Source organism: Sorghum bicolor, chromosome 6 (assembly GCF_000003195.3).
Source record: "Sorghum bicolor cultivar BTx623 chromosome 6, Sorghum_bicolor_NCBIv3, whole genome shotgun sequence".
NCBI classification, from domain to species: Eukaryota; Viridiplantae; Streptophyta; class Magnoliopsida; order Poales; family Poaceae; genus Sorghum; species Sorghum bicolor.
In genome coordinates this window covers 3,534,674-3,678,852 of record NC_012875.2, presented here as the reverse complement: position 1 = coordinate 3,678,852, position 144,179 = coordinate 3,534,674, and the positions used below count along the sequence as shown (strand labels likewise).

Genomic DNA, 144,179 nt, shown 5'->3' with positions numbered 1-144,179 from the left:
GCCCCTTTAGGCACCCAAACTCCGTCGAAAAGCGATTGCTCGAAAGCGAAGATGGTTTATCTCGATCTAGGGACTATCTCTGAGCTGCCTAGTGCTAGGTTTACCAAGTGTGCACCACACCTAAACCTAAAGCCTTGCCTAAGTCAAGCTACTAGATCAAAGCCCCTCTTAATAGTACGGTCAAAGGAAAACAAAGTCCTAAACTACTCTAAGCGCCCTTCTTCACCATATGGTACTTAAACCTAGTCTAGTCTTGACGATGTCCATCCGTCCTTTGAAAACCAAAACGATTTCCACTATTAAGTAGGCATGTACGTCCCTGTTCATCGAGTACCTATTTACCATGACCTTACCTATGACTTTGCCTCTGCAAAACACACGTTAGTCATAGTAATCAACCATGTCATTAATCACCGAAACCACTAGGGGCCTAGATGCTCTTTCAATCTCCCCCTTTTTGGTGATTGATGACAACCTCGTGTATAAAGAGAGTTGAGGTTTTTAAAGTGACTTGGTTTCAATAAGCATATTACAATAAGAACAAGGGGATTAGTCATGCTTATATCAACCAAATCCAATACCCTGCATCCAAATATGTGAGTGGTATACGACAGGATATAAACATAAGGCTCATAGTTACAACAGAGTAGAAACGCGGAAGCAAAGATAATATGAGTCAAAACACATGACATTAAGATATCACATAAAGCACAAATCATGTCTCATAACCATAGTATCTCACACAAGTGCAATGCATAAAAGTAAACATGATGCATGATGAAGTAGCACACATAGCGCACATAGAAAGTATCTCAAAAGAATAAACTTCCTCTCTAGCTCCCCCTAACTCCCTAACTCGCTCATACGCACTCTCTCCCCCTTTGGCATCAAGCGCCAAAAACCTAAGAAGACGGCGGAGGAGGCGGAGCAGAAGAGTCCCTCGGCGCGGCCACGAAACGAGCTGCATCATCTGAACTATCGGCCGTCGAGGCGGAGGAGGTGGAGTGACCCTCTGAAGCTGCAGGGGCTGGTGAAGCGGTCCGGGTCTGCTTTGGAGCTGTCACAGGCTGTGCTGGCTGCTCGAGTCCGGCTGACGAAGCTGGCACGGACTCGGTCGCTGTAGCTGTCGTCTCTGGTACGGTAGTAGACGGTGCAAGCTGCTCGGACGACGCTACGGACGACGACAGAAGCTCTGTAGTGGTAACTGGCGCCGTAAAGACTGCAGGAGCCTGCAGAGGAGGAGGCGTAGGGTCACCAGTCAGAGCACTGTAGGTGATGCTGAGGTGCGGATCTGTCTGCGAATCCCACACAAGCTGTGACGCTGACGCTGACTGAGGGGTGAAGCCGGAGCGAAGAGGGGTAAACTGCGGTACCTGCTCAAAGCCTGAAGAGATAGCACCCTGAGAGACCTGGTGCTGAGGCGTCGAAAATGGCTGACTCTGAGCGGGTAGCTGGAGTGGCTGCTGTGACGGGCTCTGAGTCTGGGGTGCGGGAGTAGGAGGCCTGACGGACGACGTGCCTGGGAGCTGAATCTGCGGTAGCTGAATCCCGGAGGCGGCCATGAGAGTGGCCATCATCGTTGTCTGCTGGGCCTGGAAAGCAAGCTGCTGCTCCTGAAAGGTGAGAAGCTGACGCTGGAGCTCATCCTGCCTGGCCTGCATGGCTGCATTTATGGCAGCCTGATCCCTGTCGCGCCTCACCTGCTCCTCAGCTGCACGGCGCTGATCTGCCCTCATCCCCTCTAGAATAGCAAGCAGGGCGGGGTCTGAAGCACTTGAAGAACCGCCTGCCTCGTGGTCGTGAGCTCTGGGAGGAAGGTCAGTCACTGGCGGCTGATAGTCGTCGTCTGAACTGTCTGAGGCGAAGTCAAACTCGCCCTCTGCCTCTGCATCAGCAAACGCGCCAATAGCTATATCCCGCTGCTCCTCTGTCTCTGCAACTGCTGCTGTACTGCGGGTGCCCCTAGGAGAAGGTGGGGGCACCGGTCCACGTGGAGCACGAGGAGGAGGTGCACCTCTGAGGTCATGGTGCGCTCTCAACATCTGCCTGGGGTCGTAGTGGGGGAAGACTGTGTCGGACTCTGTCAACTCCCTCTGCAGGTGAGCTGGCAGGGGCAGTGGCCTAGCACGAAGTATAAGCAGGGTGATCCAATGTGCGTAGGGCAACTGACGCTGGCCTGTGAAGCTCTCTGAGATGGTGTCCTCTATCTCTGAGACAATCAGATCCCACAAATTGAACTCTGTCTGGGAGATGAGGTGAGCAACTAACCACTGCTAGATGCGAGTGAACCCATCTCTGTAGCCTGTCCTGGGGAGAAGGGTCTTCCTCAACACGAAGTCAAGGATCCTGGCTGGGCATGTCAAATCTCCCACTGTCCTGCTAGAGCCCTCCCCAAAAGGTGCACGGAAGCATGGAGCCATGAAGTCAACCGGTGGTATCTCACCACCGTGAGGACGACAAGGGGGATCCACGTTCCCGTAGCACAGCTGGTGAATCCTGGTGGGAGAGGCTCGTAGTCCAAGCACCTGTCTGGCTAACTGTGCTGTCACTCGGTAGTCGGTCCCTGCCAGTGCGTAGTGGATATAACTGTGATCTGGAGAAATCCACACTGACGCAAAGAACTCTCTAACCCACTGCTCACAATAAGTACTGAGAAGCGCTAGCAGCTCTGGGAGTCCATGGAGGTAAGTGAAATACTGACGAATGTCTGCCCCGACCACGTTCCCGAGAATCTCTAGGTCAATCACCCTGTGCTCCCTAAACTGAGACTGAGAGCGAACCAGTGCCTCGTGGATGTCCTCCTGGACGACTGTGTAGAAGCGGGCTCCTGCTCTGGGATCCCTGGCAGCTGAAAACCAAGAGGGAAACGGGACAAACCTCAGCTGCTGGATCTCTCTGGCTGACACAAGAGTAAGATCCCGGTGGATCCTGACTGGCCTCTAGCGGGAAGCTGGAGTGCCTCTAGCCGGAGTGGCACGAGCTGTGGAGGTGGACTGACCCTGAGTACCAGTCCAAGGAGTGGCCTGAGTACGAGCACGAGTCGACCTCCGCAGTGGCTGCTCCTGCTCCTATCCCTCTGTTGGACCCTCTGCCTGGGTCTCTGCCTCAGTGTCCGGATCCTCCTGAGCCGGATCCCTAACCACAAGCCTAATCCTCTGTCCTCCAACTGTCACAGTGCCTGGAGGGGATCCATGGAATGCCTCTGCCTCAAGAACTGCACGCCTCTGACGTGGCGTAAGATCATCACTGATCCTCAGAGAACCAGAGCGACCACCTCTCTCGGCTGCCTCGGCTGCTGCTGCAACTGTCTCTGCGACCTCTGCCTCTCTGTCACTGGCCTTGCGCTTCTTGGTGGCCAGTTTCTTGCCTTTCCCTTTCTCTGCCGCTGAAAAGCGACGGGGAGGATCACCTCCACCATCACCACCTGAGGCACCTCCAGTGCCGGCTGCCGGACCGCTGACATTCCTGCAACATGCCATTGCAAGAACTATCGACGAATCAAATGTCCGACAAACAACCAACTGCGCAGAAAAAAGACAAGATAGGATCTATATAAGCAATCATATCGACTAGAGATGAGACAAACCTAGAGATCACAAGAATAGATAAGATATGGACGCGAATTGCTTACGATTTACGAACGAGACGCGATTCGTATGAGATGTCGCAATCGGAAACTTTCGGAGACTGCCAAACCACTCCTCAACGAGCTGCATGGGTAAGGCAATCAAGATCAATCCTTTTGGTCATAAGCACGAGCACCTTGAGAGCATGGATCAAGATCCTTACCCAAACCCTAAAGACTTGGCGAGATTTGGAAATCCTTGCGAAGAGAAGGGAGAGGGGAGGATCTGGGGCAGATCTGGCGCGGGAGAAAATCGAGGGCGCCGCGTTGGGCCGTGACTCGACGGCGGCGACGGCGCTAGGGCACAGGGAGACAGGCGCGGCACGGCGAGATCGAAGAAAGAGAAGGGGTAACCGGCCGCCCGAAGCCCCTGGGCGCGGGCTTTATGCGCCCGCCGTGGGGTCACCGGACGCACTTAATGAGGCACCGGACGCGTCCGGTGACCACCGAACTCATGCGCAGAGAGGTCTGCAAAACGGCATTGCACCAGACGATAGGCACCGGACGCTGGCTTTAGCGTCCGGTGCTTCGGGTCACAACGGGTGAGCACCGGACGCACAGCACCGGACGCTGCAGGGACACTGTTCCTACGTCCGGTGAGTGCAGTCTGGCACACTCACCGCACCGGACGCACAGAGGCAGCGTCCGTTGCATCGTCCGGTGCTCCTCTGAGCACTTTTCCAACTAAGCACCACGTCTGACTTTGACCCAACCAAGTTCCATTCCCAAAAGCACACAACTAAACACCAAATGGAACTGGTATGAGTGACTTCTCTCAAACCCTTAGATTTTCACAAATATTTAGCCATAGGCTTAGTAGATCTTTATAAAAATAGTTCGAGAAAATCACCAAGGAGCGTCATATGGCCATATAGCTAGGGGTTGGAAACACAATGAGCTTTGAATGCTCCCCCTATCTATGGACGAACACAGCGGATGCTCAACGAATAACCGAAAAGAAACGGTTAACTAACACGCATGCATATGATATGAGTTGTAAAGCTATACTTGAAAGTAAACTAATGCTTGTCAAGTTTGAACCAAGGTTAAGCTTTTTCACACACACAAGGGGTTATCTTAACCATGTTAGACAAGCCCTACATGCAAGTTGGATTTTAGTTTTAATTATGCATGATATGCAAAGCAAAGGTTATTTACAAAGTTCAACACACAACTTTTATCTTTTAGTGAAGTTGGATAGGTCAAGCACATTAAGTTCATTTCTCAACATACAAAACCTAGCTTCATCTAGAGGTTTTGTGAAGATATCCGCCAATTGATTTTCCGTTCCCACATTCTCTAGAGATATGTCACCTTTAGCAACGTGATCCCCAAGGAAGTGGTGGCGGATGTCAATATGTTTTGTGCGGGTGTGTTGAACCGGGTTGTTTGCAAGTTTTACGGCACTTTCGTTGTCACACAACAAGGGTACTTTGTCTAGTACTACTCCATAGTCTAGCAAAGTTTGTTTCATGTAGAGTATTTGTGCACAACAAGCACCGGCGGCTATGTATTCCGCCTCGGCCGTTGACAAAGCAACACTATTTTGTTTCTTTGACATCCAAGAGACAAGTGATCTACCTAGGAAGTGGCACCCTCCGGATGTGCTTTTTCTATCAATCCGGCACCCGGCATAATCCGAATCGGAATAGCCTACAAGTTGGAACCTTGCAGCTTTGGGATACCACAACCCTAGGCAAGGTGTGTATTTTAGATACCTAAGAATTCTCTTGACCGCAATCAAGTGAGATTCCATAGGCATTGCTTGATATCTTGCACACATACACACACTAAACATTATATCGGGCCTAGATGCGGTGAGGTAGAGTAGACTTCCTATCATGGAGCGATAGAGAGTCTTGTCAATAGGGTTACCTCCCTCATCCAAGTCGAGATGCCCATTTGATGCCATGGGAGGCTTGATTGGCTTGCAATCAACCATCTTGAACCTCTTAAGAAGATCTCGAGTATACTTCTCTTGAGAGATGAAAACCCCTTCCTTCATTTGCTTGACTTGAAATCCTAGGAAGAAGGATAGCTCGCCAATCATGGACATCTCAAACTCCTTGGACATCAAATCACCGAATTCCTTGCAAAAATCTTCATTAGTAGAGCCAAAAATAATATCATCAACATAAACATGACAAATGAAGATTTCCCCATTCATTTTCTTGGTGAAGAGTGTTGTGTCAACTTTCCCAATCTTGAAACCCTTCTCAATGAGGAAGTCCCTAAGTCTCTCATACCAAGCTCTAGGAGCTTGCTTGAGACCATAGAGAGCCTTGGACAACCTGTAGACATGCTTGGGGTACCTAGGGTCTTCAAAACCGGCGGGTTGCTCAACATAGACAAGCTCATTAATATACCCATTTAAAAAGGCACTTTTCACATCCATTTGAAATAACTTGATATCATGACTAGAAGCATATGCAAGTAGGATACGAATCACTTCAAGTCTTGCCACCGGTGCAAAGGTTTCACCGAAGTCAAGACCTTCCACTTGTGAAAAGCCTTTTGCCACAAGTCTTGCCTTGTTGCGCACCACTTTGCCTTGATCATCCTTCTTATTCCGGAAGACCCACTTTGTTCCAATCACTCTTGCATCTTTGGGTCGCTCTTCAAGTGTCCATACTTGGTTGCGAGTGAAGTTGTTCAACTCCTCTTGCATGGCCATGATCCAATCCGCATCACGAAGAGCTTCCTCTATAGTTTTTGGTTCATCTTCAAGAGACACAAAAGCGTGATGTTCAATAAATAAAGCATGTCTAGAACGAGTAGTTACACCACGTGACGGACTCCCGATGATGAGATCTTGAGAGTGATCTTGGAGGAGATGTGATGTTCTTCTTGGTGCCACTTGAGGGGTTGGTTGGGGAGCATCAACATCTTGTGCTTGTGCCACCGCTTGCTCATGAGTGACTTGGGTGTCTTCATGAGCATCTCTCACATCCTTGTCTTCATCTTGTGGTACATGTGAGGTGGATGGTGGCTCAATGACTTGCACATCATCATCATCTTCTTTAGGCTTGATGTCTCCCACCGGCATGTTCTTCATGGCATCCCTCAATGGTTCACCACCTACATCATCAAGATTATCACTTGCTCCTTGGGAGCCATTAGTTTCATCATATTCAACATCAAATGTTTCTTCAACCATGTTTGTGGCATGGTTAAAGACCCTATATGCTTTGGACTTTGATGAATAGCCAACCAAGTAACCAATGTCACATCTTCTTTGGAACTTTCCCAAGTGTTGGCACTTCTTGTAGATGTAGCACTTGCATCCAAACACTCTAAAGAATGAGACATCGGGCTTCTTCCCATTGAGCAACTCATATGGTGTCTTCTCTAGGAACTTGTGAGGAAAGAGCCGGTTTGAAGCATAGCATGCCGTGTTGATTGCCTCGGCCCACATTTTCTCCGAAGTGTTATACTCATCTAGCATTGTTCTTGCCAAGGTGATCAATGTCCGGTTCTTTCTTTCTACAACCCCATTTTGTTGTGGTGTGTATGTTGAGGAGAACTCATGCTTGATTCCCACTTCATCACAATACTCTTCAATGTTGGTGTTGTCAAACTCTTTGCCATTGTCACTTCTAATTTTCTTGATCTTCACATCAAATTGATTTTGGGCATTCTTTGCAAACTTCTTGAATATTGATGCAACTTCGGCCTTGTCTTGCAAGAAGAATGTCCAAGTGTACCGGGAGAAATCATCAACTATGACCAAGCAATATTTGTTGCCTCCAAGACTAGCATAAGTGGTTGGTCCAAACAAATCCATGTGAAGTAGTTCAAGCACTCTTGAAGTAGAGAGATAGGCTTTGGTTGGATGGGTGTTTGCAACTTGTTTGCCCGCTTGACATGCACTACAAAGTTTGTCCTTCTCAAATGTCACATCCTTCAAGCCTCTAATCAATTCTTTCTTCATCATCTTCTTGAGCGTGCCCATTCCAACATGTGCTAGCCTTCTATGCCACAACCACCCAAGTGAAGTCTTGGTGTATAAGCAAGTCTTGACATCAACTTCATCGGATGAGAAATCAACCACATACAAGTTGTTGTGCCAGAACCCTTTGAAAATTACTTCATTGTCATCTTCCTTGGTCACAATTACTTCCTTCTTCTTGAATAGGCATTCAAATCCAAGATCACAAAGTTGTCCAACCGAGAGCAAGTTGAAACTCAAAGATTGCACATAGAGCACATTGGTGATGGAGTTGTCATTTGAAATAGCAACCTTTCCTAGTCCCTTGACTTTCCCTTTTGAATTGTCACCAAAAGTGATCTTCTCTTGGTTGTCAACGTCTTCATCAAGAGAGGTGAACATCCAGGGATCTCCGGTCATATGTTGAGTGCAACCACTATCAATTACCCAATGTGATCCACCGGTCTTGTAGTTCACCTACACACAAGAGATCAAGCTTGAGATTTAGGGACCCACATTTGCTTAGGGCCCTTGACCTTCTCTACTAGTTGCTTTGGCACCCAAATCTTCTTTGGCCTTTGCTTGTTGGGTGGCCCCATGAAGCTAACCTTGACCTTGCCACACTTGTCGTTCCTTACAATGTAATGAGCATTGAAGGCAAATGGTCTTGCATGCTTGGGCAAGGGTGGTGGTAGTGGTGCCTTACACTTATGAGCAAAATGTCCTTCTTGACCACACTCAAAACATCTTTTTGGCTTTGGCTTGCTTGCTTGATCATGAGTGGCTAGAGACTTTATGAGCTTTGTTTGATGAGCCTTATAGCCAATCCCACTCTTGTCCATCTTCATGACGGTGTTCATGAAAAGCTCGCTTTGAAGGTCCTTCCCTTTTGTGAATTTTGCTAACCCCATGGTTAGGTGTTCCTTCTCTTTCTTGAGCTTGTTGTTCTCTTGAGTTAGCTTCTTGATGATTGGGTCATTGTTGCTAGCTAACTCATCCAAGATGAAAGTCTCATCTTCTTCTTGCTTGTCAAACATCAAACCAAGCTTGAGATATTGATTTTCTTCCTTGAGTAACTTGTTCTCATATGCAAGCTTCTTGTCTTGATCAAGTGACTCAATCATAATTGTCTTGTCCTTGGCTTGTTCTTGCAACTCTTTCTTGAGCATGACAATCTCATCCTTGAGCTTGATAGTGTCCTCATAACTCTCGGCCACTACCACTTTCTTGCCCTTGCAATCAACACATTTGCTTGTGCTCTCCACAAGTAAGTCATCACAAGATGTGGCTACATCAAGCTTAGCAACATTGTTAGTAGCAACATGTGTTTCATCAATTGCAAGTTCATAAGCAATCTCAAGGTTGTCATAGTTTGCTTTTAGAGTTGTTAGCTCTTCTTTCATTGCTCTATATCTAGTGATAAGCTCATCATGAACACTCTCAAGTTTATCATGTTTTTCTTTGAGCTCTTTTAGAGAGAGTTTGAGCTCCTTGAGCTTAGTGGTCATGATTTCATTTTGATCTCTAAGCTCATCACTAGACTTAAGCTTTGCTAGAAGTGTTTCATTTTCAAGTTCAAGCTTTTTATTTTCACTTCTAGATTTTCTTATGACTTTAGTGTACTTATTTAGCAATTTTACAAGTTCATCATAAGAAGGTGATTCATATTCACTATCGCTTTCACTACTTTCATCCTCACTTTGTACCTTCCGGTCACCCTTAGCCATAAGGCATAGGTGTGTAGAGGATGTAGATGGTGGTGAAGATGATGGTGATGGAGCATCGATGGCAATGGCGGCAACCTTCTCATCATCACTTTCATTGCCGGAGGAGTCACCACTTGAGCTCTCAATGTCGGTGAGCCAATCACCAACAATGTAAGCCTTGCCATTTTTCTTCTTGTAGTGCTCCTTCTTCTTGCCACCTTTCTTCTTGTATTGCTTCTTGTCATTCTTCTCATCATCACTTGAATCATCTTGCTCTTTGTTCTTCTTCTTGTACTTGTCCTTCTTGGGCTTTGGACATTGATGAGCAAGATGCCCAAGTTCACCACAATTGTAGCAATCCATCTCGGAGATGGGCTTCCTCTTGCTACTTGTGAAGAATTTCTTCTTCTTGGAGTCAAAGTTGACTCTATTCTTGTTGAGCTTCTTCAACATTTTTGTGGTTCTTCTCACCAAGAGGGCAATGGATGCATCATCATCACTTGAAGTTGATGAGTCAACTTCAATCTTCTTGGCTTTGCCCTTGTGAGAAGCTTTGAGAGCCAAGTCCTTCTTTTCTTTCTTGGCCGATGAGGAGCCATCTTGAGAGTTCATGTGCATGTACATCTCATGAGCATTGATCTTCCCCAATATGGTGGTTGGTGTAGCGGTGGAAAGATCGCCTTGATGGAGCACGGTTACTATGTGCCCATATTTCTCAATGGGAAGCACACATAGTATCTTCCTTGCTACATCCGCCGTACTCATTTGTGTAAGCCCAAGTCCATTTAGCTCCTCTACAATGACATTCAAGCGAGAATACATTTCATTAGCATTTTCTTTAGGAAGCATCTCAAATGTATTAAGCTTGTTCATCACTAGGTGATAGCGTTCCTCGCGTTCACTCTTTGTTCCCTCATGGAGCGCACAAAGTTCCTTCCAAAGTTCATTGGCGGTTTTGTGGCTCCGAACTCGGTTGAACACCTCTTTGCAAAGGCCTCTAAAGATGTGGTTTTTGGCCTTCGCATTCCACTTCTCGTTTTCTTGCTCTTGTGGAGTAAGAGCGGTGGCTCTTTCCGGAGGGGCAAACCCTTCGGTCGCGGCTTTTAGGCACTTTACATCGCATGCCTCAAGGTATGACTCCATCCGTATTTTCCAATACGAGAAGTCATTCCCATCGAACATGGGTGGCGGTCCATCCCCGTTAGACATCTTTCTCTAGGCGGTGAAGCCTAAATAATGAGCACTAGGCTCTGATACCAATTGAAAGGATCAAGATGCCCAAGAGGGGGGGGGTGAATTGGGCTTCTCTAAAAATTTAAGCAACCTATAAGCTCCAATTCAACCCCTTGTGCCTAGTGTGACTTAGAGAGCTACCGGATAAAAGTTTTGCAACCTAGTTCCAATCCTATTCTAGCATGGCAATTCTAAGAATGTAAAAGCACAAAGTAAATGCTAGAAAGTAAAGGAGTAGTGGAAGAAAGTGCTCGGCGATGTTTTGCCGAGGTATCGGAGAGTCGCCACTCTCCACTAGTCCTCGTTGGAGCACCCGCACAAGGGTCTTGCTCCCCCTTAGTCCGCGCAAGGACCAAGTGCTCTCTACAGGCTGATTCTTCGACACTCCGTCGCGGTGAATCGCCCAAAACCGCTCACAAGCTTGACACGAGCCACCCACAAGAACTCCGGGTGATCTTCGTTCCTCCAATCACCACCGAACCGTCTAGGTGATGGCGATCACCAAGAGTAACAAGCAAAGAACTCTCACTTGACCCAAACAAGGCACTAGAGAGTGGTGGTTGCACACTTGACTCTTGGAACTCACTAGAGGAGGATTCTCTCAAGAATTCACTCAAATCTCAATCCTCTCTAGGCTCTTGCAACTCTCTTGCTCCACAACAAATTTCTCTGATGTTCAAATGGGCAAGAGACCTTTCATGGACGAGATGGAGAAGTATAAATACTATCCACGAAGTCCAAAGGTCGGCCAACCGTTTTCCACTGAAAACGGGGTCACCGGACGCACATTATGTTGCACCGGACGCACTGCACCGAGCGTCCGGTGTAACATAACGGCTAACTGTACTTCTCTCTGACAGGTCACCGGACGCTAACTTTCAGCGTTCGGTGCACCGTTCGGTGCTCGGGGAAACTTTACATGCTCCCTGCGCATGGGACCGGACGCTACCCGGTGCGTCCGGTGCTAGCGTCCGGTGCTCAGGGGAACTTTGCAAGCTCCCTGGGTAAGGGACCAGACGCTACCCGGTGCGTCCGGTGCTAGCGTCCGGTGCCTAACCCTAAGCACCACACTATTCCAACGGCTAAGGACCTCACCGGACGCACTCACAGAGCGTCCGGTGCAGCGTCCGGTGCCCCTTTAGGCACCCAAACTCCGTCGAAAAGCGATTGCTCGAAAGCAAAGATGGTTTATCTCGATCTAAGGACTATCTCTGAGCTGCCTAGTGCTAGGTTTACCAAGTGTGCACCACACCTAAACCTAAAGCCTTGCCTTAGTCAAGCTACTAGATCAAAGCCCCTCTTAATAGTACGGTCAAAGGAAAACAAAGTCCTAAACTACTCTAAGCGCCCTTCTTCACCATATGGCACTTAGACCTAGTCTAGTCTTGACGATGTCTATCCGTCCTTTGAAAACCGAAACGATTTCCACTATTAAGTAGGCATGTACGTCCCTGTTCATCGAGTACCTATTTACCATGACCTTACCTATGACTTTGCCTCTGCAAAACACACGTTAGTCATAGTAATCAACCATGTCATTAATCACCGAAACCACTAGGGGCCTAGATGCTCTTTCAGGAGTCAATGTAGCACCCAGTTTTAAGAACAAAACCAGATACACACCATATGTGAGCCCAGGAAGTCAAATCTCACATATAGCCACAAATAAGGGTAATATCAATAGACAATGCTTATATATAACAAACTTAGTATAAAAGATATAACCTTAGATAGCAAACAGCGGAAAGACACTCCGTTCTTCAGGCGAAAGCTCCAAATCCACAGGGACAACTGACTGGTTGAGCACAAGCCTAAACTCTTCTCCACACTAGCAATCTGGTACCCATCCGGGATTTTTATCCAAATAAAGTGTAAAGGCAAGCGTAAGTACATCTCGTACTCAGCAATAATAACATAGGGTTCATGAGGCTCAAAGGCTAGACACTGGTTGAACTGCATGTAGCTTTTAGTTGTCACAATTTTAGCATATGAGTAGCATCAAGTTGTCAAGACCCAAAATAAACTCATGATCAAGTAAAGTGAATAAAGAATAGCATAAACAACATATTAACATTAATAACATTAATAACTTGCCATTAGTGATCATTTATTCTGTATTGGTCCAAGGCCGCTCATGACCGTGAGCATGGTTGATATATCAGTTTTACACTCTACAGAGGTTGTACACTCACTGTGAGTCGTGATTTACCCTTTCGCCCGAGGTAGCTAATCTCTTAACCCCCTTCCTAGGGAGGCCGGTAGGGTTCACTATGAAGCCTTTCAAAGGTTCGTCTAACAAGTTAGGGCCGCTTGGTTTCATTAGTCAGTCCATGTGATTCACCCGCAGGAATCCATGGTCTGCTATTCCCCATTTGTGCCACAAGGGTAACCACTAACAAGCTAGAAAAGGTCCTCATACTGAGCTAGAAACCATAGGTGACAAGGTATAAGATCAATACTAGGAAATCCTTAGCAAAGAGACACATGCAATATGAGTTGTGTGATTAAAGTTATTAGGAAACAAGGATGATCCCATGCTATACTTGCCTTTTAGTTCCAAACCTTCCACAATCTGCTTCTTGAACACCACGTAAAAGCTCACCGACTAAACTCAGTCATCACATCATCAACAATCATCCAGAGGCAATCATACAAAGCAAACAAACCTATAATTAGAACAATACACCAACAGTAGCAAATAAAGATAAAAAGTTTATAAAACAAATCTACATCGCACTACGATCACACAGATGTAAAGATCACAAAAATCAGAGCTATAACGAAGAAGTTATGATTTTCCTAAGATTTCCTTTAATAAAATAATTGATTAAATAGGATCACGAAAATAAAAAGTTCTAAACTTTTAAAATAGTGATACTAACATGTAGATCTTGTGATTATGAATCTAACGCAATTTGAATGGATCAAATCGGAGTTAAAATAAAGATTTTATGAGCTAAACAAATCTAGTGGCAATTTTGTAATTACTAAAAACGTATTTTCATTTAGAAACCAACCTAAGCTAATTCGAGCAGAGCACACGCCTGGTGGCCAGCCATTGGCAGCAGCGAGCTCCTACCCGGCGAGCATGAAACTTAAGCCTACGGCCACGATTTGATGCAGGGAAAACAAACTCACCAATAGAGATTTCGCAAATAGGTACGAAGCCGAGATGGAAAGTAGGGCGACGGGCGGATCGACACCGGACTGAGGGCGATCACGTTGTAGAGAAGAAAATATAATTTTATTTTGCTATCTTAGGAATTCTCAAATTAGAGGCTTCTCATATGGTAGTCTTTGGTGTGCTTTGCCTAAGGGGTTGGTACACATATATAGGAAGAAAAACTCCCCACCTCCACGTCAACTAGCGATATGGTACTAATTGATTTGCACCCTTTATCTTTACTAATAGGCCTAATTAATTATTAAAGCCCATTAATAAATAAAGACATGGGCCTTGAGCGTTGAGAAAAATGAGAGATTTATTATTTTCGGAATTAATTAATTTCATGGATAAAATAATTCAAGAAAAATTCAGAATTATTATTTAAGCAACGAAAAATACTCCGAAAGCTCCAAAAATTCGAGGAAGATTCTCAGAGACATTATAGAATATGAGGAATCCAAATAAAGTATTTGGAGCTCATGATGAGATAAATTGGAGCATCTAAAAATTAGATTATACTCACAGACAAGTGGAAACAAATTTCAGAAAAAGCTAGAAAAATTCCAATAAGATTGTAGATATTGTTTGATGAACGAGGAACTGAAATGATTTGGTTACAAAGGAATAATTTTAGGAAGCTCCTAATAAAAACGTGAACTGAGAAACAAGGAATTTAATTGTAGATAAAGATAAAGACGTACCAGTCAAGGAAGATCGTTCTACTAAACGCATTTTGAAAATTTTACTCACTCACAACACACGAAGGAGCATCAAGCAAACATTACATTAAATCTTATGCAACAGCATGTATGCACAACAATATTGCTAAGCCTTATGATAAATTTTAATTTAATGAAAAATATTATTTTCCCTATGTTTCATGAGCACAAAGAAATGTATAATTACTTATTTCTCCTCTATTTCCAAAAAAAGCAAAATTTAGGGTGTTACAATTCTACCCCCTTAAGATGAATCTCGTCCTCGAGATTCAGAAGATGGTTACCAAAAAGATGTGGATACTCTTAACATTGAATATTCTTCTCTTTTCCAAATAGTCTCCTCTACGGTGTACCGGTTCCACTGAACTCTGCACATCCTAATAATGCAACTCCTGGTAACCCTTTCTGTTGTTTCCAAAATTCTTACTAGGTACTCTTTGTAAGTGGGATCCAATTTAACAGTCAATTCTTCTAATGACATATGCTCTTATGGCACACGCAAGTACTTTTTAAGTTGAGACACATGGAAGACATCATACACTCCTCCTAAACTTTCAGGTAGCTCTATTTGGTAAGCCACTTCGTTCCATATTTCTTACATCTTGAAAGGCCCGACATACCTTAGTGCTAACTTTCCTTTCATATTAAACCTCCACTCACTTCTCATATGTGCCACTTCCAAAAACACATAGTTTCCCACTTCAAAACTAATTCTCTTCTCACGTGTCAGCATATCCCTTCTGTCGAGACTGTGCCTCCCTTAAGTTATCTTTGATCACTCTCAATTGTTGTTCTGCATCACTTAGAACTTCTAGCCCAAACACTGGTGTTCTCCCGTTTGATTTGAAATCAACAGGGTTCTACACTTACATCCATACAAGCTTTCAAAAGGCCCCCACTGAAGGCTCTTCTACTAACTGTTGTTCTAAGAAAATTTCGCATACGGTAACCTCTATCATAGTGGAATTGCTTTGCTCTCACATCCCATGTATAACTTCGTAGACTTTGGTGTCGCCTGATTCTCATAAGCACCACTTCCAAGCTATGCATACTGGCAATGACCTATATCTCCATCCATATTAGCACACTTCAATGGAACTATTTCTTGCATCAAAACCAAATTTCCCAAACACTTGAGGTCCTTATCGATGATCCAACATTAACCAATTCTTCTCCTTGTAACTCCTTTGATAAGACTACCCCCTTAGAAAAGGTAAACTAGGGGGTTAAATGGGTAGTTTAGTCCATCCTTCAAGTGGGTTTCTTATCATCAGATCTCCTAATACCAAAAAGAAACTCATGTGCACTGATATGTACAAGAAATCTGAAATTCCTCAGGGTATGAAAACACCAGCGCAGTAAAATAGGCATAACTCCTTTTCTGTCAATCCAATAAGATCTTAGCTTATACCATTAGAAACCTTATCAAAATCCCTACAACTTTCATATATAGAAGGCTTCCTTAGTTTCTATCTTTAAACCTAGATAAAACAGCCCAACATGATATCCATCCTGACAATGTCTCAGCATCGGTGCAGCAACTTACAGAAGTCGTATCTCGAGCTACTTAGATCATATGGGGACAAGTCTTACATGATTGAAAAGCTTATGAAGTCCTCCACAACTTCTGTATATCCCACTTTTCCAGATTCTGATGCTAAGTTGGCTGAAAAGTAGGAGCTAACTAGAACTGTCCAGATTTTGAACTGTGCAGCAACAGCAACTTGTAGGTGTCATAACTCAAGTTCTATTAATCCGATAAAGTTGCAGTTTGCATCGTTGGAAAGCTTATCAAATGATCTACAACTTTATTATAGACCCCTTTTCCAAATTCCGGAGTTACTTTTGTCTAAATCGGTAGACAGCTAAACTGGTCCAGATTCCTGACAGCTCCGCTGTACCATCTTGTGATTTTCATAATTCCCAAACCACAACAGCTATGGGGGTGATTCTTGCGGTCAGAGAAGGACTTGGAGTCTACTATCACCCAAAATTTTCACATGATTTTATGGTCCTCCGAGAATAGGGATTTGAACTGAAGAAGATAAGTTGCTCCCGAAAGACAGGGTAGAGAAAACAAGGGAAACTAAAACCCATCTATTTATTCACTAGTCCTTATATCTTAGACCTATAAACTAAATAAAATTGTGGAGAAACCCACAAGATCATTACACTCATTACAAAATTCCAACTCAAACATAAACACCAAGACAAGCCAACCAAACATTAAAGATTCACAAGGCACACATATATAACTAAACTCAAGTTTTGCCACTAACGTTTATTACAAAGGGGGACTTCCTACTTCTTAAACACGGTGTGACTGCAGCGGCATCCAGGGTAGCATCTTTTGCGTGGAGTTAAGCGAGGTATGTCCTCCACCTCATTGATCTTAGGTAATCCACCACAACTTCTCCACTCATCAATCTCAGCAAGGGCTTCCTCATAGTGTTGCCTTACTTCTGCCAATTCCAGTTGACTATCTTCTAGCTTTTGATGCATGACTTGGATAGTCAAAATCATCTCCTTTAGTTGTTCATTCTGCTCCAAGTAGGGTTCAGCCATCACACATTGTAAGGTGCCTAGTGGACGACGAGGAAGATACCTTTGTTTGCCATTCTTCCTCTCTTCGTAGTGCTTTCCATGATATGCCAGAAGAGCTTGATGGGCAGCATCAGATATGCTAGCATGCTTACTGAAGCGGTCACTGAGAGACGAATGAATGGATTACACCACGCGTGTACCAGTAAACTCATTCCACCTTGTGATGTGTGCTTCTGTGCTCCAGTGGCTCTCATACTTAGGATGAGTCCACTTAGTGCACTTATATTCCACCTTGGCTTGTTGTTCAGGATAGTGGTCTTGTAGTATACGCACAAGCCGAGGGTGAAAGAAATCTTCGCCACTAAAGGATGTGGTAAAGTACTCCTTCCGCCAACAAGTATGTCTTGATGGGACAGGGCAAGCTTCTTCATACTCTGGTTCCGTTAAGCCATAGATACCCCGAGTTAAGCATGGTCTTCCAGAGTTGTTGCGAGCAATCTTTTCGTTATGAACCATCTATGGAATTAGACCAAGAGGGAGTTAGAATAGAAGCAATACTTTTAGAATAGAATTAGATGATAGAAGCATAAGAATTTTAGCAAATAGCAAGGGTGAGATAGTAAGCATGAATGTAGTGAAGCAAAGATGACTATCATGACCATTACTATCTAGGCTTGCGTCCTACAGTCAGCATTGCTTTGATACCACTTTGTAGCACCTGGTTTTAAGAACAAAACCAGATACACACCATATGTGAGCCCAGGAAGTCAAATCTCACATATAGCCACAAATAAGGGTAATATCAATAGACAATGCTTATATATAACAAACTTAGTATAAAAGATATAACCTTAGATAGAAAACAGCGGAAAGACACTCCGTTCTTCAGGCGAAAGCTCCAAATCCACAGGGACAACTGACTGGTTGAGCAGAAGCCTAAACTCTTCTCCACACTAGCAATCTGGTACCCATCCGGGATTTTTATCCAAATAAAGTGTAAAGGCAAGCGTAAGTACATCTCGTACTCAGCAAGAATAACATAGGGTTCATGAGGCTCAAAGGCTAGACACTGGTTGAACTGCATATAGCTTTTAGTTGTCACAATTTTAGCATATGAGTAGCATCAAGTTGTCAAGACCCAAAATAAACTCATGATCAAGTAAAGTGAATAAAGAATAGCATAAACAACATATTAACATTAATAACATTAATAACTTGCCATTAGTGATCATTTATTCTGTATTGGTCCAAGGCCGCTCGTGACCGTGAGCACGACTGATATATCAGTTTTACACTCTGCAGAGGTTGTACAGTTTCACTATGAGTCATGATTTACCCTTTCGCCCGAGGTAGCTAATCTCTTAACCCCCTTCCTAGGGAGGCCGGCAGGGTTCACTATGAAGCCTTTCAAAGGTTCGTCTAACAAGTTAGGGCCGCTTGGTTTCATTAGTCAGTCCATGTGATTCACCCACAGGAATCCACGGTCTGCTATTCCCCATTTGCGCCACAAGGGTAACCACTAACAAGCTAGAAAAGGTCCTCATACTGAGCTAAAGCCAGAGCCATGTAGCCCTCACAGTTGTACTGTATGTCCCGAATGGTCAGATACAGATAAGTCCTTATGGAGAGAAACTAGAGCACCAAAAGATAGCCCAATGCTCCAGCCCTCTTATCCAAAGTTGCTAAAAAGTCCTCTTTTAATGCTTATTGCATATTCCATTAATCAAATTACAAGATCATAGTTTAGTGGAGCACTAGCATAGGCTACCCAATGCAAAACCATATGTGACAAGGTATAAGATCAATACTAGGAAATCCTTAGCAAAGAGACACATGCAATATGAATTGTGTGATTAAAGTTATTAGGAAACAAGGATGATCCCATGCTATACTTGCCTTGAAACTTAGATCCTTCTTTTAGTTCCAAACCTTCCACAATCTGCTTCTTGAACACCACGTAAAAGCTCACCGACTAAACTCAGTCATCACATCATCAACAATCATCCAAAGGCAATCATACAAAGCAAACAAACCTATAATTAGAACAATACACCAACAGTAGCAAATAAAGATAAAAAGTTTATAAAACAAATCTACATCGCACTACGATCACATAGACGTAAAGATCACGAAAATCGGAGCTATAACGAAGAAGTTAAGATTTTCCTAAGATTTCCTTTAATAAAATAATTGATTAAATAGGATCACGAAAATAAAAAGTTGTAAACTTGTAAAATAGTGAGACTAACATGTAGATCTTGTGATTACGAATCTAACGCAATTTGAATGGATCAAATCGGAGTTAAAATGAAGATTTTATGAGCTAAACAAATCTGGTGGTAATTTTGTAATTACTGAAAACGTATTTTGATTTAGAAACCAACGTAAACTAATTGGAGCAGAGCACACACCTGGCGGCCAGCCATTGGCAGCAGCGAGCTCCTACCCGGCGAGCATGAAACTTAAGCCTACGGCCACGATTTGATGCGGGGAAAACAAACTCACCAATAGAGATTTCGCAGATAGGTACTAAGCCGAGATGGAAAGCAGGGCGACGGGCGGATCGACACCGGACTGAGGGCGATCACGTTGTAGAGAAGAAAATATAATTTTATTTTACTATCTTAGGAATTCTCAAATTAGAGGCTTCCCATATGGTAGTTTTTGGTGTGCTTTGCCTAAGGGGTTGGTACATATATAGGAAGAAAAACTCTCCACCTCCACGTCAACTAGCGATATGGTACTAATTGATTTGCACCCTTTATCTTTACTAATAGGCCTAATTAATTATTAAAGCCCATTAATAAATAAAGACATGGGCCTTGAGCGTTGAGAAAAATGAGAGATTTATTATTTTCGGAATTAATTAATTTTATGGATAAAATAATTCAAGAAAAATCTAGAATTATTATTTAAGCCACGAAAAATACTTCGAAAGCTCCAAAAATTCAAGGAAGATTCTCAGAGACATTATGGAATATGAGGAATCCAAATAAAGTATTTAGAGCTCATGATGAGATAAATTGGAGCATCTAAAAATTAGATTATGCTCACAGACAAGTGGAAATAAATTTCAGAAAAAGCTAGAAAAATTCCAGTAAGATTGTAGATATTGTTTGATGAACGAGGAACTGAAATGATTTGGTTACAAAGGAATAATTTTAGGAAGCTTCTAATAAAAACATGAACTGAGAAACAAGGAATTTAATTGTACATAAAGATAAAGACGTACCAGTCAAGGAAGATCGTTCTACTAAACGCATTTTGAAAATTTTGCTCACTCACAACACACGAAGGAGCATCAAGCAAACATTACATTAAATCTTATGCAACAGCATGTATGCACAACAATATTGCTAAGCCTTATTGAAAGCCCTAGTTTGGTTTTGGATAATTGATGAAACCCTAGTACTAACCTCTATGCTAAGTGTGTGTAGACTTAATGAGGTTGGTACATGCCAAGTGATGGAGCAAGAGATGATCATGGTGATGATGGTGATGACCACAAGGTGATCAAGTGCTCAACTTGGAAAAGAAGAAAGAGAAAAACAAAACCCTATGGAGATCAAGGCAAAGGTATTGCTTAGGGTTTTGGTTTTGGTGATCAAGACACCATAGAGGGTGTGATCACATTTAGGATAGATAGCCGTACTATAAAGAGGGGAATTCTTTGGCTAAGCGGTTATCAAGTGCCACTAGGTGTCATTGTTCATGTGCATGCATTTAGAACCTAGTGAGCTAACTTAACTCCTTCAAAGAAAATGATTGTGAAAATGCTAACACACGTGCACGCTCGTTGGTACACACGTTGTGGTGTTGGCACACTTTGAGAAGGAGGTGGAGTTTGAAGAGTAGAGAGAGGATGGGTTCCTCGGCGGGATTCGGCGCTTTTTGAGAAAATGAAGTGCATATTTTCTATTGCGCCGGTGGGAAAATTGGAGAAGTCGCGGGAGTATTTCTCGCTGAGAAAACACTCACCGGACGCTGGCTTCTAGAGCACCGGACGCTGCGTCCGAGCGTCCGGTGCAGACAGTGCCTGGCCCAGCTAGGGTAAGGCACCGGATGATAGGCACCGGACGCTGGCTTGAGCGTCCGGTGGTTAGCGTCCGGTGTGCGGGCGTTCTGCGACCCTCTCTGCGCATGGGTCCGGTGAGCACCGGACGCTGAGGGTGCGTCCGGTGGCTCGCGTCCGGTGAACATGCAAGTTTGCGGAGCTCTCTGCGCATGAGTCTGGTGTGCACCGGACCGTCCGGTGCTCACTTGCTCAGCGTCCGGTGCACTGCAGGTGACCGTTAGATTCTGACACGAGCGTGACACGTGGCTGACGTTGGAGCACCGGACGCTGGTGTTGAGCGTCCGGTGCCCCTTTAAGAGCGTCCGGTGACCCCGCAGTTTGCCCAGTGAAAGAGCCAACGACTCTATTTGTTTGAGGGGCTATATATTCGTGTTTGGCTGGCTTGGGGCTCACTCTCTTGGCATTCTAACATACTTGACATCCTTGTGAGACTAAGCAAACACCTCCCACTCATCTCCTTCATAGATTATACATCTTTGTGAGATTGGGAGTGATTCCAAGTGCATTTGCTTGAGTGATTGCATCTAGTGGCACTTGGGGATCGTTCTAGCTGCGGTTTTCTTGTTACTCTTGGTGGTTGCCGCCACCTAGACGGCTTGGAGCAGCGGAGGAGCTTTGGCACGAGTTGGTGATTGTTCGTGGCCATCTCCCGGTGATTGTGAGGGGTCTTGTACCTTCCCCGGCGGAGAGCCGAAAGGTAACTCTAGTGGATTGCTCGTGTCATTGAGCTACCTCACTTGTGAGTAGGTTCTTGTGGTGTCCTAGTGGGGACGAGGTTCGTGCTACACCTCTTAGCCACCGAACCACCAAGTGTTGGTCGACACAACGGGGACGTAGCGTGCCGGCAAGCACGTGAACCTCGGGGGAAAAATTGGTGTCTCAATTGTGTTTGATTGGCATTCTCCCGGTGCTTGATTGTTTATATTGGTGATTGGTTCATCCCCTACACGGCGGTATAAATATCTCATCCTATCTTTACTTACCGCAAACTAGAGTAATTAGTTTAGTTGCTTACTTTGCCTTGTGTAGCTTAGTTCTCTAGTGTAACTTGTAGAGACTTAGTTCTTGTGTGCATAGTGATCATAGCAACTAGAATTGTTGGGTAGGTGGCTTGCAAACACCCCACTAGAGCTAGAGCAAAAAGCTTCGCTTTGTTATTTACTAACCACTTGCTCTAGTGAGTTTTGTAGAATTTTTAAATAGGCTATTCACCCCCCTCTAGCCATATTAGGACCTTTCAAGTGGTATCAGAGCCGTGGTCACCGTTTGTGAAGGCTTAACAACCTCGGTGCTCAAATTATGGCTCAAATAGTGTTCAACCATGTTGGGGGCAAACCACCGTTCTTTGATGGCACAAGTTCCTTTGACTATTGGAAAAGAAAAATAAAAATGTATCTTGGATCAATAAATGATAGAGTGTGGGAAGTCACCGAAAATGATTTTGTGATCCTTGACCCCGCTAACCCCACCGACAATGAGAGAGCAAACAAGCAATGCAATACAATGGCTCTCAACACAATTTATAATGGCATTGATTCAAAGGTGTTTGAACAAGTCAAAGATCTTGAGAAGGCAAGTGAAGTGTGGACAAGACTAGAAGAAACATATGAGGGCACTACAACGGTAAAAAGTGCCAAATTATATATGCTCAAAGACAAGCTATCCAACTTCAAGATGAAGGATGATGAGTCTATACCGGAGATGTTCTATAGACTCCAAGTCATCATCAATGATCTCAAGGGCCTTGGTGAGAAAGTGAAGGATGAGGACTTCATTCACAAGTTCTTGATGTGCTTGCCCAAGAGGTTCAAGACATTAAGAACAATCATCTTTAGAGGAGGATTGACCGGTGTATCTCCCAATGAGGTACTTGGAGATGTCATGACCGAAGATCAATACAATGACAATGATGATGATGAGGTCATGAAGAAGGATGATGATGACAAGAAGAAGAAGAGTGTAGCATTCAAAGCTAGCTCTTCATCCAAGAGCAAGAACAAGGGCAAAGCCAAGAAGGAAGAATCAAGCGATGAGGAGTGCTCCAATGATGATAGTGATGATGAAGCACTAGCACTCTTTGTCCGCAAATTTGGCAAGATGATGAAGAAGAAGGGCTACCATACAAGAAAGAGAAGAGATCATTTCAAGAACAAAGAGCATGTGAGGCTATGTTACAAGTGCAAGAGCCCCGATCACATTGTGGCGGATTGTCCTTATAATAGTGACAATGATGAGCATGACAAGAAGAACAAGAAGGAGAAGAAAGAAAACTAAGAGAAGAAGATGGTCTTCAAAAAGAAGAAGAAGGGTGGATCCTATGTTGTGACATGGGATAGTGATGCTTCTTCGGATGATGATTCTAGTGATGATGACAAGTCATCCAAAAAGAAGGCGCTTGCAAGCATTGCTATCAACAACAAGCCATCACTCTTCGACACTCCTTCATGCTTCATAGCCAAGGGCCACAAGGTACAATATGATGAGAGTGAAAGTGAACATGAGCATGATAGTGATAGTGATGATGAAAATGAATTCACTAATGAACAACTCATGGACATGTTAGAACAAGCCGATTCTCTTATTCAATCTAAAAACAAGAAGTGCAAAGAATTGGCCAAGAAGTTAAAAGCTCTTGAGCAATCCTTTGATGAGCTCAATGCTAATCATGAGAAGCTAGTGGAAGCCCATGAGAAGCTTGGCAAGGCTCACACCAAGCTTGAGAAAGCTCACTCCTTGTTGTTAGAAGAGAACAAGGAAAAGGTTGTTGTATCATGTGATGTGGGCACAACATGTGACTTAATTAAAGAATCACCCAACCTACCTATTGTTGTTGCCACTAACTCTTCTTGTAGGTCTTCATCCACCACCACCAACTCTACCTCTACTCCTAATGTTAGTGTCACTTGTGATGCTTCACTAAAGGTTGAGAATGAGGCTCTCAAGAGAGAGGTGGATGAGCTCACTCACGCCCTAGGCAAGGCCTATGGTGGTGAGGCCCGCTTGCTAAAGTGCTTGGGTAGCCAAAGGTTTTCTCTCAACAAAGAGGGATTAGGCTATACCCCCAAGAAGGGCAAGAAAGCCTTTGCAACTCACAAGCCTAGCTTTGTGAAGAGCAATGGTCGGTATTGCAACAAATGCAAGCAAGTTGGGCACCTAGAGCTTAATTGCAATAAAATGAATAAGAACAAGAAAAATGCTAATGTACCTTACATTCCTTTTGATTCTTGTTATGTGCTTACCAAGGGTGAGATGGGTGTGCATGCTAAGTTTGTTGGTACACCAATTGTGGGTCCAAGGAAGAAGGCCATTTGGGTACCAAAAAGCTTAGTCACTAACCTCCAAGGACCCAAACAAGTATGGGTACCTAAGAAACATTGATTTGTTTTGTAGGTAAACTATAAAGCCGGAGGAAGGCATTGGGTGCTTGATAGTGGGTGCACACAACACATGACCGGTGATTCAAGAATTCTCAATTCAATCAATCCAAATGATGACAATGGTGTTGATAGTATCACATTTGGTGACAATGGCAAAGGCAAGGTCAAAGGGCTTGGTAAAATTGCTATATCCAATGACTTGAGCATTTCCAATGTGCTACTAGTAGAGAGCTTGAACTTCAACTTGCTATCCGTAGCTCAACTTTGTGATCTTGGTTTCAAATGCATATTTGGAGTTGATGATGTAGAGATCATAAGTGTAGATGGCTCCAACTTGATATTCAAAGGCTTTAGATATGAGAATCTATACTTAGTTGATTTCAATGCTAGTGAAGCTCAATTATCAACATGCTTGCTCACTAAATCTAGCATGGGTTGGTTATGGCATAGAAGGCTTGGTCATGTTGGAATGAAACAATTAAACAAATTAGTCAAGCATGATCTTGTTAGAGGCTTGAAAGATGTCACATTTGAGAAAGACAAGCTTTGTAGTGCATGTCAAGCCAGAAAACAAGTAGGCAACACTCATCCAAAGAAGAGCATCATGAGCACATGCAAGGCATTTGAGTTGTTGCACATGGACTTATTTGGACCAACCACATACACAAGCATTGGTGGAAATAAATATGGATTTGTGATAGTGGATGATTTCACAAGATACACATGGGTATTCTTTCTTAGTGACAAGAGTGATGCTTTTGCAACCTTCAAATCATTTGTCAAGAGAATACACAATGAGTTTGAAACAACCATCAAGAAAGTGAGAAGTGACAATGGAAGTGAATTCAAGAATACAAGAGTTGATGAGCTTTGTGATGAATTTGGCATTAGGCATCAATTCTCGGCCAAGTACACTCCACAATCAAATGGTCTTGTTGAGAGGAAGAATAGAACCTTGATTGACATGGCAAGATCAATGTTGAGTGAGTACAATGTGAGTCATTCTTTTTGGGCCGAAGCAATCAACACGGCTTGCTACTATAGCAACCGACTATATTGTCACCCAATGATGGAGAAGACACCATATGAGCTCTTGAATGGTAGAAAGCCCAACATTGCATACTTTCGGGTTTTTGGTTGCAAATGCTACATATTGAAGAAAGGCACTAGATTGAGTAAATTTGAAAAGAAATGTGATGAAGGATTCTTGCTTGGTTACTCAACTACTAGCAAAGCTTATAAAGTTTGGAATTTGGCTAGTGGTACTCTTGAGGAGGTGCATGATGTTGAATTTGATGAAACCAATGGCTCTCAAGAGGAAGATGAAAATCTAGATGATGCACTCAATTGGCCGATGCAATGAAGAATATGGACATTGGTGATTTAAGGCCTAGAGAGGTGATTGATGTTGAAGATGACAAAGATCAAGTGATTCCTACCTCTAATATGCAAGCTAGTGGTTGTCATGATCAAAATCAAGCTAGTACAAGTGGTACACAAGTGCAAGATCAACAAGCTAGTACATCATCTCATGATCAACCAAGTGCAAGCAATCAAGTGCAAATACTCCAACCAACAAATATTGCAAGAGATCATCCATTGGACCATATCATAGGTGATATTCAAAGAGGAGTGCAAACTAGATCAAGACTAGCATCATTTTGTGAGCATTTCTCCTTTGTGTCTCACATTGAGCCAAAGAAGATTGATGAAGCATTGAGAGATGTTGATTGGGTCAATGCTATGCATGAAGAGCTTAACAATTTCAAAAGAAATCAAGTATGGGAATTAGTTGAGAGGCCTAGTGATCACAATGTCATTGGTACTAGATGGGTCTTTCGCAACAAACAAGATCAAGATGGGATAGTTGTAAGAAACAAAGCAAGATTGGTAGCACAAGGCTATACTCAAGTTGAAGGTCTTGACTTTGGTGAAACATATGCCCCGGTTGCAAGATTGGAAGCAATTAGGATCTTGTTGGCCTATGCTTGTGCACATAATATCAAGCTATATCAAATGGATGTCAAGAGTGCATTTCTCAATGGCTATATCAATGAAGAAGTTTATGTTGAGCAACCTCCCGGTTTTGAAGATGACAAGAAACCCAACCATGTTTACAAGCTAAGAAAGGCATTGTATGGTTTGAAGCAAGCACCTAGAGCATGGTATGAGAGATTGAGAGATTTTTTACTCTCTAAAGGTTTCAAGATGGGCAAGGTTGACACCACTCTCTTCACCAAGAAGATTGGCAAAGACTTGTTTGTGTTGCAAATATATGTTGATGATATCATATTTGGATCAACCAACCAAGAATTTTGTGAGGAGTTTGGAAACATGATGGCTAATGAGTTTGAGATGTCAATGATTGGAGAACTTAGCTACTTCCTTGGTCTTCAAATCAAGCAATTGAAGAATGGCACATTTGTGAGTCAAGGCAAGTACATAAAAGACATGCTCAAGAAGTTTGGAATGGATGATGCAAAGTCAATTAGCACTCCAATGGGAACAAATGGAAGCCTAGATAGTGATACAAGTGGAAATATGGTGGATCAAAAGTTGTATCGGTCTATGATTGGAAGCCTACTCTATGTGACCGCATCAAGACCGGATGTCATGTTTAGTGTATGCATGTGTGCAAGATTCCAAGCCTCACCAAGAGAAAGTCATTGGAAAGCAACAAAGAGAATATTGAGGTACTTGAAGCATACACAAAATGTTGGTTTGTGGTATCCCAAAGGTGCAAAGTTTGAACTTGTTGGATATTCCGACTCGGACTATGCGGGATGCAAAGTTGAAAGAAGAAGCACATCGGGCACATGTCAATTGTTGGGAAGATCACTTGTCTCATGGTCATCCAAGAAGCAAAATAGTGTTGCACTATCAACCGCCGAAGCGGAGTACATTGCGGCCGGTAGTTGTTGTGCACAAATCCTATGGATGAAGGCAACTTTGAAGGACTTTGGAATCAACTTCAAGCAAGTGCCATTGCTATGTGACAATGAAAGTGCCGTAAAGCTCACCAACAATCCGGTTCAACACTCAAGAACAAAGCACATAGATGTCCGCCATCATTTCATAAGAGATCACCAACAAAAAGGGGACATTTGCATTGACAGTATAGGCACCGATGATCAACTTGCCGATATATTCACCAAGCCACTTGATGAGAAGAGGTTTTTGCAAGCTAAGGAATGAATTGAACATACTTGACTTTTCAAATATGTGTTGATGCACCCCCACTATATGACATGCCTCTCCTTCAAGCAACGCAAGGTAAAATTGTTTGACATGTCATCCATCCTATGCTAAGGACTTGTTTAGTGCATCTAGTCATTCCTTACATGTCTTAGGCTCATTCATGAAAATCAAATGAATTTGATGCTTATATGGTACCACTATTGCTTCTATGCTTGACTTGATCTAGTGGTAGCATATGACATGTTTATGGGCTTGCAATCCTAGTGTTTGATCTAGAATATGAGCTATAAGTGTTTAACTCAACATGGTACAAGATAACCCTTATTTGGAGGTGTGAAGAAGCTTGTCCTTGGATCAAACCGAGTTAAATATCTTAGGCAAGTAATCTAGATTGAACCAATTTGGTAAAATGATCTCACTTCACATGGTTTCACACTAACCTATCTAAAATTTGAGCTCACCTTTTGTGGTCATTGATGACAAAGGGGGAGAAAATTTCCCAAAGATTTAAGATAGGTGAGTAACATGATAAAAGTAGGTGAGTAACATGATAAAAGAAGGGGATCAATTAAAATTTTGAAGCACACAAGTAGGGGGAGCAAGCTCATTAACTTGTATGTTGCATTTGTATGTGCATCACATATGGTTGCTTGCATTTGCATTAGCTTTAGAAGTTTTCTCTCCAATGCCTTGCTTGTGTGGTGTATGCTAGTTATAGGTTTGATTGATGAAATGAAGAACTAGCATGCATAGGTAGTGTAACTAGACCTTTTATTTGCTTCACAAGTGGTACTAGAACCTCGTTTATAATGTTGATCTCACGGGGTGTTCTAGTTTTGTGAATATCTAGTTACTAATGGTGCTAAGGATGGTGTATATTGGCAACTCCGATTGGTATCACGCTTCAAAGGTCCATTCTTTACACCTTAGCATCATTTGGTAGAAATTGACTCCTATATTTCCTATTCAAGCATATGTGCATGCTTTCAAATCCAAACTCTTAGCACATATGTAGGGGGAGCAATTGCTACCAATTTGGGTTTATGAAACTTGTCCATAACCTTTGCACATGGTAAAATGCTTGGGCAAGCAACATGAATCCAAGAAAATTTTATTGAAAATCTTTGTAAAAAGGGTTGTCATCAATTACCAAAAAGGGGGAGATTGAAAGCCCTAGTTTGGTTTTGGATAATTGATGAAACCCTAGTACTAACCTCTATGCTAAGTGTGTGTAGACTTAATGAGGTTGGTACATGCCAAGTGATGGAGCAAGAGATGATCATGGTGATGATGGTGATGACCACAAGGTGATCAAGTGCTCAACTTGGAAAAGAAGAAAGAGAAAAACAAAACCCTATGGAGATCAAGGCAAAGGTATTGCTTAGGGTTTTGGTTTTGGTGATCAAGACACCATAGAGGGTGTGATCACATTTAGGATAGATAGCCGTACTATAAAGAGGGGAATTCTTTGGCTAAGCGGTTATCAAGTGCCACTAGGTGTCATTGTTCATGTGCATGCATTTAGAACCTAGTGAGCTAACTTAACTCCTTCAAAGAAAATGATTGTGAAAATGCTAACACACGTGCACGCTCGTTGGTACACACGTTGTGGTGTTGGCACACTTTGAGAAGGAGGTGGAGTTTGAAGAGTAGAGAGAGGATGGGTTCCTCGGCGGGATTTGGCGCTTTTTGAGAAAATGAAGTGCATATTTTCTATTGCGCCGGTGGGAAAATTGGAGAAGTCGCGGGAGTATTTCTCGCTGAGAAAACACTCACCGGACGCTGGCTTCTAGAGCACCGGACGCTGCGTCCGAGCGTCCGGTGCAGACAGTGCCTGGCCCAGCTAGGGTAAGGCACCGGATGATAGGCACCGGACGCTGGCTTGAGCGTCCGGTGGTTAGCGTCCGGTGTGCGGGCGTTCTGCGACCCTCTTTGCGCATGGGTCCGGTGAGCACCGGACGCTGAGGGTGCGTCCGGTGGCTCGCGTCCGGTGAACATGCAAGTTTGCGGAGCTCTCTGCGCATGAGTCCGGTGTGCACCAGACCGTCCGGTGCTCACTTGCTCAGCGTCCGGTGCACTGCAGGTGACCGTTAGATTCTGACACGAGCGTGACACGTGGCTGACGTTGGAGCACCGGACGCTGGTGTTGAGCGTCCGGTGCCCCTTTAAGAGCGTCCGGTGACCCCGCAGTTTGCCCAGTGAAAGAGCCAACGGCTCTATTTGTTTGAGGGGCTATATATTCGTGTTTGGCTGGCTTGGGGCTCACTCTCTTGGCATTCTAACATACTTGACATCCTTGTGAGACTAAGCAAACACCTCCCACTCATCTCCTTCATAGATTATACATCTTTGTGAGATTGGGAGTGATTCCAAGTGCATTTGCTTGAGTGATTGCATCTAGTGGCACTTGGGGATCGTTCTAGCTGCGGTTTTCTTGTTACTCTTGGTGGTTGCCGCCACCTAGACGGCTTGGAGCAGCGGAGGAGCTTTGGCATGAGTTGGTGATTGTTCGTGGCCATCTCCCGGTGATTGTGAGGGGTCTTGTACCTTCCCCGGCGGAGAGCCGAAAGGTAACTCTAGTGGATTGCTCGTGTCATTGAGCTACCTCACTTGTGAGTAGGTTCTTGTGGTGTCCTAGTGGGGACGAGGTTCGTGCTACACCTCTTAGCCACCGAACCACCAAGTGTTGGTCGACACAACGGGGACGTAGCGTGCCGGCAAGCACGTGAACCTCGGGAGAAAAATTGGTGTCTCAATTGTGTTTGATTGGCATTCTCCCGGTGCTTGATTGTTTATATTGGTGATTGGTTCATCCCCTACACGGCGGTATAAATATCTCATCCTATCTTTACTTACCGCAAACTAGAGTAATTAGTTTAGTTGCTTACTTTGCCTTGTGTAGCTTAGTTCTCTAGTGTAACTTGTAGAGACTTAGTTCTTGTGTGCATAGTGATCATAGCAACTAGAATTGTTGGGTAGGTGGCTTGCAAACACCCCACTAGAGCTAGAGCAAAAAGCTTCGCTTTGTTATTTACTAACCACTTGCTCTAGTGAGTTTTGTAGAATTTTTAAATAGGCTATTCACCCCCCCTCTAGCCATATTAGGACCTTTCACTTATGATAAATTTTAGTTTAATCAAAAATATTATTTCCCCTATGTTTCATGAGCACAAAGAAATGTATAATTACTTATTTCTCCTTTATTTCCAAAAAAGAAAATTTTAGGGTGTTACAGTCAAGTACTAGTTCTGGGAGCTAGCAACATCTTCGCTCAGTGTGCATGTTCATAGGTCTAGGATCTTCACTTGTAGGATTCTCAGGAAGTTGACTAAAGTGTGTCCTGCTCATAGAGACAAGGCAGAGATCAAGTGCATGGGTTCTATTGGTGGAAAAACACCAACAGAACCAAAAGGTTTGTTCATTATACTCTAGCCTTTGGCACATTTAACGAGATAAAGTTGATGTTTATGTGTTTTGCTTGTCTAAACATGGGTCATAGGAACAAATGATTAACAACCTTGTAGCATTAAAATGCTTAGCAGATTAGATTACTCAACATTATGGAAGGATGGTCTATCTATGTATATAACTTCATGATTATGACTATTATCTTCCAAAAATAGGATGTGCAACATTTCAGATCATTGAATTAAAAGCTACAAGATCAAGAAAGTGATTCTAGGAACAAGCATAAAGAACTAAACATGTCGAGCTAATTAGATTAGCTCAAATGAGGTTGTAACTCAAAGTATGTTTGGCTCTCTACTTATGTGAATGCCAAAATCAAGGAGGATATTTTGGAAGTAATGATCACTTACCAAGAGATGTTACCTTTAGTATTGAAGCATGTTGAAGCCGTAACATCTTGTGGAAACTTTCCTTGCTTGGCTATCTTGTCTCCTTTGTTGTACTCCTTTCTTGCCATTATTTGTTCTCTGTCTAATTTGTGCTTGGACCTTTAGCTCTTCTTATTATTTTATCCTTGCAAATCATTAGTGGACAACACATACCTGAAGGAGTATACAAATAATAACAAGGGCATTGTTGTAACATAGAGCTACGGTCACTTTCTATGCTACAAAATAAGTTGTTTTAACATATTTAGCATAGCACATTTATTATTCACAATTACTTATTTCTAAAGGATTGATTTTGTTTTCCCATCTTATGTTTTGATTCTTAAATATAGGCATTATGAATCAACTCAAACTCATAGAAATAAAGCAATAGTGAATTTAGAGATTGCAAACCAGCATGTGGAGCGATGAGGAAGAAGTTGGTTGGATCATCTAGAGGAGTTGACCTTCTTCCTCATGTCTCAGCTTCTCGATCTCAGAGGTGAGAGTGTAGAATGTTGCATGCTCTTCTCTTGTCAATCTGTTCTTGATTCCTAATAATTAGTGGTTGACAAGAGAGTGCAACTCCATGGAGTGAGTGCTTTGATCATGGATTATGTTTTGTGGCACCCTTCTTTCTTCTTAGCTACGCGTGAGTTGTGTCTCCCTTCTTCTCCAGTGTGAGTTCATCTCAGGACTTTCCCAATTAGTATTTGAGATTTTCCTGCAGGGGTTAATCCAACAAAAATATTCCAATATCTACTATAGCATACTTTTGGCTCAAAAATCAACCTAGACACCATGTCTAATTTGATTCAAGAAGGCATTTTAACCACGTGTAATTAAAAGCCTTTGAGAGTAAGATCACCACTCCTATACTAGGCACCATGCTTTATTTAAGAGATGTATGAAACTACTCCAGACCTAAACATATACTATAGAAAACAAAGGTAGCATGAGAGCATTATAGAGATTTACTCAATAGTGATGATAGAGTATGATCGTAGTGAGAAATATTATTATATTTTTAGATGCAGATGAATTATATGCATGCAAGGAACTGAACATGATGTGGATTTGATATGAGAAAACTAAATGAAGTGGATGCATGGATGATTCAAAGTAAACATGCAGTGGTATGCAAGGAAATAAAAATATAGGTACTCATAAGGTTTAAAGTCTGTGAGTAAGACTATCTCACCTTGATCACACTTACCATGATGCACAATTGGGATGAGTGGCATAGCATAAATATCTGTCACATGTGATGGGGTTTGTATTCTTGTGACGATGACTTTTTCTCCAATCTACACATGGTTAGAATAAATAATATATATATGTGTATATACAAACCTGTGAGATGGTAGGGTTCTAGAATGATGGATATTGGATGTGTAAGCACCCTAGGTTCTTCAATCTTGTGGAATCTTATCGCAAGGTCGAAGCGGCATCTGTTGTCCTGTCTATTCCACACTCAACAGAACAAAGGGGGTAATCCTACTAAAGCTAGTGGTACACTAAATTAGCAGACATCAAGATCATTATCAGAATCTTTACGCCAATTGCTTCCCCAGCAACGGTGCCAAAAATGCTTGTTGGCATTTCTCAACGCAATCACCAAAGATAGACAAAAAGCCTAATCCCTAGCAACAGCGCCAGAAATGCTTGTTGACGTTCATTAGTGCAAAAAGAAATATGAAAGATTCCGCAAGTGCACAGAACATCATCGTAGCATTTTACTGGAAGTATTCCAGGTATCATTATTTATATTTTACCACAAGAAAGCTATGGTTAAGAATCTAATAATTCACTATCCTACATCTACTAACTTAGAGTATCAACTAAAGCAGGGGTAAATGATATATTATAAGAATAAGCAATTGACCATATGTAAGAGAATTCAATGATAAATGTATAGATAGTCATAGTGGGAGGACAACGAGAAAGACCAAGGTTCCTTTATGCTTCTCTATTACTTAGGTTCTAAGGTAACAGAATATGAAAAGATATAGTAGTCACACAATGGCACTTTGAAGTAGCAGGTCCTTTCCGACTCTTGAAGAAGACTGCAAAGGAAGTAGTCAGGGGAAGGCTGCCAAAAGCTCTATGAAACATCAATCCGAACGTGGTGGAATACAAAGGTCTGACAGGGCTGTCACCCCTGGGGCTACCACAACTATCCGTGCGATTGAGCGCAACCTCAGGTAAACTATAGCCTAGACACCACGTCTAAGCTAGCGTTTACTACTCTAATTACTATAGATAACTAGAGCACTCAATACGAGCGGAGATCCCATGCCAAGATATAACAACTACACTAATCAATAATAGGCATAAAGTAAATAGAGAAGGTAATATATTAAAGCATAAGTCTTACAAAGAAGAGATATGAAGACATACCAAAACTCTAAAGACTCCTCTAGAACCAGAACGTAGCTCCGCTCTCCCAAACTCCGGACTTGAACTAATCAACTATATTGGAATGTCTAGCCCTAATTCTCTAGAGAAGAGAGGTCATCCATTCGAGGGACGCCTCTACAACTCATAATGATTCTCTCCCTCCCAGGGGGGTCAGGCTTGTATTTATAGCCCCCTAGGAAGCACCACAGCCCTTGGATCAAACTGACTTAAACGTACGCTTAAGATTAATACTCAAAGTCGGTGGAGGCAGGATCCGTGAGGTTCACCCTGATTGGTGGATTCCTCTGGGCGGCCGCCCCTGACAAGGTGGGGCACCCGCCCGTGCCCTACGGTAGGTGGGCCCAACCTTTTAGGTGGTGTCTTCCCGAGTCTTCTAGAGTATTCCTAAGTTGATGTTTCACGTATTCTCTCTATGTAAATCTGACATGTGGACCTCCTTTTGTTCTTATTCCGATAACCCCCTACAGAAATATACAATCACCAAAACTTGTGGAATTCTATTAGTGAGAACCCCTATAGCTAGATAGTATTATGATTTTAGTCCTTTCTCATGCTATGTTGACGGTTAAAAAGAGTACTTATCTACTGTCAACACAACCCCACACATTTTTGGCATCGCTGCTAGGGATGACAACCTAGTAACTAAGGTGACGTTAGAGATGCCAACACTCATCATACTCTCCTCCTTTAAACAAAGTTGTCCTTGGCTTTGGTACATCCTTAAGTGACTTTTCTAGCTCATTTCTAACATTTCATTCCTACCATAATATCAGAAAATTATATCATAGTTCAAGATTTGTGACATCTGGTTGACAAAAATTCTTGTCACAAATCATGAGTCCAAAACCATATTTTTGTGAAATCTGTGTATTTGATTGATGTCACAAATCTGACATTAGTTTTTAACATCACATATATTTATGGCATTCTTGTTTGTCATGATTCTTGCATCATGCCATGTAGGATAAAAAACATCATCAATGTTGATGTGGCACTGAGTTGGCAAGGCATGTCACAAAAATGTCATAAAACGCCTGCTAAAGCCCATGTGGTAGGCAGACTTATAATGGGCCTAGCCCATTATATGATTTATGAATTTTTGGCACATATATTTTTTTCATGATTATAATTTCTTTTATATCAAGCCCAACTCTTTTATGTGCACATTTTTCTTGGTCTGTTGCATGGCACATTTATCTTTCCACCAATGATGTGTTGTTTCATTAGCCCATGAGCACAAAAACAAATCGGATTACACATGTTTGGGCCCAAGTCAATATATTCCATTCACGGCCAAATAACAGGCTCACATGTCAGACATTAAGATGTTTATTACATTCATCATTGATCAGAACATAACCTTTCCACAACTCTCTCTTTATTTCTCACACACCTATCCTATAGAAAAGGCAAAAATAGTGAGACGCCATACATGTAATCACAACTATGTAATCACTATACCTTTTTTCTTTTGTTTCTAGAACTCCTTCGCCCAACGGCATGCTCATTGCCATGACGGAATCACATTCAACAGCTAGGAGTGAATTAATCAATAGCTACACGCCATATCTACATGTGTCAAAACCCAAGGGGCGTGAGATCTTGCATTTTGATTCGGAACGAGGAGCGAATTAATTAGGCGTATCAGATTTCCAATTCACATTTATTTTCAAGCAGTTATAGGAAAATCTTTCAGATTTGGTATGCAAACTTTTGACCTTGGCTTCGCCTATAAAATGGTCCTATGACTGTGATATGGAACACACAAAGAGGCAGCCAAGTACCAAGAAAGAAAAATACGTGTGCATCATCATCATCTGAAGTCAAGGTTGGTCCTCAATTTCTTCTCTTTGTTTATATATTTTCTCTATAATATGTATAGTTTGATCGTAGTCGTAGCTAGTATAATGCAGTATTAAGCCTTGTATGGCATGGCTCAAATGAAATGGCTCTTGTTCCTTGCTGTGAGCCGCTAACCTAAAAGTAATGGTTTCATTGTCTTCTAGTTCATTTTTTTGGTGAAGAAGAGAAAAAAAAAACAACTTCTCACTATAGTGCAGAGGAGCCGGAGCTTTATATATATATATTAGTCTAATCAACTATAGAACATTAACATGCTTGCTGTTAATCCATGATATACTATGATTTGGAAATAATATAAGTTGTCTTCCTCCTGCCTCCATAGATTAATCATCCTCCCATGGAAAAGGAGGCCCAGAAGCAGCTTCTGGAGGAGGAAGATGATCTGGTGGAAATCTCGGCTGCCGACTTCACCCCAAGAAAGAGGAGGCACACCAAGATGAAGGAGCAGCTGGATGACAGCTTTCTCAGGCGCAGTAAAAGAATCTCCGGGAACACTGCAGGATTCAAGGACGCTAAGAGTTCCAAGGAAGCTGTAGCTGAACCAGTTCCTCTGGCCATCATTCCTGCCCCAGGCTCCACCCTAGCACCTCACCTAGCCAAGTTTGTTATCCATGGTACTGCAGAGGGATCCCTTCAGATCCACCCTAGTGCGGCATCTGCTCCTCTCCAGGACAAGGATGTGAATGATGACAAGCTTATGTGATGTACCCAGTTCAGCATCGGTCACTAGCATGACGATGCTTTTTGTTTAAAAACATTCCTAGCTCTCCCTGCCGGCCCGTGTGCCGTGGAAACAATAATTAAAGTTGGAGCAAACCTGATGCCTCCCCTGAGAGCTTTAATATCAAGACTAGTTTAAGTTACATCATATCAATTTTTCTATATTATAATCTTGTGGTTTTTCTTAGCTTTCAACTTCTCCTATTCAGCTTTGTTTATCTTGTTATGATCATCTTCGCTTTGGATTTATTAGCATGTGATTGCTACAATTCCCTAGTTCTATTGTTTTCGGCCATAGTCATGAATCACAACAGAAGAGCAACTAAGATCTTGGTCTGGAATATTAGAGGTATTAATTCCCAAGCAAAATGGGATGCACTTCGTGGTAAAATTGAGGAAAGTGTTGATTGTGTGCTTGCAAGAAACAACCAAATGTGAAACTTTTGATCCCATTTACCTGAAAAACTGTTGTGCTAGGTATTTGGACACCTTCAGCCTTTTCCCTTCAATCTGGTCCTCTGGAGGTCTATTGCTGATTTGGAATAGCTCTATCTTGGATGGCATCACAATTATATTCAATCCAATGCCTACGCCGTAACTGTAAAGTTCAACAATAGACTAGACAATAAAGATTTTCATCTTACCAACATTTATGGTCCATCTGTTTCTTCTGAAAAGTTAGCTTTTGTTACCTGGTTGATTAATCTGGATACTAGTATCTTTGATGAGCTCAACCTTATTAGATCAGCTGAGAATAGAAACAAGCCAAGAGGGGACTTGGCCAAAATGAAAATATTCAACGACTGTATTTTGGGTTTGGATCTTGTTGAATTACCCTTTAATGGCAGAACTTCACTTGGAGCAACATGCAATCAGATCCTCTACTAGTGAAACTGGATTTGGCCTTCTCCTCAGTTTTTTGGACTGGACACTCATATTTAACTATAAGAGTTGCTCTAAGCAATTACTCCCTTCGTTCTAATGAAAGTGCCATTTTTTACTCTCAGATTTCTTATTTGACCTCATGGCCTTGTGGCCCCCACCTACCGGCAGCCCCAACGGCGATGGGCACCTTTGCTCCACCACGGTCCTTCGGCTCCTACGAAAGTCTCCATCGTATGGATGAGGGGTATTTTTACTCGGGCCTATAAACACAAAGATGAAGCTAGGTGAAGCTCGTATTTTTAGTTGCCGGCCTGGCTATTTCGCGAACATTCATCGGAATCGGATGAGGCGAACAAATTTCCGACAGTCATTGCTTTCTTTTTTGAAACAAATAATTCCACCTGTTTTCTATATTTGGTTGGTGCTACACACGTGTGCTTATTCTATTTTCCTGTGCTCGGCTGTGCACGAGCGGGATCTACGAATCAACTATCTAGCAGCCCAGCAACTTTATTTTCTTAAAAAAATATTTACCTTTTTTTGAAATATTACAAAGTTATATTCACAACTTTTATGTATAATTTCTAGAACAAACCTCAACATATAACTTATACATATAATTTATATACATGACCTCAATATATACCTTCAGCATGACAAAGTTACACTATACATATAACTTAATATCTGAAAAATCTATATGCATAACTTTTATGTATAATATTTTGCGGAATAAACTTATATCAACATAATTTTTTAGAAAGCTACAGAAATTATACACAAACTTTTATATACAACTTGTTTGTATAACTTGTAGATATATAATTTGATGAATGACTTAGATGTAAAGTTGGACGTATAAGTTATATTCAAGATATTAGATGTACAAATTAATATCATAACATAATAGTAGAAATATGAAAAACTATGTACGAAAATAACTATGTAGTTTAATTTATAAGTTAGATGAACAAATTATATGTAGAAGTAAACAAATAACTTATATTATAATAATAATTTATTTGTATAATGTAGATATATAACTTGTTGAATGACTTAGATATAAAGTTGGATATATATATATATATATATAAGAACTTAGATGGTATAAATTAATATCATAGCATATTAGCAGAAATATAAAATTAGAAAAGACAAAACATGGTGCACTATTTTTATTCATCTACAGCTAGTATATGGATACATATATAATCATGTAAATAGATAGATTAATATATAAAAAATAAAAAGATAAGAAAATAAGAAGAAAGATTTACGCACCGTATAACAGAAAGAGGCAACGAGCACTTGCGCATTTCGGTCTTGAATGGCTTGGTATCGTGTAACAGAATGAGGCAAAGAGTAACATGTGGTGGAGAGTCTTCTCGTTCGCTCGGATCATTCGCTCGATTGGGAATAAGTGAACGATCGCGGGAATGGAATTAGGTTTAGCGGCTCCTCTCCGGAGCTTCATGTGTGAAGCGGAATCTCCTTCACCTGTTTGGTTGACGTTGATAAGAAATAGCTTTCGGAGCTGGGTGTGAAGCCATCTAGTGACTGGGCTCTAGGAAAATTAACCATTTACGCTATCTGATTAACACAGATAGTTGGATTAGAACGTCTGTAATCGATTTTTAAAGATAGACATATTAAGATGACCGTCTCGATTAATTGATGACTTTTGAGGCGGTTGTTCTAAGCGTCCACCTCCTAAAACCAATTTACGGAAGATATCCGTCTCTACAAATAATTGCATACTCCCTCCGTCCCTAAATACTGCTATTTCTAGGAGAAAATTTTGTGCACAAATACTGCTATTTCTACTAGCATACTCGGTCCACCGGCTCATTTAATTTCTCCTCGGAACTTCCGTGGTCCACCAGCCCATTTAATTTCTTTCAGGGAGTAGTACTTTGACGCATGGTAATTGTTTGAGTCTATTTAGTTGGCATTAAATGTAGCTCGTTGGAAACAGAGAATCATGGCTTAAAGTGCATGATTAAATGGTAGAACCCAAATTAATTGAGGGTAGAATGGTCTTTTGTTTGCCACACTAATCTGTCTGAAATCTACTAGAAATAGTAGTATTTGGGGACGGAGGGAGTAACTTTTTTTATATAAACTTGGATGAAGATAAATTTTATATTAAAACGGTAGCTCTCGACACAATCTATAATTTTGTAGTTCAAAAGTTTTTGAATTAAAATTATTTAAGGTCAAAAAGTCTTGGATATTGATATGGTATATACAAAAAGTTATAGTTCTTAATAACATCTACAAATTTGTAGTTCAAGTGTTTTTCATCGATTAGAGACTCAAATGTGTTCGGTTATATATTTTGAAATTCAAAACTTAGAATTGGTAAATGTTCACATAGTCAATATGAAAACTGTAGTGGCTGACTTGGGTCAATATGAAAACATGTACAAGTTTTTTTTATTTAAGTCATTTAGAGTTTCAAACATGTATTTTAAATTCACATATTTTGGGCTTAGTTTTTTTTAAATAAATTCAAATAATTTCAAAGATATATCATATACCAAAGTTGTAGTACTTGATAAGATTTAAAACTTTATACTTAAACGCTTTTGCATTTCAGTTCATTAGTAGTCAAAATATGCAATTTAAAATTATGAGATACTGATATAAAATAATACCATACTATATATAGATACTCCCTTCTTGGAAAGTCAAAATATTTTAAGTTTGACCAAAATTATAGAAATAATTATAAAGATTTATAACATCAAATAGTTATATTATGAAAATATAATTAATGAAGAATCTAATGATATCTAGTTGGTATCATAAATATTATTGTTTATCATATAAATTTGGTCAAACTTGAGATGCTTTAACTCTCTAAGATTGTTGAAATGACTTATAATTTGGGATGGAGGGAGTAGCATTTTCGATAAAGAACCTCCTAACCTCGGCTGCTTGAAGATTAACTTAAAGGAGCTTAATTTGGTTTGCATCAAGGCCAATCATGTTAGAAAAGTTTAACTAGACTTTTGGCTCGAGAATTTCACTTAGGCCTTGTTTATATTCAATTTTTTTTTTAAATTTTGATACTGTAGCATTTTCATTTTTATTTGTCAAATATTGTCCAATCATGGAGTACCTAGGCTTAAAAGATTTGTTTCGCGATTTATAGGCAAATTGTGCAATTTGTTTTTGTTTTCATCTATATTTAATACTTCATGTATGTGTCCTAAGATTCGATGTGACGGAGAATTTTAAAAAGTTTTTGGTGTTTGGGGTGAACTAAACAAAGCCTTAGAAGGTACTTTTTTTTTCTTTTTAAGCTTTGAAAAAGCTACCTACTATAGTACTCCGTTTCAAATTATAATTCGTTGACTTTTTTAACAAATATTTGATTACTCAGTGTAAATTATTATTTATTTTATTATAACTTGATTTATTAATAAAAGTTCTTAAAAAATGATTTAAATTTGCATATATTTATAACATATTTTTGATAAAATAAGTGGTTAAATTTTCAGTTAAAAAAGTCAAATGAATTATAATTTGGTACTGAGTAGTAATTTATAAATATTTTACTCTAATTAATAAAAAATATAGGCAGGGGCTCACTTGCGGTCCAAAAAAAAAAGCAATAATCTTGATCCCTGTATTGAAGTGTGGCTGTACGCTGGGTCCCACAGGACAAAAAAAAAAAACACAGACGCAGGCACGAGCACAACTCTTCAGTCTTCAGCGGCCCAGCCCGCCAGCCGCCCATCCTCGTTTCTTGCAACCGTGCCCGCGTGCTCGCTTTCTCGGTTCCTCTACCTTGGCTGAACGAGTTCCGCCGCGGCGCCACGGCCACCTCCACGGCCTACTTCGTGGCTGCCTCCCGCCGTCGCGCAACCTCGTCCGAGCTTCCACCGCGCGTGCTTTTGACTGCTTCTTTCTTCGCTTGGGCCTCGTTGTCGTTGAGCCGGAGCCGAGTTCCGCCGTCGCCCGCGCCGACGCGTCCTCGTTGACCGCATCTCTGCCTAGGTCTCGGTCTGGTAAGCACGCCTAAAGTCGGCAGCAGCAGTTGCAATATTTTTTTTTCTTATTTAGCAAGAGTCGATTCAAAATCTTGCATCGGTTCTTTCTTCTCTGATCATCTCCTCCATGGGTCGCCCCCTCCAGCAGCTGGGTCGATTCGTTCTCGTGCCAGCGCGGGCGATGCATTCATTTCAGTTTCCATACAACTTCTTTTGGGGGTTGATTCTTCTAAGGATTGGGAAAATGGGGATGCTATGCTTAATGTAGTGAAGATTTTGGGCTTTAGCTGATATTTGGTGGAGTTATTTATTTAGCACTGTCCTCGATTTTTTTCTTGTTTTATTGAAATGTTTGCTCCTTGCAAAAAAAAAAAAAAGAAAGAAATGTTTGCGTAGACTATTAGGGGTGAATTATAGAAATGGAATACTTAGTCCCTATCAGAAAATCTATTGCATTAACAAGCTGTCTATGCCTAAAAAGAAAATAGGGAGTGTTTGATTTGTGGAATGAGGAAGTCCATTATCTCACTTTTTCAATTTTTTTTTTGGTTTGTGGAATGAAATGATCATTCATTTGGATCTGATTCCTCTTTATGCTGAAGTAGATAATGCTATCGCTTCATGACAGCCCAAAGCAAGGGGAATAAAGGAGTATCAATCAAATAGTTTTCTTCTGTTATCAGTGGGCCTTACCTTGTCTACCTATGGCCCCGTGGGTGCTTTACCTCCTCATGTCTGAGGACCTTACAAAAAATATTCATGTTCCATGCTGTTTATCTGCTTCTTTTTGAAGATACCATTTGTGGCATTGACAGCTTACAGGACACACTTCTTCACTTGTCCTGCAGTAGGTTAATTCCCACAGTGCATCAACCCTCTACTCAGATCTGAACTAACACGGCGACTACCAGTAGATCCTTTTGTCTTCCCCGCTACAGAGCTTTCTGTTGGCAGTTGGCACTGGCATGAGCAAGAGAAGTGGAGTTTTTCTTCTCCTATGGCATCTCCGAGCACTCTGGTAGTTTCTCCGAAGGTATCCATTGTAACCAGCTATGGGTCAGTATAGTAGAGTCTTATACTTGTTCATAGACCTTGGAAGTTTTCCCTTTTTCAATTGACTAGAACCTTTTGGTTATCACAGTCCTCTCTTTCATGTATTTCCAGTTAGTACTGAGAACATAATTTTGTAATATTGGGGTAACAATTTATAACAAATAATTTGGTGCACATCTTAAATATGCTGGAATAAAGCTAGCTTGGTTTGTGAAATTAGGTTATCTATAGATCTCCACTTTTATGGTGTTATAAAGAAAAATGGTGCTCATGTTTTTTATTTTTAGAAGGGGTGGCAAGAGCTTTGCCATGGTTTTATTAGACGATAGAAAAGAGCAAAAACAGAGTTTTGGATACACAGCTAGGGTAACACCGGGGATCTGCAACTACCAACTTTCTGAAGAGAAAAAGAAAAAGCAAAGAACAACATCCTGTTGAAAAAGGACAGAAAAAGGACCTCCCAAAGAAACCCAAGTGGAATGGCACAAAACAATGACTAAACACAACCAACCTAGGGGTACTCATGTTTTTGTAGAAAGTGTTTCAGTTCATTGATTTTCACAAATTAGTGACTTCAAAGTTCAAATATGCAGAATCATTTATCAGGGTTCATGAACCTGATTTCAGGAATGTAAAGCACAATCAGTTTATTGAAGGCACCGTTGCATAACTTTTTCTTATGAGTCACGATTTAATATTTCCTGAACATTTTAGTAGAAACAAGTTGATCTCAGAATTTGCTTATGTGGCAAACTTCAAGACTCCCTATTTCAATTTTTTCCTGCTAGATCATGTTTATTTGAAGTTTGCAGTTTTTACATCAATTCCTACTGTTTAGCAGGTTCATTGACTGCACAAGAAAAATACTACTGACACCAGAAGGATACCACTGCCCTGTCTCTATTAAGCATAATGCAGCTTGCTCTTGGTACAGCAAACTGGCTCCTCGGGAAGGTGCTAAACAAGCTGTCCAGTAAGTTAGTGGAAGCATGGGTCGCAAGCTCTGAGCTCAATAGCAACATGGAAGCTATCAAAAGAAAGCTGTGGTACACACATGGCATGCTGCATGAAGCCCAGAAGAGAGATGTGAGGGACAACCAGGGATTGCTGGTGCTCCTGCACCAGCTAAGCAACACAGCTGATCAGGCAGAGGATATGCTGGATGAACTGGACTATTTCCTCATCCAGGATGAGCAATATAACACCCAGGAGGCTGCTGCAGAGGTTCATGGTGTCATCGTTGGTCCTGCTCTTCATGCTCGCCATGTTACTCGCCATTTTATTGGCAAATGGTTTTCATGCTGTTCGTGTTCACATGAACCTGAACATACTCATGGTGATGATCCCAGTGGTGATGATGATGTAGACATCATTAAAAGCCCACCAAGGCCTGTTTTCAATAGAGTGAATATGTCCAACAGAATCAAGATGTTGGTAGAGCACATGCAAGATCTATGTGATCCTGTCTTGGCTCTGTTAACTCTAAACATCTCCAGCCTTGCGCATGACAGCACAGTTGCTCTGAGATGACCTGTTACCACCTCAATGTGTACAGAGGTCACGCTGTTTGGGAGGAGGACCTTGCTCAATAAAATTACAAATGACATGACTGCTGGTGAATATCATCTCGAAAGACTCTCGGTTCTTCCTGTAGTGGGCCCTCCTGGCATTGGAAAGACAACGTTGATTCAGACTTTATGCAATGACCCAAGAATACAAGAACACTTCTCCATCATAATTTGGATTAGTGTGTCACTTAATTTTAGTGTGCACAGGCTCTCTCAGGAAATTTTTAGGTGCATACCTCCCACTGAAAGTGATGGCAGAAGCAGAGCACGTGAACCAACAAATTTGGATCAACTACAAAAATTAATTGAAAAAAGATTGAAGTCAAAAAGGTTTTTAGTCGTCTTGGATGATATGTGGACATGCAGAAGTGAGCTCGATTGGAGAACACTATTAGCTCCATTGACAAAAGCAGAATTGGACGGCAACATGATTATAGTTACAACAAGATTCCAAAGTATAGCAGAATTGGTGAAAACTACCAATCCAGTAACTCTGGCTGGCTTGGAGCCTAAAGAATTCTGGAAGTTCTTTTGTTATGAACGAGGGTATTTTAGGATAGATAACTAGGCCTTATGCTTTGCCAAGAGCTTTAGGATAACTAGGCCTTATGCTTTGCCAAGAGCTTGAGAGATTGAGGGAGACTAGAATTGTTTCTTCATAATTCATTGCTTGCTTTCCATTGTGCCCCATGGGCTGAATATAAAAGGTACATAGGACTAACACCTCTTGTGCCTAGACAATATGGTACTATTCCTATAGACAAATAACTATGAGAGACACTAATTAACACTAATGGGCTTAAGGCCCAACTAGGACACTTGCGCCCTATGGCGCCCCTCTTTATGCCCATGACATGCGTATCTGCCGCACCATGCGACGGACAAGCATTCCTCGCACTGCTGCCTGGAGGCGCACCGTTGCTTGCTCCTTTGATGCTTTTGTGGCACGAAGAGCCTGCGCTCGGCGACGTGCCAGGAGTCCCCGTGCTGCTGCCTGGAGGCGTACAGCTGCCCGGCGTTCACGGTCCTCCTTCTCGAGACGCACCCGGAGGCGTTCCAGCTGTGCGGTTATCTCCGCAAGGCTGCGCAGGCAGTTGTCGACACCAAGAGACAGCCGGTGGAGCGGATTGGGGCGCGGAGTTGGTTTGAAGCGCCGCTGCAGGAGCTCGGTGAAGCGACGCCATGCCGGGTATTCATCTTGCGTGACTTGGCAGAACCACTCGCGGGCATCAGCTTTCAAATTGCGAGAAGCTAGCCGTACCCGTTCTTCCACCATGATGCGCTCCCGGCGGAAGTAGAGCTCGCACTGGTTGATGAAGGCCTCCGGATCAGAGGTTCCATCAAACTGCGGGAACTCCATCATGTACGGGCGTCGACGGGTCGAGGTCGCGCCTGCTGGATCGGCGGCGGACAGTGCTGATCGGATCGGGATCGGAGAGTTGGCTCAGCGGCTGGAAGCAGGGTTGTGGCTGCGCGAGATGGTGGTGGGGGTTGGGCTGTGGTGGTGGCGGCGCGTAGTGGGGAAGCGGCGGCGGCGTGGTTAGGGTTGAGGTGACGTTGCTGCTGGCTGCCAGGATCGGCTGATCTTTTTTTTTTTTTGGAAACAAAGGGGATCGACGGGATAGTTGCTGTTGGCGGTGGCTGATGGAGAGGGAGGCGCGGCGGCTGGGGGCTGTGGTGGTGGATGGCCGTGGAAGATGGATCGGCCGGCGATCTGGATTGATTTTTTTTTTATGTAGAGGATTGGCAGCAGATGTGGATGGATCGACAGACTCGTGATACCAGATGTTATGAACGAGGGTATTTTAGGATAGATAACTAGGCCTTATGCTTTGCCAAGAGCTTTAGGATAACTAGGCCTTATGCTTTGCCAAGAGCTTGAGAGATTGAGGGAGACTAGAATTGTTTCTTCATAATTCATTGCTTGCTTTCCATTGTGCCCCATGGGCTGAATATAAAAGGTACATAGGACTAACACCTCTTGTGCCTAGACAATATGGTACTATTCCTATAGACAAATAACTATGAGAGACACTAATTAACACTAATGGGCTTAAGGCCCAACTAGGACACTTGCGCCCTACGGCGCCCCTCTTTATGCCCATGACATCTTTCTTGTATGCATATTTGATGACTACAGAACAGAGCAGGACGAGGGTTTACTTCAAATTGGAAGAAAAATTGTAGAGAAACTGAAATGCTCTCCTCTTGCTGCCAGAACTGTTGGTCGATTGTTGAAGAAGGATCTCACACAACAGCACTGGATTAGAGTTCTTGAAAGAAAAGAGTGGGAATATCAGAAGGGTGACGATGACATCATGCCAGCACTGAGGATAAGCTACTACTATCTTCCTTTTCATCTAAAAAAGTGTTTTGAATTTTGTGCTCTTTTCCCTGAGGATTATGAGTTTGATGGTTTAGAGCTGATTAATATGTGGATGGTTCTAGGAATGATTGATTCAAATGGTACAAACACTAGTATTGAACATGTAGGGCTGGAATATCTGAACACATTAGTGGATAGTGGCATCTTCAGTAAAGTTAATAAAGAAGCATATTCATACTATGCCGTGCATGGTTTGTTCCATGAGTTAGCAACATGCATTTCATCACATGAATGCATTCGAATAGATTGCTCTAATTTTGAATGTGAAGGCATCCAATCAGCAGTCCGTCATATATCTTTCATCACTCAAGATAGCAACACCTACAGTGAGGGATCAGAGTTTTATGAAAACATTAGGAAAGAAATAGGTAAACTGAAACAAACAGTAGATGTTGGAAATTTACGTACTTTGTTGTTTATTGGAAAATTTAATGCTACCTTTGATAAAATTTTTGAAGACATTTCTCAAGAATTGAGAGCACTGCGTGTTTTAAGCTTAGTTACATTACCTTCAAACTTCCTACTGCATAGGCTTTCAAAACTCATCCACCTTCGTTATCTTAAAATCCAAGTACCATTTGGTTCAGTCATTTCTTTGCCTAACACAGTCACAAGATGTTATCACTTGGAGTTCTTGGATCTGAAGGGGTGGGGTCCTGATTCTAGTTTACCTAGAGACATGAGCCATCTTATCAATTTGCGTCATCTTCTTGCTAACAAAGATCTGCACTGCAAAATTGCTGAGGTTGGTAAACTGAAACTTTTACAAGAGTTGAGGAAATTTGAAGTTAGGAAAGATGTAACTGGATTTGAGCTACATGAGTTGTCAGAGCTGACAGAGCTCACAGGGTCACTAAGCATATGCAATCTTGAAAATGTCAAAACAAAGGGAGATGCTGATACAGCTAAACTAATTTTGAAAGGGAACCTTGATAAGTTGAAACTAGTCTGGAACAGTCAGTGGCCTAACAGGGATCCAACAGTGGAAGATGTTCTTGAGAGTCTTAGGCCACATCCGAATCTTAAAGAGCTTTGCATTAAAAATCATGGAGGATCAACATGTCCATATTGGTTGCGTACTCAAAGATCCATTAAAATGTTGAAATCCCTCCATCTACATGGTATTTCTTGGAAAACTCTTCCACCCTTTGGGCAAATGTCAGATCTCATGGAGCTCAAAATGGAGAACATTTCTTCAATGCATCAGTTTGGAGGAACAGAATTGGGACAAATCACTGATGGAAGCTTCCAAAAGTTAATGGTGCTTAAGCTTGCTGATATGCCACAGCTTGAAAAATGGGTTGGAGCAGGTGCTCGGCATTTGTACCATCAGCTTAAAAAACTTGCTATTTCAAATTGCCCAAAACTTAGTGAACTGCCATTCTCACATTGCATTAGCTCCTCCACAGAAGATTCTAACATGACTTGGTTTCCAAATTTGCGTGAGCTTGTGATAGAGGCCTGCCCACAGTTGTCTCTACCTCCCCTTCCACATACTTCTACAATAGATCTTGTTAGAGTCAAAACTACAAATGGCTACTTCTCCTATAATAGGAATGAGTTGGTGATTGATGCATACAATGGAGCTCTGGCATTCCACAGTATGCATAAACTAGAAGAGCTATATGTTTGCAAGACCTCACTCTCATTGACAGGTCTCCAAAATCTGACTTTGTTGAGGAAATTGGACATAAAGTATTGTGGCAGTTTGCTATGTGATTCTAATCTGGGCGGAGCTATTTCTGTTCCTGTTAAATCACTAATGATTTATGACTGTTCTATCACAGGACAAGAACTGTCAAAGCTTCTTAACTGTCTCACCGATCTTTCCTACTTGGAGATATCTGATTGTCCAAATATAACAAGATTGTGCAACACAAATGATATGGACAAGGAGGATGGGAATGAAGAAGGATTGCTCTTATTCCCGCCTCATCTTTCCATCTCACTGCGCAAGTTAGAGATCTGCAACTGCAGGAAGTTGTTTCTGGATCCAAAGGGTGGAGGACTAAGGCACCTCACATCCCTTGAATCATTACAAATGCAGGGATGTGACAGCTTATTGTCATGGTGGTTCGTGGAAGAAGCAACTTTCCAGTGTCCTTTTCCTATATTCCTCAAAGACCTCGTTGTTAGAAATGTACAGAGCTTGAAGACAATGGCTATGCTCTCAAATCTCAGATGCCTTACCCATCTGGAAATAGTTGACTGTGATAATTTGAATGTTGACGGGTTTGATCCTCTCATCACTCAGTGCCTCACTAAACTAGTTGTTGTCAACCGTCATGATGAGTATTCTAAAGTAACAGCTGAGCTGATCTCAGGAGTAGCAAGGACAAAGTTGAATGGTTCATTCAAATTGGAAGACCTGAGAATTGACAACATTTCTGAACTTCTTGTCTATCCCATTTGCGACCACCTCTCTATCAACCTCCACACATTATGTTTTCAATATGATAACCGGATGCAGAGGTTCACAAAAGACCAAGAGCAAGCACTTCAGCTACTTACCAACATCCAAAATCTCTATTTTAAGAGCTGCCGGAGTCTGCAGTCTCTGCCTGCAGGGTTATATCGCCTTTATTCCCTTAAGGTATTACTGATCGACACATGCCCTGGCATACGGTCATTGCCCAAGGAGGGTCTCCCTGCTTCACTTGAACAACTAGAAGTCTACAATTGCAACAAGGAATTGAAGGAACATTGCAGAGAACTGAAAGTTCATAAACTCAAACTGTATTAATCTAAGGTAGAAACATTCTCTCCTTCCTGCTTATATGCTCCAAAAAGTAACAGTTTTAGCAGAATCCCTAAAAGTATTTGATGTGTACATTTTACATATGTGTGTTATTTGCAGTGTCTAATATCAAGGAAGTTACTGGTGGTGTTTGGGTTGCAAGCGAGAAATAGTGTAGTGGAATTGGTATGTTGCCTACTTTATTAGTATTTGTTTCTGCTGATCCTTGTTCCTGATTGTAAGCACATTCAGCATTGTCCTTGTTTTGTTGATCTCATTGCATATAACACGACGGTTGTAATGAGTTTTTTTAAGCGGAATGGTTGTAATGAGTTGCGAAAAGGATACATACTATGAATGTCTGTTTAGAGAATGGAGATTCATGATGCAACAAGAGGTCACCTCCACTTGCATGTCATTGAGTAGGAGAGGGTGTGCAGTTATTTGCTAATTTGAGCATGGATACCCCCTCTGAATTTTTTCCCCTAGATACTAGGGCCTGCTTGTATCTTTTGCCAGGCTAACCTAACCTCGTCTGCCTCGCCTCACTCAGCAAAGATAGGCATAGCAAGAAAGAGGAAGTCGTTTGGTTCTCTTGTCTAGTGACCTTGCCAGCCTCTTCTATCCATTGGAGCTGAATCTGTCGGTAGGATGAGCAAATCTTGCCTGATAGATATGTCTATTAGGAAATTGTATATTAGGCAAGGCTATATTTAGTATGATTAGGACCTGCCATGTATTGCATTAGGAAAGTGTATATTAGGCAAGGCTATATTTAGTATGATTAGCACCTGCCATGTATTGCATGTAACCTACCATTGCATTGGCTATATATATCAATGTCACCCCCCCCCCCCCCTCGTTGGGTGAGAGGTGTTCTCCTAATCTTTCCATCTTTCTACATTGCCCAAGCGGGAGAGGCAAATTGGCTCTCCTGTATGGGCAAAAATATCCTTGCTAGGGTGGGTGAGCTTGCTTGGCAAAGCAAGGATAAAACTAAACAAGAATTCTTGTTGGGTGAGGTGAGGAAAGAGGCTTGCCAGGAAACCAAGCGGCTCCTCATATCTATATATCTTATATTTGCGAACCTTACTAGCATGTCTATCTCTCAATGCAAGCTATCCAGACACTACATGTAATTGTGATGGTTATCTCTTAATGCAAACTATCCACTTTAGTGAGCCACACCATCCACTAACATGCATTTATTTGTCCACACCAGTGTCCACACCATTCACTAACATTTATTTATCATAGTTTATCCTTCTATGTAAGTAAATATAATAAGTAGTCTAATTTCATTCTAAATTATCGGTGATGCCTGCAGCAACGCGCGGGGTATCCTTCAAGTTATATTCTAGTATATTTGTGATTCTTGGATTTGATACAACTTGGATTTTTCAGGTGATAGCCAAGGAAGTGAAGAGAAATGGAAAGTGAACAATCCAAACATTGAGATATTTGTGAGACAGAGCCACAGCAGTTCCTTGCAATTCAGTTCATGGTAAATCTTTGTTTTACGTAGTTACAGGTTATATTGGTTGGACTTCCATTTAGGTATAGTGTCATGGCTGTGTCTAGAGCAGGAGTGATCATGTATCCCTTATCCAGAATTTTTGGGTTGGAGGTGGAGAGACAACCTGTCATTTTTAGGTTTGATATGTGATTGGCTGTAAAGAGGGAATCTCCATGAACTGGTTAAAACCGTATGGAATACTACTTATGACTTTTCTGATCCTTTAGAAAAACTGTACAGACAACAGAAGGGCGAGGTGGGGAACTCGAACTTAGCCAAGAGGTTAAACAAGGAAAGGAAAGCTGTTTTTTTTAAACCACTGAATCTATGGGCTTGTAGAGTAGCTTCCTCATTAAAAGTTTTGCCTACAAGAGTAAAGGGATGGGCATCCACGGTTGAAGATAAAGTTGTTCCTTTTGTTTCTAAATTTGCTAGGCACCAATGATGGAGAATTCCATAAAGAGCTCCCAGGTAAAGTAGTTTGGAGGAAATAAGCTTCCATAGGGCTCCTCTTTCGGAGGATGAAATTAATGAGACAGTTTTTGGGTCTTCCAAGTCCATTTTTGTCACAATCTCACCTTCGTTGAGAACCATCTTTAGTTTCTGTACCACTCGATCATCTTCCGCAGAGTTATGTCTGCTCCATCTTTGTCCTATCTCCACAGACACAGTACTGGTAGCTCTGCCTTAACTTCCTTTTTCTGCTTTCCCTAATCATGCTTCAAGTGTAGAACATGGATGCTCTCGGACTCCATGTCTAAGAAATTGAATTTCTTGTTTAAAGATTGCCAAAATTACCTTATCTTTTCTGGTTAATTTAAACTAAATTTGTTTATGGTTCTGTCCACATTTAACAACTAGTTAAGATCACCTTTAGATGCAAAGACAACTTACACAAGCAAGTCTGCAGACGAGCTTGTAGCTTAGTGGTAGGACTTCCAGCAGAGGAGCCACCCACCCAGCCTGCACAGTAAAAATCCCATCCCTTAACAGGTGAAACTAGGGTTCGGGGGTTTTTCAGCGGCTGGAATCTATGGCTTTCCTATTTTTTTTTACACAAGCAAGTCAACAAGTAAATCTGGGCACCAAGTCAGAGCTTTTTTTTTTTTGCTCTTATTTTTAGATTTGTCTTTATTTCATTCTTTGACCTCTTCACAACACATAACACGCTTGGTATTATCAATAAGTAGCCACATGGTGCAAATACAAGTGGACAGCACTGAAATATTTCGACTCCTCCAGTTTCAACCCTCCACCACTGTTGCTGTACTAATGGTGAGCATAAGTTAGATGAACTTCTTGTTGGATTCGCACAGGTACGCCAATGCGACAACTGCAGCAGCAACTGCGACCCCAGCTGCAGCTTGCACCAGCAGGGACTTTTGTTTATTTCCGGATTTGCATGTGAAAGAAGAGCGAGGCGGTGTGAAGCCTAGCTCTGAGAGTTTCTTGTGTGACTCCGCGTAGTCCCTAAAGAAAGCTTCTTCATCCTGCAAATAAGGTAGGCAAAATGATTAGTGGACAAACAAGGATTAATTTCAACTACTATATAAAAGGAGTGTTATGGTTATGGCAAGTGCCCCGGCTCTGGCCCTGGATATGCTGTCAGCAGCCTAGTCAATGGACTGCTTTCCAAAGTTTGCTAGTTTATTCATGTTTGTTAAGCAGATAGATTGATAGTTACTTGGATGCAGACCTGAACAAACCATGGAACAACTAATCCTGTATTGACTAGGTTGCTGATGCAGCACGTCCAGGGCCAAACCTACCACAACATGTGCTATAGGCCTATTGATTTCTAAGTTGTTTGTTTGACACCAACTTTAGCTCACCAAGCCATACAAAAGGTTGGCATTACCATATATTGTCCACCAGTTTGTTCTCAAATGATTTGGCTAGATATTAGCCAGAAATGAACTGAACATAATGAATCTTGACTAAGTTTGCTAACAAACTAAATGCTTGAAAATTTTGTTGATGCAACTAAAGTTTATAAGGCAAGCATTGGCAAGGCTGGGTAGAGAGCCAATCAGCCCCTCGATTTCTGCTGGCCTTGATTCGAACACTGAAGCTTCACTCTGTAGTTGGATTATTATAGTTTTATTTTGGCACGTAATTATAGTTCTATGATTCAGAAGGGAGAAATGATAAAAATAAAATGCAGAAAATGTCAGTGCCTACCTGATTTAGGTTTTATTGACAATTCGAGATCAAATGAAAACAATGAATTCTGTTTCAAGAACCATTATTTTTTTCTGATAAGGTATTTTTTTTATAAGGTTTCAGGAACTGTTCGAGCAAGAATGGAAGAAGGTAACTGAATAGTTGTGTACCTTGGCATATAGTTCGACGTACTGACGGAATTCAGGATCTTCCACAAGAACCTTGTCAGTAGGGAGTTTCAAGAGCCCTTCAGAATCGCCTTTCAGAAGCTCACTGCATCATTGGATGTGAAGTGATATACACAGGTGTGACATTACCAACCATAATAATCTGAGAAAAAATAAAGGCAATAATCGTGTGTTAGGTTTTTGAAATAGTCAGCTTAAGGCTTACACAAAATAAGAGTTGTCAAATTTCAGAGGTTCCTTGGTCCATGGGCCATCAAATCCTGTCCTCTCTGGATGTGCTCTTCCCTGAAATTTGCATTGTGTGGCACAAATTTAGATAAAAAGGAACTAAACCACGTTAATCTAATTGAGACCATGTTCATATTTGTTAACCCTTCTCTAAGAAAAAAAATATGCTTGCTATAATGCATGAACAAGAAAAGATGTTCTTGTGTACCAGAGTATGACCGCCGGAGAGTGCCACAATGTCCTTGTCAGATAAACCCATCCGGTAGAAGACTTCTCTAAGATGCGAAGCACCTTGTGACAGATAAGAGCAAGAAGAATTGAAAGTTTTTCAGTAATGCAGAAGAGCTGAATTTGGAACATCCGTCCCATAAACATCGAAGGTACGTTGTAATGCTGAAAACTCTCTTGTGTGTACCAATTCTGTGTATCTTATATATATATATATATATATATATATATATATATATATATATATATATATATATATATATATATATATATATATATATATATATATAAAGAAGCTTCTAAAGATGTGTTACGAAGCAACCTTTTCTAGCATCTGGCAAGCGTCCTTCTTCTGGACAAGCCGACGAATCCTGGTTATTACAGACATGAAAAGCTAGAATAAGAAGCTCTGACAAGATGATATATACTCAGTAATGATAGAATCTGAGGTTGCCACTTGTACAGTACTAACTAACCTTTCTGCCAGGAACGAAATCAATGGTTGGTCCACCAGTAACTTCGACGGCGACAACTCCGGTGAGCTAGTTGATGAAACACAATTCAATTAACCATGGTATGCATCAATTGAGTAAATAAATAGTCCATGGGGACATAGCTGTAGACTGTAGTACCTGATACAGGTCTGCATATGTGATCTTGGTGTGCTTCTGTTTTATTGGCTCTGCGCAGGAGGAAGCAGAAGTGTGGTGTCATCAAGACTTGATCCACTTGATGTATCTGACTCCAAATATATGTTCACTACTAGGAGCTAGAAAAAAACTGACCTAGCAGGTCAATGGCAATCTTGAGCCCTGCATTTGAAGAGTGGCTGTACTCCTGTGGGAGCCTTATGGACCCGTTGGGGCCTCCGGTGTTGGTCTTGGCGTCGTAAGTGCCGGCGTCATGCCATCTGCAACATCAGAAAAAAAAGCCATTGGATGTTCAGCAAGAAGATGTTACAAGCAAATCAGACCACACCACGCCACACATGTTTGTGATGAGGTCGTACGCGAGGCGGAGTATGATGGGCGCGCAGTTCTTGCTGGAGATGAGGGCGCGGAGGTCCCGCCGCGCCCTCTCGATCTCGGCCATGTAATCGGCGTCCACCATGGGTGCAGACATTGCTGCTGACAACTGGTTGCTCTGTGTAAGCAGAGGAAGTGAAGCAGCAGCAGCAGCTGTTGGACAAGAAACAGGGCAGCAGCAGCAGCTCTGGTTTGTGTTAGACTGTGGAGCAGGCGGCAGCTCTGGTTTTGTAGGAAACGGATGGCAGAAAAGGGAGGGAGGAATGGAATGAAGTGGAGACGTGGAGAAAGCAAGGGATGTCTCGCGACGAGAGCAACGTGTTTCTGGAGGATGAGATTTATGCTGAAGTGGATTCAGTTGATTTGATTTGATTCTCAAACTCTCAAGCTTTCTACCACTTTCGTCTCTTCTGATTTGACCCCACCCTGCTGCAAAATCGGAGCACCTTTGACAGAATGCAGTTGATTTTCTTTTTTTTTTTTCAAGGATAGTTGTTCTAGAGGGTTCCGTAATCGTGGAAGTTCCGACATCACGAAACGTCACCCGATCATCATCATTTGATTTTGCAGAAAGTGTTCGACTGCTGTATTTAAGTCTTAAACCTGAATTTCCAATTCTAAAACCTGGCATCGCACCTTGAATATTCAAAACCATTGGAATTAGCTATGTGCCCCCTGGTTTGAAGTGGTTTTAAACGCTTTTACACTCTTTATTAGTTAATATAAAATCTAATAAATACTTAATAAGATTTCTAAACCGCAAAAAATTTCTAAACTTTTAAAAATTCCAAAAAAAAAAGATCATAAAGACAGATTGGGATAAGATGAATCCTCCAAATATTAGAGGTCATAAAAGTATATCTAGAAGATTCTAAAGTTACATTTAGCTCTTGAAAATGGGGGAAATATCTAGGAAAAACTAAAAACCAATCTCGAATCTATGAGTAAACGTGTATTGAAACCTTTTTATAATAAAAAAAAATATGAGATGCAACTATCATAGATGCAACACTAATTAACGTTTAATTTATTTGTCCTCATTATGTTAGATTTTTATTGTGGAAGTTTTCGAAACATGTTTACACTAATTAATATGTTTTGCAAATTTTCTAGATAATTTTACTATTTTCTTAGAGGAAAATTTTAGAAGCTTCTAGCTATATTTTTACGAGCTCTAAATATTTTATTTGGATACGTTGTATCCCAATATATTTCTAGGATTTTTCTCAAAAAAATTTATGAGCTTGGAGACATTTTTTGTGGTTTAAAAACATTATGAAGTATTTATGTTTTTAATTCAAAAAGACAAAAACATCTTCATTACCCTTGAAATCATAGCAAGGAGGTAATTTGAATGGTTCTGAGAGTCTAGGAGTGTGATATTTAGTTTTGCAGCTCAAGAATGAAACCTGCTTCAAAATCTTTGGTCGAGTGCTGTAACTTTAGTTTCGGTCATATCCCCATCTAAGTCGTTTCGACAACATTAAAAAAACTTAAATTTAGAAAATCTAAGAACTTAGAACATGATTTTGGGCACTTAGTTATTTCAAATAAAAATGTCATCAACTATACAATCTTGATATTAAGCTCGTCTTCATCCAACTTGATTTGTGAAATATATATATTTCTGTCTTATGCACTTATTAGCGATTATGTCTATTCATAGGCACAATATAAAGTAGAGTAGGTACACTCATGTGAGCATAACCAAGAGACTATGTTGCATTTTAACATTAGAACTAACTAAACATCTGTCAGCCAGCAGTGTTTTTCTCTCACAATAAATCAGCCAATAGTAATTTCAGTCTTAACTTTTCAGACCAACGAACAGGCCTGTACGTACCTTTTGTTGGATTAGTGCACCAAGGAAAAACCGTATTCTATTCCACAAACATGTGGACCATTTGTGTCTATAAAATGCAATATTTAACTAACAAGGCTGCAATGAGTCCAGCAGTTTACTTGAGGGTTTGCACAATGGAAACTACTTGGCGTTTACAACTACACTCAAGAAAGTGTGCATTTTCCTTGGTGATGTGGAATAACATCTATGCTACCTTGGAAGTTTGTAACAACGCTAAAGAAAATATGAAATTACCTTAGCGGTTTCGAATATAACGCCTAAGAAAATGTAGAAGTACCTCGGCAAGGATAACAGTAGAGCAAAAGGTTTGTATGTGCCGGCTAGAGCTTGAAACTCTAGTATGGCGTTGGGCTTTAATAATCTGGCCCATAAGACGAAGCACAAGTAGGCTCTAAGGACGCAGCAAGAAATGATACAGATTCCTCTAAAGAAAATGTAATACAGAAACTCTCGATCCAGAAGCAAATTAAAACAGGAGCTGTGAACGTTGTAGGATTATCCAATATAGGCACAGTACCAACTTTATTCAGCATGTATAATACTCAAATCAGTGAAGAACTTCTAGATAACGACTGCCTCAGGAAATCAAGCCGCCAAACGTCTAGTCTTTCTTGGGGTGAAGATCAGCATAATCACCAGGGCCATAGATTCCGAATAATTCCTGGAGAAAGCCCTTCTTCCTTCTTGGATCACATCCCATATCGCGGCACAGCTGATCATTGTACCAGATGTGAAGGAGTCCGATACAGGACCTGCGAAAGTACCTACCAGCATATCTTTTCATGCACTTCTCCCATTCAAGGATATCCTTCTGCATTGCAGTAACATTTGGTAACCTGAAGCCACCATCCATGAAATGGGCCAGCCACTTGGCTCTGAGCTCTGAGGTGTACAAGTTTGCAATGCTCTCTGAATAGCCTAGAACCGCAAGCTGCGGTATCTTTGGGTGTATGCACTCCCTGTGAATTGCATTGGATGGGGTGCAGCAGATCAATGAAGTGGTTAATAACATCAAGAATTTAATTAAGCGCATAATGGTTGCAATTACATACACATGACATGACTTACCTGTAGAGAGGCACAGTTGTGCATGTTGATCCAACTGCAATGCTGCGGAAGTATTCTGAGGTGAACATGTCCTTGATCTTCAGATCACCTCTGAACCCGGTTCCGTAGATCACTATATCGCTCTTTATCGGCGATAATTCTTCACCTTCCACAACAACACCATCCTTGCAGAAGGTAAACGTCTTTGATTTCTTCAGAACTATGCTGCCTTCTTCCAGCCTCTTATAAAATCCCTTGGGCTCTATAGCAACCAAACATGTAGCTAGTGCTTGAAACAGGCTGTGGTCAGGCACCATGTCATACTTTTTCATTGGGATGGAGTAGTAGCTCTCAGCAAACTTCGAAAATAGCCATCTCTGCAAAAATGCATGAATTAATACATGATGCTTAATTATGTGAAATCTATCATCTTCTTAACACAAATGTGTAAGTTCTAAGAAGAATAGCAGAATGAATTACCAATGGAGCCAACAGGGTGGCCAAGAGCCAAAGGAGAAAGCCTTCACCAGGTTTGTGAATCAGTAGTTCTGCAAAGCGATTTAGGTATAACAGCGATATGTGGACTCCCCAAGCAAAGTAGTCCTGTATGATCCAATGTTTTGTTCGGACAACCATTGTACAAGGATGATCAGTGCCTACAGAGATCGATCAGAAAACAAACTGTCAGACAACATGACTATCCTGTTTATATAATATAAAATTGCACAATTGCTAAATGCTAAAAAGGCTGCACATTTCTTATAGGATAAAAAGGTCCGAAAGGATTCAACAATATGCATTGCATAGTCCAATATGTACGATTTCTAGAGGGGAGTAATAATGAAGAGCACTTTTGCTGTACCATTTACTTCAGCGCATTCAGCAGCAATGTCAATTGCTGATTTCAGGTAGCCGACAACAGTCACACGCTTGCCTTTGATCATCTCCTTGGTTTTCTTGGTGCCCATCTTAGCGTAGTCCATGGAGTGAATCACCTGCCCATCAAATGCTTCTGGACCTTTGCCTGGAGGGAATGTAGGTGTGTTGGGTACACCACTGAACCTCCCAATACAGAGAATTACAAAGTCTGCCTTGTGTGTCTGGACCAGAAAAGGAAATTCTGAATTGCAGTAATGACCTGCTTTTTTCCTTGAAGAGAATACAAGGAAATCACCTGCTTTTTGTTTATGTAACTCTGTTTCATTTATTTGCAATGTTCAATTTCTAATTTTGTGCTGTATATTTCATAGAGTAATTACCTATGGTGAGGGTTCGAAATTTTTCTTATTGTGGGATAAACACAATACAAATTGTTTACAAAAAATATATTTCTAATTGTAACACAGTGCGAGTTGTCTCTGTCGAAGCCATTTAAAAAAATATCTCTGTTGCATTTACTTGTGACGTCATATCTACCAGCACTCTGTATATAAAATTCAAGAATGAAAAAACCAACAAAGTTAGTCTATGTTATTCAAAAAATTGTTGCTGTTGTATTTTTCTCAGCATGCACTTTTTTTTGATGTTTCTTAATTATTGGGCATGCTCGCTGCACGGTGCGTTGGGTTCGGAGTAAAACAGTTACCGCTGGAGATTTGTTTTAGATTGGAAATAGACACGCTAGTCATGGACAGAAGGGGGGTTTTGAGACTGCTCTGGTCTACGTTTTTCAACTCTGATTCATGTTTTTTAGCCAAATGGTTTCAGCTCCACGCACTCAGTTCGAGGAAAAATGGTGGAGTTATGAGAGCACCTAAAGAGGTACTCCACAAACTTCAGTTTTTTGTGGAGCTGCTCTACGGACTGCTCCACAAACTCCACCGTGGAGCAGCTCCACAAAAAACTGGAATTTGTGGAGTACCTCTTTAGGTGCTCTTACAACTCCATACTTTTTCCTCGAACTGAATGCGTGCGTGAAGCTGAAACCATTTAACTAAAAAACGTGGAGCGGAGCTAAAAAAACGTATAGTAGAGCAGTCCTAAACACCCCCTTAAACACATAGGTTAATTGTTAGTTCACTACTCAATTGGTTGGTTGGTTAGGTCCTATAGGTTCGAGTCATCAATTTCAAACTTGTTGTTGCATCTTCTTTATTTTGATAATTCAGCGACGTTATTATTTTGTTGAACGGCATATCCATCACTCCATCAGCAATGAAATATCTCTAGTGCTTTCGCTAATCTTAAGATTACAAACTTAATTTTTCATTGAGGCTTATAAACTGAATGAGGTGAGTGTGCTTGTGAACATGTATATTTGTACTGTGAACAGCAAACGAAAAGATAAGAGGATTTATTGTTTTTGTGAGCCTGGGTCAAAAGACCCCACTAACAAATTAAAGAAAGCCTCCATTGATAAACATGATAGATAAATAAGTGAAATATATCTATGGTAATCAGCCACAGACTTGTCAATTTATTTACCCACATCTCTAAACTTAATACTATCTCCAACAGTAACACCTAAAATATAAGACCGTTCGATCTTTTGGTAGCACTACAGTCAAAGGAGCATATTCAATACCTATTCGATATCTTCTCCAACAACATGATCAAAAAAAATTCTTTGTGCAAATAGATTTATAAGAGAAAGGATACTCATATTTGAGTTGTGCCTTTTGGACAACCCAAATTATATCCCCCGTAGTCTGTTAGACTATCTCCAACAATAACATCCAAAATATAAAACACATTCAATCTTTGGATAACACTATAGTCAAAAGATTTAATACCCATTCGACATATTCTCTAACAACATAATCTAAAAGAGAATCATTTCTGCAAATAAGTTTCTAAGAAAGAGGATACGCATATTTAAATTATGTCTCTCAGACAATTCAAAAACCACACTTAATTTGAGAGAGTATCTTTTAGCTTTCACTACAGCTGTCTCAGTCTGTGCATCGGAACAGGTCGCAAGCTTTAGCTACAGGTCGCAATCTGTGCATCGGAACGACCCGCAAGCTTTCACTATAGCTGTCTCTATCAATTCGGACCAAATAATTAGTTTTTATTTTTGTCTATATTTAATACTCAATGCATGCGTCTAAGGATTTGATGTGACGGGAATCTGAAAAATTTTACAAAAATTTTTGGGAACTAAACAAGGCCTCAAAATAAATGACATACATGTCGATTAATTTTTTTAACTTTTGACTAGATTTGTAAAAAAATATGTGCAACATTTATATCTCCAAATAAATTTATTATAAAAAAATACTCCCTCCATCCTAAATTATAAGTTGTTTGACTTTTTAAATTTCAAGTTTGACCACTCGTCTTATTCAAAAAAAATTATACAAACATAGTTAAATTTAAGTCATTCTTGTAGAACTTTTATTAATAAACCAAACCACGGCAATAGAAGTGATATTTTGCACAAATTTTTGAATAAGACGAATGGTTAAATTTGATGTCAAAAAGTCAAATAATTTATAATTTAGGATGGATTGAGTATTATCTATCTAGTGATATTAATTATGTATTATAAATATTAATATTTTCTAATATATAACTGGTCAAAGTTTAAAAAGATTTAACTTTTTGAAAAGTGAAAATAATATTTGGGAGATAGGTCAATGCTTCCAGTTCTACCAGTCTCCCGTCAGTGCATCATCGAGCATAGGGCTGCCGCGTTTCTGGACTATTGCACGTGTCATTTTTTCGTTGATTTGACAAATTAAAGGATGGTGACGATGAGCAATGGCAAAGGCAAGATAGCAGGTTCGTCTTTAGAGTTACAATCCTTCCTGGTGTAGCTGCAGTAGTGACGTTACTTGTTTAGTTCCCAAAATTTTTAGGATTGAGGTACTATAGCACTTTCCCTTTTATTTGATAAATATTATCTAATTATAAAGAGTAACTAGATTTAAAAGATTCATCTCGCGATTTACAGGCAAACTGTATAATTAGTTTGTGTTTTTATCTATATTTAATGCTCTATACATGTGCCGCAAGATTCAATGTGACCAAAAATTTTAAAAAGTTTTTGTTTTTTTGGTAAACTAAATAAGGCCTTAAAAGTTTGTTGGCCCGCCGTCGTGTAGCAGCACTGTTTGGTTCCAGAAATGTGATGTGGCTAGGACTCGGATATGATGTGCGTGGACACAAACTTTTTGAAGGGAGATATTTTCCCTGGAAGCTAAGGTACTATACTATCATATTTCTATAGTAATAAAATTTCTAAAAAAATGACCCGACAAAAATCTAGAAATTTATTTTATAAAGATGGAGCTGAGTATTAATTAATGGATATAATAACAAGAAAGTAGTACGCATAATAACATGCTGTACCTCAACGCGCCCCTCGGCGTCGGCCACCTTGAGGTGCCACTCGCCGGCGCCGGACCCGAACGCCTCGCCGTTGCCGCTCCACTCCTCCCACTTGGCCACGTCGTCCTCGTCGACGCCGTGGTACTCCATCCCGAGCACGCGGCGGCGGAAGCGGACGCAGTCCATGACGCCGAAGCGGCGCGCGTAGGCGTCCAGGTAGGCCATGACCTGGCGGTGGCCGGGGAACACGTCGGTGACGGTGTCCGGCCAGGGGAAGTCGGAGTACTGGTACATCGGCCGCGGCGTCTGCAGCGCCGTGCTGTCCGGCACGCGCGCCCACACGCCGCCCACGACGGCGCCGGACTCGAAGACGACCGGCACCGGGCTGTTGAAGCCGCGCTCCAGCAGGTGCTTGCACGCCGCCAGGCCGCTCACGCCGGCGCCCACGATGGCCACCCGCTTCGAATTCGTCTCCATGATGATGATGACGACGCCTCCTCTCACAATCACAAGCGATGTCTGGAGTGTAGCTAGCTAGTGTACTGTGTACTGTGTACCATGATGCAATCATGCAATGCGATGCATGCGCGTTCAGGTTGCGTTTGACACTATCTAAACAACTCTTCTTCTTTGCCCAGAGCCGAAGAGGAGTGTCAAAGTGTCTTGTGCTACTTGAGCGATCGAGAAATATCTTCGCTCTATCTAGAAGGCAATGTACCAGTGTACCTGTATGCGTCATGCGTGTGTTGTGTTAGATCTTCTCGTTGTTTCTTTTTTAATTTCTTTGTTGGCATGCCGCGTGCAGCCCGCACAAGCGAGAGGACACGCGCTGCACAGACGATGCGCACATGCATTACAAGCACGCTACACAGTCCCCACATTATGAAAACGCCAACCGGGCACGTCTACTCGTGGCCTAAGGCCTCGTTTGTTTCTACCGGATTAGCCCGTTCCCGGGCCATTCCGAGTGGTGCGACCCGTTTTCATTCCATAGAAGCTAGAATGTGCGTTTGTTTTGGACTGGCTTAGAACAAAAGCTTCTAATAAATTTTTGGTGAGTATCCTGGACAAGATTTTTTTTTTTCTAGAACACGACTTCACGTGTATTTCATTAAGAATGATAAAAGTACACAGCAGTACAGCGAAAGAAAAAAAAAAACCAAAACAACACCACCCGGCGAGGTGCCAGAAGCGAAAAGGAGACGGAAGACAGGCGTGGGGGACACCCACGACGCACCACCAACACGGACTACTCGCTGAGGAAAAGCGCGACGATGACCTCCAAGGCCCTGAATCCTGCCGACACCCACAGCTGCCCCTCCTCGACGATAGAACGTACCACCTCAAGGGCGCTGGAGTGTAGGCCTTCGAAGGTCCTCCGGTTCCGCTCTTTCCAGACGGACCAAGCGACTAGAAGAACAACAGAGTCAAAACCCCGGCGCAGCGCACGTGGCAGCAAGCCACGCGAGGACAGCCACCAGTCAACGAGGGTCGAGGGCGCGGCAGGCGGCTGCAGAGGTAGACGGAACTTGCGAAGCAAACGATGCCAGACCTCCCTTGCGAACACACAGCCGAGCAGCAAGTGGTCGGTGGTTTCGTCCTCTTGGTCACAAAGAGCACAGGAAGCATCGTCCTGCAGATCGTGCCTGCGACGCCGATCACTGGTCCAGAGTCGACCACGCAAGGCCAACCACACGAAGAACTTGACCTTAGGCGGAACCGAAGCCCTCCACAGCTGACGCGCACCAGGCAGGAGCGTGAGGCCATGGAAGAAGGCCTTGTACGCCGAGGACGAGGAGTAGACAGCGTCAGGCGACCACCGCCACACAAATCGGTCCGGAACGCCTGGCTGCAGCACCACCGTCTCCAGCCGCTCCCAGAGAAGCACGTACTCCACAAGAACATGCATTGTCAGCGCCCCGGAGATATGGCGCACCCACGCGCGCCCTACCACAGCCTCTCTGACGTAGGCCGAAAGGGAGCGGCGCCAATCCTGGACAAGATTTGACTGCATTATTAATACTTCTATTGACTAAGGAGAATAGAAGAGCAAATTGAGTAGTAATATTAAGTTTTTAGTCCAATGTTTTTAGTGATTCAGAGAAACTACTATTTCATTTTCAAATTGACAACCCCAACCAGAGCAATTTCTTCAATAATCTAACTTTAGAATGACAAGCTATGTACAAGCTAGTAGACAGTCATTTATTTTACATATCCAGATTGAGTTTACGTTAAGTGTTCTTAATATTTCTATGCATCTATACACCTCTATCAGTAGTTGAGATGCCAGATACAACTATGAAGGCATGCAACCATCATGCGCGTCAGTAGTGAGCTCTGTGTGGTCAGCATGACTACCTTCTAATGCCAATTTATTAATGCTCTAATAAGGTCTTTAGTCTTATTAGAGGCTGCTGACCCAAGGCATGATCCCACTCCTTGTGGCTGCAGTTCTCACTGGTTCTCGTACAGTAGTGCAGTGGCATATGTTCAGAGTGTAAATCTGTCCATTAGAATGGGCACCATAGCTTACTGCTAAACTCATTTTTATTAATTTATGCGTTGTGGTTTGAACTTTGAATATTGGATATTTCCATGAACTGATATTTTCGTAGATGCATAGTGATGCTTTCTTAAGCTTGCAAATTTGTATCTCAAATGTATATACAGAGCTTACCAATGTAATTAGTTTTCCTGTATATTGTATTAGACAGTTGGTCATGGTCTAATTTTCCTGTATATCACTAATTGTTATCTGGAACTACCTGGAAAGTGGAAGCTTGTGGAAACCTATTACTAGTAGTGATCTGCTACCCGAGTACCTGTAAGGCTTATGCTTCCGGTTTGTAGCTATGTTTAATCCTCATGACAGAAGACAAATATATGGATTGACAAAAGTGTTACTCCAGTTTAGCTTACTCTAGTCTAGCTTAGGTTCTAAGGTGGCCCATGTCAACAAAGCATAATAGTTTAACTTCTAGATGTGTGCGATTGTTACATCAGCATCAGTAGCATATGGAGCACAAGAACAAAAAATCTTTCTTGTTCTTTCTATTAGCACTTTTTGTTGTTTTTTCCATCCTATTGAAGACTGATGTTTTGCTCCTTTTTTCTTGATCTGTACAGACTGATCTTTTGTAGGCTACTTGTAGTTTAACATGTTGCCATTTTGTAGATCTCTCCACCACCATTTAGAGTTGGGGAAGGTGAACCTCTGCCTTCGTGGGATCTGGTACCAACTCCAGAAGGTACTCTACAATATTTAGCTTCTATATGACATGGTCAAGCAGATGTTAAGTTTGTTGCTTAAGGCTGGACATCTGCTTACTTGTGGTGCATGAAAATTATGGGCCATCGACAGTTCAGCAGTTCTTCTTGATCTGCTCCTTTGTATTGGGTTTCATTTGGAATATCTCTGTTTTAGGAATTTGAGGATTCAGCCAGTGCTTGCCATGCATGGTTGTTAGTAATAATGTTGGGTGCTGCTATTTTTCAATCAGCTAGATGTATTGTTATTTTTTATCTATTTTTGAGCTATTGTCTATTATTCTAGCATCCTAATAATGGTCCATAGGAGTGTATAGCGGTGTGGGTTTTGTATGAACTTTTTTAGCTTGATGTACTGTTGTGATGATTTTTGAGATTCGCTTATTCCAAAAGTTTTCTTTGGTGAGTTGAGGTTAATTAAGACATTTGGTTTCTGCAGGCAACAAACACATGATTTCGACAGTTCTTGAAAGATATCACTGGAAGCTTGCTGTTTTGCTTCATACAATCATGAAGAATGAGTATTAAAACACTAAAATTGTAATGGGAGACTAGAACGTGTGGTTTCCTGATTTTTTTATCCAACAAAGTTTTGATCTAGTTGTTGTTACCTTTGGGTATTTTTGTAATTTATGTTTGGATCTAGGAACCATTTTCATGTTTAAACATGCTATTAGCACTTTGGGTCTGAGTGATCGTGCATATTTTTTGAAAAAATGAGTGACCGTGCACTTGTGTGCACCTTTGAGCTGGTAAACTGGTAATCACGCCATGCAATCCCTGGCTTAATTCCAGGTCAAACCGAATGCACTTTTTGAAGAGATGGATTAAGAAAAAGAGTGGATTCAATCCACACAGGTGGTTCCAGTGACTGGCCCGGATCCACTCTATCCTGACCTGGATCGGATATTGGTCTGGCACCAATACCGTGCTGCCGAACGAGGCCTAAGTCAGTTCCGGTACCGTCATATAGCCTGATTTCAACTTTTCAACAATTGTGGTCCATGTACACTGATTCTCTCACTCCAACCACTTAAGCGTTGTTTAGTTCCACCTAAAATCTAAAAACTTTTCAAAAATTTATTATTACATCAAATCTTGAGTCCACATGCATAAAACATTAAATATAGATAAAAAAAGATAATTAATTACATAGTTTGCTTGTAATTCGCAAGACGAATATTTTAAGCCTGGTTAGTCCATCGTTGGACAATAATTATCAAATACAAATGAAAATTCTACAGTGTTCAAATCTAAAAAGTTTTTAGATCTTGTTTAGTTTGCGGAATTTTTTAGATTGGGCTACTATAGCACATTCATTTGTATTTGGTACTTATTGTCCAACCATGGACTAATTAGCCTTAAAAGTTTCATCTCGCAAATTACAGGTAAACTGTACAATTAATTATTTTTTATCTATATTTAATTATTTTTTATCTATATTTAATACTCCATGCATATGTTCAAGATTCGATGTGATGAGGAATCTTAAAATATTTTGGAACTAAACTTAGATGGGCTGCGCTTCGATAAAGTTGTGACTCATGGTCCCTACGATTCAGTCTTGCTCCAAATACCTCATAGATACAAATCTCTTTGCATCACGGTCCCCAAATCACGTGTAGGAGCAATCCCATTAGGGACTCTATCTAGGTCCTCCAACTTAAATTTAGATGTTTTTATCACAAATACAGCTCAAGCAGCTCTTATAAGTTTGGAAGGCCCTAAAATCTCAACCTCTCCCGTCTTCATTATTGTGGACTCTCCACCCAGGCCCCTACTCCGCAGTGGAGTCGCTAGCGCCTCATCCTGATAGCTAGCAAGATCCAACAGCGACCATGACTCCTCTGGTAGCTCCTCATCGCACCTAATGCCCTCAAGATCTATGGTCCTTCCAACACTCGGCAAGATCGGCGCTCCTCTTCCCAACAGTCGACGCCTATCCATTTCAATATAATGAGTCCCAACAAAATTCTCACCGGGCTTAGGAAGACGTGCTCAAGGCGATTGTGAAGCTCCTCTTTTCGTCGTTCATAGCTCAATTGTTTGGAGCGATGAGAATGATGAATTAATCTCGTTTGTTAGTCTCTGCTGGATTGGATTTGAGAGCTACTGGGGTATATGGTAAAAAAAAAGTTAAGCCCTTAAATCAAAAGTATACCATGATTTAAGCGCTCTTACTAGAGTTGCTCCAAAAACAGATGGGCTCTCAACTTAATCTACACTAGAAGAGCCATAATAAACTAACTAGCATGCTGAACACCTTTGGTTTTCTATAGTGAGCTCCATCTACACCTAACCTACGAAGTATTCTCTGATCTAGAGCGAACCATATCAACTACCTCCATCTACACCTAACCTACGAAGTGTTCTCTGATCTAGAGCGAACCATATCAACTACCTATACTATATACTAATCTAGGAAAGGTCAAGACCATACAAAAATCAAGTACAACATGGAAACCTAGAAGTGGTAAGAAAAAAAATCAAATCAAGAGAAGGCTAAATTCTGGTGACGAGACAATTTTCCAGTGTATTGGTTGCCATTACGCTCATGCTCACGAAGCCTTCTCCCAATTAATTATAGCTAAACTCGCCACAATGTATCTGGAAGGGAGGATTTCCAAAGGAAAAACTCATAAATCAACAATCCATAGGAATAGATACTGTAGGAGAGGTAGAGGAATTTTTCCTTTGCTACCGATTTTGAACGCATTCCATAGGAACTGAAACATCCACTCTAGCCTCATTTTTTTCCTCTCGCTTGCGTAGGATCAAGGCACAGCATCATGATTAGTACACACCGGTAGACTTGGGAATGAATGCAAAACAATCGGCCTGCCGGATAAAGTCTGAGCTCTGACTTGGAAGTAGAATATGAAATGAAACTCAAATCATACGAAGAGAAATTAGCAAAACTATTCAAAAAGAACAAAATAAAAGACAGCTGGGTTTCAATCATACAATGCTCGATCTGAATAACATTCAACGACCAACCAAATATTTAGGCTGCTTCACCAAAATCAGATTTCTGGAGTTATAGCCTTTCTAGTAGACGAATTTCAAGATCTGACATTCTTTGAAGATAGAAAGAGCTTGCTCAATATGAATGAATGTGCGTCTATTAGATATTTAAACAGATATGACATTCTAGTAGACCAATTATTTTAGATCCCTGTCAAGTTACAGAGGAATGTGCTAGGCAAAAATTGCAGGTTTACATATCATCAATTGACTAGCAACGTGAAATCCAAGCAGCAGCAAGTTACACAACTTGGCGCAGCTCTCCTGTGTTGAGCGCAAACTTACGGTGCGGTGACAGAATGGATGCCACCACCGTGTCTTTCGCTTTCAGGTTGGTCAGATTGTCGAGGAAAGACAAGTTCTCCTTGGCTCCACTGAGGACAGCTTGAAAGATTTGTAGTGGATCACCATGGCTGACAATAAGAATTGCAGAGCTGCAAGGAACAAAACACACAAGTAAGCTTCAGCAAGACAGATCCAAGCATGACTTAACAAGTCAGCGCGAACTATGTGACCAGTTGGTAGCCATTGCAATAGTAAAATCTATGAATCTTAAATATCTTCTAAATGAACAGACATTGTTAGAATGTTGACACTCCAGAATCCTGGTAGATTGATAACTAGACAGGGAAACCCTACAAACTTACATGTTGTGGTCCATTGCCTTTATATATATACTTAGCATACACAAGCTATTAGCAAATTATATCATTTTGGTAGTAGTTTCATAAAAAAGAAATGTCATAGTAGAACGAGAAAACAAAATAAAAGAATTGAATCTGTCAATACATATGAATATATACCCATTAAACTCTGTCTCCATAGATGACAACACAGCTGAAAATCTACTAGCAACATCTGCAACACTCTCACCACCTTCAGGAGCCGAATAGGGATGCGCTTCATCTACTGACCATATGTCTGCATACTACTTAATAATGTCAGTTTTAGTAACCGAAAGAAACATAAAAAATAAATTTATAGTGGCACAATTTTTTTTTCGAAAGTGGCGCAAAAAGTTTACAACTACACTATCAATTGCTATGATGAGCGAGAACTGTGGTTGAACTTGGACTCACACTACACCTGTTAAATCATAATAAAACCATCAGTTGTCACCCTGGGCACTTTTTAACCGAAAACCGTAAACCGAACCGAACCGAACCGAAATATCGGTTTTTTCGGTTTTAGGTTTCGGGTTCGGTTTCTGATTTTACGAACTTCGGTGTTCGGCTGTATCGTCGGTTTCGAGTCCCCAGAAACCGAATAACCGAAGGAACCGATCTTCATTACACAGAGATGTTGTTGTTGCCGAGCCACACACGTTACCACATGGCCCATCTCACCAACGTATTTGGCCCACGTAGCAAATAAGCAAAATCAAGTCGCAGGCCCACATGGCCTCAACTCACGCACGCACCTCCCGTCCCTTTCCTGCATCGAACACATCCCAACTCGTCCGTGACCGTGAGTCGCGATTTCCTCGTCCAACCCTAGCGCGAGCAGGAGCGCCGCCAAGCAGAGGGAGGATGAGCTGCGGCGAGCAGGGAGCGCCGGCGAGCCACGAGCAGCGGTGGCCCCGCGCGCCCCCACCACGCGTGCAGCGAGCAGGGACCGGGCGCTGCGACGTCGGTGAGCGGCGGCGGCAGCGGTTCGCGTCCCCGACCTCACGAGGAGAGGGCGGGCGCGGTGGAGGTGAGCAGGGTGCTCCGGCGAGTCGCCAGCCGCGCTGCAGTAGCGCAATTTTGTTCTTGATTTGGCGCAATTCGTTCTTCTCTCGATTTTTCCTTGTCTGTGGTAGCTTCGGCTTGTTCGGTTGAAACCGAATAACCGAACCGACAAACCGACACCCGAATTCTTCGGTTTTGAGTTATTTAGGAAGCCGATCGGTGGTTGATTTCTGAAAACCGAAATTTGCAGGCACCGAACAAACCGAACCGATTTGTTGGTTTAAACCGAATGCCCAGGCTGAATCAGTTGATCTGTGTTGTTGGTGTGGGACAAAAAAAAAATTTCCAGATCAGAGTGAAAAAACTTATCTGAAAATCTGAAAAAAAAACTATCTGACTTCCTACACAATACGTGTCATGCGAATGGGCCAGGGTGGTGCAGCCCAGGTTGGTCCACCTGACCAAGAGGCAGTAGAGATGAAGGACAGGGCACCAGCTGCCCTGGCCGAGCACAACACAGGGGTGGTTGCACACCCTATGAGCAGTGTCTCCACCTTGTGTTGGTCTCCACCAGACCCACAGTTTGTCCAGCTGTTTCTGCATCAAAACTATCTCTTCAGGGGCAAAGGTAGTTCGGATGCAGAAACAGCTGGACAAACTGTGGGTTCAAATATAACATTCTTCTGTATCAGCGACTGACAAAGTTGAAAGGATGAGTACAAGGATGATGGAGATCCATAAAGACGTTTTTATGTGTCTGGCAAAGCGGAGGTTGCTAGGAGGACTAAGATTTCTTAGATTATAGATGATAATGCATCACTTAGATTTCACCAACCAATTCATGTTATAGAATTGAACTTGTATCACATACCCAAGTACATGCCCATTAGCCCATATGAGAAGAATGCTTCTTCATTTATACTGAAACAATATAACTTGAATTCAAAAATGGAAACCCACCTTATCATGTGAAAGTAACTCATATGATGGCCCAAAGTAGCGCTCACGGAGTCCCAGCACCGCCTGCAAAAGACCTTTTATGAGCCTACCAGACCATAAAAATTATGAGGAATATCTGATTTGAGAACCTTTGGCTGCAATATCTTGACATTGAATGGCAGCACTAGAAATGTAGAAGAGTACTGATCAAGCATTCATCCCTATGACCTTATAACACTGAAGCAAATTAGATGCATTCCGATATTACCCCAGTAATGATTTAGGATGCCTTAGAAATCATAACTCAAAACACCAAAAAGTTAAACCATGGGTACAACATTTGAATACTTTGATGTTTTCATGTGCACCAATCAGTTTTCATGTCTTGATTGTTTTTGCAGGCACAGTAAGAGCATCTCTAAGGGTTTTGCATTTGAGGTTTGCATTTGAGTAATTTGCCAAAAAGCTCCAAAAGAGGTATCCAACGGTTTTGCATTTGGAGTTTGCAATTTGGGCAACTTGGCAAATGAGGGAGCAAACTTAGCAAAAATGCCAAGCCGTGGACGACTTTGCAAACCCGATCGCGCGAGCAAAGCGCGCGCGCCTAGAGACCTTCTATTTTTATTGATTGTCAAGTCCAAATGCCAATTTCCTTGGAGATGACCTATTTTTATCCTTTGCATTTTGTTATGGGAGTTTGCAAATAGCAACAAATGCCAAGTCAATTTGCCAAAGCCTTTGGAGATGCTCTAACATTGCAACCTAGTTCTGCAAATGACAATAAAGAGAAAAAGTAAACAGAAAGACAAATTCCATGTTTGCTCCAATAATATCTCACAGAAATAAAAGGTAGCAAGCCTTGATCCTCCAAATTACCATAATCATACTGCCGAAGTGCCCAATGAATCTAAAGTCTATATCACCAACCATCCATACACAAAATTCCAACTCAAGACAAAAATCTAAGTGCTAGGACCCTCAAGGACACAGAATTAAACCAAACTCACTTCGCAGCTAGGACCCTCAAAGGGGATGCCAAGCACACCGGCGACCACTCTAGCCGTCTCGGTGGTCCGTGTGAACGGTGAGTAACGAATCTTGACAGAATCCACCGGCACACCAATCTCCTCAAGCTCCTGCACAGGCCAGATTCACTACCGCGCATCCAATCCAAGAATCCACAGCAGTGAGACACCAATCCTGTACCTTCCGGAACTGTTCGCCGGCCGCGCGGGCCTGCTCGACACCCTGCGGGGCCAACCCGAACTCCGGCTTCGTGCCGTTCTCCTGCCGGCAGCAGACCAAGATGGCATCAGTTGGAGAGCCTTGGATTGGGGTAGGTGATGCTTGGTGCGGGAAATCGAAGGAAATCGAAAGAGGCCTGCTGGGACGGAGGGAGAGATTAGTACCAGAGATGAGACGATGAGGCCGCGCTCGTTGGGGACGCTGCGGCCGTGGCGGAGGATCCAGTACTTGTTCCGTAGGATGGCTGGAGACGACGAGCTGCCGCTCCCATCCTCCATGTCCATGGCGAAACCCGGCACCCAATCGACCGTCCCGAAGCAAACACTGTACTAGTGTGTGTGTTTAGGTTTTGTTTAGATCCAAATTTTTTTTGAATTTTCACCGTAGCAATTTTGTTTTTATTTGACAAACATTGTCTAATCATAGAATAACTAGACTTAAAAGATTTGTATCATGATTTATAGGTAACTGTGTAATTAGTTATCTTTTTTATTTATATTTAATATTTCATACATGTGTCGAAAGATTTGATGTGATGGAGAATCTTGTAAAGTTTTAGATTTTCGGGTACATCTTAGTTTTTTAGCTTAAAAAGGCGAGCTAAATTTTGTCCAACAGCAAAAAGAAAAAGTATCCATTTCATTAGTGGCCAAAATTTGGGCTCGCCAAAGTAAACTTGAGAGTAGGATGTAAGGCAAAACAATAATGCCTTGGTGAGGATACATACACCATTGAGTGATTTGAGAGTATCATTTGAGAAGAATATAAGCTATGTTTAAAATTGCATAAGTTATAAAATCTCCAAGTACATAGGGTAACGATAGTGATTCAAAATGGCAACGAGTACGTATCCGATGGGTACTAGCCAACCATACCCGCACCCGCCAGGTCAAAACCTATTCCATCGGGTTACTGCGAAAGCAGACGGGTAAGGAATTCATTCTATACCCGTACCCGATGTGTAATTCTTACTCGACGGATATCCTATACCCAGGTTTAACAGAAATATAACAACTTTCAGCAAGTTAAATATCACAACTTCTAGGAAATTAAACATAACAACTTCCAACAAATTAACAGCAGCACTAGTAGCACACCAGCTACTCAACACTTCCCACATTCAGCGGCGCCTGGTGGAAATTTCATGGGCTATATGAGCTAAATTACTTAGCTGCTTACTCATTTTATGGGGGTATGTTAGAAGTGTCTTAGTTTACTTCATGTAATCCTGTTTTAGATTTTTGCTATATTTAGAATTCTGGGAGGTTCAGAGATGTGCGTGAACCTCGCCGGGACCGTGTATTAGAGTCCAGCCCCGTCGCGACGTCGTCTGTGCATGTCTCTCTGGCGTTCCGGAAATAACGGGCGATCAGAGAAGGCGTCGTAGCGACGGGGGACAAGGCCGTGGGCCTATATAAACTGAACGAAAGCGTAAGGCAAGGTTACGCCGTGTTTGGGCAAATTGATCTCGTTGTCATTATTTCCATCTTCTCGGTTCACGCTCTAGTTTTTAGTTGCCGCGAACGCCATCTGCCGGCGTCGCGCCGTCGCTGAGCTCGATCCTGTGAGCTCGGTTCCATCAATTGGTATCAAAGCTGTAGAGGTTCCAGACCACGTCACGGTCATGTGAGGTGAAGTCGAGAAGGAGGAGATGACGAAAGGCGAGAGTTCGAAGTCAAGCGGCGTCAAGGAGAGCTCGTTGGTTTGGCCGATGTTAACTCGTACGAATTATGTCGAGTGGGCTATGTTGATGCAAATCAACTATGAGGCGCTGGAGATCTGGGAGACGATTGATCCCGGAACCAATGTGAAGAGGGCCGAGGATCGGCAAGCCATGAGCGGATTGATGAGATCCGTTCCTGAAGAGATGCGGGCGACTCTTAGCGCGAAGAAGACGGTGCAAGAGGCCTAGAATGTGGTGAAAACGTTGAGGGTTGGAGCAGATCGTGTGAAGGAGATCAGTGTCCAGAAACTCCTAAAAGAATTCGAGAACGTCGAGTTCAAAGAAGGAGAAAGCGTGGAGGACTTCGGCATGCGAATCGTGAACCTCGTTGTCACGTTGAAAACCCTTGGTGAGAAAATTGATGATCCTCGTGTTGTCAAGAAAATTTTGCGCGTACTGCCACCCAGATTCAATCAAGTTGCAGTATCCATTGAGATGTTCTGTGACATGAAAACTCTCACAGTGGAGGAAATGGTTGGGAGACTACGCGTTGCTGAAGATCGGTTCGAGGAGAAGGTTGATCAAATCACTGATAAGGCAGGCCGTCTATTACTTGTCGAAGATGAGTGGCTTGAGAAACACAAGCACCGTTTCCAATCCACTCAAGGTCGTCCTGGAGGAAGTAGCAGTGCTGGTGGAGGCAAAGGCAAACAACCGCATCGTCATGATGGTGGTGGATCCAAAGCAGCTGGCAGCGTGAAGCTCACCTCAGAAGGTACACCTCGGAGGAAGGGAAGATGCAGAAATTGTGGCATATATGGCCATTGGGCTGAGGACGGTAAAAGGCCTAAGAAGTTGAAGAAAGAAGACAAGCACGAGGAGGCAAATGTCGCCGTGGCAGGTGCTAATCATAATCCAGCACTATTCCTCTTGGTGGCAAAAGACATCACAGAATTACCTGTAGAGGTGATTCATCTCACTGAGAAGAAGGTGGTGCCGGTTGATTGCCCAGAAGGTGTTTGGGTGCTAGATACAGGTGCTAGCAACCATATGACAGGGTGTCGTGATGCTCTCACCCATCTAAATGATCGAGTTCGTGGTACTGTGAAACTCGGTGATGGATCAAGCATGGAAATACATGGGCTTGGCTCCATGGTAATTCAAGGACGACAGCAGGAACACAAGGTATTAACTGACATCTATTACATTCCAAAGCTTCAGAATAATATTGTTAGTTTGGGCCAACTGGAGGAGAAGGGGTTTGAGGTGTCGTTAAAGGATGGCAGATGCAGTGTCTTTGATCAAGGAGGACATGCATTACTTATCTCGGCTAGTAGAACTGCAAATTGTCTTTATGTGCACAAGTTCAGTACTGTGTCACCTGTCTGTCTTGTGAATAAATTAGAAGATGATGCTTGGAAGTGGCATGCACGGTTTGGGCATCTTAATTTCAGATCTCTCCGGGAGCTTGGAAGAAGGAATATGGTGTCTGGTATGCCCACTGTTAACAGGGTGGAGCAGGTGTGTGATGGCTGTACTTTGGGAAAACAACATCGAGCCCCCTTTCCAAGTGTCAGTAAGTACCGAGCTCTGAATGGACTTGAATTATTTCACACAGATCTCTGTGGAAAAATCACACCACCAACACCAGGTGGCAAGCACTATTTCTTGCTAGTTGTTGATGATCACAGCAGGTATATGTGGATTGAATTATTAAAGTCCAAAGATGAAGCACTATCTTATTTGAAGAAGGTGAAGACAAGAGCAGAAACTGAACTTGATAGTAAGCTCAAAGCAATCAGAACTGACAGAGGTGGTGAGTTCAACTCAACTCAGTTCAGTGTTTTTTGCAATGAGTATGGCATCAGACATTTTACCACTACACCTTATACTCCTCAACAAAATGGGGTGGTAGAGAGAAGGAATCAGACTGTAGTGGAGATGGCTCGGTGTATGATGAAAAGCAAGCAGATTCCAGCATGCTATTGGGGAGAGGCTGTTGTAACAGCTGTCTATGTGTTGAATAGATCTCCAACAAAAAGCTTAAATGGTGTTACACCATATGAGGCTTGGTATGGCAAGAAGCCTAGAGTTGATCATATGAAGATTTTCGGCTATGTGGGTCATGTGAAGAAGGTTGGGCTAGGGATCAATAAACTATCAGACAGGTTACGAAAAGAATGTCAGGGTAATGACCATATTGATGAGCAACTATATTTGTTGGCTAGACAACCATCATGGCACATCCTCACGTACAAAGGGTACGAGATAAATGGAAATACATTTTACACCCTAGGCCAAGATAAAAGAAGCACGAACCAAAATAGTGGGGTTCGCGTAGACGCCATAGACCCGATTAGAAACAGACAAACATATTATGGCTGTATAGAGGAGATTTGGAAACTAGACTATGCACCTAATTTTAAAGTCTTTTTGTTCTGGTGCCAATGGGTGAAGGTTACTGGAGGTGGGGTGACAGTTGACAAAGACTATGGAATGACAACAGTGGACCTCAACAATGTTGGTTACAAAGATGAACCATTCGTCCTTGCTGCTGATGTGAATCAGGTGTTCTATGTGAAAGACATGTCTACAAAACACAAGAGAGGGAAAAATGACAAGAAATCAACAAATGAGCCAAAACGCCATATAGTTCTCTCAGGGAAAAGAAACATTGTGGGAATTGAGGACAAGTCAGATATTTCAGAAGATTATGAAAGGGATGACCGAATCACGCCTTTCCATGTGACCAAAGATCCGAGCATACTGATAAATGCTGAGGACACTCCATGGTTACGTCAAGATCATGACTAAGGAACATACGTCAAAAAGAAGATCACTATTGTGCCCGCCTAATAAATAGATTGCATTAGAGTATGTGTATGTGACAATTGTAACTTAAGATGTTTATATTAGTTTTTCTTATTTTATATCATTTCAAATAATGAAATGACTTGTGGGAAATGACATTTAAGTTTACTATTATAAGAGATGTGTCAATTATAGATTTTCAACTACACCTTCCTAACACTTTGTCAAATGCAAAAATAGTCAAACTTGGTCAAACTTGATCAAATGACAAACTAAATTACTTAAAATGAAAAAAAATTGAATACCAAGTTGTTAGATATCATCAAATCTAAACTTTTTATATAGACAATTTTTCCATTTGAGAAAGTTTAAGTTCACAATACCCACCAAATCTTGAATCTCACACAAACTATATGAAACTATATGTGTCAATTGTGGATTTTCAACTACACCTTCCCAACACTTTGTCAAATGTAAAAATAGTCTATATATCAAATGTAGATTTTGATAAGTGGAACAATATTGGTTCCGAAAACCGATGCGTGGCTATGAATTCTTTCAAAATTCAAAATTGAGTGGTTCAAACTTTTCCAAAAAAAAATTTGACCACTAGACCAAATGTAGAATTTGATGAGTGTAACAAACATTGTATTCATTACTTTTCTATTTGGGACCATCTAGGGTTCGGTCAAAGTGTGTGTTTCTAAAAACCAATGCTTTGACTTTGGTCAAACTTGGTCAAATGACCCATTTGATGACTTGAAATAAAAAAATTTGAATAAAAAGTTGGTAGAGATAATCTCATGTAATGGTGAATATTGTTGTAAGCATAAATAAATAAGAAATAGAGAAGAAATCTTTAAAAAATAATCCGATGTAATGGTGAATATCACGTATATCACGATTTTGGAGATAAATGATGATAAATGAACAAAATTTACGTTTAAATAATACACAAACAAATTTTCTATCAAAAACACCTACTTTAAGATATTAAAATTAAATAATACATTTTTGCATTAACAAAATACTAATTATTTTTCATATTTAAGTTTGCTAATATAAGAGATTGAAAGATTTTATGTTATAAGAGATTGAAAGATTTTATGTTTCCAAATTTATTATGTAAGCAATTAGACAAAAAATATGGAACTCTTTTTTAACAAATTAATACCTATTATTCTATTTACTATGCAATTAACAAAATTAATCTAATTAATGTAAGCATAAATAAATAAGAAACAGCAAAACTACCTTTAGTCCCGGTGCGTATCACTAACCGAGACTAAACACCTTTTAGTCCCGGTTGGTGATACGCACCGGGACTAAAGGTCCCCGCGTATATTTAAGCGCACAGTCGTCTTTCTCCTCGATCCTCCCCGTCGTCGTTGCCCTAATTTCCTCTGCCTCGCGCCGCTCCTCCCTGTCGTCGCCTCGCGCCCTCGTCCCTGGCCGCCACTGCCGACAGCTCGTCCCCGGGAGCGCCGCGAGCCTAGGGAGCGCCGCCGCTGCCAACCATCATCCCCGGCCCTCGTCCCTAGCATCGACGCCCTCGTCCCCGACCCTCGTCCCCGGCCGCCGAGCACCGTACAGAGCGCCGCGCCATCTTCTCCGGCACCGAAGTGTTTTAGTGTTTTTCTCTATCTAATTGATATGTATTCGACAAAAATATAAAACATCCAACGATTATTTGTGTCCACGAAGAACAAGATGTAATGCATCTATTTAAAAAATTCTCTTTGATTAATGACTAATTATTTAATTTCTATATGAATGGTGCATTAAAACTATTGACTAGCATATATAAAATACCCTTTAATATTATTATTAATATTATTAATGCTACATAAAGGTTAAATAATTTAAATATTTTCTAATTTAGATTAAACCTAATATATTTGTTGTTGTAAATTATCTAATACTTCAATTTATCTATTTACTTATGTATTATTTTATTATTATTTATAGTTTCATTATAGATATTATTCATTAATTGATATATTTGAACCTAATGCAATTCGTTTTTTTAGAAATCAAATACATTTCTATAAAAGATATAAGGCGACATGTTAAGATAGAACTTGTAGTGTGCATTAGCTTTATAAGAGATATAGATTAGGCTGTCAAGCTTTTTTTGTTTTTAGGTTGTGTGCTTTTGCAGAAACCGACAATAGATTCATAATTATTGCATCAACTTGACATAATGATTATGACTTAATAAAATAAAAATAGGAAATACAAACTCTAATATAATCTCAAGCTGTATATGTTTTCTCTCATAGCTTAATGAAATTTGTCTAAGTGACTTATATATAACTTAAGGCAGAAGCTAGAGCTAAGTTTTTTTCAGGCCAATTGAGTAATAACTAGCAAATATATCCATTCGTTATAACAAGAGAAAAATAATTCTTACACACATAGTGGACAAAGACTATTGCGGTTGAATTTGTTGACTTTTCTATATCTTCATAGAACAAAATAAAAGACACTATATTTCTCATAATACCTTATTCGGGGTCAACTTGCTCTAAATTACTAGAGCATTTTCACGTGTCTATGAGCACTCGAGCACACTAACACATGGTATCGGGCCCTACTTCTTTTCGTGACGCATAACAGGACATAAGCATACGTCCCATATCCTAGTCCCTTGCTACGCGGTAGGTCCTATGGGTTAAGGGATCTACGGCAGCCCTGCGTGCAAGGATGGTGAGTCTTGGTGTCAAAGCTCTCGAGTCTCGACTGTCAAAACCACGACGTGTAGCCTTGAGGCGTGTGACGATGACTCCATTTTGCTGTGTGATGTCATTTTAAGCAGACGCCCATGGCCACTCCATGAGGCCCGCGACATGTAGCATGGTGAACGGGCGGTGCGACGGGCCGAACGGCTTGGCCATGGTGGCTTAAAGCCACTCAAAAGCATCTAACTGATATATCATATATAAATCCTAATCTAAATAAAAAAACTCTCTTAAAGCCACTCAAAAGCTATCTTTATCTTTATGATAAAAATCTCAAAATGTGTGGATAAATATTTTAATACATATAAATATTTAGCCCTCTATGCAGTATAGCTAATTTTATCTAATTTTTAGCTAACTAATAATTAGTTCTTGTATCCAAATATTGTCTAAGTTTAGCCTATCCAAATACTTTTGAGTTGGACATATTAAGTACGGGATTTGACAAATAACTTTTAACACTTGATTAAATTTGCAGAAATGGCCAATCCGAATGACAACATGGATGATACAATGATGGACCTAATCAACAACGGCGCCAATCCAGATCCCAAGACGAAAATGATGGGAGTCAGTACTTTGCTGATTATGAAGAACTTGTGGGAGACAATCCTGATGAGGTCTATCTATAATCTAGTATATATGTATATTTATGAAATTAAAATAAATGGTATTTGTATTAATATATTTATAATTGTTTGTGTAGCCCTCTAAATCGGCGAAAAGTGCGCGGCCTGAAGAAGCCATTGGAGGGTCGGTATATTCTGTCGGAATTCGATGAGGGTACAGGACAAGTACTTGGGGCCAATTCTAAAAAAATTGTTGCACACTGTGACAATCGCAGGATTTCTTAATGACCAAGTCCTGAATGTCGGCAGCGAGTTCTACTTCAACCCCGAGGAGCCGATGAAACCAAATCACGATGATCATTTGTACGATGCTTGAGTGGCGGAGATAAATTGTGTTGTAAATAAGTTATCCGTGAAGCATATGTGTAAATATTATATTATGGACCTATAGATACATATAATATATATATATATATATATATATATATATATATATATATATATATATATATATATATATATATATATATATATATATATATATATATATATGGTGTTTTATAGTATATTTATATGTAATGCTTTAAATTATATAAATTATATGTGCGCGTTCCATAAACTACCAGCAAACAATACACATTCGAAAATGATAATAACATAATTGTAAACCCTAAATGGAAAACCAAATGAAAAGAAAAGAAAAAAAGAAAAAAGTCTTTAGTCTCGGTTGGTAGCAACAACTGGAACTAAAAGTGGAGGCCAGGTGGCACACCCGGGCGCACCTTTTAGTCCCAGTTTCTGTTACCAACCGAGACTAAAGGTGGACGTTTAGTCCCGGTCCGTGGAACCGGGACTAAAGGTGGGACATTTAGTCCCGAAACCTTAGCTCCGGTTCCGTAGCTGAGACTAAAGGCCCTTACGGCCCGGGGCTAAAGCCCTTCGCCCCTTCCCTGTACTAGTGAATAATAATTGTCAAATACAAACGAAAGTGCTACAGTAACTAAAACCAACAATTTTCACCAATTAAACAGCCCCTTTATAATTCTTGCTTCATTCATGTTGCACCTGAATCTTTGTTTTCCCGCTTTGGTCAGGACGAGCGACGGTTTAGTGTAGGCAGCTTGTTGATGGTCACTAAATGCTTATTTTGACCATCAACATAGCACCAATATGGAGGAAAACATCATCACATGTGTAGAATTTGCTTTATAATTCACCTAGTTCCACTTGTACATGGAAGTACATTTGTATGCAGAAATTTTGGATAGAATGGTGATAAATACACACATAGGAGGAAAGTGGACATGGCAGGACCACTGCTTGAGCCCACCGGGGTGGACCCACTTGGGTGCCGCCCGACCCCTCATATACCACTTTGGCATTGTCCACATCACCAATCTATGGGAGATGCTCCACAAACTCTCTCATTCGTCGATCTATGTGGGTTCGAACTGATGGCCAAGATGGAGTGGGCGTGGATCCACTTGCCCATTGTCATTATCTTAGAGGTCTCCAATTGAATTTCAAACTAACTTCCTGTCCAAATCTTCGCACGTGCTGCCTCTACAACCGCCTTTGGGAGCCAACCAAGAGGGCCGAGCGACACCCCTTAGTGGCCAATCACCTACACCGACTTCGAGCATGTCGTCATGCACCTCAGATGATCTAAAACATCCATTCCAAGTCGGTTCTATGGCGGTTTCATCCAACGGTAACCAAGGAACATCATGTGGATCATTGACGTGAAGTTGGAGTAGCCCCCTACTCCACCTTAGGCTATAAATAGGACCCTCACCCCTCACTATGTTGGATTTAATTGGGTTTGTCAATTTTTATTTAGCAATTAAATCAATTAGGATTCCAAGATCAAAGATAATGCTACGTGTATTAAGTTGGATCCTTTATGTGGTGTAACTTATGGGTTGATGAGGGTTAAGTGCATGATGACCATTATGTGATGGTGAATCATGATTTAGTGGTTTATGGTGTCATAGTGATTTCCATTACTAGTAACAGATAATTGAATTATCGGTTTTATAAGTTACTTGTAATAGACAATGACATGATGACTACTAATTCTTCATACACCTGGCCCTTTGGCTTTATCTTCTTGTGTTGCTGTATAAAAGGAGAACTCCTCTTATTTTGTGAGAATTGAGAACACATAGACAAAAACATCATCACACTACTGTTGCGCTGCTATCTGTCATCTCTTTCCTGATTCTTGCGTGCACAGGAACTAGGAGAGTAGGCCTCCGGAACACCTGCCATCTTCAAGTTCATCTGCACGGGTGAAGGACGGTAATCATGTTTTTGGGAAGTGTCGCTGACGGCATGACTAATCGCGTCACCCTCTTCTTCCTAGTGGCTGCATACGTCATCGAGTCGATCGGCACTTCTACATATCTACTCTCTCCATACCCATAAAACAAGTCATTTTGGACAATAGCACGGTCTCCAAAGTCTAACTTTGACTTCTTATTATTATAAAAATATTTATAAAAAAGTGGTATAGATATATTTTTATAAAAGTATTTTTCAAGATAAATCTATCCATATATGGTTTTCATATTTTCAGGCTCAACAACTTAAAAGTTATTCATGATTTATATTTTCAAAGTTTGACCCAAACTTTGTCTAAAATGACTTCTTTTATGTGTATGGAGGGAGTACACGGCATCGCACGGGACGACTACTTGTCGACTAGAGTAACCGGCTCTAGTACCACTGGGTATAATCCTAAAGTCTTATTTCCAACAAGGTCTTGTGTTAAATTCTTGCTGGCTAGTCTTGTCTACCTGACGTTCATGTTTAGAACACACAAGCATATATTTTTGATGTCACCAACATAATTATTATGTTAATTTTCTAGATTAAATTACTGCTAATTTTTTCTAAATTTCTAACACTCACTTGTAACGCATACCATAATAGAAACTATCTCTACTCTCAAGTTGTGGTTTTAGTGTGAGTGAGAGTTAGAGTGAAGAGGAGCTCTTCCTAGAGTCCTGAGCGGTCTGCAGGAGTATGGTATAGCTATATATCTTTCTTATAGTACTTTCCTTATTTCAATATATTACTTTCTATGCAATAATATTAGTATCTTGTTTGTTTACTTGTCTTGCATAGTCTGAGTGTCACTATTACTCTGTTGCTTTAGTACTTTTGGATTTAGGAACTTGTTATCTAGTGCATGCCTTAATTGTTTATCTATAGTATGGTTAGTATAGTTATATCTCCCTTTAGCATAGGATCTCCGCTCATATCGAGTGCTCTAGTTATAGTACTTGACTAGAGTACTAATTATTAGCGTAGATGTGGTGTCTAGGCTAGTGTTTACTTGAGTTTGTGCCCAATCCCATGGACAGTTGTGGTAGCCCCAGAGGTGATGACTCTGTAAGACCTTTGCAATCCCACCATGTTTGGATTGGTACCGGTGTTTTTGTAGAGCTTTTTGGCAATCTTCCCACCACTCTTTCTCCTCACTTCATTCAGGGTCGAAAACATACTATTGCTCCAAAGTATTATTGTGTGTGATCGCTATGTCTTACTGTTGACACTTCCAACACCACTTAAGCTAAGTTATCATCTCTAGCATAGCGCCAAAAGTGTTGGTATAAAAACTATGCCAGTAATAAAATAAACATAGGATCCGCAAGCGTATAGATTAAATACCATTGCAGCACTTCACTGGAAAGTATTCTAGGTGTTGTTATTTATATTTAGCTCAAGGAAAAGAACTAAGGGCTTAAACAATGAGATAAACTTGCAAAACATGATTACTTATGAGTGATGGGTTGCATAGCCACATACTTGGCAAATGGGTAAACCATGATAGATAAATAATATGAATTATAAAAGCTCAAGAAATAAATCACACAGAGATTAGAGATAGACTACTCAGCTTAATAGTAGGTCGACGTCTGATTAGTTTAAGAGATAAAAAATCCTAAGTAGTTCTAATTTACCAAGTCATTCATCTATTCTAATGCTACATTATTATATATAGCACAAAAGACTCTTCATCTATGTATAAGGAACATTGCTATAAAAAGCCAAGACATAGCTAGACTTCCTACGTAACTACGATTCTACCTGTCCTACCAACGGGGGATGGAATATGAAGGACTTAACGGAACTGCCACTTCCGCGATCTACCACACGACCCGGCCAATAGGGTGCACTTGTAGATAAACTACATCTAAGCACCATGCTTACATGACATCTATCACCTAACCCTCTCGTGAAGAGAGCTAAGCTCTTTGCAAACATATACATAAACTAATCACCAATCATAACTATATCAAATGTAGAACTAGAATAAACTAGAAACATAATAAATAGAAGCATAATGATATTTAAAATAAAGTCAAAAGAAAGATACAAGATAATACCAATCTTTGATGATGAAGATCTGGAAATCCGAGCACAAGTGCCGACTTTTTCTCTATCTAGTCTAAACCTATGTAGAAGATGAAGATTTGGAGTAGCTATTCTAATTCTCTGGTGGAGATATCTCTAATCCCTGGCTCTGCTAATGGCTACCTCTAATTCTCAGATGAGAATAATAATACTTCTTATCCTCTCTCCCCAGGGGCGGGGTCAGACTTGTATTTATAGCCCTCTCACTACAAGGAATGGTGCTTTACATGACGATCACTTTGGTCACAAACCGTCAAAAATACGTCATAGTTAACTTACCATGACGATCAAAAAATCTGTCATGTATCTCACGTCATACATTTGCTGGACCAATTAAGGCGTCATAGATTCCAATTTGTGATCGTCATGCATTAGTTGTGTATCTTCTATAACCAGCCCGTATCCAAGCCCAGATCCAAACCATAGTGACGAAAAAGAACATCACAAATTATTACCAAATTTTCACTGCCTTTTTACAATTTGTTTTTATATCACAAATTTGTGCCACATCATCACAACATTGCTACAAGACACTGCTCATCTTTTTTATTGATACATCAACATTTGTTTTTGTACAAATGTTCACACGAATTATTATTGGCTTGTACAGCACTAACTCATGATTTGCTAATAAAATCTTTCAAAAAGAGCCGGTGAGCACTACGATCCTATTGCTGCACCACACTATCTCTAGCTCGTTCTGACCTGAAAACAGAAACACAATCTGCAGCTTTCAGGAAACACACTCCTGTGACATATGAAAATGCAGCAAAATTAAATAAGAAACTCCTAAATTCACTTACGTGGTAGGATACAGTGCTTGTGGTGTTTTACGTTTGCTGCCATCATTTGCTGCTGCGTGATGCCTTCTTTGTCTGTGTAGACTTGGCATGTGACATTGTGACAAGATTTGCTACAGATTTTAAAAAAACATCAGTATCTAGGAAGCACCATAGCCCTCGGATCAAACTGACCTTGATAGATGGCCAAGATTACTCCTCAAAGGTGGTGGAGGCAGGATCCGCGAGGTTGCACCTAATTGATAGAACTTCCCGGGCGGCCGCCCTTGGCCATTGGGCGCCCGCCCCTGGCTAGCTGCCAGGTGGGCCCCACTTTGTAGGGTTGCCTTCTCGAGTCTTCTAGATTGTTCTTGAGTTACTGACATGGTCTTCTCTCTATGTAAATCTGACATGTGGGCCTCTTTTGGTTAATTTCCGATAACCCCCTGCAGAAACAGACATTCATCAAAACTCGTGGAAATTGTCAGTGAAAACCTTAAGTCTATGGTGATGTTTAGTTTTTATCCCCTTTTCTCTCCTTGATTGACATATAAAATTGATGGTTAACAACCATCAACAAACTCCCCCAAGCTTACCTTTTGCTTGTCCCTGAGCAAATAGCTACAAGAGATGGATTAGGAGTTGCTACAATACTTTCACTCTTTACACATACACATGCTTTAAATAAGAGTTCATCCCTAGAATAGAGTGGACTATCATAACTTCCAAACTTACTCATATTTCTTCTAATCATGGGCTTTTACCTATACTTGGGTCTTGAGTAATTGAAAGATAGAACAATTAAGTTAAGCATTGTTGTCTCATGCTCTGTTGTTCCACCTCTGTTCTAGAGTTTTTATAAGATTTTCAAAATAAAACTCAGAGTTCTTTAGTATGACCCTTTTAAGTCTCTCAATATATGGTATTTTTGGATCCTCTCTAAGACATTGAAAGGAGTGATGCCTTCTCTCTTGCTCTCAAGATATGTGGTATTTGTGGCACAAGACATTTTATACAGCCTTCACTCTCTCATCGTATATCTAATAAAGCTTAACCATGAATTCTTCTTTAAGTCCTTTTCTTTCTACTTGTTTAAGTCCTTTTCTTTCTACCAAATGATCTCCAATAGTCACTAGAACCTATACTTCATTATTATCTTGATTTTGATGTTGATCTTCAACTTGAGTACTAAATGTGTACACCAAGTACATTCCACAATCAAATAGCCTTGTACTCAATATTTGTCATGCTAAGATCAATTGAAAACCAAAGTTAGGTGCCTCAAACACTCATAATCATGTTTCCAACTTGAGGACCTTTCAATCAAAGTGACTCTAGATCAATCCAACAAACATCACTTTTCTAGCACATTCTGTACCCTTCAATGATAAATCCATATCTCACAAGGTACAAACCAAAATACCATGACATTTGGTGGAATTGTGCTTCACTACCTAATCTAGCAGCTGTAACAATTTGAGCTTCATTGGAATCTAGCAGCTGTAACAATTTGAGCTTCATTGGACTTGTAGATTGCTACTGTAACACCCTAAAATTTACTCCTTTTGAAATATAGATAAAATTATTTAATTTTGTATTTTTATGCTCATGAAAATATAGGAAAAATAATATTTTTCATTAAATTAAAATTTATCATAAGGCTTGGCAATATTATTATGCATACATGCTGATGCATATGTTTTGATGTGATGCTTGTTGCTCCTTTATGTGTTGATAGTAAGAAAAATATTTAAAATACGTTTAATAGATCGATCTTCCTTATTCGACACATATTTATCTTTTATCTACAACCAAATTCCTTGTTTCTAAGCTCAAATTTTTATTAGGACATTTCTAAAATATTTTCTTTGTCACTCAAAGCACTTCTTTTAGTTCCTCGTCCATCAAGCACTCTCTACAATTTTTTCGGAATTTTTTCAGCTTCTGTTCTCACTTTTCTGTGAGCATGATCTAATTTTTAGATGCTCCAAACAATCTTCTCATGAGCTCCAAAAGCTTTATTCGGGTTCCCCATGTTCTATAATATCTCTGAGAATTTTTCTTGAATTTTCGAAGCTTTCGGAGTATTTTTCATGGCTTAAATCATAATTCTGGAGTTTTCTAGGATTATTTTATTCGCCAAATTAATTAATTTCGAAAATAATAAAATCTTTCATTTTATCTCACGCTCAAGCCCATGATCTCAATGGTCAATGTCTTTATTTACTAATGGGCTTTAATAATTAATTAGACCTATTAGTAAAGATGAAGGTTGCAAATCAATTAGTACCATATCGCTAGTTGACGTGGAGACGGGGAGTTTTTCTCCCTATATATATATGTACCAACCCCTTAGGCAAAGCACATCAAAGACTATCATATGGGAAGCCTCTAATTTGAGAATTCCTAAGGTAGTAAAATAAAATTTCTATTTTCTTCTCTACAACGTGATCGCCATCGTCTCGCCTATACACGACATATACGAACGGTCGGCTGCTCCGGCGTTGCTGTAGCTCCAAGAAAGCGTCACTGCCGGTGAACCTACTCCCTGTCCACCAACACGGTGAGCAATCTGTGGTGAACAAGAGTGCTTCAGTGATCAAGATCAGAGCCTTGGACAACTAGTAAGACCAGCAGGATCAAGTATAGCATTTGGGCTGAGGAGAAGTTTAGGCTTGTGATCAACCAGTCAGTTGGATGCTGTAGAGTGGAGTTAATACCCGAAGTTGGAGTTATCTATCCGCTGTTTGTTACTAAAGGTTATCTCTTTTATACTAAGTACGTTATATAACTTATGCATTGTCTTTTGATATTACCCCTTATTTGTAGCTATATGTGAGATTTGGCTTCTAAGACTCACATATGGTGTATATCTGGTTTTGTTCTTAAAATTGGGTATTACAAAGTGGTATCAGAGCAATGCTGACTGTAGGAGACAAGCCTAGTTAGAAATTTGTCGTCTTAAGGTTTTGGAATTGTCATAAAATTCTTGCTCCATAAACCTTGGTATTTTCATCCATACTATATCCCTATCCTTGCTATTTGTCTCCACCTTGTTACTTATTTTAAAAGTACATGTTCTCACTTTCACTCCTTGATTCAGTATGCTATTAGAATCTTTTCTTACCCCATTCTTGCGTCTTTGAAACATAAGTTTTAGGATCTTTGCCCTTAATGAAGAGAACGATAATATCGCAAGTTGACTGAAGTGTGCTTAGTTGGTTTGTTATTATGCTTATGTTTGATTTGGATCTTTGTAATGATTGCAATGATCTTGTGGAATTACTTCACAATTTCATTAGTTTATAAACCTAAGGCATAAGGATTAATGAAATAAGTAGCTAGTTGGGTTTGGCTATCTCTGGTTTCTATCCCTTGCTGATTTCTGGAGCAGTTTACAATAATGCTGGTGTATCTAAAGGTCCGGTCATGTAAAGTTTATCAAATTTTTCTGGGAACAACTAGACTTCAAGATATTTCTCTGACCGCAAGAATCACCCTCATAGCTATTATGGTTTGGAAGTTAAAAAAATCACAAGATGATACAGATGTGCTGTCCAGAATCTGGACCAGTTTCGGGAACTTGCTGTTTGAGACAAATATAACTATAGAATTTGGAAAAGTGTTCTATAGACAAGTTATAGACGACTTGCTAAGATTTCTAACGGTATAAGGTGGAACTTATTTGGCTAAGTAGAACCTGAGATATGATATTTACAATTGGATGTTTCTGTTCTGTATCAAAGTCTGGACAGTTTTGGTATTCCCTATTTTCGGCCAAGTTAAAGACAGAATCTGGAAAAACATGGTATACGAAAGTTGTAGAGGATTTCCTAAGATTTTCAAAAATGTAAGGATCATCTCCAGATGAGTTAAGTAGCTCGAGATATAATTTTTGGAAGTTACTGCACCTTTACTGAGACATTATCATGAAGGATATTATGTTTGGTTATTTTACCTATGCTTAAAGACAAACTTCTACATGAAAGTTGTAGGGAATTTCATAAGTTTTCTAACGATATATCTGCAACTCTATTGGATTAACAGAATAAGAGTTATACCTGTTTTACTACGCTGGCATTTTTCATATCGCGAGGAAATTTCAGGGTACCTGTTTGCTCCACTGCACATAAGTTCTTTGGAATGTCATAAGTTCTCAATGTTAACTTGTCTGGAAAGTATGCAAGCTACCTTTCATGGTCCCCTAGTTGACTTTTCTTAAGGGGGTAGCCCAATTAAAGAACTACAAGGAGAAGAAGTGGTTAATAGTTAGAACATCTACAAGGACATCAAGTGCTTGGTATGTTGGTTTGTTTCAAGATATCATTCTATTTGGAGTGTGCTAATACCAATGGAGGTTTATGTCATTACTGATACTTATGGATTAAGAGTTGTGTATGAGGATCAGATGACACCAAAGTCTACAGAGTTGTATGTATAGTGTGAGAGTGAAGCAACTTAACTGTGATAAAGGTACCGATAATTGGAACTTAGTGATGAAACTAACCTTGGATCAAGAGACTCGGAACAGCGAATTTAAAAGACTATATGATGTGTAGCGTCTAAAAAGGATAGGAGAAATAAGTTTAAAGAAGGATCGTACCTACTACACTAGGTGTCTCGTTAATATTTTAGGAATACTTGAGAGGCTACTTGGAGTAAGAGAGTGGAATCATTGCTATGAAGATATAACTACTCAAGAAAGGTGAACAAGATTCAAAATCTACGTCTCTTTGATAACCGTCTTCCGAATCTCGAGGACGAGATTCATCTTAAGGGGGTAGAATTGTAACACCCTAAAATTTACTCCTTTTGAAATATAGATAAAATTATTTAATTTTGTATTTTTATGCTCATGAAAATATAGGAAAAATAATATTTTTCATTAAATTAAAATTTATCATAAGGCTTGGCAATATTATTATGCATACATGCTGATGCATATGTTTTGATGTGATGCTTGTTGCTCCTTTATGTGTGGATAGTAAGAAAAATATTTAAAATACGTTTAATAGATCGATCTTCCTTATTCGACACGTATTTATCTTTTATCTACAACCAAATTCCTTGTTTCTAAGCTCAAATTTTTATTAGGACCTTTCTAAAATATTTTCTTTGTCACTCAAAGCACTTCTTTTAGTTCCTCGTCCATCAAGCACTCTCTACAAATTTTTCGGGAATTTTTTCAGCTTCTGTTCTCACTTTTTCTGTGAGCATGATCTAATTTTTAGATGCTCCAAACAATCTTCTCATGAGCTCCAAAAGCTTTATTCGGGTTCCCCATGTTCTATAATATCTCTGAGAATTTTTCCTGAATTTTCGAAGCTTTCGGAGTATTTTTCATGGCTTAAATCATAATTCTGGACTTTTCTAGGATTATTTTATTCGCCAAATTAATTAATTTCGAAAATAATAAAATCTTTCATTTTATCTCACGCTCAAGCCCATGATCTCAATGGTCAATGTCTTTATTTACTAATGGGCTTTAATAATTAATTAGGCCTATTAGTAAAGATGAAGGTTGTAAATCAATTAGTACCATATCGCTAGTGGACGTGGAGGTGGGGAGTTTTTCTCCCTATATATATATATATGTACCAACCCCTTAGACAAAGCACATCAAAGACTATCATATGGGAAGCCTCTAATTTGAGAATTCCTAAGGTAGTAAAATAAAATTTATATTTTCTTCTCTACAACGTGATCGCCATCGTCTCACCTATACACGACATATACGAACGGTCGGCTGCTCCGGCGTTGCTGTAGCTCTAAGAAAGCGTCACTGCTGGTGAACCTACTCTCTGTCCACCAACACGGTGAGCAATCTGTGGTGAACAAGAGTGCTTCAGTGATCAAGATCAGAGCCTTGGACAACTAGTAAGACCAGCAGGATCAAGTATAGCATTTGGACTAAGGAGAAGTTTAGGCTTGTGATCAACCAGTCAGTTGGATCCTGTAGAGTGGAGTTAATACCCGAAGTTGGAGTTATCTATCCGCTGTTTGTTACTAAGGGTTATCTCTTTTATACTAAGTACGTTATATAACTTATGCATTGTCTTTTGATATTACCCCTTATTTGTAGCTATATGTGAGATTTGGCTTCTAAGACTCACATATGGTGCATATCTGGTTTTGTTCTTAAAATTGGGTATTACAGCTACCAGATTTCAATTCTCACCACTATTACATGCCGAAAACTGCTGCACTATAACTGACAAGATCCATTCCAAAACTAGAGTATCCCTTATCTAATCCTCATGAAATTTCTACAGCATCTTCTATGGTAAGTGTACAGCATGCATATCAAATTTCAAGCCATTATAAATAGATTTGACCACTCAAACTCAGAGTTGATCGCAGCTAGCCCAGGTTTTCAATATAGGACAGATTTCAAGCAACTGAGCTATACTTCTTCAAATTGAATCAAACTTGAAATAGACTTGTTTGAATATTCAATCCATTCAATCATCTTGTAGCAAGCAACATTTTATATATATATATATATATATATATATATATATATATATATATATATATATATATATATATATACACCAATTCAATCAACTCATATGCACCCAAATGAATAAATTAACAAGATATACCTTGGTTAGCTCATGATCATCCATATAGCAAGCTTTTACTCATAACTTTGCAAGCCATCAAATAATCCAATAAATCATCCACGGCTTGAATATAGCACTTGTATGTTGTAGCATTCGGACTTCACTAACTTGTCATAGAATTGGGATAGGATATGCAATAAGCTTCAATACTTGACTCAACAAGTGATGATCAATATGAAATCAATTGAATCAAGCCTTGAATGCCAATGATATCTACAGACATTCATCCACTTTTTGGTGGTACCCAAACTAGTTTGGGTCCTCTCAAGTTAGGTGCAACATACTTAGGCTTAGCCTTAGTATGAGTAGCGGGATGTTTTGTAATAGAAACCATAGAGGTACCATCATCATCCTTTCTAAGCACATTAGTATTAACAATTGAACTAGGTTAGAAGTGTTACCTAGGGGATATGAATATGCCATGTGTCCCCTTTCCCGGCATAAGTAGCAACTTCTCTTGGGTTGAGCCTTTTCTTCCTTGCTCATGTGTTGCTTCTCATTGCCTTGTCTCTTGAGAGTTGCTTGAGCCTTTTTCTCAAGCTTGGTAGGACACTTCTAGGCAAAGTGTTCATCATTCTTGCACTCAAAGCACTTGATGTGGGTGAGGTCTTTTGATGATCTTGATTTTCTTCCTCCCCTTCTTGTCTTCTTCTTCATCATCCCCATGTCACCACCATCTTCATGGTAGATTTTGACTTGAGCTTGGGACTTCTTTTCTTTCTCAACTTGTGGCTTTGGTTGAGGCTCTTCTTGTTGCTTCACCAATTGTGTGGTTCAGCACATTGGGGTGAGATGACTCTAAGTGTGGCACTTGAAGCATTTGACATGCTTGAGGCTCTCTTCTTCTTTTATCTTCTTGAGCTTCTATTTGTTAGGGTAAGTGTTAGCAAGATGTCCCACTTCATGGCACCGATAGCACATGAAATAAGAGAGCTTCTCTCTTTATTTCCTCTTCATCTTCTTTTCTATTTTTATTTTACCGTTTGTCATCTTCTTTTTGAAGCCAAGGCCACACTTGTCACCATAGTTTCTTTGAGTCTTCAATATATGCTCAAAGGTGAGTTTTGAGTTGTAGCACCTCTCCAACTTGTTGCTCAATTTCTTCACTTGTTAATTAAGCTCATTGTTCTCCTTTAAAAGGTTAGTCTCACAAGACATATAAGTAGAACAAGCATCTATATGTGAAGAACATGGCATAGATAATAAAATATCATAAGTGGTGTATACATGCTTCTTGCCTACATCACAAGGGTTAGCAATAATATGTGATTGATCATTTGACCCAAATGATGACCTCTCACTTGTTTTAATTTCTTCATTAGAAAGCTTCTTAGTGATAAAAGCATGATTTTGTACCAAATTATCATAAGCAACACAAAGTTCCTCATGAGCCAATTTTAGCTCCTCATGTGAACAAGTAGTAACATAAAGTAGATGTTTTTGTTGTTCACATGTGGTCTTTAGAAATGAGTTTTCATTTTTCAATTTACTTTTTTTCCATCTCATTTCTTAAAGCTTTAGTGTGTCTACATATAAGCTCAAAATTTGGATCATCACAATCAACAATCACACCACCAATAGATACCTTGTTGTCCCCGGGTGACATGAAGCAATGTGATGAAGTGGATGAGCTTGTAGATGCATCAATCTCATAGCCATCATCTTCACCATCAAGTGTGCATGGGGTAGCATCATCATTTGCATCACTTGTCAAGTGATCTTGTGGTAGTATCATCACTTAACCATGATGTTGTGGTCGTGCTCAACACACTCATGTTTCTCCACCTTTGGTTCCTCCTTTTTGAACTTGCCATCATCCCATGTGGAGGAATCACCGAAGGTGTGTTTGATAGACTCCCACATTTCATAAGTGGTTTATTTGGAGTTTATCCTATCAAAGAACTCAAAGCTCAAAGGTTTCATTAGATAACAATACGCTTCACAATCAAGTTCAAAGAGAGCCTTTTGAGCTTTGGTGAGATTCTTATGGTCCAAGTTGTGTGTGAGACCATTAGTGACAACCCACCGAAACTTAGGTCCCTTTGCACAAAAATGATCAAGCATGTGATTTTACAATGTGCAAAGTTTGTACCATAAAAAATGTGTGTCTCACAATCATTTAGCCCATAAGCCGCCATCCTATTGGGTCGGTAAAGATCATAAATGAGAGACCTTGCTCTGATACCAATTGAAGTGTCGAGATGGCAGACTAGAGGGGTGTAAATAGTCCTTTCTAAAACTTATCGCACCAGCTAACCGAAACAAATGCAGAATAAAAACTATCAGTCTAGCTAAGACTACACCCCTCTACCTAAGTTCTCTAGCACCTTGTAAAAGATCCTAAACAAGCAAACAAGATGCTTCCTTAGCTAGAGCTCACCTAACCAATTCTAGGAGCAAGGACACAAAAACCTATGCCACTAGTACGTTACACACCGAGGGAGCTCCTACACAACTAGTAAGAAAAAGCACAAAGCTCCTAAGCTCACTAGCAATGCTCAATAACAAGGCAACTAATGCCAAATTAGAGAGCACAATTTAGAGCATCTCCAAGGGTTTTGCATAATTGAGTTGGCATTTGTTGTTGTTTGCAAACTCCCAAAACAAAATGCAAAATCTAAAAATAGGCCATCTCCAAGAGTTTTGCAAAATTGAGTTGGCAATTAGCCAAAGTGGACCCGACCACAATTTTTTTCCTTCACGCGCACTCGCGGTCGTCTTCCCGCATGACTTTTCTTCGTGTGCATAAAGTCACCGCCAGTTCTCGCATTTTGCCAAGCCGTGCGTGGCTTAGCATATATGCCAAGTTTGCTCTCTCATTTGCCAACTTGCCCAAAATGCAAACTCCAAATGCAAAACCATTGGATACCTCTTTTTGCGATTTTTGGCAAATTACAAGAATGCAAAGTCCAAATGCAAAACCCTTGGAGATGCTCTTACTTAGCTATACAAACTAAGCATTGTTACTAACAAGATTACCAAACAAAATTAGCCATGCAAGGGAACTACTTCTAGCTACACAAGCAAGAAGGTAACTAGCAAGCTACATAAGCTAACTAATTACAAGAGCAACTACACAAAGGACAAGTATATGAATGTAAATACAAGCTTGTGTTAGGGACTTGCAAACCAATGGGAAGAACACTGTTGACACAAGGATTTTTCCTAAGGTTCACTTCGTTGCCACCAAGGTACGTCTCCGTTGAGACAAGCTCTAAGGTTGCCACCAGTTATCTTGCTAGTGGTGACCCGCAAGTCACACTCTCCCATGTGGAGTGCTTACCACAAGCTCTAGCACTTGACATGGCCAGACCACTTGTCGCCCTTCATCACGTCTCGCTCTACTAGAGTTTCTCTTCATGATCCCATGGGTGAGCACCGTACCCCTCACAATAACTTCTCCGGAGCACCACACAACCTCCTTGTGTGCTTTGACAGAGTCACAAGCCACTAATCCATCTAGGAGGTGTCAACCTCTAAGAGTAACAAGCACCATTGGCTTGCAGTACTAACCCCTAGTGCCACTCGATGTAATCTCTCAATACATCACTAGAATCACCCACTCACACAATCGAATGATCACTATCAAGCATATGTGAGTTAGAGGGCTCCCAAGCACCACCACAAAAAGGCACCAAGGCCATAGTGTACTTAGCCACCAGCCAAGCCTGCCAACACTACTATTTATAGCCTCAATGGCTAAACTAGCCGTTGCCCCTTCATAGGGCAAAATGTGTGGGCGTCAGATGCACTAGACGCGCAACCCCAACGTCCGACGCTCTTCGTGCTACCATATGTCGCTAGCCATTTGAACTCGACCATTTCTGCTAATGGCTAACTCGCACAAGCACACACATAGTCACATCGGACGCTCCAATGGTCCACGTCAGATGCAGTGTCTCCACATCAGACGCTACTCAGAGAAGTCTACAAACTCGCTAGGTTGTTGGACATGTCTGACGAAGGGACATCAGATGCACTCTCAGCGTCTCACTCTGAGTGTCTCACATGTCCATAGACAAAACCCTACTACTACAGTGTGAGTATCGGACGCGCCGATGCTAGGGCATCAGACACTTCGACACACGGTTGAACATGCGCCTCTCTATGGTGAACTCGTCTCACACGGCCTCAGCATCCGACGTTGTCTGACCCGGTGTCCAACAAGTGTTTCTTGCTGAGAAACACTCGTATGACTTTTCTGAAACTTTCCTCCAGTACAATGGAAAATGAGCACTTCACTTTGATCCTAACACGTATGCAAAGTTAGATCGCTCAAGTGGCACTAGATGACCTATATGCAAACAATTTTGCCCCTCTTGATAGGACGACCATCTATCCTAAATCATGTCATAAACTTTTCTACACACTTATGACCAGTAAAATGGAAATGCCCTAGGTTATAACTTTGCCTTGTGCATTCCATTTCATCTCCTCCAATGTTGATGAAACCATGCACCAACCAATCACTGACTGATAAAAATAACCACCTTCATTAAAATTTTAATAGAGGGTGGGCAACATAACAAAACCGCCTCAGTTAAAACATTAACCGTGGCGGGCTACATAAGGAAACCACCACGATTAATATTTTAACCGAGGCGGTTGTGTAAACCACCTCAGTTAAGCCACGATTAACCGTGACCTTATGGCCATGGCGGTTTCAAAAACCACAACGGTAAATACAAAATGCTCCTCCATCATCACATATTCACATGTAGACTAATCTCCTATGTATCTCACATAAACACTATAAGTCCACCTAAGTTGTCACTCAATTACCAAAACCAAACAAGGACCTTTCACCTTGATCAAACTAACCTAAGGGATGGTTTAGATATATCCTTAGAGGTGGTGGAGGAAGCTTCCAGAAGACATAGACAAGGGGGCTCTAGGCTAGGCCAGCCAACCCTAGGCCCAGACCGGCCGGCCCTCTTTTGAGGCCTTTCAGGGCCCTCTTTGCCGTGGTCAATTCTTCATCCTTTTGGAGTATTCTCTGATAATTTTCACAGAGTAAGTTGATAGTTATATTTGACGAATAGTTCCTCCTTGTTTTTTTTTCTAGAATAATCGTGCATAAAATAATAATTCACTAAAACTCATATAATCTGTCAGTTTAAACCCTAGACTTACATAGATTAATTCTTTTATACCCTTTCTCATGTTTATTCAATTATAAATATTGACATTATCCACCATCAACAATCTCCCCCAAGCTTACCCTTTGCTAGTCCTTTAGAAAACCTAAACTTAGGAAACTTGGATTAGAAGTTGCATCAATGCTTTCACGCCTAAAAAGTACACATGCTTTCAAACAAAATTTCTCCTTTGGATTAGATGAACTGCTCTGACTTTCAAACTTACTCATATTACTATCAACTATGGGGCTTTTCAACTTTCACTTGGGTCTTGAGCAATTGAATGATAGAACAATCAAGTCAAGCACTATGTCTCACTCTCTTTGCTCAACCTATATTCTAGAGTTTTTCATAAGTTTTCGCAATAAAACTCAAAGCTTAACTCAATGACACTCTCAAATCTCTTAGTGTATGTGGTATTTGAGGATCCTTACCTAGACAATGGTAGCATTGTGCCTTTCTCTTCCTACAACGAAAGCTTATAGTGGAGTTCATAAGTAGGGAGAAAAGATAAAAGAACATACTTGCGATTCAAATATTGTAAAGTCAAATCTTAGATCCAAAGAGAGTTAAATCATACAATCAAATGAGATGTACATGTGCATGTACATAGAATATGGTGAATATATGTATATAGTGGCTAATCCTAATTCTACTTTGCTCCTTGAAAACATATCTCTCTATTGGCACTAAGAAACAACTTTGCAATAACTCATGGGCTATCTTATTCATCTCTTTTTTCTTCTCTCTTTTTTAAGACGGGCATCAAGAAATGGTCAGGAATCTCCGAGACATTGACTAGGAACCCAGTTGAACCTTTCATCAGACAGGGGCTGGATTAGGAAAAGGTTGGACAATGTGAGGGAACCCTTACTACCGGACCTGGTGTATAGTGGTTAGTCCTGTTTTCCATGTGGGTACAATAGTACACCTCTATACAGTCTTGAAAGGCTAGAGTCCCATGGGACGGAACTATTCGGTTGTTCTTTCTTTCTATACCCATGGTAGAATTGATGATGGACCATGAGCACCTTTGTGATAATGATAAATGCTTTAACCTTAATGTTAGCATAGCATGTCATACTCTTAATGATATCATTGCTTTTTGCACCTATACAAATGCGTAAATAATCACCCTATGCATCTACCAAATACTATAAGTTTGAATTAAGTCATGTGAATGCACAATGTACTGACAATGCAACTGTTAAGTTGTTTTGCAGGTGACCAGGCCAGGCATATTCCTGAGATTAGCACCGGTGAATGCAACGGTTAGGAGGCCTTGGAATGGGTGTTCTCCAAGATGAACTGTGTGTAACTCGATGAGTAGATGAGCGACAAGAGCCAACCCAGTGTAGGAATAGAGTTGTTCAGAACATTAGACTTAGTAGTAATCTTATATACTAAAAGTGCATTTTCTTATCAACAATGCTTTAAGTATAAACGTGAGACAAGAGGCTGTATGTGATTGAGTTGTCCAGTATGTTTTGTATTGGGTATGTGTGTGTAACTCAACGCAAAGATCCCAAAGAGGAGTTGTTATGTGCACTTCTGGGGGCCTATCGAGGTTGTTTGCCTAACTTGAGCTAGCCAAGTGGATGGCACTCGACTTGGCTAAATTAACGCAGCGGGGTTTCCCCCAGAGTCTAACCCACCCTTAACAACTAAAGTGAGACTAAACCCCCCACAATATCTCGTTAACATGCACCACCACGTGCTAAATTATAAGTTGCGATGGATGTGACAATTAACCTAGTCAGAAAAAATGTTGCACCTCTTTCCTGAAAAGGTCTTACTATATACGTAGTCTTAATTTAAGGTCTTTGTTATTGTAAGTTTTATGTACCCCAAATCATATTGAACATTGTATACCCCAATAAGATTCAAAAAAGGCATGAAAAACTATATTTGGGCAAATATGGTCTATTCAATTGTCATGGAGTTAGATGAAAAATTCAATTGTTTTGCAAGGACAATTCAGTTGTCTATCTATAGATTACCACTAATAAGTTATAACAATACCTAGAAGTGGTCCAAAAAACTAAAATTTTGAATGGAAGCAAATAGTGTGTATATATGTTCGCCATAAAATTAGTTATAAAAGCTTTTCCACATCTCACAATGCATAACTCACAACGTATCAAATTTATTTACAGGTTTTCCATACCACATAACTTTTTCACAACTCAGAGCTCATAGCAGCTATATTTTCCACAGCTCATAGCTGAACCAAACAAACCCTAATCACAAGAAACAAGGATTAAAATAAGAAGTATATATTGTCACACAATGAATGTGAATTTTCATATTAGATTTTAATTGCATAAGCCATTGTGCAATCATAGATCATGTGCACAGGTTTAATTAAACTTACTAGGTTTGTTGGTAGTTATTGTGGGATAGGGATGTTTGTGTAGTTATTTTGGGTTGGACAGAGTAGGTCGTGTGCAAGACGAATAACTAGATCAAGTTCATTTCTATGATCCAACACAATTGGCGGTGGTGGTGGGGGTGTCTTCCATGAGCATTAGTGCATGAAATAACCATTCCTAATTTCAATCACATATGTGTCCATCTAAATTCACATAGTTGTTACTTATCGCTGTCGTGTTTCAAGTTTTCATGGCAATGCAGCTTCACATTATCATGTATACCAGGCTACGTTCAGTTCACCTTTTGAAAAGTGCTATGTTGCCAAAAAAAAATCTTGTTTCACATTTGTTTCGTGGGAGATATAGGATGGGGAAGCTTTCATAGTTTCTTGAAAAACAGGTTGTAACCTTTCCACATCAACTCATAACGGGTTTTCCACAGCTCACAACAACTTTTCCATAGCTCATAGGTAAACTAGACAGACCCTAATCATGAGAAACAAGGATTAAAACAAGAATCAATTGTCAAATAATGAATGTGAATTGTGAGGTTGCATCGTGGCTGTACAAACCATTGTTAGGTCGCATTGTGGTTGTACAAACCACCACCAATTATTTGGCAGAGTATATTAAAGCACATATAGTAATTATTTTATAGCAAATTTTCTATGTAAAAAAATTACAATCTTGTTTTGGCATTACCCTTATTTTTATCTTTTGAATAAATCCTTATATAATTTATGAACTGTGCTTCATAAATTAATCAGATAAGTATGCCATGACTAACAAGAAATTAAACTAATAGGAGCATTGGCCATTGGGCTTACCTTATCAATGATCTTGTAATCATTTTGATGCCCTGATCTAGTGATCTCGATGAGAGATTAATTCAGAGTCTCTGATCTACTCTGTGCTGAGGGAGAACTCACTAACTTGGCAACACAAGGACTTGTGGTCGCAGATGGGGGACTTGTGCCCAGTGCTCTCCATGATCGGATGGCGCCACAAGAGATGTTTGAACCTATATAACACTGCCCCACGTTCAAAAACTGCTTATATGGCCCAACTCTGCATATGGAACGATACCTCGCTTACACTTTCGTTCTCACTTCATGCAAAAGGGTTAACCTGGAGGTGCTACATTTGGAACATTAAGGCTTACTAGTATATTACCCGTGCTAACGCTACGGTGTCATCTAAGAACACAAATCAACCAAACGGAAGATAATACATGTTCTAACAAAGAAAGCCTACGATTACCCTAATCAAAATGTGATTAGAATATATCAAAATTATTGGCCACATCCATTTCCAAGGTTTAAAAGTATACATAAAACTTGCATATGGCCCGGAAAGCATGGACATATCCAAAACAAACATAAAGTTGGGTGTTTTCATCTGACGAAGTCTGAATTGATGGGCAGTAAACATGGGTCCAAAAGAAAATAGTGAATGATATGACTAATGCAGCCATGTAAAGCTGCAAACCAAACCAGCAAATGAAGTGAGAGTATCCTACGGCAACATTTTGAACATACTCCCTCTGTCCCAAATTTACTGACGTTTTAGCTCTAGAAGTAAGTCCCACAAAGAGTGTCGTTCTGCTAGGTTGAATGAACATGTGCCTATAGGAATCGGTTACAACAATGACAGAACATATGAGCAATTAATGAACCATGTCCCGGCAAACATCATGATTCATTTGTTTAAGGAAAAAATAATCGATCGAAGTGCATGGTTTTTGATGAAAGGTTGCTGCAGTGATGGATACAAGTTCCTGCACGCGGCCTTTTACGGCTATTTCAGTGATAAGACATATAAAAGGTGTACAGACTGTTACACTTCGTAGGGGTGTGCAGGTCATTTTGTTTCTTCCTTGGTATCCACCGCGATTCCTAAAACGTCAATAAATTTGGGACAGAGGGAGTACACATCAGTATGATTGCATACGTCGTACAAGTTAAATTTAACAGGGTGTGATGTAGGTCAACCGCTGATCAGCTTCCTTGGCCAGCAGCTTTCCCCTGCCCTTGGTTTTCACATGTGATTTGGAGCCCTTGACACCACCACCCCAGTTCTTCTTGATCTCATGAAACTTGTATTTGAAGTTGGCCTAGGAGTGAATGAGTTCTAGTAAGCACACAAGTCAATTGAACACAAATTGGATATGGAGAAAAAGATATTCATAAAACCTACCTTAATAGCCTGCAGGCTGAACGTCCTCGTTCTTGACGGTGGTCATGTAAAGAACAAATGCAGTATTCTTGTGAACAACCTACATAAAGTTATTCATTAGCTAAGAAACATATAACCCAGCTAATAAAAACATAACGATTCTATATTTTATGCATAGCTAACATGTTAATAATGATACGAAGTTCTCTCCAAATATGTATTTGCTATTCGATTGGGCAACACCAAAGTATTTTCAATCATCACTAAACTGGAAAATGAGGCTATCATCATACATGGAAATCTGCTAAAAGAATGTACCAATTTTACACAAATGGCAGAGAAGCAACAAGAAGAAGAAGACAGAAGCTTGTACTACTTCAGATGCAGAGTCACTAACACTTAAAGTTTTACTAACAGTAAGAGTTATGTGTATCATTATTGATTTTCCTAAACCAACAGGCATACTTATATGGGAATTTGGAAGTAAAATAGTCCATTTGTTACCCCACTTATAAAGCCCACACCATTTACTATTGGCTTTTCAACATAAACATTAAAGAGCCATGGAAATACATAGTTGGCATGATGCCATGATCCTCTTAATATCTTTACAACCATAGTGTTTCCCAACTGGGGAAAATACCATTATAGGATCATTTGCATATATCAAATCTGTATGATGAAATGAACGCAGTTAAATTCATATACTCTATCTTTAAAGTAGAGGTGAATTATCAACTAATATATTGGAAAAAAATAAGCCTTCAAAATTGAAATGGAATGGTGATAGGCATCGATACATAGCAAAGCAACATTTACATGTCGCATGGTTACCCACAAAAGTTTGTGGCCAGACTTCCATGGTCTAATCAAAATGTTACTTTGATCTCCTTTTTGCATCAAATCCTATATGTGCAAGGGTGAATATTACATACCTATATGTGCAATAGGTTTCAAGGGTGAATATTACATACCTATATGTGCAATCGGCATCTCTATCTGTACACCACTCGGCTGCCTCACTTACCACAGCCTGCACCTGCACACAATGACACGATTGATTAGCAACAGATCAGTAATAGACGCAAGATGGTACAGTGGAGTAGTAGTCGCTGATCAGCCGGAGCCACCTGCGCCAGAGGACACCTCAGACACCGCTGTGGTGCCCAGTTGGAAGGCACGACCCCTGCCAAGCGCTTGTCCTCGAGCGACGACGACGGCGCGGATGAATCGACCTCGCTGCCATCCACCAAGTCGCCCGCTGTCCGTCTGCGGCCCGCCAGCCTCCGTGGCGCCTAGCCCCAACGCAAACGGCGCAGACGGGCAGTGCCCCTCACGGCCTCTCCCCCGGCTCCGGCCTCCATGTGCATAGGGATCAGACGTGGCCAGCTTGGAAGCGCAACAATTTGGGGGCAGTGGCAGCCTAACTCGTACGCATTTACCACGGCCACACACAAAACATAGGGCGATGGGACCCGCCTGCTCCGCTGGCCGCCCAACTGCCTGGCGGCCTGTTCGCCCGCCTGGCCGTGGCCGTGGGAGGTACATGCGAGAGGGAGCTGTGGGATGGGGCAGAGTCAAGGCGACCACTCCTGGGTCCTGGCCGAGGCGGTGTCCAGCGTCCTGCACTCCTGCACGGTGCGTCGTAGGGGAGGTGGAGTGCCGGCGTCGGGGCACGTGCGTGGCGGTGTCTTTCATTTTTTTCTTCGGTGATGGCTTCCATTTTTAATTCGGTGATGGCACCAGGGATCGATCGCTGGTTGTCGAGGTGCCTTGCCATGTGCGTTTGAAGCCGTGGAGTGCGGGTGTTGGGGGAGTTTGAAGCCTCGCATCAAACTTCCTCTGCTGACCATTGGATTTGATCTTAGTGTTTTATCAGCCATTGATTTTAATATAGATAAATTTCTGTGTGCTTTTTTTGGGGTGCGCAGTGGTGGACACCCTCAGCGGAGGTGATTTTCTTGACTGAACCAAGCATAATTCTGTTAGGTGCATTATAGTAGAGATAAGCTAGCCCTCACTCTCCTAGACTTCCACCCACTAATCACAACCACACATAGGCCACTTGAGCCACATGGCCCAACTTCACAACTACTTTAGGCTAGGGTGTTATATTCAGCCTCCCTTAAGGGTTGATGTCTTCGACAGCTCATCACATATATGTGGCATATGTGCAAGACCACCCCTTGGTATACCCCTCCACAGGAAACATGAAGCAAGGATTAAGGCTCCGAATACCATCTCTAACACCCCACATCTAAAAACTACTTATATTGCCCAGCTTTACACATGGAACAAGCCTGCATACGCGTAGCACCTAGCTTACACTTTCATCTTTGCTTCGTGTCAAAGGGTTAACCTAGAGGTGCTACATTTGGAACAATAAGGCTTATAAGCTGGCCTTCACCCTCCTAGACTTCCATGGTAGTAGTAAACCCACCAACCACAACCACACATAAGCCACTTGGGCTACATAGGCCTACTTTAGCCACATGGGCCAACTTCACAAATGCTACAGGCTACTAAAGGGCTGCAGTGTTATAGAACCATATATACACGATGCCATGGCGACATGAAGCATTCATCAGTGAATGTTGACATGTTGTGACTCTGAGTCACGGAGAACAATCGCTCAAACGTTTAGCCTTTCTATGTTGCATCGTGGATGGCTCAAGAGGTAGGCTGGTCGTAGGCCAAATCCGGCAGGCTAGGCAAAAGGCTAAAGAGCCATGAGCAGCTTCTAAATGAGTGGTTGATGATTCACTTTCAGATTATTACCCATCTGCACGGCCATATAGTTATACTGGGTGATTCCCTATGCATTGCTATGGGAATTTCTAAAGAATCACTTGCTAGTTTTTATATGGAAACAAAAAGACAACATATTTCTAATATGAGAAACTGATAGAAACTGACTTAGCAATTTCCATTCATGATCACTAGTTTATATAAGGGATTAATGACTCTTCATATAGATTACATGAGTCTTCATACGAGGGACTCTTTATTATGACATTCTAGGCTTTTCACATTCTAATATCCTCCCACAGTTTCAACTGGGAGAGGAGCAAACATTGACACTAGATCGAAAGTTGATGAAGATGGTAGATCATAGCCCCTTAGTGAATATGTCAGCATATTATGGGATGTCAGAACATGAAGAACTCACACAGCTCTAAGGGCCACTTGCTCCCAAACAAAATGGAGATCGATCTCTACATGCCTGGTCCATTGGTGATGAACTAGATTTGTGGATGAATACACGTTTACTGATGTTGTCACAATAAACAAGAGTTGCCTGTGTTACACGATGATGAAGCTCGCCCAAGAGTTGACGAATCCAGCATGCCTCACCCTCAACATTAGCAACACCCCTTTATTCGTCTTCAACACCAGAATGTGACATACTGTTTCATGAGGAAAACAAAAATGGAACAAAACCCAACCCTAATGAGAGTGACGATGACTAATTATAGAGTTTGGGTGTCAACCACTAGACGCGCCAGCATCTCCAACAGTTTGCCAAAATTCACTTGGCAAATGTTGTATTTTGGCAAGTTGCTAAAAAAATATGCCAAGTTAAAAAGAGGTTCTCTCCAACAGTTTCTTATTTTTAACTTGCTAAAACAAAAAAAAATAAAGGGCCCACCAGGGTTGTTGATAGGTATGATATATTCCCCTCTGCGCGTATATGAAGGGACGATCCTCGCGCGTGTACGCCGCCGCAGAAACTCCATCTCACGATGGATGAATCATTTAGGTCCAACAATCATTTGAATCAAGTTTTTTTATGCACCATTGACGCCTGCTACGGAGCTGTGAATAGAAGCTGTCGGCCACCAGCAAGTGCAAAGAGCATACAGGAGCATGCCCGTCCATGGATACAGGAGACAGAAAAATATGCACAGTGCCATGATCAGGTACTACAAAGAACAGAAGTTATCGGCCACCAGCCATCTCTCTCCCAGCCGGCCATGTACTACTCGGCCATATACAATGATAAGATATATGTATTTCCATTGTATTTCTAGATTTATTCTTGTAAAGAAAAACTGCCACAAAATATCATGTGATGTCATCTAAGCAAGGATCGATGTCATCAAACTAGCAATTGGAACAACGATGGCAGCAGCTGAACACGAAGAAGAAGCCAGGCTAGACGATCAAGACGGCATGAAGATCGGGAAAAGATCAAGTAGGCTACCTGCTCGCGGCTGCGACGAGGAGCTGGCCGGACAGGCCGGAGATGATCGCGGTGCCCAAGAGCTGATCATCGCAGCGGCGGGCAGGAGCAGATCGGCCGCCGTGACCTGATGGCGCTATTGTGAGGAGCTGATCGCGGCGGCGGACTAGAGCAGATCGGCCGGGACCTGATGGTGCTATCGCGAGCTGATCACGGCGGCGGGCAGGAGCAGGTCGGCCGGGACCTGATGGCGAAAGTGGTGACGAGAAGGAAGATGATGAGATCGCGAAGCAGGAAGTCGATGCCAGGGAAGAGCCGCAGAATTTTCACTGCGCGTGGGGGAAGGGAATCAGCGACGTCTGCGCTCGCGACGGCAAGCCAATACACGCGCGTATATTTGCGCGCGCGGCATCGAGGTTTTGCAAGTTGATAAGAATAGCAAGTTGAATTGGCAAACTGTTGGAGAGTGATTTTTTTTGATTTTGCCAAATTTTTAAGGATGGCAAGCTCAATGGCAAACTGTTGGATACGACCCAATGAACCAAAAGATGTTGATCTAGAACCTTGGCAGATTAGGGACGCTAACTTATTTCAACGATTCCATTGACTTTGTGTGAGTTTTGACATGAAACAAAAGCCATTGATTAGCATATCAAATTATCTTTCCATACATATGTGGACCTCGCAAACCTTGTTCGTATGTGCTATGGGCGTCAATTTTGCCCAGGACATACTCCTCCTATATTTCGAGGTGGACTCGAACTTGATTTCGGCCTCCACCTTGGCGACTAGAACTAGACAAGCTTTGGGCCTCCTTCTCATTTTGGACACCCTCTCTGATCTCCTTCGTCTCCATGCAAGTCTCCAAGCATGGTTGTATACATGGAGGTTATGTCCGTCAAGATAACCTTGTGTTGTCAGCGTTTATGCACCAAAACTAGGTGGTGCTGTCAAAGGGCTCCACATCAGTGGACACATGACTCGGCAAAGGACCGGCTAAACACGAGGTTCTAGTCATGGAACTAGCTATGCTGAAATAGATGTTGGATGACTTTGGATCTAAGAGGAGATGGATTGGACTAGATTGGATGATGGGGCCAATTATTTGAATGGGATTGCATGGGAGCTTAATTTTGATTGGAGGCTAGCTGGATTGTTTTGATTGAATTTGGATGTCCATCCAATACCAGGTCTACCCAGATTGGTAGGCTAATTCGTAGTCATTTGCCGACGCATCATCATCAAAAGGAAGCTATTCTACATTGGACATAGGATATCCTGTAATTGAACAAGTATAAATCCTTGTCCCATGTTCTACCACTTCTCTGAATCCCTACACATGAAACTCTGATCAATAATCGATGACAAATCACACAACAGCATTAGCCAGAACGTCATGACAAATCATACATAGCTAATATAATTGAAACCAACACAATTAGTTCATGATAGAAATTATGTGTTCAACCCAAAATGTATAGACCGAAAAATAAAATGGTTCTCAAATCTTGACAAACTAATTTAAACGATACAAAAGTCACGGGTAGGTCTTTCAGAAACAAAGCCCTTGTAGAAACTAGAGCAAAATTTGCTCCACCTTGACCCAAATGGTACCACTCAGTGTGCTTGGCTGACAAATAAAGCGCACATTAGGCTGGGACAACAAGATCCGTTCCAACGGCAGCCATGATCTTCTTTATCGCTTGGCAGATCCGCATTCCAGCATCCTCAAAGGTCCCCTGTACATCTGGGTGACCAAGATTATTGAATGACACCTGTACCTGGTAGGCTGCAGTAAGAAGACATCCTGGAGGAGTTCTGTTGTTTGGTCCGGCAAGAGCACTACTGGAGGAGTTGGCAGCAGCATGGTGAGGCCTGCCATGGCCATCTGGGAGGATGGCGAATCCAGATGGCAGGAGGACAAAGCTTGAAGTGCTGTGGCCACCACCCATGATGGAATGAATCATGGTCTTTTCAACAAGGCTGAACACAACTAGTGCGCATGAGACATCGATGCTTTCCTGTTGCAGGAGCAGCGCGGTGTTGTTAGCTGCATTAGTCACCTGCAGGGCATAATATGCCACAAAAAGATATACCAGTTAGCAAGTGTGTGATGAAATGAACATATACGGTTTGGTGGCAAGAGAGGATTATTACTCCATGTGGACCAATCTATAATATAATCATGGCTGATAAACAGCTATATTATTATTATAAATATTTTACTCAACTTTAAGTGCTTCAATTAAACGCAAGCTAGTTTTTCTTGAAAACAAACCAATTTATTTTCAAACCATGGTAGATGCAAAATGTGGGAGAAAACAAGCTGCTGGCATACTCACATTGGGGTGGAGAATAGAAACAACATTGCCATGAAGGTCAGGGCATGTGGCAATAGAGCTCAACTCTTGCACTGCGCCAGCACAAACAAAGGTATCCCACTCGCCACGGCGTTGCCCATTGCATAGGTAGTTGAAAACATGCTCTGGAGGTGTTCCTGGCAACCACACAGTTGTGGTCGCACTCAGCACTTTGATGAACGTCGGCTCTCCATTCATGGCACCCAAATAATAATTGCCTAATACCATGCGCACGGCTGGCTCAACCATCTCGCCGGCAGAGCCCCTGCGGCCACCGAACATGGTAACAATGGTGCCCGGTTCCACAGTGGCCATCGCAGACGTAGTCTTGTAAAAGATCGCCATCATCCGCTGTGCCAGATCTAAGAGGTTCCATCTACCCAGAGCAGATATGGTGACCACCCCTATGAGATTTACAGAACAATTAAACAAATGACTAAGCTGTTTTGATAATTTCAATTCAAATTTAATGTGAATGCACTAAGTCTTTGTTTCAATTACCTAATCCACCACCGGTTGGAACTTGGCTGGAATGCATAACAGCCTTGTACTCACAGTGCCTCTTCAGTGATGCAAGCCAACGGCTTGCGCCGAAGGCCTGCCCAGACCCAAAGAATTGTCGAAAGATTGGTGGCACAATGGTCTCATTGTACTCCGCATGGACAATCCATGTTACCTGAAACAATTAATGAACAAAAGATATTGAGACCTAAAACATATATGTACTCATACTTTGTAATGTCATCACAACTTCTTATTAGCGGAAACCATATACTATGATAGTATAAAATATAAATCAAGATGTTTTCACCCATTAACAAAAGCACATACAAATAAAAGGTATGCATACAAAATATGAATCCTACGGTATATAACATTTAATTTCCTTCTTGAAAGGAAAGCAATAGGTATTTATATTATCAGAACATCAGAAGTAGCGGACTTCGACATGTATATAACATGAACTCAAATTTGACCTGTTGAAACAAAGTACAAATACTTGAGTGTTGTTAATTGATCATAAAATTTAAGACTTAATTACAATACATGTTCTCGAATCTATACCATATATACTGCCAGTTGTTTTATAATATTGTGAAATTAGTTAATTTAATGCACACTCAGGTTTCTACTCATAAATAATGAAGCTTTTATATTCTTCAATTTCCATGTGTTTGTTCACAGAATTGGAAAGGATAGAAATTGAAATGAAGCTACATACAATCGAATGTTATGAAACCACAATCACCTTTGCAACAAATTCAAACAATATATAGCTACTACTATTAAATAATAAAGCCACACACATCATGTGCACAATCCAATGTTTTGTGTTCTCAATTCTACTAGAGTACCTGACAATGGCCATCACCCATGTCTTGAATGAGACAACCAGAGGGCAGCAACCTGCAGCTCGTGTGCTTATTTTTGCTGCCTGCTTCTTGTTCATGAACACCATTGATGGACACGTCCACTACAGCAAAGTCCCCATTTGCAGTCTGCATGCTAATCCTCAAAAATTTCATGCTGCGAAGTGGTGGGCATGGTGACTCCACCGACAGATCTACATTTATCTGCAGGAGCTCCATAAAATCATTTAAGATAATTAACCTCATGATGAACATATACATGTCTACTTAGATGTTGCATGAGCTCACCTCCTGAATTAGCCCATTGCCTGAACCAAAAATGCCACTAGAGACGTTGTGGTAGTCCCGTACAGCTGCTACAATTCCAGGGAACGTCTCGAACCAGCGTGGCTGGAAAATAACATGCAATGGCATTATTACAATACTAGCTTAGAATGCATTGTTGATGGAATGTTGGTAAATGTAGATGATTGCATCAAGATTACCACGTTAGTGAGGATGCCTAAGAGGTCTGACGCTGTTCCCCTGACTAAGGCAGTGTCCCTGGTGGCCTCCACAACAAAGCCCTGTGGGCAGATCCCATGTAATCTTGGGAATCTCAGGCGGGTGTACTCCTGGATGTTGAGCATATTGCCACCGATGATAGGCAGCCACAATGGGGGACCGTTCCTTGCTAGAATATCAAACTCTTTGATAGCACATTCAGCATATGAGAGAAGTGTAACCTGCAGGTTATTGGTGCTACTGCTACTGTTACCAACATTGCTGGACAATGGGTTCATGGAAGTAACTAATGCCAGATCCTCCGGTGTCACAGAGGGAGGACGATCCGCCGCCTGTATGAGCTTGGTCAGATCTGCATTGGCGCGCTGGCACATTTCCTTGAGCTTGGCATTTTCATCCAGCAGCTGCCATTTCTCTGCTGTTGGGTCGCGACATCTGCTGCATGTCAATTCTTTATGGAGTTCCATGTTCTCTGCGAGCAGATCAGCATTTTGTTGCCGGAATTTGTTGTTCTCAGTTGCATAGGATTTCACCTGCTTGTTTCAACTTAAGGAATTAATACATGTAATTACTTTTCATATGACACGGTGAGCATGTTTAACCTTAAATTGTGAATGAAAATTAATAAGGGAACAAAACACTGTACATCAAATTATAGTTATGGAGTTAGTGTAAGGCTTGTCAATGCAAGGACGCTTAATTAGATGCTTAATGGCATAGAATAGATTCAGCAAATATTGAAAGGCCCAGCGTAACTCACACAATGGTACCGACCATTAAACATATGCTTAGATAGTTAAAAAATTAAACACATGGCTGTTTATTAAGCACCGCTCGGCCACAATGTGCACATCCGTTCTTTGTCGAAGCGGTGTATAATGTGCACATCCGTTCTCGGTTCAAGAACCTGGTTTGAGTGTTATGTGCACCAACGTTGCATGGATTCTTTTTTGAGAATTTTTACAATGGTTGTCGAAAAATGGACGGTCCACGAGAGCCGATCCGATGGCTAAAAAGGCAAAGGAACCAAGAGGAACCGATCGAAGATGCACCAAGTGCATACTAAACGATGGGGCCATATGCACTAAGTGCATATTAAAATTGGCGGAAGAAACCCTATTTTTGAGTTTTATTTATGTAATTAAGGGTAGAATGGTAAACATATATATTAGAAAAATATTATCCGACTAGTATAGAAATGATTGATTGAATTGAAATAATATATTGTCACATGTTTTCTCTACCTCTTCGATCTGGCCACTCGTCTCTCTTCTCCATTCTCACTCACTGCGGCGGCGCCGGCTGCGAGGGCAAGGGTGAGTGCAAGGGCAGGGGCTGCGGCATCCAGGGCGCGGGATCCATCCTCTGCAGTCCCTGCTGCCGAAGAGTGCTGGCAAGCAAGGTGCCCTCACGGGCGTGGCTGTCTGAGGCGGAGGAGGCGAGATCCAGTCAGCAGAGCGGGCCAGCTGTACCGCCGCCGCCGACCTCGCCTTCTTTTGGCTGCTGCCAATTAGTTCCTCTTCAAAAAACACTACTTCATACAACCATACATATTATAACATGATATGGTATATTCAGCAGAGCTAAATGGTGCTTATTCAGCAGAGCTAAGTGGCACCAGGCCACCATTCACACTTATTCCCCACGGAATCAAATCAACATCCTCTCCTTGCAAACCCTGTGGCTAGAGCGGTAGTGCCCCCATCGAGCACATCTATGATAATGGATGCCGCACGTTAAGAAGTGGATCATTCATCGTAACACTAATTACAGAACAGCCCAGGATTAGCACGTTTTCTCTTAGAATTTCTATTTTCTAGTTCCTACTTCTCACCACCGTACAAAATTTGTGACGAGTGCATACAAGTACAACAAGTATGCCATTTCAACTATGATGAAAAACAATTTTCAAACAAATGTCAATTTTCTTAGGCAACAAGAGCTCATTTTTGCTAATCTATGCAAGGTACACCTAACAACCAGTTTTGGCAGCTAGCATTTTCCATAGTGGCATAGTCGTTCTCCCCACGACGAGCGCAAGCAAGGGCAGGCCGGCAGCCGCGGCGCCGCGTGAGGACAAGGGCAGGCCTGCGGCGGCACTGCGCAAGGCCGAGGGCAGGCCACCAGGGGCACCGCACAAGGCTGAGGGTAGGCTGGTGGCACCGTTCTACCGAGGGTAGGCCGGCGGCGGCCCTCTGCTGAGTCCAATCCGACCCTGGATAGTTAAACAGGCTCGGTGCTGCGGCGGCGCTGGCTGCCAAGGTGAGGGCGAGCCGCCGGTGGCAGCGTCCACGTGTGCGAGGGCGAGGGCGCGACGGTGAGGATGAGACAGCGGCGCGACGACGAGGGTGAGACGGCGGCACGAGATGGCGAGGGCGAGACGGCGGCGTGAGCGGTGCTGGGTTACAGCCCCTTTTTTTTGCGACTGTGCCAGGTTGCGGCCTTGCGGGAGAGGGGTTGTGTGGGAAGGGTGAAACATAATTACTATAGTAACCTTCCACTCTTTATATTAATTAGAGCTAATAATTTGTTTAGGAACCAAGAGGTACCAAGAGGAACCCCCAACCATTGTAAAAGAGCTCTTCTTTTTTATGAATGAAGCTTTTATTGAAAATAAAGACAACTACATGGAGTTGATACAAGTTACTGACACTGATGCCATGGTAGCAAGCTAGGTACATTATACATACCTTCGTCTGAGTGCGTCGGTTTTGAAACCAAAACTTGACCTGCCTTGTTTCTATGCCAACCCTGGCAGCCAGTTCCCGACGCATTGCATCATCTGGGTGTGTACACTCTTGGAACGAACTGCATCACAAAAGAAGAGATAAGCTCACACATTATATTATTGGTACAAAAATGTTCAGAGGTTTCAAGTTTATGGCGTGTGTTTGGTTTACGATTCAAGTTGTTGAAGCTGTTCCACATTGAAACGTTTGGAACGCTTGGATGATGACCCATTGTTGATGTTGTGTTCCTCGCCACCCGTAGCCTTATCATTGTTCAAGTGGTCCTCTTCTCCCATGAGAGCATCCATATCATATTCTTCCACGTCCAATGGCAGGTAGATTAACTCATCATCTCCCTTGTTGTTCTGCTGCCTCTCATTCTCCATAGTTACCTGATAACAAGAAAATCATAAGTAAAATTAGGAAAACGAAACTTTGTAGCATAAACAGTAAAGATCCTATTCAAACAATCGTCATGAACTATTAAAAAACTATAAAATATCTGAAAAATCAGAGGCTAACAACCATGCCAAATTTCAACATTTGATGTGATGGATAGTGATTAGCTGTATCCATGAGAGAATTATTTTTCTTTCATTTATATGTTTGGTGTTGAATTTTGACATACCTCAAAAAAAATTTCATAGTCCTGTTTATTAGCTCAAAAGTATTTAAGAGGTGCATATATGTATGTATCCATACAAAATACAAAAATAGGAAACAAAATATACAAATTCAAGGTATATACTCTTGGTGAACTATTTATGTAACATACAGAGTATGATGTAAGTTAATAGCTTCGGATCTGTAGTAAAAATATAAGGATAGAATGAAAGATTGTCAATAATTTGAAAGCACAAGATAATCTTTGAGTCAACGAACTGATAAATGGACTGACACACGACATGGACCAAACTCTTTAGACAGATGATATATATGGTGTGCCTATGATTATAAGGGATGCTAGCACAGTTCACTGTAATGCAAAAATTTCATTTAAAGGCACCTGGAAAAGCAAGGAAAAATAAGATAAAAAACCTAAAGAAGGAAAGATGTCAGTCACTAGTATGCCATGTACAGGAGGAGACGAAGAATCAATCAATAAGTTTTGTTGGTTCAAACTCTTATTCTTATACTGTTAGCATCAACTGCAACACGGGAAGTACATCAGGTGCTGTAGAGTATCGTGAATTCTACAAATTCTGATGAATGTTATGTCTATTGTTAGTCTCTACAAAGATCTGCAGGATAGTTTCCTAGTGCGTGTGTAACAATTTAGGATCTCCCAGAGGAGATATTGTGCCAAGTCGTTGGTAACAATTGCGCAATAGGATCTCCCAGAGGAGATATTGTGTGTTGTCATGTTCAGAGAGATAGGGCAATAGGATGTCCTATGAATTGAACTTGCTCGTCTAGAAAAATAGGTCTGTGTATTGTGCAATATGGCATACACGTCAATCTTGATGTGTACTCATTGTGCAATATGCCATGCACATCAACCTTGATGTACTCACCGATTTTTTTTCTTCGTCCCATGAGTCTACTAACAACTCGGTTGATCAATAGTTATTTTCGACCTCTCTTCACACGCAAGGAAATAGAGAGCAACTCGTTAGTGGCATTGGATTGCATAGCTCTCCCACGAAATTCGAGATCTAGGGTTAGATGAAATCATGGACTTCTAGAAGATGCAAAGAGATACTTTTTTTTTAGACAAGGGAACAAAGTTCCAGCCAAAACAAAGAGATACTTACAATTTTCTCCAGGTAAGTATACCTTTGATTATTCCAGGAGTTGTCCTCAGCACACAAGAATGATTTCGAATTGCTGCCAAGCGGTGGGCTGCAGTTCGAACTTGGTGACCGACTGACTTGAGCCTTTGGTTTTTATCGAAGCCTGAACCTGTATGTGAGTGGCCTGAATATACGCTACAGCGGAATTTGAAGGGTCTGTAAGGGCACAGACAAACAACAGTTAGGTGAGACTAAACCAGAAGACTTGACTGGTCAAAGCATGCACAGGAAGGAATAAATGCACAGCTAATATCTTTCGTACACATTAATCACAGCTAATATATTTCGTACACATTAATTAATTTACACTGCTAAATAATGAAATCTAGAAAGATTTGTACATTTATTTCCTGCATCTGAAATATTGTGTACAAGTAGCACTAGTTTCATGAGTGTCACAAGTAGCACTAGTTTGCAACATTAATTTCGTATCTTAGTGAAATATGATTTTTTTGGGTAATGTTTAATCGCATTCAAGCCATTCCATTTTACCATGAGTGCTTAAATATAACTGGTATTTCAATCCACTAAATTGATAACTATAAAAATGAAAAATAAATATTTACTAAGATTGCTTTGCTCATATTGGAGAATTATTGTGCTATTTTGGCATCTTTGTGCTAATTGAAAATGTAATAAAATAAGTTCCCTTTTACCTTACACTACTTCAAGGGCCTTTTTTAAGGGCGGTCGGCGACTACATAGAAATGGAGTCTCAAATTTTGGCTAAAAAATAGCAAACTTTTGTTTAATCCGGGGAGACTCAACAAGCCACACTTTTTGGCCATAGGGCACGAACCGCCTGCAACCTCAGCGTCCAGGAGCGAGTAGGACCAAGAGCGATCTACAAAATTTATTTAGAAAGTTTTTCTATCCGAGGTCATTTGGAAATTTTGAATTTTAAAATTATTAATTGAAGACGTAGTTTTGCATAACAAGATGAACTTAAATGAAAAAGTTGCTAACTATAAAGTTTTATAACTTTTTGATATCTACAAAGTTTATTTAGGGAGTTTTTTCATCTGAGGTCGTTTGAAAAATTTGAATTTTAAAATTTTTAAATAAATACGTAGTTTGAATGAGAATATGGACTCAAATGAAAAAGTTGTCATCTATAAAATTTCATAACTTCTTAGGATCTATAAAGTTTATTTTGGTTGTTTGGTCATTTGTTCATCAGACATGATGATTCTAACATTGTTTACAAAACTTATATATATCTCTTGTAGCTTTATAAACTATTAGATAGATATAAAATATGTGAATAAAATTGTTTTCACTTTGTCAAATGAAGAAATGAGCAAAATAAAGGTTGTAGAACTTGAGAAGTTATATAACTTTGTAGTTGAAAACTTTTTGATTTGAATTTGTTTACTGCTTCAAAATTTAATTTGAAATTTTCTTTGTCGAGTGTTTTTTTACACTCAGCAAAAAGGGTCTTTGCCGAATGTCAAATAAAACACTCGGCAAAGAAGATCTTTGTTAAGTGTCAAAAAAACTCGGCAAAAAGGCTTGTTTGCCGAGTGTTTTATTTGACACTCAGCAAAGAAGTCTCTTTACAGAGTATAAAAAAACACGGCAAAGAGTTTTTTTACCGAGTGTTTTTTCTTTGGTACTGCTCTTTGCCGAGTGCAAAAAAACACTCGGTAAACTTTTTGACACTCGGCAAAGAGTCGGATTCCAGCAGTGTACAAGGGCCTTTTTAGGGGCGGTCGACAACTATGTAGAGATGGAGTCTCAAATTTTAGATAAAAAATAGCAAACTTATTTTTAATCTGCGGAGACTCACCAAGCCAGCTACACATGTGTCCATCACTACCGGACACAAAGGCTTAGGCAAAGCCTTTACCAAGTGCCATACTTGACAAACAGCACACAATAAATTTTTGCTCGACAAAGGGGTTTTTACTGAGTGTTTTTTATCGAGCACTTGGCAAAGGCTTCGTCGAGTGCCTGACACGTGGCAAAGATGAAAATGAAAAAACCTAAAAAAAATACGATTCTTTTGGGGGGAGGGTTGCCATCGACCAGGGACGCCCACTTTTTTCTGTAGCATTTTTTGGTGCAAAATTCGCAACTACCTGAGACCTCCCTGCCACACACCTCACTCCTTAACCACTACACCACACCATCACTTACGTCTATATTGCGTTTCGGTTCCTTATATATTATACCAAATCACATGTAAATTGATTATTTGAGTCCCTAAACTATTTCAAATCAAAAAGTTGTGAACTACAAAGTTTTATAACTTTTCGAGATCAATTTAGAGAGTTTCTCCATCCTAGGTCATTTACAAAATTTCAATTTTAAATTTGAGAAATTTAAACATAGTTTTTGCATGACAAGATGATTTCGAATCAAAATATTATCAACTACAAAGTTTTATAACTTTCTGAGACCTACAAAATTTATTTAAGGTGTTTTTTCATCTGAGGTAATTTCAGAAAATCAAATTTAAAAATTTTCAAATAAAGATGTAGTTTTGCATGAAAAGATGATTTCAAATCAAAAAGTTGTCAACTAAAATGTTTCATAACCTTTTGAGATTTACAAAGTTTATTTAGAGAGTTTTTCCATCCGAGGTCATTTAAAATTGAATTTAAAATTTTTCAAATAAAGACGTAGTTTTGAATGAGAAGCTAAACTCAAATGAAAAAATTGTCCACTATAAAATTTCATAATTTGTTAAGATCTACAATGTTTATTTTTGTTGTTTGGTCATTTGTTCATCAGACATGGTAATTCTAACAATTTTCATAAATCTTATATATCTCTCTTATAAAACTATAAGGAAGATGTAAAATTTGTGAACAAATTTATTTTCACTTTATCAAATGAAGAAATGACCAAAATAAATATTATAGATCTTGAGAAGTTATACAACTTTGTAGTTCAAAACTTTTTTATTTGAATTTGTTAGGGTTTCAAAATTTGATTTAAAATTTTCTTTGCCGAGTGTTTTATGATACTCGGCAAAGAAGGTCATTGCCGAGTGCCAAAAAAACACTCGCCAAAGCGAGCTCTTTGCCGAGTGTCAAAAAAACACTCGGCAAAGACCTGCCGAGTGTTTTTTCTCGGTAAAGAACCCTCTTTGTCGAGTGTTTTTTTTAAGTATTTTTTTGGCACTCGACAAAGAGCTTCTTTGCCGAGTACACCAAAAAAAACACTCAGCAAACCACTAGACACTTGACAAAATGTCGGATTCCGATAGTGCATGGCTCCACAAGCCACACTTTTTGGGAATGGGGCATGAAGCTGTGACATCAGCGTCCAGGAGCGAGCAGGTCAGCAATGTGTGCTCTTTCTAGGGATGAAAATGGATTGGATACGAACGGATATCACCCAATATATTATATTTTTTTTCATATTTCTAGTCGGACTCGAATTCGAATACAGATAGTGTCAACTATGTCGGATAAGATAAGATTGAATATCGACATCATAAATATAAGATTTAAGTATTCGGATACGGATACGATATCAGATGTTGAATATTTAGACTCGGATATGAACATATCTGAATCTTTCTAAATGAATTCGATCTTGAATACGATCGAAAAATATACATACCGTTTTCATCCCTAGCCCTTTCCTCCTCACTAGCTCGAACCCTTGCTAAAAAAACAAGCGCGGACCAAGCTAGGGCACAAGCGTCCAGCGACCTCTCCTTCCTCACTATCCTATAACACACAAGAGCAGCTGATCCAGTCCACCGACCGGCTGCTTCCTCCCCGTCAACCATGTGGGCGTCCCCTTCCTCAACTGCGCTGGTGCGACGCTGCTGCGAGTGGAGGCTTGGTTAGCGAAAGGCCCTTCTACGGTCGTCCATGCCCCAACGGCAGACCGACGCATAACAATGTTCCCACGTCGGCTTTCTGGTCTTCCATTCTGCAGGTAAAGCCGACGTGGGAACATTGTTATGCGTCGGTCTGCCGTTGGGGCATGGACGACCGTAGAACTGACAGCGTGCAGTTTCAACTACATCAAGGCAACAGCTCTATTTGGTCAGCCCTTTGGTGTGACATCTGGAAATCCATCCACGACCACCTGCTCCTCCCAGTCACAACAATGCCTCTCCCCAGCACTAGTACCCCGGCACTCGTCAATGGAACATTCCTCTCCTCAATAGCACTTTTGACAATCAAGCTGTGAATCACATCATAAAAACCCCGACGGTTGACAGTACAGACAGTGACATCCTAAGATGGACTCCTGCTAAAGATGGATTGGGCTCTGCGAAAGCTATTTTTAAACATCTCTCTAATAACAACACTGTGCTGATTCCTGCTACAGGTACAAGAAGCATAACTCCACGGGCTAACACAATTCTATGCAGGGTTTGGAAATGCAAAAGTATCTCTCCTATCATTAAAACCTTCACCTGGAGACTCATAAGAAGAGCTTTAGCCACAGCTGACAGGGCCACCAGATTCTCCTCCCCAGGTAACAACACATGTGACAGATGCAACATGATTGAAAATGACCATCTGTTCTTCCAATATACCCTTCCTCGTCAGGTATGGCTCACAGCCAACCCATCCATTAATACAACAAATTTTCCCCCTGAATTTGATGGTGTCCAATCAACTCTAGCCCTTATCATCACAGATACTACTCCTGAACCTTTACTCTGCAAAATTCTTTATACTCTTTGGTTTATTTGGAAAGTCAGGAACGACTACCACTTCAACAGCAAGGATTGGACACCCCCTCAAGTTCATCATGCCATCCAAGCCTATATGTCTCAAAACGAACAAAATCCTCCTCAGACATCGCCTCAGTTTGCTCAACCTCCAGGTAATCACCTTTCAGTTTTGCAGGCTCACCTCCAAGAACCACCAATGCACTTCTGCCCCTACCCTGCAAGCCTCCAAGGCTCAAGATGTTATGTTGATGCTGCGGTGGTTCCCGATAACCAGAACATAAACACTAACATTGTAGGTCTAGGCATCTTTATCCTAAACTTTCAGGTTCAGCCACTTCAAGCCATCTATGTCAAAGCGCAACTACAAGATTGCCACTCCGTACTCATGGGTGAAGCGGCAGCCCTAGTGCTTGGAGCAACTATTGTCAAAGCTATTCAATCCTGCAATTTTCTTTCAGATTCCCAACAGCTGGTGCATTTCCTCCATCAGGAGCATCAACAGAACCCGCCCCAGTGGAGAATTAAACCTTTTACACAGGTTTTTTCCAACATTGCAGCCACTCTTCAAACTCAACTCTTCAAGATCAACAGAACTCAAAATACAACAGCTGACACTTTAGCAAAATAGGCCCGAAACTCCACGCTCACAGTTCAAAACTGTAATTGGCCCCATTTGCGCTTTGTTTCAGGCTCTACTTCAAGTAGACCTTAACTCTGTATACATTTTAGCAGCTTCTTGCTGCGGGTAATAAATTCTCTTACATTTGTCAAAAAAAAAAGGCAGACCGAGGCCTCCTACACGACGCAACAGTAAGCTGTATGGGCAGCGAATAGTAGGATTGACCCACATGCAAATCTTACCATGTTCGTAAATGAATTTTCTATTCCAGTTCACTGGATTTTTGTGGGTGATATTTCCATTATATTCATGTTTTTTCAAAGTCCCATGCAATTAACTAGCTTTATTTGGCGATGATCCAAAATGCAGGTGTGATGCAGTCTCGGAGAGGCAGAAGTAAAAAGCATTGCCCTCTTGGTTGTTGGTGCACTACTAAAAAAAACTTAACCGTGGCCATTTTTTCTCGATAATTCCTCAACGAAGCTTTCAATTCAAAAATGATTTTCACTATTGAACTCCTAACATTTTTTGCATAATTCAAGATCCATTGTTAATAAATCTTTAAAAAATTAAAAATTAAAAATTGAGTCAAGGCACATAATAGCTGATTAGATGCATAAAATCACTTGTCAAGATGCAAAGAAATGTACAAAAACACCTCCTACAATCTTGTGAGTGAGAGCTTAAAATATGGAGATGATCTCGTCTTGTCCAAAATTTGAAATTCGAATCATGGTACTTGAATGCCGATTAGAATCACTGTTTAAGATGCACGCAAAATTTTTTAGCACCGACCTTTGCATATAACTCCGTGGATGCAAGCATAAAAAACTATCTACCTTTCACTATAAAATTTGAAATTTAAATGCTATTGGCATAGAGGTTCAATCATGCTTGAGGAACGGTATGGCGCATAGAATCTTAAAGACACAAACATAGGAACCATTGTAGTGCTATAAATTAAATTTGAATTTTAAAACCTCTCCACGAGATATGGTGCTGACGTTGCATATAGAATATAATGTTTGGACGAATAAAAGTTATTTTTTAACACATAGAAACCACTCCACGATATAGAGATTCCCTCTGGCACAGTGACTGCTCTATCAATATATAGAATTGTGTACCAACAATATATAAAGTTAATATGGACAATAATATATAGAAATGTAGAAAGTGTACAGATAATTGTCCCAACAATGTATGTTGAAGTGTTTTAACAATACATAGAAGAGTGCTCTAACCATGTATATAACTATGTATAGATGCACACATAAATATTTAAGAATGTATACAAATTTGTTTTTACGAGTGAGCCATCAACTACACGAGCCATCATATATTTTACATTAATCCATCAACTGTATCAAAAGATCACTCTATGCCACCGCCGTAAAAACTAGGAAAGCCATGTCCTTACGACTGAGCCACCATCGACCTCTCACGAAATGGAGGAATCCATTTCAGCTATCCCACATCACAATGAAGATAGAAACATGTTTTAGCAAGAGAAGAAATCTTACAACGGTAAGGCATAGAAACATGTTTCTTACATAGAAACATAGAAACCATTTGAACTTTGAATCCTTTGAGCATTGTGCATATGAACATATAATTTACATTTACAACATGTGCAAAATACACATAAGCATAGATATCGATGATTTTTTCTCAAAAAATTAAATTTAACTGGTGTTAAAACCTATGCAAAGTAAGCATAGAATCCTATGCAACCTAAGCATGAATAAAACTTAGGCAAAATAAACATAAAATCCTATATAAATAAGGTAAATAAAACATGCATAGAAAATTCATAGAGTCATGATTGACACCGACATAAGATGGGGCTTCACAAGAGGTCCGCCGCTACCAACATGGAGTTATCGGCGGTCACTAGATCCACACATAAATTTTATTTAAACATGGCATAAAAATTTGAAACTCTTTGATTAGATGCATGTGGGGCCGCTGCCGGTAGTGCATGGCCACAAGAAGATCCTTAGAAAATTAGTGATGCCGCTTCACCTATAGCTAACTATAATATATACAAATATGCTTCGATAATGTATAGAAACGTGTTCCGATAATGTATAGAATTTTTACCAACAATGTATAAAAAGAAGCATGAACAATTGCATATATATCTAAACAAAACAAGCTGCCTAGTAGAAAACCAAATGCTCTGAACAGTTAACAAACTCCACCACAAGGATCATGGACCAGACAATTAAACTAAGCAGATACTCATGAGAAACTAATACACACAAGTCACACTTTAGCTATTACATAGTCGGCATAAAAAAATTACAACCTATGACCATATCCCTCTCACACAAAAAATGATTAAACATGTCATAAAAACATAAGAAATTCTTCGGTCTCGCACAAAAACTAAGCATATCGAGCAACATGTGTAGAACCTGTGCAACTAAGCATATCGGGTATTTCTGCAACTGGTGAGGAACCTATGTAACTAAGCATAGAAATCAAAGTTCCATCATGCATAAAATCTATGTTTGCTAAAGAAATCAAACCAAATCTAGAACCTGCAACAATAACATCGTGTGTCCCTTTGGATCAAATCTATGCATAAAATTGTGCAGAACTAAAAAGCATCGAATATTATCGTCTCCACCAAAATTTCACCCCCCCGGTAAATCGCCCCTCCCCCGACCCCCACGCCACACGCGACCTCGCAACCAACTCCCAGCTCGTTTTCATCCAAGGAACCGCCGTCCGCGACCTCACGAAAGCCGCTGCCACCGTCGACCTCTGCGCCATTGACCGCGAACTCACCAAGCTAAGGCATAAACTGGCACCGTCGCCGTGCTGGATCTAGAGGGGACGCCACTCCTGCGCCTGGCAACCGCGACCTCACCAAGCCGGCGTCGCCGTGCCGCGTGTGTGCCCGAGGGGAGACGAGGACACATGTCTTCACCGCCGACGGTGACGACCCCACCGCTGTCTCCAGTACCAACGTCCACGCTGCCATCACCTTATGCCATCCGGAGGAGGACGCCTACTTCTCCCCTGATGGCGACGACTTGCGCCGCCATCTCCCGCACCAACGCCATCGTCTCCTTCACACTGTCGCGCTAGACGCTCAGGACTTCATTGACAGCTTCGCGCCGCCGCTATCGCACGCCAGGAGCTCGAGTCTTCGTTGGTCCCTTCATTGGATCTTCATCTTGCCGCCTACAGGAGGAGGAGCGCCGACGCCTTCTCCACGTGAGTATCCTCGCCCCCACCCCTATTTTCTTGGCTCTTCATTTTCTCGAAATGGATCTCTCCAAGACCTCTCCCGTTGTTCAGCCGCTGGCCACTCGTCACTCATTGATTTAGGGTTGATTTCATTCAGTTGCAGTGCATTGTTGTGGAACGACCGCACACACATTTCCACCTCCTTGTTCTGCACTGCCACTCCAGTTTGGGCAATTAGCCCTCAGTCGTGGATGGGTTTTTTGCAAATGTATGTAGAAACCAAATTGGAACTATCAATCCATTTACCTATATGCAATTATTGACGAAGAAACAAAATTGAAGGTAAGCTGAATACCTTATTGCAGGCTTTCGGTTTAGATAGAGCAAATCTCGGTGTATCATATGAGTACCAGCACTGTTGGTTACTCCCTCCGTCCACGAAAAAATCAATTCTTAGGATCCGTATCAGTCAAACTTTTTAAAGTTTGACTAACTTTATAGAAAACAGTAACAACATCTATAATATAAAATGCACATTATATGAAAATATATTCTATGATGAATCTAATAATACTAGTTTGATACTATAAATCTTAGCATTTTTTTCTAGAAATTTGGTCAAAGTTTAAAAAGTTTGACTTAGGACAACTTTAGAAATTGACTCTTTCGTGGACGGAGGGAGTATCAGGGAAGCACATAGTTTTATCTACTTCTCTATAGTTTGTAGCTAACAGCATGAAGAAATTTGGTAGAACATTCGTATTAACGATAGGTCAGTCCAAGTTTATGCTTTTCTAAACCTAATAACTCTGATTTGCTACCTAAAGGATCTGCATGACTGAATTAGGAAGCACACTTAATCGAGATTTCACAGCCGTCAATGTTATTTTTTCATCTATTCAGGTTGAATGTTTTTTGTCTATTCAATCAGTAGCTTCACCATTCATCTGCTGACAATTGGAAAGGAGTGTTGTGTGTTTGTTGACACATATGTGCATTCATATTTGAATCATTCAGGGTTCAGATAGCACTATAATAGAAGATTATTCATGGAGTTTTTTTAGTCCTGGGTAGATGATGGGATGATTTTGTTCCTTGCTATTGCAGTTTGACTTAGATAACCAAGTAACTTGACTATGTATTTTTCTTCTCCATCCTAAATGACAAAACCACATATATCTAATTTTTTTCTACTTTCTTCAGTAAAAACTGAAGGTATTACGCAGAAGTTTGTCCAAGATTGCTTTTTAATTTTGGAAGTTCTTGCTTAATCCCTTATCCTGTGACGCATGTGTGCTGCCAGCTTATTGTTAGCAACACAATTAGTCTATTTTTGGAAAATCATGTCTCAGGGGATGTGACCACAGCCCAGCACCAAGGATATAAGTCAGCTTTTGTTTTGCCTGACCATCTAGATTATAAGCAAAATATTGTTGATGCAAATTTTGCCATGTTCCACACATGTTTATGATGAAAAGCATAGTTAATCTTTTTAAACCGTAGTTCTAAGCAACTAAACTAAATATACTCAGTTTAAGCAGGGGAGCATCGCAGGCAGCCGGTACTCTGGTCTCTACAACGGCAGGGCTGAGACGTTGCGCACAAACAGCAGGCCGCCACACCAGGCTGTGCTGCAGTGGGCAGCATCCCCTAGTCGGCCAACCCCTGGCCGACTGGAGCCCGCAGCAAGCGCTAGGTAGAGGCAGGCAGAAGGGAGTACCGCAGCAGGCCAATAGCCTAGCAGGTAATGCTGTAGCCTCTAACTGTAAGCATTTTTTTTACTGTTTACACACATAACTGCTTAGAATTTTGATAATAAGTTATTTGATAAATTGTAGATTGTACAAACAAACATATGGGCATGCGACGATGTCCAGCCAAAAGATCCAGGCATCTGATCTCTGATCACAAGTCACAAACTTTAGCACTTTCCAGATTTCCAGATGGGCATGTTTAGCTATTGGATTATCCTTCCAATTAGCGCTTTCCAGTATCCTTTGTGCAGCCCTCATTTCTTCTGCTACTACACCAAAGCAATGCATCGGACATCCACCCACTGACAATTATCCAGTTTAGCTGTCAGTGGTAAGCGGTTTGAAATAATATTGTCAGGACCTTTAAAATATTTTCATTTGTTTACATAGATCACAAAAGCGGAAATCCATTCCCACACGCTGCATGGCCACACTGCAGTTAACATGAAACTGGTTTTGTGCACAATGCCCTTGAATTGCTGGTTCAGATTAAGCTACATTTATGCACACAAATATTGATATTTCCATCATCACAAATTCACTATAACTATATGATGCTTTGACATTATCTTCTTGGCTTCTTGCTAATATGTGCTATTGGGAAAGAGTTATTTGGAGTTTATGATATTTTCACAGCACAAGTGACCATACTTTCTGTGAAAGAGGCTCAATAGCAAAGGTAGAGATGGATATTTCTCTCACAGTGCCATGTTGTATGTTTCCATTCTTCTTGAGCTTGAATTATAGGTTTTTCTCTTGAACATTAACAGATTTTTATTCTTTTTTGTTTCTACAAGGTAAAACTGTATGATATGAACATTTTTGTTGCTTATAGTCATTTCTTAATCTTATATATTTCTCTTTAGGCACAATTTGCTTTATAAAAAGAAGCAACCCAAACCTAGATTTCTTAATGTTCTAGATTTTCACTTTCATGGACACAATATTAGCAGCCCGTATCTAATATAATTTTAATTTTGAAACAGAAATCTTCATTTGATGGTTGAGATCATTATAAAGGAGGAGTATGCTTGTGGTTACACTTATGGTATTCACTTCTAACTGTGATAATGCAGATGACTCGTCGTTTAAGACTTTTGTGCCTCTTGTGCTGGTACAAGAGATATTGCAACAATAATGAAAGTTAGCAAGGGGTGGGGGTGCATTTTGTTGATCATGAGGATAATAGCAGTAGTGATGGTTGCAATGGATTAAAGGGGATAGGGATTAAGGTGTCTGGCACAACCAGTGGCGGAGCCAGCAGTTTTAAAGAGCCTGGGCGAAACAATTGTCCTCCATGCTACGTACACATACTAACTTGCTGATCTTACTTTACTCCCTGCCTTAGCTGCTTGAGTTTAACGTATTTGCGGCAGGGCAGCCCGGCCGTAGTAGCCCAGGGTAGCCGGGCCTTGGCTCCGCACAACGATATATTGGAATTCCCTAGATGAAATAACTCAGTGCAGGGGCTTCAATTTTTGTCTTCTATATGGTGCATCAGTTGTAGGCTCAAGAAGATGAACAACAGTTTGCAAAATCCAATCATAAACTGAATTAGCAACATGTCATCTTCAGCGTAATTATTTTGATGCTCATGTAGACATTAAGTTGCTCGATTTCCAGTCATTTGTGTTAATCTTGTGAGCTTGCGACGCCGCGTTCTTTGTGACTATGTTAATTTCACAAACTTTGCCTTTTGGATTAAATATCACTTTAACATTGGTATTTAATTTCACGATATTATTATCTTATCATGTGATTCGTGTGTTTCAAGTACCAAAGTTAAGTTGTCCCGTAGCAACGCACGGGCACAATACCTAGTTCATAAAAAAAGTATTTGCACAAGTCTGCCAGGGAAGAAGTGCCGCCCAAGTCCGCAATAGTACGTCATGGGTGCCATGGCCCGAGACTACCACTCGTCTTTCAAGAATGCATGAATAACAGTTAATACAATGTATAAAAATTATGCTCTAACAATATATAAAATTATATTCCAGCCATGTATAAAATTACATTCCATCAATGTGTAAAATGTGCTCCAACAACATGATTTTCTTACTTGCTTCAATGTACTCCTAGTGCTAAGCATCAATGAAAAAAATATGGTTGGGACATCATGGCCAAAAATTATAGCTAAGGTTAATGTCAGCAAGGTTACCTGGAAAAATTAATCATGGCCGATGATCTAGAAAATAATATAGCTTTTTGGTTGAATTTATGTTTTCCTTGCACCCATCGATAAACACTAATTGCAACCAAGAAGAGCATTAAACAGAGAAGCACAAACACATGACTTTCTAGCACTAGTGGCCGACATCCATATAAATAATCTAATTTACAATTTCTATTCAAATTACACAGACACACGGTTATAAGGATGTATAAAAAAAATTAACACATAATGTTTTGTATGCTGCTAGGCGTTTGATGTAACAGGTTACGTGTGGTGGCCATATTGCAATTATGCATAAAAAATAACATGTGATCTACATGAGAGATCACCTTCATCAACAATTAATCTAGATTGGAGCTTCGTTCCATGCCGCACGGTGATATGGATCTGCAAACAGTCACATAAAAAGCAATGACAATATTTATAGTAATTATGCACCAGCACATAAGATTGTGGTGCCACATCTCATGCAGCTAAGGCCTTGTTTAGTTCCAAATTTTTTTGCAAAATCGACACTCACTACTACAGAATGAGACATTGGTCGATGCCCAAAATGGCCAAAAACCTCGGCCTTTTTGCGGCCCGGGGTTAAAGACCCCTTTAACACCGGTTCGTAACACGAACCGGTGCTAAAGGGTCCTGCCCAACGGCTACTGACAGGTGCTGTCGGGGCGGAGACCCTTTAGCACCGGTTCGTGTTACCAACCGGTGCTAAAGGGTCCCCTTTAGCACCGGCCAGCGCCACGGGCCGAGGCAAAGCCTTAAGCACCGGTTTGTGTTACAAACCGGTGCTAAAGTGTTACCCTTTAGCACCGGTTTTGTTTGTGAACCGGTTCTAAGGGTCCGGTTTATAGGCCGGATCACTTCTCCTCTCTGCCCATTTGAAACCGAGAGCACCATTCACCATTGTTGTTCTTGGAGCTTCTTCTTCCTCATTTGTTCTTCGTCTCCGACGCCCATTGTTGATCTTCTTCGACTCTGTCATCGTTTCTTCGTGTTTGGAGGTGACTAACTTTTGTCTTTCTTGTCTTTTTCATGTTGTTTTTGGCTTGTGATGTTCCCATTATTTTTAGCTCAAATCCACGTTGTTATTTAGAATCATTTCACATGAATTAGTATCCATATATATATATATCATATTTCATGGTTGACCTAGTATTAATGTAGTTTGCAAGACCCTTTAGCACCGGTTCCAGCCACGGACCGGTGCTAAAGGGTCGGTCCCTATATAAGCCACAGGCGCCCTGGATCCGGCAGTTCTTTCGTCTTCGTCTTCGTTCCAGCGCCGCCGGGTTCATCGTCTTCGCCGCCGTCGTTTCTCGACTCCCTCGCCGCCGCGACCACCGTCTCCACCAGCGCCGCCACGGCTCTCCACCAGCGCCGCCGTGCCCCTCCTCCAACGCCGCCGCCGCGGGCCACGGCCAGATCGAGCGCGGGGGCCTCCAACATCCCACGTCGATCTTCTTTCCTGATCTCTCCGGCCAGCGCTGCTAAGTATAGATCGAGAACGGCATTGATTAATTATGTATTTATATACATTAGCTAGACCAGAAATATATATACAAAAAATATTACATATATATACATAAAAATATATACAAAAAATAATACTACAAATCAAAACACCATATATATATATACATATATATATACATATATATATATGTATATATATATATATGTATATATATGGTGTTTTGATTTGTAGTATTATTTTTTGTATATATTTTTATGTATATATATATATATGTATATATGGTGTTTTGATTTGTTGTATTATTTTTTGTATATATTTTTATGTATATATATGTAATATTTTTTGTATGTATGTATATTATTTTTTATACATATATACACATATATATAGTTTGTATGTATGAATTATAATTGTTTGTATGTATGTATGTATTATTTTTTTAATATATTATTCTAGTATATATATATATATAGTATGTATGTATGTTTTATTTTTTGTATATATGTATTATTTTTTGTATGTATGTATATTATTTTTTGTACATATATACACACATATATATAGTTTGTATGTATGAATTATAATTGTTTGTATGTATGTATGTATTATTTTTTTAATATATTATTCTAGTATATATATATAGTATGTATGTATGTTTTATTTTTTGTATATATGTATTATTTTTTGTATGTATGTATATTATTTTTTGTACATATATACACACACATATATATAGTTTGTATGTATGAATTATAATTGTTTGTATGTATGTATGTATTATTTTTTTAATATATTATTTGTAGTAGTTTTTTTTAGTATATATTTGTTGTATATTATTCTTGTATCATATTTTATTTTCTAGTGTTTTGTAAATATTATTGTTTGTACTATATTATTCTAGTATTGTTTTTTATTCTAGTGTATTACTTGGCTTAAAAGATTCTAGTATTATTTTTAGAGCACTCCAACACTTTCATTTGTAGTAGTACTAGTAGTAGTATATAAGTCTCTAATATATGTTCTAGTAGTGTTTAGCCACCAAATTTATTCTAGTAGGGTTTTGTATATATTTTTGTTTGTACTATATATTATTATAGTATTGTTTTTTATTCTAATGTATTACTTGGCTTAAAAGATCCTAGTATTATTTTTAGAGCACTCCAACACTTTCATTTGTAGTAGTATTGTCTTACATAGAATATATATATATATGTATGGTTGCAGACATAGAAATGGCTGACCGTCGTCATGATGATCGTGATTATATGGAAGATGCCATTTTAAATATGATCGACGATCGTAGTCAGTACTTTGTTGATTACCACGATATCATGCAAGGCAATCCTACTGAGCAACAAGAGGGCAATGCCCCTGAGCAACAACTTGTCGTGCAACAAGAAGAAAATACTGGCGAGGTATGTAAATGTAAACATATATAATTAATGCATCTCTTACATTAGGTTCTAGACTTATTACTTGGTTATTAATTTAGTATTTTTGTTTCTATATGTACGTGTAGCCTTCTGGATCGACCTCTACGGGGAGAAGCGTACCTCCACGAGGGCCAAAGAAGCCGTTGGAGGGCCGCTATGTAATCTCTGAGTTTGAGATAGCTATAGGTAGACCACTTGGTGAGCATGCAAACAAATATGTTAGTCACTGTGGATATCTTGTGAGAGATCAAATACCGATCAGTTGTCGTGAATGGAGAGAGAAGCGAGGTGCTCCTGAGATCAGTTTTGTCTCTGATCGTGACAAGGAGTTAGTTTGGAAAGCCGTCACAGACGTTTTCACCTTCGACACCAACGATGAAGAGTTGAAGGTGCGAATTTATGACTGGACTATGAAGAAGATGGCAGTACTCTTCCAGAATTGGAAGAAGTCTTTGTACAATAAATATGTCAAGAAAAACGAGACTCCAGATTTCAACCTCAAGCAATATGTAAAGCTGAGGGCCTTCTGGGATGACTTTGTGCAGTACAAAACATCAGAAGAGGGCGAGGAACGAGCCAATAGAAACAAAGAGAATGCCAGTAAAAAGACATACCACCATCATATGGGATCAGGTGGTTATAAGAGTGTTGTTCCTAAGTGGGACCGAATGGAACAGGAGATGCTTGCTAGGGGGGTCACACCCGAGACAATAGCAAAGAATTAGAGCGAGCGCTCCAAGCATTGGTTCTACGGTCATGGGGGAAGCGTGGACCCAGACACCGGGGCGCTAGTTTGGGGCCAAGAAATCTCTAGAGCAGCAGAGAGACTAGTCCGTGCACGAGAGGCGGTTCAGTCTGGTGAGTTCAGACCTAACAGGGAGAAGGATGAACTCACCTATGCGCTTGAAAATCCTGAGCACGGTGGGCGTACGAGAGGCTATGGGGCAGTTCCGTGGCTGCAATCATTCCAAGCCGATCAAGATACCTACAGAAGCCGCCAGAGAAAGAAGGATGAGGAGACAGAGCGGACCCGCCGCCTGGAAGCTTTTGTTCTGCAGTCACAAGAGCGCGAGAAAGCTCGTGAAGAATGGATGCAGGCAGAGATTCAAAGGCAAGTGCAAGCAGCACTTAGTCAAATGACGAAAGGGCAAGGTACATCACAGCCTGAGGTCAATGTTAGCCCCCCAGGCCAGTTGAAAAGCAGCTGCGCATCCACGGAAGTACCAACCATTCAGGATGACACGAAGCTACACTTCCCCGTGGATGATGTCACAGAGGCTTTTACTACCTGTGAGCTGCATGTACCAGATGGGAATGCCACCAAAAAGGTGGCTATCGCTGTTGTCAACCCTATCGACCGAACGAGAACTCCAAGAATCCATAATCTACCAGTACCTGGTGGATATGCTAGCGTCTCGGTTGATAGGGTTGAGAAAGGTTGTGGCAATGTGCCACTAGACATAGAAGGGGGAGACGGAGAGAAGACCTTAGGTGAAGCTGAGAAGACATTTATTTGTTGGCGCAAGCGCTTCATAATTATTCCTCAGCATAGGTTTGTGTGTGATTTTACTTCTTATATTATTTATTATGTATTGAAATTAAAAAAAAGTTTGCTCACAAAACTTGTAATTGTTTTCTTTGCAGGGACTCCTCCAACCTAAGTCCAGTTCTCTCCCCAGCGCATCATAGTGCTGCGGGCGGTGACAATGCTGGATCTCCACCAACACCAGCGGTGGCCACACCGACCCCGCCACCGCCTCCACCACGGTCTCCACCTCCTCCACCGAGGTCTCCAACTCCTCCACCGAGGTCTCCAACTCCTCCACCGCGTTCTCCAACGCCAAAAAGATCGGCCCCACCACCTCCACCGCCTGCACCGCCCTCTCCAAAGAGTGCACGGTCGGTCCCATCGCCTCCAAAGCGAGGTAGTAAGAAGCGGTCCGCCCAAGAAGGACCGAAGTCATCGGTCCCACCTCCAAAGAAGGCTGCCTCAGCAAAGAGAGCTAAGACGCCAGAAAAATTACCTTACGAAAAGAGTGAAGAGGAGGTAATTGCTACATCCAAAGCTGAGGTCAAGCAATTTTTTGATAAAATAAAGGAGGATAGGAAAAAACGGCTTAACCCAGAGAAGCCGTACTTTTATGTGAAGCCATCGGAACTGAGGCAGAAGGTGGCGGACCATCAAAAGAAGCAACGCGAAGCTCAGAAAAAGCCAGCACTTTCGGACTATGAGCGGTCTCTGGTCAAGTCTTCACAGCCTACTAAGAAGAGAGTAGGAAAGGGGGTCCCACAGCTCGGAGAAGTATCAAAATCGGTGCCCCCTTTGATTGTGCCAAATCAATACGGCTCAAATGAAGACTTGATGCCAAAGAAATCCTTAGCGTTGTCTGAGCTAGACTCGCTTGAGCGTTACTTTGGACAGAGCGGTTTAAATATGGAAGAAATTGCCGCCATTCTTGGATGCCAAACATTTGAAAAAGCCGAGGTAGTTGATCAATGGAGGGCAAGATATGAACCGGGCAGGAGTCTATTCGACCCTAAGCGTTTACACGAGCTCGGCACATAAATGTTTGCAATAAACAAATGGTGCATTGAGGCGTTTAAAAGGGAGATAATTGGATTTCTGTTCGTATTAGACAACATCACTACTTCCGTGGAGATGACCTCATATACGTGCAGTTCGAAGAATTGCACCAATTATGCCACCTCGACGCTCTTGACAAATCTCTTGTCAGCTGCTTTTGTCTGTAAGTATTTTTTTCTTTTTATTATACTTCTAACTTCTTTAATTACATGTATATAATCCTTACACACTTAGGATTTGTATGTATATATGCAGGCACCAAATGAGAGAGCTCAGAATGAAAAATGACAATAGTATTGGGTTCGTTGACCCTTATATTGTTTTCAAGGCTCCGCAGGCAGTGTGGACAGCAGATCATGAGACAGAAGTCTGCACCAATCTTATGAGGTTCTTTGTGAACCAAAAAGAAAAACAAAAAATACTCTTCCCCTTCAACTTCGAGTGAGTTATATAGTTATTAAGTGTATGCATATTTTATTTTACATTATAGGACTGACTATATATATGTGTGTGTAAACAGCTTTCACTGGATACTCATGGTCATTGAAATTCCCAAGAACAGGTTGATAATCTTTGACTCAATGAGAAAACCACAAGAAAATTATCAACAAATGGTAAACATTATTCAAAGGTACGTAATGTCGATCTCAGCTACAAAAATATCATAATATGACTCTGTAATTATTAGTTCACGATCCACAATGGTTGTGTATAGGGTTTGGGAAAGATTCATTGACCGTGAACATCTCTTTGGATGTAAAGCGCCGCTTAACATAATACATCCACAAGTAAGTTCTATTAGCTAACAAACTTTCGCTAACTTTTAGCCTTCTTATTGTCGTGGTCGTGAATATTTATATATATATATCATACAGTGGTGTTTAAGACAAGAAGGGGGAACAATCTATGTGCATATTACATGTGCAAATTCATGATGGCACAAGTCAATCAAACACCCATAGAGACGCTCAGAGTACGTTACATGTCTCTTTTCATTATCTCCTGAATTATATTGAATAACTTAGATAACTAATACTTTTTTATTTATTTCAAATTAAAGACGGAATGGCTGAGGGAAAAGGTCCTACAACAAGACCGAATCAAAGCTATCCAAGAGACGATAGCAGGATTTCTCCGCGAACAAGTGATCAATCCAAACGGCGAGTTTCACTTCAACGGCAACGAAACTCTTATTCCAAACAACGATGATCATTTGTATCGTTTGTAGACATTGGGAGAAAAAACTCTATGTATATATGTGTTACGAATTTTGTACATATAAAACTATATATATATAAAGCTTTTTACATATCTATTTAATTTTTGATGTGGTCTATTCATTTTATTATAGGCAAAGCTTAATTATCAAGCTAAGCCTATAATTTTCATTTATATATGCTTAATATAAATATATTATTGTATCAGAAAAACATGTATTGAAAAACCTGTTATTATATATTATATATAAACAATAAACAGAACCGAAGAAGTGAACCAAAAAAAAAAGAAAAAGAAACTCTTTACCTGCAACGTGGCAGCCCTGGCAGGACCCATTACCAACCGGTGTTAAAGGGGGGGCCTTTAGCCCCGGTTGTCCGAACCGGGACTAAAGGGTGGGCCTTTAGTCCCGGAAGGGCAGCACCGGCTCGGGAACCGGGGCAACAGGCCCTTCCCGACCGGTGCTAATGCCCGAATGTGTGGCAGTGACGGTAGCACTTTCGTTTGTATTTGACAAAAATTATCCAATCATGGACTAACTAGGCTCAAAAGATTCGTCTCGTTAATTTTGACCAAACTGTGTAATTAGTTTTTATTTTCATCTATATATAATACTCAATGCATGCGTCTAAAGATTCGATGTGACGAGCAATTTGAAAAATTTTACAAAATTTTTTGGGAACTAAACAAGGCCTAAATGTCAACAGCAAGTGAGATCTGACCTACCGATGTCAACAGCAAGTCACCACGGATGGTGCCGGGCTCAGAAGCCAGGTGGTTTGGTGTGGTGCCAATGATCTTGCGACCAGTTGAGGTAGACGCTCATGCCCTCCCAAACCATGGCCATATCTTAGAGCCAGAGATGATGTAGTCCACAAGGCCCAAGGAATATTGGAGGACCGATCCATAGGGAGAAGATATGACGACGCTACCACCAGCTCGTGTCGGGTGGCTAGGCTTCTCCCGTCGGGCATCGAGCAACGAGTGTCCTAGTCAATCCTATCGTACGAGCATCGCTGGGAGTGACGCGAGTCCCTGGGACAGTGTGGGTCAGGACCATGTGCCCAAGCGGTGGCGGCGCATGGATGATCCAACAGGCTAGGTCGACGGCGGCGTGCAGATTCACCGGAGCGCCCCTGCCCGCGAGATCCAGCCGTCGGAGCACCCCTGCACGTGAGATCTTGGTACTACCGTCGCTTATGTGCCGAGGGAGAGGGGACCAAGCAGCTGCTGGACGATTGCGCGCCGAGGCAGGGGATCCCACACCACCAAGGACGAGGAGGGGCCGTGAAGGCTAGGGAGCCCTAGCTAGTTGTCGGGGAGCCGAGCCCGCGTGGTGAAAGGGGGTTGCCTCCGCCTGTTTGACGAGATTTTGTACCAAATTATTTTTCTCACATATGTGAAAATTTATATGTGTTGTCAAGAATGATTTTGTGCCTGAAGAAAAGAATATATATATACGGACATACATATGCCTTTGTCACGTATATGCAGGTAAAGCAGCAAACAGACTTCTTCATGTAATGAATAGGAGAGAAGCTAATATATTGCAGTGCCATGCATGCATACATGCACCTCGACGTGCAACCAAAGAAGCTAGCACGTTTCTTCATGCAAGCCGGTGAAAAGAAGTTAACACATACGAGTGAAAAAACAATTAATAGGCGTAGTCGTGTACGTGCACCTGTATATGTCTAGAACTAGTTGTAGAGTTCACGTGTGTACACCGGTCGATCTAGCCATGTATACTGTATATAGTTGTATACCATCCGGCTGCGAGTCGACACCATGGGCGTGTTTGTGAGGGTGGCCCAGCTGGGCTTTGCGCCTGTGGGCAAGTGCGCGTGTTTGCGCACTTGGCCCAGGTTTTAGCCCGGCTCTGGGTGGCCAAAACCCCCCTCTCCGCCTGGCTTCCAAGCGACGCCGCTAGGGTTCGTTTCCCTGGAGCTCGGCTGCGCACGACGCTCGGTTGGCGATTTTGGGCACTTATGGCGGGGCTCGGGGTGGCCGCGGCGGGCTCGCGCGGGAAGATGAAACATCCTGGCGCCATTTCACACCCTCCCCAACCCTCCTCTATAAGTAGACCCACAGCGGTCTCACTTCGTTCCTTCTCCTCTCCGAGCTCAATCCACTTCTTCCTCGTGAGAGACCGGTGGCGGCAGCTCACTGCGCCGTGGTGGTGGTGTTCTCTTGTGGCCGGCGGTGAACTCCTTCGCCGTTCCGGGTGCTTGTTCGTGTGCTGCTGCCGGGAATCCGAGGAGGCAGTCTTCTTCCTCTACGTCGCCTTCTTCTTCCTCTCCGTCGGATCTGCAACCTCTTCTTCCTCTACTGTCGGATCTGCAACCTCTACTTCCAGTTCTCCTTCCTCTGTCGTCAAACGACCCCGAGGCTAAGGTGAAATCCAATTTTTTATGTGTTGTACTGTATGATGTTCAATCTGCTAGGGTTTGCTTTCAAGATTGTTTTTTTACTTGTGTATCTGCTCTGTTTAGAGTAGATCTATGAGCTGGTATTTGGTTGAGGTGTGTGAGATGCTTTCTATGAGTTGTGATCTGTTTCGTTCATTTCTGAGTTGCATTCTATGGTCGATGATGTAGTTCACAGTGTGCACTGGGAGGCATTTTACTTTGCAGCCGTGCACACATCATATTTTTATTGATTCATGTTGCAAACAAGTTGATGCATAGCAGGGTATGATTAGCTGAACTTTTCTTAAATGTCATGCATGTAGATGGATCCCTATTTGCACCGAGAAATGATGCGTAGGCAGGCTGCTGCTATGACTATTGTGATGGTGTCTTTTGTAAGCACTAGGCTAAAAAGGAAAAGTCCTGAACCTGATACTGAGCCTGAACCCTTAACCCCTTGGATTAGAGAGCAAAATGAGCTACACAGGCAGAGAACATTGGCACTTATTTACAACTCCACTGATGTAGAGTGCATATCCATGCTTAGGATGAGAAGAGCACCTTTTTTGCTCTCTGTGATTTGCTTAGGCACAGGCAGTTGGTGACAGATAGGGAGGGGTGTCTGTTGAGGAGCAAGTAGCCATGTTCCTCCATGTGGTTGGTCACAACCAAAGGTTTAGGGTGGTAAGGCATTCTTTTAGGAGATCCATAGAGACAGTGCACAAGCATTTAAATGTGGTCTTGAATGCTGTTGTTTAGCTTAGGACTGAGGTCATTATGCCACCTAGCACAGCCACTCCTGCAAAGATCCTTGGGAGTCATAGATGGAATCATCTGAAGGTAATTGTTTACCTTGGGTTCATTATTTGTTAATAATTATTGGATGCACTTGTATCTCACTGGTATATATGGTTTATAGGACTGCATTGGTGCCATTGATGGCACCCATGTGCTTGCTAGAATTCCTAGGAACATGCAGCAAGCTTTCAGGGGTAGGAAAAAGGACCCCACACACAATGTCATGGTTGTTGTGGACTTTGATCTCAAGTTCACTTATGTCTTTGCTGGCTGGGAAGGGTCTGCTCATGATGCACTTATTCTTTCTGATGCCATTGAGAGGCAGGATGGGTTCACTATGCCCCAAGGTAATTTGCACATACAACAACCAATTGTTGACCTGATAGGTAATCACATAGAGTCACTTAGAGGCATTTGTATCCCATTGTAGGTAAATATTACTTGGTGGATGCTAGGTATGCATGAAGAAATAGTTTCCTACCTCCATACAGGGGTGTCAGGTACCATTTGAGTGAGTTTGGGTCTAATAGACCTACCAATGCCCAGGAGCTGTTCAATCTACGACACTCATCACTTAGAGTCACAGTGGAGAGGGCTATAGCTACACTGAAGAATAGGTTCAAGATCTTGAATAACAAGCCATTTCACAAGTATAAGACCCAAGTAAAGCTTGTCATTGACTGCTGCATCATACACAACTGGATCTTGGGGTTTGGTACTAACGAGCATGTCCCTTCTGAGGTAGGGTTCACTGGTACTCTGCCTGACCCACATGATACTGACAGCCAAGAACAAGACTTTGTACTCATGGCTGCAAAGAGGGATGGAATCTGCAATGCTGTGTGGGAGGGGAGGGGCACTCATAGAATTTGACACTTTATTTATGTCAGTTTTGTTTAGTCTACCCCGCTATGAACTCTTGTTTGCACTGTGAACATGTAATAATCCATGCTGAGACCAATATTTTTATTACTTTGTATATTCTTTGGACTGTCTTTATATTTGCAATATTGTTTGCCTTTGTTGTGTATATTTTGAGTGCTTTGTTACACTTGGGCCACCCTGACCTGTTAATGGCAAACACAGCTATGTCTCATGTTGAGATTAATGGGTTTGTGGGTGCTGCGGATGTGCTGGAAGAGATGATCAGAAATGGTTCAGATGCTGCTGTTGTAGGGGGTGCTAATGCTGGAGCACCTGCAAATGGTGCTCTAGGTACTGCTGCAGCTCCAGTAGCACCTGATGCTACTGCTGCCCCTACTGGTAAAGGGGGGCTATGAGGTGTAATAACAACACCTTTGGCTTTGTTCTTAGTAGAATGTCCCAACTGTTGAGTGATGGTAGCAGGCCTAATAAGGTGTTTAAGGACAAGGATGTAAACCTTGTTGCCAAAGCTATGAAGGAGTTTTGTGGGGAAGTGGTAAGCCCAACTCAGGTGTACAATCACTTGAGGAAGTGGAGGCAGAAGTGGGCTAGAGTGGTTAAACGAAGGATCTTAGTGGGGCTTTGTGGGATGCTGATGCCAATGCCATCATGCTTGAGCAGGATCACTACCTTGGCCACTGCAAGGTAGTCCTTGTCTTATTCTGTAGGTTCTAATCTTCTGTCTTTCCTATTTTCTTCTCTAATCCTATGTCTAATTCTACCAGGACCATCCTAAGGATGCAGAGTTTCTTAACATCCCAATTAGGTTTACACTGAGATGGAGTCTATCTTTGGGAAAAACCTAGCCACTGGCAATTTTGCTGTTGGCTCTGGTGATTCCTAGGGACAGCATTTTGATAGTGTTGCAGGTAAGGTTGATGGTCCAACACTAACCTAGACCTACAGTAAGACTGAGATAGCTGAGGGTAGCAAAGCCACTGACCTCCCTTCTACTGTTGTGGGTGGGAAGAGGAAGAGGAGACACTTCAGTGAGAATGAGATGCTCTTGCTGACTAACATGAGTGATGCTGTCAACAATGTGGCTCTAGCTCTTAGAGAGACAGGGCCTGCCTATGTGGATGGGGATCTGTACTCGGCAGTTATGGAGATGGGGGGATACACTGAGGATGCGTTGATGGCGGCCTACACCTTCCTCTTAGACAACAAGTCTCAGGCCAAAGGCTTTGTGAACATGAGTGATGGACATGAGTCCATCTGGCTTAGGACCTTCCTGGCCAAGAACTACTTCATGTAGTTCCTATTCATGCTGGTCTACATGTCTAGGAGGGGGTTAAGTGTTGAGATGTATAGTTCCTCCATCTCCCCTCACCCACTCTCTTCTTCTTTTGACTCTAGCTGGGATGTGGCTGTTGTAGTTCTTTTGTGCAAGGAGGTTGTAGGACTGACTGCTGACCTTTTGGTGAGGATTAGCTAAGAGGGTGACTAACAATTTGGGCCCTTATATATTGGGCAGAACAAGTTATTGTAACACACTATTACCAGCCTCTGTTAGCTGTTGTTTATTTCATGCATGTATTCTGTCTACTTTGTTTTATGGAGATAATTGTTTGTGTGCCAATGATGAGTATTACTAAGTTCTTTTATGTCATGCTTGTCATCAAAGAATGTGATAGTGAGTTGGCCTACACAAGGTTGTTACTGACTTTGTTGTGTGGCCAACTCACTACACATTCTTCCATGGCATGCATGAGTTCCATTACATACTCTGAGGCTTGGGTTTCCTTTTTGGTCTATGATGACAAATAAATGTATGAGGTGGCTAACCTGTTTTCCTTATGTCATTCATCACATCTAAAGGAACCATAATCTTTACTTAGCAACAATTAGGTCCATCACTCAAGGTGATGGCAAGAAGTTTATGGTCCTCCAGATGCCATGGGTGCCACAAATGTTTGGATTTTCCATTAGAGCTACCAATGATTACTGAGGTGGCTTTACATTTGGCCTATGATGACATACATAACAATCAGAGGTAGCTTTACACTTGTAATTGTTGTTGTTTTGTAAGGCTAGCATTCAGTCATGGTTATCATTAGGACATGAGATACATCCATCCCCAATGCAACAGGTCTTGGTCTGACCACCTAATGGCTGAGGATGGTGTGTCTCATGGCCCCACGGTACTTATGAAACAGTTCTTTGGGATCAACAAAGTTGCCACCAGTGATGATTGTCTTAAGTACAATTTGTGCAAAAACAATAAGGTCTGAGGCCCCTTTTATGTGCTTATGTCCTAGCCTATGATGTCACATGGAGTAGTAATGAAGCACCATATGGTTGCTGCATGGAAGAACTTCCATTTGGTTCAAACCAAACTGAAGTTCTTCAATGCCGCAGTCATAGTTGTTTCAATTTAGTTCTTTAAGACTGAGGCTTAGTCAGTTCCATTTCAAAGACTGGCAGAATTGAAATCTAAATTGATGTTTGGGTTTTTTTGAAGGAACATGACTTGGTATGTTGTGTACAAGGGCTACAAGGCTGGAGTGTATGCACACTGGGCTGACTACAATGTACAGGTTGCTGGTTTTAAGAAGAACAGCTACCAGGGGTTTCCAACAAAGGAAGAGGCAATAGCCTCTTTCTTAGAGTACATGGGCTGTGATGAAGATGCCATGGAAACCAAAGTCTTTCCAAATCAACAAGGCATCACTGAGCCCAAGCAAGTTGTTGCTACAATGAACATCTTCCTTCCTATAGCTATATCTCTGTTTGTGCTTTTGCTGGCCATGCTTATGTATGTATCTAAATCTTGTTGCACTTGTCCTGCAAATAAGTAGGTCCTGCAGCTGTTCCATGGTGACCTGGTATGTTCTATACCAAGGTAGGCACCCTGGTGTCTACTCTAACTGGACAGAACTATGTCTGGCACTTGCTGGAGGTGACAATAACTTGTATCAGGGTTTCAAAACAAGGGAGGAAGCTGATGCTACTTTTCTAGCTTTCAGATTAAGTATTGTCTGCTGAACATCATTAATTGAAATGGGCAATGATGTTAAAACTGAGGCCCAATTTAGATCTTGTAACATGGAACAATTGTGTGTGTTTCATGTTTATTTTCCTTCACCTCTGCATGCTTCAGTTCCAAAGATGTGAATTGCTGTATTTTGATCATGGGTCTCGCCGAGTTTCATATGTGCCAAACACAATCTCCAAAAGGTAGTTGAGGTAGTTGGCCTGTTAGCCTGGCTCCCAACTGCTCCACAAACACCAGCTACCTTGGACCAGACTAGTTTCATACAATGACACAAACAACAGCACTTGCACCAAACAAGCCTGGCTTGGCTGGGCCTAGGTCTGCTGGGCTAGCCAGGCTGGGCAGGTACACCCTCACAAACTCGCCCCATATGGTTCGGTTTGTTACACAATACGGAATATTCTAGGACACTTGATATATGTACGATCGGTTGATACTTGCGTTGATTGCCAGATAACATACACGCATGTGTCTATCGACCGCAGGACTTTGGATCAGCTTAAGTATACATATGTTTATTAGGCTAACTATACCTTGCCGACTCCAGACGTCATGGACTCTACGAGAAGAAGGCTAACCGAGTTGAGATGATGAGCCATCCCCGGTACGCGCGGCCAGAGGGATTTTTGACTAGTTTGTTAGCAGCATGTGGATAAAACATCACGTGCTTCATCTTGCATGCGAAGCAAGGAGAGCAGCTCCTTATATCTTGGCGCTGGCCAACAGATTTTAGGCGGTGTGCATGCGGCCGAGAGGGCCATGCTGCTACCCTAACTGCTTGCCTATATAAAGAGACGAGGTCTTCCATGAAAGCTATCACAATTGCCCATCCATAGTTTACATAGTGCTGCCGAGTATCTACATCGGCCAGTGCCTTGGCTGGCTGACGACTGGATGACGTGGCTGTCGGGTGTACACTAGCTGACGTTAAAGCCTGGAAGATGAGCGTAGCACGACCACCCGCTGCGGGCGCCTATAGCTGCCGGTCAAATTACGATGGCAGCGGCGAGGCATATGCCATGCATGCACCACTAGCATGTGTGTATGTGCAACGATCTATTCAAGAGACAAAGGACATACAAGTGCAAGAAACAAACAGGCTCAAGCGGGTGTATGTGCAAATATATGCGTGCTGGCCATGCATGCGTTTGCACATGCACGTGCAAGCAAAGAGTAGGTGCGGGTGGCCACGGCCTCGGCGCCGTGATGTGATTGTGTAATTGTATGTGTACACATATATAAGCTATACACCCACATATAATGAAGATACAAGTAAGGCGACATATATACAAGTCTTCATCCACTGCTTCAACTACTCTACATTATCAAGCTCATGATGTATCATGAGGATGCTGCCGAGGAAGTCCGAGGCGATTTAAGCTACACCAACCATGCAAGTGCGACTATGATGATACCACGTAGAGTTCGACCGACAAGGTGAACGACGCAGGTGGACATGGTTGATATTCCAGACATGTTGTATCGGCTCACGGACCGACGAGGCCCTCACGTCAATGCCACCTACATCTACACCAACGCGATGCATGGAGACGTGAAGCGAAGATCGAAGACGACGACCACAACAGCTTAATCGGAGGTACTATGTGAGTTAGCTCGCGGGGGTAATTAACTGGGAGCCTTTCGAGGCCTAGGAACCATGAAGACCACATCGTCTTTGTCAGATTGCTGCTAACAAGCTATGCAGCGTGCATTAAGAATTTGTATTTGTTATACTTATGATGGTTAATAAAAATACATGTTCCTATCTTTTATTTTGTGTACTTTAGTATACTAACATGCCCGCACCTTTCGAAGATGTTGTAGGCGGATTTTCTAGTATCCAAACACCGCCGCTCCTACTGGTGGGGAAGCACCGTCGCACGACTAAGTCAGCAGGGAGGTGTGCCGCCGGGAGCCGTGGTGGGGAGGAGGCGCCGGCGACGGAGGATCGTCGCTAGGGGAGGGGTGCGCCTTTGGGTGTCGGGATGCGAGAGAGGCGTTGATTTTTCTTTGTTAATAGCGACACATCCGACGTGAGAGATAGGCTGGGTGACTGAGATTTGAACTGGTGGGGAAGATGGGTCCCACTATTGTGTTAGGGAACCGGTGGGGATGTGCCTGGTCCAACTATCGACTTGGGATGCTGGTTCGTGGAACTTTGTCGTTGTAGTTTGGACTAGGCCTTTCCATATTTATTGGAAGCCCTAGGTTCTTAATAATGTGTGTATATATACACACTGATATCCATATGAACTACCCCGGCTCCATGGGCGCCCCTGGCAGACTGTTTCTCCCCAGTTAGAGGCGGCCTTGAGTCCTCCTAGTCCCCCCATAGCTGCCATATAGGACTCCCTCCGTCGCCTGCCCAAATCCTAGCATTTTCTTCTTCCTCTCTTCTGGCAATCCGAGCCTGAGATCGTGCGGGAGTTTGTCGAGCACATTCCTGGGTGCTGGAGTTGGGCACTCCACCTCTGTGTGACCCATTCTTCCGCTGGAATAGCAGAGAAAAGGCAGCTTCTTAAACTAAATTATCGGGTTTCAGCATCACCCCGGCCCCCGGCGTGATGGCTTGTCTACCTCCACCGAGACACAGGCACGTAGAAACAGTCTACTGGCTTCACCGTCACCGTCCACATCCATCCAGATCACTTCATCGATTAGACCTGCCACTCTCGACCCTCTCTCTCATTCATCCAACCAAAATGGAGGTTGATGAGAACCCATCTTCGCAACGCTCACATTAGATGGTTTAATGGTTTCATCATACTCCTGCAGGACGATCGCATGTCGCCCCACCGTCTATGGTGAACCTATTCCAAAACCCTTTTTTTTTCTTGTCCTTTTGAGAACCAAACTCTGCAATGGACAAGTTCTCAGTATTCTCGCCTACTAACCAATGTTTTAAATAGCGGGCTAAGCCTCTTAGCGGCAGCCTCTCTAAAAGGCTAAGAAAAGCTATAGCGCGCTAATAGTGGGCTAAGCCATTTAGCGTCTGAGCAAAAAATTTGTCAATCATCATGTAATTTTACACATAATAAAGATGAAAACATTATGAATACCAATAGGAATAGATATTTCAAAGTCTTACTAACATACTACTTCAAAGTTCGTTGTTTATACATGATACATCAATAATAACATACATCACATGGTGGCATATCCTTGCTATTTGGATCTCCAAGTTATTTGGGCCCAATGGAAATGAAGCCTAGGGCCAAATAACGGTGCTAAACTAACCTAATTTAGCGAAATTAGCGCGCTATTAGCTGCTAATAGCGTGAACAATCATTTAGCGTTAAAAACTTCATAGCTTAGCAGTTCTCTTCCAGAAACGCTAAATAGTGCTATAGCGTGCTATTTAGAATAGGGCTACTGACTGAAACTTGAGGCCAAAACGATTGCCCCAAGCCGGCTTTTCGCGTTCCGGATTTTTTTTTGAGGAAACAGGAGAGGCGAGCGCCTCTACTGAATTTATTGAAAAAACAAAACCAAGTAACCGATTACAAAAGAGAGGGGGCGGTCCCAAAGAAACAAATTAAGAAACAAAAAAGGAAACAAAAAAGATTAAACTAATCACACAAGGAGCTCTAGCCATAGAGAAATGGTTGGCAGATATCTCCTCTTCGCTCGTAGGATAACCAGACCGAAGCACTTTTTGAAGACTGCTTTGCACTTTTCCAAGGACGCTGCTTCACCTCTGAAAATGAGGTCATTTCTAACATTTCTAACTTTCCAGATACTCCAGCACATGATGATGACAATCTCCATGAAAAAAGGTAGGTCGATTATCGTGATGTGCAGTTTCGATGGGGGGAGAACACCTTCTCGATCACCGCCCACTTCACCATAGCAGTCTCCAGACCTTCTTCATCGTCGCTAGGTCAGCGACCTCAACCTTCGTCCGGCGTCAAGTTCAGTCGGTCCAGGAGATCACTGCCACCATTCGCCGCCGTTGCAGCAGATCACGGTGGAGGTAAAACAGACAGCACCAAGCC

The 144,179-nt window shown here is 41.3% G+C and overlaps 5 protein-coding genes across 7 annotated transcripts; 1 reads left to right on the top strand and 4 right to left on the bottom strand.

Moving 5' to 3' along the window:
* On the top strand, nucleotides 41,037-44,244 carry LOC8083416. Of its 3 annotated transcripts, none has more exons than XM_002447450.2 (3): nucleotides 41,037-41,312; nucleotides 42,143-42,327; nucleotides 43,189-44,244. In XM_002447450.2, exon 3 carries the CDS (start codon nucleotides 43,260-43,262, stop codon nucleotides 43,875-43,877), a length of 618 nt encoding a protein of 205 aa, XP_002447495.1. In that variant the 5' UTR covers nucleotides 41,037-41,312; nucleotides 42,143-42,327; nucleotides 43,189-43,259; the 3' UTR covers nucleotides 43,878-44,244. The 3 variants fall into 3 exon arrangements, with proteins under 3 accessions (XP_002447495.1, XP_021319696.1, XP_021319697.1); XM_021464021.1 differs by having other exon boundaries at nucleotides 43,186-44,244; XM_021464022.1 differs by having other exon boundaries at nucleotides 42,143-42,350.
* LOC8067730 (probable L-ascorbate peroxidase 3) lies at nucleotides 51,634-54,584 on the bottom strand. The gene is made up of 9 exons (XM_002446074.2): nucleotides 54,371-54,584; nucleotides 54,147-54,271; nucleotides 53,994-54,043; nucleotides 53,838-53,903; nucleotides 53,684-53,732; nucleotides 53,342-53,424; nucleotides 53,111-53,190; nucleotides 52,888-52,990; nucleotides 51,634-52,044 (listed from the first exon to the last, which is right to left on the bottom strand). The coding sequence occupies exons 1-9, from the start codon at nucleotides 54,481-54,483 to the stop codon at nucleotides 51,841-51,843; spliced, it is 873 nt and encodes a 290-aa protein (XP_002446119.1). The 5' UTR covers nucleotides 54,484-54,584; the 3' UTR covers nucleotides 51,634-51,840.
* On the bottom strand, nucleotides 56,643-62,289 carry LOC8067729 (probable flavin-containing monooxygenase 1). The gene is made up of 5 exons (XM_002446073.2): nucleotides 61,591-62,289; nucleotides 58,160-58,397; nucleotides 57,778-57,953; nucleotides 57,319-57,674; nucleotides 56,643-57,209 (listed from the first exon to the last, which is right to left on the bottom strand). The coding sequence occupies exons 1-5, from the start codon at nucleotides 62,044-62,046 to the stop codon at nucleotides 56,852-56,854; spliced, it is 1,584 nt and encodes a 527-aa protein (XP_002446118.1). The 5' UTR covers nucleotides 62,047-62,289; the 3' UTR covers nucleotides 56,643-56,851.
* On the bottom strand, nucleotides 67,936-72,052 carry LOC8067727. Its single transcript, XM_002446071.2, has 6 exons — nucleotides 71,882-72,052; nucleotides 71,679-71,759; nucleotides 71,480-71,608; nucleotides 70,494-70,556; nucleotides 68,667-68,791; nucleotides 67,936-68,297 (listed from the first exon to the last, which is right to left on the bottom strand). Exons 1-6 carry the CDS (start codon nucleotides 71,999-72,001, stop codon nucleotides 68,105-68,107), a joined length of 711 nt encoding a protein of 236 aa, XP_002446116.1. The 5' UTR covers nucleotides 72,002-72,052; the 3' UTR covers nucleotides 67,936-68,104.
* LOC8083415 (homeobox-leucine zipper protein ROC6) lies at nucleotides 106,691-122,211 on the bottom strand. The gene is made up of 10 exons (XM_021463021.1): nucleotides 122,098-122,211; nucleotides 112,331-112,551; nucleotides 112,121-112,238; nucleotides 109,412-109,963; nucleotides 109,215-109,316; nucleotides 108,912-109,130; nucleotides 108,058-108,232; nucleotides 107,782-107,960; nucleotides 107,643-107,693; nucleotides 106,691-107,259 (listed from the first exon to the last, which is right to left on the bottom strand). The coding sequence occupies exons 1-10, from the start codon at nucleotides 122,209-122,211 to the stop codon at nucleotides 106,846-106,848; spliced, it is 2,145 nt and encodes a 714-aa protein (XP_021318696.1). The 3' UTR covers nucleotides 106,691-106,845.

What these genes read in the sequence shown, in the direction of transcription:
- LOC8083416 (XM_002447450.2), top strand. Translation starts at nt 43,260, where the DNA reads ATGCAGCTTGCTCTTGGTACAGCAAACTGGCTCCTCGGGAAGGTGCTA.
- LOC8067729 (XM_002446073.2), bottom strand. Translation starts at nt 62,046, where the DNA reads ATGGAGACGAATTCGAAGCGGGTGGCCATCGTGGGCGCCGGCGTGAGC. An exon ending in ACGCCGAGGGGCGCGTTGAG is followed by an intron (nt 58,398 to 61,590) that starts GTACAGCATGTT and finishes TTTCTGGTCCAG; the next exon opens with ACACACAAGGCAGACTTTGT. An exon ending in ACAACTGTGCCTCTCTACAG is followed by an intron (nt 57,210 to 57,318) that starts GTAAGTCATGTC and finishes TGCAATTCACAG; the next exon opens with GGAGTGCATACACCCAAAGA.
- LOC8067727 (XM_002446071.2), bottom strand. Translation starts at nt 72,001, where the DNA reads ATGGACATGGAGGATGGGAGCGGCAGCTCGTCGTCTCCAGCCATCCTA. An exon ending in TTGAGGGTCCTAGCTGCGAA is followed by an intron (nt 70,557 to 71,479) that starts GTGAGTTTGGTT and finishes GGTCTTTTGCAG; the next exon opens with GCGGTGCTGGGACTCCGTGA. An exon ending in AGTTACTTTCACATGATAAG is followed by an intron (nt 68,792 to 70,493) that starts GTGGGTTTCCAT and finishes ATTATTAAGTAG; the next exon opens with TATGCAGACATATGGTCAGT.
- LOC8067730 (XM_002446074.2), bottom strand. Translation starts at nt 54,483, where the DNA reads ATGTCTGCACCCATGGTGGACGCCGATTACATGGCCGAGATCGAGAGG. An exon ending in ATTTCGTTCCTGGCAGAAAG is followed by an intron (nt 53,733 to 53,837) that starts GTTAGTTAGTAC and finishes TGTAATAACCAG; the next exon opens with GATTCGTCGGCTTGTCCAGA. An exon ending in ACGTCGAACTATATGCCAAG is followed by an intron (nt 52,045 to 52,887) that starts GTACACAACTAT and finishes CCTTATTTGCAG; the next exon opens with GATGAAGAAGCTTTCTTTAG.
- LOC8083415 (XM_021463021.1), bottom strand. Translation starts at nt 122,211, where the DNA reads ATGGCAGCGTGGACGTTGGTACTGGAGACAGCGGTGGGGTCGTCACCG. An exon ending in TAGGCATCCTCACTAACGTG is followed by an intron (nt 109,317 to 109,411) that starts GTAATCTTGATG and finishes GTTATTTTCCAG; the next exon opens with CCACGCTGGTTCGAGACGTT. An exon ending in GCAATGGGCTAATTCAGGAG is followed by an intron (nt 109,131 to 109,214) that starts GTGAGCTCATGC and finishes GAGCTCCTGCAG; the next exon opens with ATAAATGTAGATCTGTCGGT.